This window comes from Dermacentor variabilis, chromosome 7 (assembly GCF_050947875.1).
Source record: "Dermacentor variabilis isolate Ectoservices chromosome 7, ASM5094787v1, whole genome shotgun sequence".
Lineage (NCBI taxonomy): Eukaryota > Metazoa > Arthropoda > Arachnida > Ixodida > Ixodidae > Dermacentor > Dermacentor variabilis.
The window spans coordinates 130,386,276-130,528,743 of NC_134574.1; the positions used below are offsets into that span (position 1 = coordinate 130,386,276).

General features: G+C 46.0%; 2 protein-coding genes across 2 annotated transcripts; both read left to right on the top strand.

Annotated features, from left to right (window-relative positions):
• Nucleotides 1–7,747: 7,747 nt before the first annotated feature.
• Nucleotides 7,748–13,181, top strand: LOC142587931 (tetratricopeptide repeat protein 28-like). The gene is made up of 3 exons (XM_075699308.1): nt 7,748–8,056; nt 9,598–9,807; nt 12,960–13,181. The coding sequence occupies exons 1-3, from the start codon at nt 7,874–7,876 to the stop codon at nt 13,119–13,121; spliced, it is 555 nt and encodes a 184-aa protein (XP_075555423.1). The 5' UTR covers nt 7,748–7,873; the 3' UTR covers nt 13,122–13,181.
• Nucleotides 13,182–46,786: 33,605 nt separating this feature from the next.
• On the top strand, nt 46,787–117,529 carry LOC142588854 (uncharacterized). Its single transcript, XM_075700674.1, has 26 exons — nt 46,787–46,797; nt 47,068–47,275; nt 50,683–50,868; nt 52,352–52,493; nt 53,429–53,609; nt 55,017–56,000; nt 57,193–57,363; nt 58,400–58,696; nt 59,524–59,800; nt 69,326–69,459; nt 71,041–71,186; nt 74,443–74,619; nt 77,633–77,809; nt 82,035–82,205; nt 83,910–84,122; nt 85,261–85,440; nt 88,204–88,248; nt 89,093–89,263; nt 91,659–91,951; nt 94,131–94,221; nt 95,752–95,916; nt 98,210–98,278; nt 98,531–98,827; nt 107,171–107,554; nt 112,102–112,371; nt 113,321–117,529. The coding sequence occupies exons 1-26, from the start codon at nt 46,787–46,789 to the stop codon at nt 113,653–113,655; spliced, it is 5,775 nt and encodes a 1,924-aa protein (XP_075556789.1). The 3' UTR covers nt 113,656–117,529.
• The last annotated feature ends 24,939 nt before the right edge of the window (nt 117,530–142,468 follow it).

The window sequence follows — 142,468 nt, forward strand, 5'->3', positions numbered from 1 at the left end:
CCTTAATTTGCGGCGTAGAAAAGGCTTTAGGTCTGTGGTAGGGATGGGAATATTTCTATCTCTGTCGCTAAAAGTTACTGATGTAGCGCTTTCGTCAGCTGCTTCGTTCCCTTTTATACCTTTGTGACCGGGTACCCAGCATATGACAATCACTTGATTGCACATATATAGGGCGCACAATAGGTTATACAGCTCATTCAAAACAGAATTCTTATATTTTTGTAAACTAATTAGTGCTTTCACGACAGTTAATGAGTCTGTGAAGAGAACAGCCTTAGCGATGTTTGTGAGCCTGATGTGTTTAATAGCCGAGAGTATAGCGTATGCTTCCGCTGTAAAGATGCTCGTGTATGGTTTTAGTGTCCCAGATATTGAAAATGATGGTCCAAGAGCTGCGTAAGCAATACCATCAGCAGATTTCGAAGCATCCGTGTAAAATTCAGCAAAGGAATACTTCTCCTTTAGTTCAAGAAAATGTGATTGTATGTGAGCCTCAGGCCCTCGTTTCGATATTTCTAAGATATGTCACATTGGATAGTTTGCCACTCCCAAGGCGGTGGGAACCGAGTAGGAGCCATTGGGATATTTTCTAGAAAAGGGACGCCTGTTTCTTCTGACAGTGCTTCCACTCGGAGGGACAGAGGAGGCCTGGTGGCTGGGCTGTTACGGAATAGCCTGGCAGTGGACAAGTCGCTAATTGCAAAATGACATGGATGCTGAATATCTGATTTAACTTTCAAGGCGTAAGAGAAAGATAAATATGCTGTTTGTAGATGAAGAGACCATTCGTTGGATTCAACGTACAGGCTCTCTACAGGACTAGTCCTGAAGGCATCTGTAGCAAGACGGATACCAAAGTGGTGAATCGAATCTAACATCTTCAAGGCACTAGGCGTAGCAGAGCTATACACTATAGCACCACAGTCAAGGCGTGACCTTATCAAACTTTTATACATGCCCAAAAGGCATCCTCTGTCCCTTCCCCAGGATGTACGGGACAAGAGCTTCAGAAGATTCATTGTCTTCATGCACTTCGCCTTCAGATATTTCAAGTGGGGGATAAATGTTCATTTAGTGTCTAATATGAGGCCCAAAAATTTATGTTCATGGCTCACCGGGAGCTGTTGTCGATTAAGGTAAATAGCGGGTTCATGAAATATACCTGTCGTGTTCGAGAAGAGAACACACGTGCTTTTTGTGGGTTTCATTTAAACCCAATCTGATCAGCCCACATTGACAATTTGTTTAGCTCAAGCTGTACATGGCGCTCACAGATGGAAAGACTACATGATTTAAAACCTTCTTGTACGTCATCTGCATACACAGAATAAAACATTGTACGTGGTATGATAGTGTAAAGTGAGTTCATTTTTATAACGAATAGAGTGCAGCTAAGCACGCCACCTTGTGGTACACCTGTTTTCTGTGTAAATAGACGAGATAGCACATTACCAACTCTGACGCGGAACGTGCGGTTTGACAGGTAACTCTGGATGACATTGAGCAAATTACCCCGGACTCCCATTTCGGCCAGGTCACGGAGAATTCCGAACCGCCACGTGGTGTCGTAAGCCTTCTCCATGTCAATAAATACTGACAAACAGAACTGCTTATGCACACACGCATCGCGAATATTCGTCTCGATGCGGACAAGGTGTGATCAGTTGTGGACCTACCTTCCCTGAAACCACACTGTAGGGGATCCAATAGTTTGTTACTTTCAAGAAAATGAAGGAGACGCCGGTTAACCATTTTTTCAAAGAGTTTGCATAGGCAACTTGTCAACGCTATAGGCCTATAGCTGTTGACTGAAGTTTGGTCCTTGCCGTATTTTAGTATTGGAAGAATTATTGCTTCCTTCCAGGCGGATGGAATGTAGCCAGCTCAGAACACAGAGTTGAAGAGTGACAGTAGTGTTTTGTGGGTTTCAAGGTGTAGGTGTTTGATGATTATATACAATATTCTGTCACTTCCTGGAGCGGATTTGTTACAGCCATTGAGCGCAGCCTGAAATTGCGCCATGCTAAATGGGCGGTTGTAAGGTTGGTTGCTATTTCCTTTCCGGCCCAGAGGCAGTCGTTCCACTTGTTGCCGGTATCTCAGAAATGTGTCTGAATAATGGGATGAGCTAGAGATCCTTTCAAAATGTACCCCTAGAGAGTCGGCTTGGTCAATGAGTGTGTCTCCTTGTGTATTTACGAATGGTAGAGGATGAGTTTCGCGGGCTTTTATTTTGTTTACCCTATTCCAGGCTTTTCTTTCGTCTGTATAAAAATTAATACTAGAGTTGTATTTTTGCCAGCTTTCCCTTTTGGCATGGCGGCGCGTTCTTCTACCTTCTGATTTTATTTTCTTGAAGCTGATCAAGTTCTTGGTAGTTGGGCAGTCGCGAAGGCGACTCCAAGCCTTATTTTTATTTTTGCGGGCTTCCTTACACTGCTCATTCCACCAAGGAATACGCCGTTTAGAGGGTGATCCATTCGTTTGAGGGATACATATTGATGCACCATCAGTTATAAATGCCGTCAAATATGATACTCTATCATCGATTGAGAGAGTACAAATGTCATCCCAGGTCAAATGTGTCAGCTCTCTGTATCGTTTCCAGTCAGCACAGTCGGCCTTCCAACGTGGCAGATGTGGGGTACACTTATCGCCTTTTGTGAACTTTAAGAGAATTTGGAAATGGTCACTCCCATAAGGATTTTTGATTACGTCCCACTCTAGGTATGGAACTAGTGTACTTGATGTTATACTTAAGTCAATGGATCAGAACGTTTTGTTCGCCACGCTGTAGAATGTGGCTTCTTTCTTGTTTAGTAAGCATGCATTGGAGGATAAAAGGAACTTTTTTAATAAGCGCCCTCTCATATCACAACGAGAATCTCCCCAGAGGGTGTTATGTGCGTTTAAATCACCTACTACAATGTAAGGTTCGGGGAGTTCTGCGATAAAACTCTGGAATTCTGTTGTGGAAAGTTGATGGCATGGAGGGATGTACAGACAGGTAACTGTTACTAACTTATCAAATAGCACGGCTCTGATTGCCACTGCCTCAGGGGATGTTTGCAGATGTACATGTTGGCAGGCGATATCCTTATCAACTATAATAGCAACACCGCCTGACGAGGCGAGAGCGTCACTGCGATCTTTGCGGTAAATGGCATATTGTTTCAGAAAGTTAGTATGTGAACGATTGAGGTGTGTCTCTTGCACATACAGCACCTTTGGAAAAAACTTGCGAAGGAGTTCCTTAATGTCATCAAGATTGTGTATTACACCTCTCACATTCCAATGCATTACCTGCGTGGCCATACTGGAAGTGTTTTATTGTGTGTGTCAAGAGATATTAGGTTCGCTCGAGGGACTTTTCCAGGCCCCTTGATGTGGCCACGGCGGCCGCATTTCGATGGGGGCGAAATGTGAAAACACCCGTGTACTTAGATTTAGGTGCACGTTAAAGAAGCACAGTTGGTCGAATTTTCCGGAGTCCTCCACTACAGCGTGCCTCATAATCAGAAAGTGGTTTTGGCACGTAAAACCCCATAATTCAATTTTTTTAAGGCCCCTTGGTGCGGGGTATTTCTTTTTTGTGGGCTTGCTCCAGGGAGCAACGCCGTTCCTTCGGCGTCTGAGACGCCGCAGAAGTTTTTGTTACATCCATCGCCTCGTCAGAGGCGCTGGATGAAGCCCGCTCAGCGGGCACTCTCGGGAGTTTTTCAGGCCTGTCTGCACGAGCAGTGGCCCTGGGACTGGCAGGCTCGGAGGTCTGCTGGCCCTTCGTGCTAGGGGGCGGAAGAGCAGTGGCTGCTCCCGCCAGGGGGCTGGTGGCGTAACCGCCGTCACACTCCGTGTGACTTGCGCGGCCGCCAGAGGATGTGGCACTGCCCCCCCGCGCGTCACATCACTGTAGGACGGATTCGATTGGTTGTGGACAGAAAAACGCTTGCGCGCTTCTGGAAAAGAAATGTTTAGTTTGACCTTCAGTTCGATTATTTGTTTTTCTTTCTTCCATGACGGGCACGATCGCGAATAGGTGGGGTGGTCTCCGTCACAGTTAGCGCAGTGGGTTGCGGAAGAACAGGTGTCCGATGTGTGGTCTTTAGATGCACATTTTGCACAAGTAGCACGCGCCGGCAGCTCTGAGACCCATGCGCAAAACGCTGACACTTGAAGCATCGGCGCGGATTGGGAATGTATTGGTCGTATGCGTAATTTCCAATATCCTGTCTCTAATGAATCAGGCAGTTTACTTGTTCCAAATGTTATTATTAGATGCTTTGTTGGAATTTCCTTGTCATCGCGCCTTAACTTAATTTGGTGCACCTTTACCGCGTTTTGTTTTTGCCATCCTTCCAACAGTTCGCTTTCACTAAGTTCAAAGAGGTCGTCATCAGAAATGACACCACGTAGATTGGTCATTGACCGGTGGAGGCCCACGGAGACTGGCATGTCACCAAACGCAGCAAGTTTGGTCAGTTTGCTGTATTGGAGCTTGTCACGCACTTCCAGAAGAAGGTCGCCGCTTCCCATCTTAGTTACTTTGTAACCAGAGCCGACTGCTTCAGTCAGACACTTTGCGACCACAAATGGGGATATTGTGCGAACTGTCTTGGTTTCAGGCTGACTATGTATTACATGGTATTTGGGGAAAATTTCTTTCGGTTTCAAGAGAAAGTTGAAAGTTTCATCGGTGCGCTCCCTCTTCAGGGAGCGATCAAGGAGGGGGGGGAAATTTGAAGCCATATATAGAATGCGCGCCGCCCACCTCGGAGCCCAACCTGGCGACGTCACAGGATTAGAAACATTCTATTCTGCGTATGCCTGCGGTACATTCTCACTATAACCTAATATATATACCCAAGACTGGATATATTACACAAGGTTAACCCTTGCCGCCAGGAAATAAGGAAGTAATAAGAAGTGAAGAGAAAACAGGAAAGATGAAAAAGGCGACAGAGAAAGACGAAGATTGGAGAAAAGGACAGGAAAAGGCGACTGCCGATTTCCTCCAGGTGGGTCAGTCTGGAGGTGCCGTCTATGTGAAGCCGAGGCCGAAGAGGTGTGTTGCCTCTGCCGGGGGGCCTGAAAGGGCTAAACACCCAGCTTCGTCTCAACCCCCAGGATCCCCTTTTCCCCAGACACGGCTAAGCCGCGCACGGCTACACGCGGGAGGGTCCAACCCTCGTGTGCTCGGGTACGTGGTGTCGCAACACATCAAACGCCTGCTGGCGCAGACGCCCCTGCGGGGTCCAGTAATGATGAAAGTGATGTCGTTGTGACACGCTCATCAGGAGCAGCAATCCAAAATAAGCGCGCAGCTCATCACTTGTGAGCACCTCCCACTTCTTAGGGTATTTTTGTGCCCCGGCATGGTTTGCGCGCTCTAAAATGATTTCCAACACTTCATCGTCGAAATACAGATCAAAACAGTCGGCTGCCCGCACCATTGGCTTTGTTGAGAGCTGAGAGTACCATGACTTTGCAATCCCAACGCGGATCGGAGGTTCATTTGTACTCCAGTTGTCACCAAGTTCCTCTTCTAGTACGTCATCTACTTCGTGATACGGCCCGACTGTTTCCCGCTTGCCGTTTTCCCTGTTCTTTGAAATTGTTGGTCGCTGTTTCTTTCGTTTACCTGTTGATGGACCAGCTTCGTTGTCATCTTCGTCGGGGCTCGAATCTGGTGGTGCAAGCTCCGGTACGAACTCGTCCTCGCTACTCAGTGCCTCGTCCTCACTTGTTCCTGACTCATCTGGCAGGCTAAAAAAGAGTTCCAGTGCCTCTTCACGTGTGAGCGAGTCCACTGCAAATTCATAAAACCAGAAATAATAAGAATGTATCATATTTGTAGTTCGGGTCAGTTAGGCCTAACAAAAATAAGGATACGCTTTTAGAGTATGCTGGCTTCGACATCACTATCGCGCGGCCCTTTGCTCCGATCTTCAAATATGTCACACCAATGCAAGCAATAAGCATTGCTTTGAATGGGCAGAAAAGGAAAATCTTACCATTCATGCCGAACTCTCTTTGATCGAGTCCTACGGGAGCGAAAATTCTGAGTGCAACTTTCTAAACAGCACAACTTTCATTAGATGGATGGATGTTATGAGCGTCCCCTTTGGAACGGGGCGGTGGGTTGCGCCACCAAGCTCTTGCTACTATGCTGCCTAATAACCCAGCTAGGTTAAACAATGAAAAAAAAAAAACGCTATAAACTACCACGTCCAAATTTTCTGATCCCCTATGGCGAACTGTGCTTTTGTAGGTCTCCGTCTTTTGTCGTTTCCCTACTTTTCTTCCACCAATCCTCCAATCGCCTCTTACTAATGTCTATTGCGGACCTGTTTGCTTTACCACTGCTCCCGCTGAACCGAAGGGCTTCAAAGAGGCCAGTGGTGCCTAAATCGACCGCTGGGTAGACGTCTTCACATTCTAATATAATATGCTCCGTCTTTTCCCTAGCTTTACCGCAGCAAGCACATCCTTCTTCCTTCTTATATCTCGCTTTATAGGTGCGTGTTCTAAGGCATACCGATCTCGCTTCGAAAAGTAAAGAGCTTCCCTTTGAGTTATCATAAATGGTTTGTTTCCTGATTTCGTTTTTTCCTCTTAAGTAGTTACTCATGGCAGGTTTCTTTTCCATTGGTGCCACCCATGAGATTAATTCAGCCTCTCTGACTTTCCGCTTGACCTTCTTTGTTGCTGTGTTGCCCACCCCAGAGGCTGCATACTTGCTGGTAAGCTTCCTAGTTCTTTTCCTACACTGGGAATCAATGTTTTGCCTGTACAGATACCTGAACACTCTTCCAGCACATTTACTTTCTTCCATATTCCTCAGCCGTTCTGCTCGCCCTGCACACTATAGTGTGCAGGGCGATACCTGGGGTTGTTCATCGAGTGGTTTAGCAATTTAGAACACAATGAACGATTAACAGAGGAAAAGACAAAACCGCGCTGGATATCGCCCTGCACACTATAGTGTGCAGGGCGATACCTGGGCGCAGCTCAAGCACAGCAATACCTCCGCACAGCCAAGCCATTCTATAGTATGGCTTGGCTGTGCGGAGATTCCACATGCTGAACAGGAAGCTGAGATGGTTGCTGAAATTTTGGGCGGTGAACCTCTGCTGGGTGCTGATGCGACGAAGGAGATGGTGCTTGGCAGGATAGGACAGGCGGAGTGCATTCACGTCGCCAGCCGCGTATCTTGGAAGGTGAGAATGTCTATTTACAGCAGTGGAATTGTTATCTGCGAACAGCTGGCTTACGCTTGATTGTGGTCATTGTAATCTGTTTAACTCAGAAATGGACTTCCCAGCAATTTAGCCAACGCTCAATGCGAACTCATCCACGTTTTTCTTAGTTTTCATTTCCCTCGTACTGTCCTAAATTTTAGGAGGTAAGTTGCAAACAAGTCGCTCTAAAGTCGGTATAGTAGGAACGGGAGTGAAGCTGCCGTGATGAAAGGACTACGGTGAAATGGATGTATTGTCTGAGTTTTTCTGCTGTTTTTCAGAGTTTCCAAAAAATTGGCACCATCACATGAACAAGTGTTTCAAATCGCCACTGATGTCTGGGATCATGAGCTTTGACAAACCACAATGTGATTACATTTTTTTGTCAGCCTCCTTCACTGCACAGTGTGACCTTTGCAAATAAATAAACTGAGTGACTGATTGATTAGCTTAAATAAAGCCAGTACAAGGCACCCCAAGCGCAAATGTCTTTTCGTTATGCCCTCTAGGTTCCTGGAATTGTACTGGCATCGGGAGCAGCGTTTGTGGAGGACGAAGAAGCAAGTGGGGAAGAAGGAGGCGATGGGGCACGGCCAACGGCAGACGTCCGGCTGACGGCCTCTGACGTGTCCCAGATGCGGCTGGTGGTTCGCCTGGTTGTCCTCAGCCAGTGCCACACTAGGTCGTCGCACGGACGAGTGGATGCCCGATCCCTGGAGACGCTAGCTGGCGCACACTGCGTCCTCGTGTCACTGTGGCCCGTTCCAGACACCGCCCTCAAGATCTTGCTCAGGACCTTCTACTCGTCACTCATGCAGGTAACGCTGTTGCATCACTGCGTTTATGTCGGTCGTGAATTTTGACAGCATTCCTCTTGTGTCCTAATTGAGGATGCGGACTTCAGTACCGGTTGAAGGCTGCGTATATGAGTAAATGGTGGTGTGCTTATTGTGAGAAACTAAAGTGCAGTGCAGTGCTGCACATGAATGCAAATTATATTAGCGTTTAAGCCTGTCCATACATGCGGCTTTTTAAGATTTATGGAATACTGGAACACCAGATACGTGGTACCGTCTTGTGACGCTGAGCTCATCTGGACTGCGCAGAACTATTATTGCAACTAAAGAGTATGTTCTGCTTGACTGCTGACCTAAAGGTGCTGGCAGCAACATGATGAATCATGTGCTGGGCTTCCTTTCTAACCAGTTGAACAGCTACGAAAAAAAGTGTTGTAGCGCAGTGTAGTTGAAGAAAACACCACGAGGTGTCAGTATTGGGATGGCGCTGCTGCTGCCATCCCAATTTCTGGTGTTCCAGTATTTCGTTAACCGGTGATACCATATGGACAGGCTAAAACACTCTTTTACGTTTAATTTAGAACGTGTATTATTCAAGACAGCTGCCTCTGAACTTCTCAAGTTCCTAATAAGTGATGAGAAATGTATAGTGGTCCCTGTGGCAAGGAGGGCAGCTCAAGATAAACCAAACAGTACACATGCTGCCAGACCTCTCTTGCTCTCTTATCCCTTATCATTAATTGTTTTCATCCCCATTTTCTTTTCTTTTCCTCGGTGCAAGGTATTCAACCACACTCAGTCCTAGTTAACCTCCTCCTCATCTTTCGCTTGTCCCTCTTCCTTCCTACTCTCTGCTTAATTTAAGCAGATCAGGGTCGCGATTGGAGATCATGGTGGGGAATGCGCATTCAGTTTCGCCTCATGCAATTGGCCTAGGCCATGCAGACATCGTCTGCCGTGGTGCGCGACTATGTTTTTGGCAATGTCAAAATGACAACAAGCTCCTGTCAGTCATTTTCAAACCGAACATATTGTCTGCTAGGAGCATCCGTTCGATTAATCACACGCTCACTATGAGACCAGCTTTCCATGGCACGTCTGGTGGATTGGATTGGATCCAAAAGGTGGCTGCAGCTATGGAATGGCACGTTTGGGTTCACCTAGCGACCATGCAGAGAAAGTAATGGTAATAAATTGCAGTAGCAGTACATATTACTACTGTATTTGAGAATGCGTTTAAGGTTGAGAAGAAAAAATACATTTTTGTCATGTAAAAATTTTATTCATTAGAAGGTGAGAAACATTTCGTTTTGTAGTATAATGTTCCCAAGTAGACGAAAAATGAGGTACGTCAACTTCTGGGGAGTTGCCGCTTGCCACTTGGCTGCTGTCTCCCTCCTGTTCTCACAAATTTTGTGGACCACCCATTCCGAATAAAGATCTCTCACTCCCCCCCCCCCCCCCCCCCGGAGCTGTCACTCACAGCTTCTCGAGCATTTATATTTGCTGATTCCGTTGAGCCTCTAATGTGTCTTTTTCTGTTCTGTACTTTTACGGAGCAGGGCTCAAGAGCCAGTGCTGCTTCGAGTGAAGCCCTGTGCACGATCCAGACAATCAAGCAAGTTGGTCACCCAGCCAACTGGGCTAGCTTGGCACTGGTTGGTGGGGACGTGCACCCCTCCAACCAGGTGGTGCTCATGGGCCAGGCCCTGGTGGAACTGCTCAAAACACCTGACAAGTGCCGAGACGCCTTGCGTGTTGTCGTACACCTGGTGAGTGAGAAAGTAACAAAGATTTACAAAGCAGATGGTGCTCACAGAAAGGTTCTCACTCTTTGTCACGCTTCATTGCCTTGATGCATTAGACGAGTGCCGTCAGAAGGGCTGGAACATTGAGTGTTTGAGATGCTGGCTAGTCCAGCAGTAACCACGTGTTAGAAGATGGAAGGGGCTGTGATTGTGACGGCAATGCTTCGCATGGCAAGCTGTGTGCATCGGTTAACATGCTTGGGCATAGCCACATTCTTCTTTGTGTAGACGGTGCTGCAACTCGTTAAATGCCGCCTCCTGCTCCTCGCCCCACACAGACGTGACATCTTCTCTGGTTAAGCAGGTGAGCGGTGAGGCGATGCGTGCAAAACCCGCAATGAATCGCCGGTAATATGCGCATAGGCCCAGGAAGCGTCTGACTGCCTTTTTGTCTGTAGGCCTTGAAAATTTTGCGACGGCTGCGATTTTCTCAGGATCAGGTTTGACACCTGTGTGACTTACTACGTGGCCCAAAAACTGTAGTCCTTCATAGCCAAAGTGGCACTTTTCAGGTTTTAAGGTAAGCCCAGCGGACCGTATGGCTTGAAGAACCAACTGTAGCCGTCTGAGATGTTCATCAAATGTGGCAGAATAAAGAATGACATCGTTTAGGTAGACTAAGCAAGTCTTCCACTTAAGGTCTGAGAGAACAGTATCCATTAGTCTTTGGAACGTGGCTGGGGCGGAACACAAACCAAAAGGGAGAACTTTGAATTCATAGAGCCCATCAGGCGTTATAAAAGCAGTCTTTTTCCCGTTCATCGACCTCTATTTGCCAGTATCCACTTTTTAAGTCCATCGAGGAGAAGTACCGTGCATGCCGCAACCTGTCGAGGGAATCGTCGATCTGTGGTAAGGGATACACATCCTTTTTTGTAACCCGATTGAGCTTGCGATAATCGATACAAAATCGCAGGCTACCATCCTTCTTAACGAGTACCACGGGCGATGTCCAAGGGCTTTTTGACGGCTGGATGACATCATCTTCTAGCATTTTCTTGACTTGCTGCTGTATTGCTGCTCGCTATTTCTCAGCCACGCGATACGGATGCTGTCGGATGGGTATTGCTGCTTCTTCCGTAATGATGCGGTGTTTCGTCAGTGGTGCTTGACGCACTCGGGAAGTTGTAGAGAAGTAGTCCTTAAAATCGCCAAATAGTTCTCTGAGACTTTGTTTCTGTTGCGGCGCTAAAACTGGGTCAACGTCGACGACGGGTGCATTTGGCATCGTATCGGTGGTTGATTCCTCCTCTACAGCAAAGCAGTGTTGAACGTGGTCAATTTCATCAAAGTATGCCACAGCGGTGCCTTTACTGATCTGCCGGCGTTCATTGGTGAAATTTGTCAGAGGTACCTCTGTGCGACCACCGATTAAGCTGATGATACCGCGAGCGATGGCAACACCTTGATGGAACAGAAGTGCAGTTAGTTGTTCGGCTACACCGTCCTTGTTGAACTGTTCTCCGCAACTGACGGAGACAAGACTGCATGATAGAGGTGGTATGCCGACGTCGTTGTCGGCGACACGTAATTATGTACGTTGGCGCTCTTCGTCGTGGCTCGTCTCTGTACTAGTTGACAAGGTTATCTCGCCGTCCCGTATGTTAACCACGGCACCGTACTTCCGCAAGAAGTCCATTCCAAGGATGAGTGATCTGAAGCACTCTTTTAAAATCATAAAAGTGGCGACAAAAGCTGTATTTCCTATCTGTAGGCGTGCAGTACATTTTCCTGTAGGTGTCATTATCTGGCCCCCGGCATTTCGAATATGAGGGCCTGTGCATTGCATTTTGACTTTCTTAAGCCGGTCTGCCAACTGCTCACTCATTATCAAAAAGTCTGCTCAGTATCGACTAAAGCTGTCACGTCGTGCCCATCAATCGTTAAGAGTAGGTCGGCACTCGCAAATTCGTCGGCGTTCCGTTTCTCCGGGTCGCTCTGCTCGTTTCTCTGTTTATTTATTATTGTACGGGGTGATTATATTAAAGTGTTGTGGACTTTTTAAAGATCGCTTGTACAGCATAGGATAGTTCTTGTCCATGAGCTGGATTATTCGAAGAGGTGGACATTACTATCACGAGAAGTCAAAACAGATATTCAACTAAATTAACACTATTTTACTAATTAACTTCTTAATAATCACTTTGCAGCACATATTGCAATTTACGAATTATAGTCGGTGAGTTTGTAGTATATAACCACTCGAATTTTCGGGATGAAACCAGTTTTGAGATATTATTTCCCAAAGTATGGGAAGAAATACATGGGCGTTCCAGTTACTCTTGTGCTTCAATGCATAAAGGAGAGTTTAGTTAAAAAGTAAGCCCCGCTGCGGTGGCTTAGCGGCTATGGTGTTGCACCGCTAAGCATGAGGTCACGGTATTATATCTCTGCCATGGCGGTGAACTGCAAAAACATCTCTGTACCATACGTTGGGGACAGGCTAAAGATCCCCTGGTGGTAAAAATTATTCTGGAGTCCCCCACTACGGCGTGCCTCATAATAAATTTCTAGTTCTGGCATGTAAAACATCAGAATTCATCAAAAAGTAAGGGGAACAACAGTGCATTATTACGACGAGTTCGATGAAGCATACTCCCAAACTGGTGTCATTCTGGAAGTTCATTAGATGTGGGTACGCATAGTAATTTCACTGGCTACAATTCATAAATAGCACTAATTTATTCTCTTTGGCTTCCTTCTGTTGTGAGGGGAGTGCAAAAATGTCATATAGATGTGTGTCAAAGAACCCCAGGTGGTCAATCCTCTCACTGTAACATACTTCATAGTTCCATTCCACATAACTTGGGTATGTAAAATTAATGGAATAAGTAAGACATGTTAAGAGATAAAAGCTCTGTTTTCGTTACAAATCCTGAATTCATTACTACAGACGCCTAATCTTTCAATTTAGCTCGACCTAATATTTTTCTTTAGTATCCCTTTAAGCATTAGAACACAACCTGAGTGTCGATAAGCTGAGATGGGAATAGTAATGCAGCGCAAAGTGCAAAATACTGGGCAGAAATAGCGACCTTGCTTAACAATTTCACACAACTGTGCCTAGATATTGTCATCACAGCTCTGTCCACTTCATCCTTGTCCTTGCTTGGCAGGTGCGTGAGGAGTTCCTGGGCCTGCGGGATGCATCAAGCCAGCAGCGGCCGCTGGGTCCAGCCGAGTATGTGGCCATGGTTTACGACTGTATGTTCTGGATGCAGAAGAACGTGTGCCTGGCACGCCACTTGCACCACCTGGACAAAGCGTTGAGGCGCTGAATGTATCCAAAATATAAATGTATCAATATCGATATCAAAACGAATGTATCCCAAAAATATCACTTTATTTCCGTTTTAAGGCCCCTGTGCCAGGAAGAAGTAGTCGATGCATTGCTGTACACACTACTGCTTACGTGCAAACAAGTCCGCCTGTATTTCTGTGAGGTTTAAGTTTTGCTGTATACCGATGCAAGGTCTGAAAAGGCTAGAGTCAGATCCACATGCGGAAGGCCCTGAAGCACGTGGCACGTCATCACCCGAGTCAGTCTCCGTTTGATGGTGGGAGAACTTGCTCAATTATTTTGTCATCATGCAGTTCGGCACGTGGCGAAACCACGCTGTTGACGTCTGCAATGTCTTCAACTCTAACGGTGGCAAGAATCGGCACACCGCAGCCTAGCAGGTCATCAATGATGTCTGCATTTGAGATCGTTCTGGCAGGCGGCAGTTCAGCCTCTTCAGTGTCAGAGTCGGGCTCATTCGGACTTTTGTCTCTTTTGTCTCTTGTATCTTTATATGTCTTTGTATCTTTTGTCTTTGCTCTGAAAGGCACCAGCTGAAATTCCCAGGGCTAATCTTGTACCCATAGATATAGTTCATCGTTCTTATTGGGAGTAAGCGAAGTAACAGACAACGCCAGCTCCAAAGCTGACGTGCTGTGTGATACCTGTGGTTAAACAGATGTTCCCCGTCTTTTGTCTTAGCTGTGAGAGGTACTGGCTAAAACTTCCAGGGCTAAGATTCAAGATAATGGACAACCGGCGGGTCGACTGCGTTGACGTTTGACGCTGCGAATCGGCGGTGAACTGCCGTTCTTTCCTTACCTAGGGATCTAGGGAGCACGGAGTGTTTATAAGCGGCTGCTTGTCGTCTGCTAGGATGTGCTCGTCGTCGTGCTCTGTGCTCGTCAAGGTGCTCGTCATGGGGCTCGTGCTCGTTTGCTGTATGCTTCGTCTTGCGTGCTCCATTTGGGAGCCACGCTAGGCTGTCGATGTATCTCTTGTTTAAAATGTAAATACTGTAAATAGGCCCTGTACGCCTTGTTCCTCCCAAGTTCCTCTCTGCGACTTTCAACCCTAACAAATGGTGGCAGCGGCGAGGTCGTCCGACAACTCTAACAATATACACACTTACGAAAAATTTAATGCGACACTAAATCCAAAACGAAAAGACGCGGCACGAGCTACTCCATATCAGTCCCCCTCTCTCCCAAAGTCCCACCATATACGAAAACTCCGTCCTCCTTATAGATTACACATATGCCTGCAATTATGCATAAAGTCCTCTTCCTCACTCTGTCGGCAGGTAGGCGGCCTTTCTTGGCGACAGATTGGACTCGGAGGTGTCGTCGTCGCGACTATCGCAGTCGCTGCGCCAACTTTCCACGTCTCTTTTCGTCGACGGCTACATCCCAGCCTTCACGATGTCGCCGATTTCACTGTACACGGCTCCACAACGGCGCTGATTTCGTGACGATCTGCCTCTTTGGTAGGCTTGCCTTCGTGCCTTCTTGACTCCGCTTCAACTAAAGATCTGTCTTTTAGGTTCCCCTGTCTCTCTCCCCCACCCGCGCAAGTCGCTGCGGAGAGGGGAGCGTAAGGCCGCGCAGGGGAACGCATGTCCCCACGAGGATTCCTTCCTCGCGGTCATTCACCGCGCGTAAGTTGCTGGGCACCTGTCACCGACGGTCTCCCATTGTGAGGCCGTCACAAAAGGTAGCGGTACAAGGCAGTTAGACAAGGTTTGAGAAAGAAAAAGTCTATGGAGACGTTTACAAAAAATGCCAGAAAAAAAAACAATATTTTGTACTTGATTGAATCCAGCTGGCTCATTGACTATGGCACCGTCGCGTTTCAAAGGGCATGCAAATAAATCATCCTCACCATCATTAGCATCCTATCGCGACACTTGTCTTGCGATGTGGGATGTGTGCCGCGTAGTGTCGATATGTGCACCCTTTCCGTTGCCGTTACATATTATTGCACCAGGTACAACGCCATGCAGCAGATGTACAGGTAGGGGTACCAGGTAGTTCGACAAGGTTTTAGGAAGAAAAAGTTTAACTCTTTCGCTACCGCGAGAAAATTGTCGTTTTATATGTGTCTCGGAAAAAAGTTATTTATCACTACAAGTAATATTTCACCACACATTGAAGCATACCATATTCTGTACAATGTATTAGGTAAAACATAAAAATTATAGAAAGCGCCATGTTGGCGCCAGTTGATAAAAACAATAATAAAAAACTAATCTACATAAACGTTAATATAAAAGGAAATTCAGAATATACATTTCCAAGATAAATAACGCAGGAATAGTGCCTGTAAAAATAATTGCTCAGTAGACCACCGTTCTACGGGTACAAAAAAGAAACAAAGACCAGTTCATCGCTCAAGCCATGTGTTGAAGCAGTTCCGGCTGCTCCTTTGTTAGTTGGAATGTAGCATTAATGTAAAGCACCTTTGATGTTTTAACAAAAGGAATTGTGCCCTCTCCTGAATTTTGTGAAGCATAGGTGCACTCCGCGCTTTTCTCACAGGACGCCTGGTTTCTGTTCAACTTTCCGGTCCTCGTAACACATTTTACGGCGTCCCCTTTTCGGCATCTTCTGAGGATAGACCGATGAGAAGTCCAAGGAACGTACTTCACCCAGTTCGTCTAAAATCATTCACCACTTCGAGGACCGATCGCTCTCAGCGTAGCTGTGGAGCTACTAGATTATGCATCCAAGCATGTCTGTTTCTATTTTTGCAGATTGTCTTTATCACCCTGGCAGAGAAGTAGAACGAAATCTCACACCGTTGTGAACTGCTTGCACTGATCCGCAGTGCTGGGCGGAGATGTGCTGCGGGCGGCCTTCTTGGCGTGAAAGGAAGTTTCTTTGCTGCCGATGGCAACAAATCACAACCAAGCGAAGTATGCACCCTTAAGGTAATCAGTAGAGTTCTCAGGTTGTGCCCAAATATTGGCAGATGAGCACGCACAAGAAAGGAGACCGCTCAGGGCCGTAAAGAAAACGGGCCTGCGAACAGCTGCGCATTTCCCATCTTACACAAAACATCGTCTTCGTGAGAGCTTGAATCTGCCTTTCTATCTTTGGAATCATAACTCGAATCGTCGTCGCTAAATTGAAGTGCGGGAGCAACATAGTTTCGGGCACGACGCTTTTCTCCTCGACGCAGCCGCGCGGGACGACGCCATGGGAGCTACTTTCGATAATCGCGCGGTGACACCGGCAGTGCCTCTGGCCTGGATTTTACGAGAGAAGCGAAACCGAAACTCGTGGAAACTGGTTGAAAATGCCAGGTCCACATGTTCGACGTGAGGCGGACGTTCAGAAATACACTTTGGCGGAATACAACAACTGGGACTTCACACCAAAGCTCACTAGTGAACAGCTGGTGTCATTTTCGGTTAATTATCACCGCTCAGCACTGTCGGACGGCAAAGCCGACGATACAATTTTAATTCTTGACTTGCCGGGAGTTATTACAAAATGTTGATGCTAGTGGGGTGTTATCGTGAACGGCATGCTTTTTTCTTCAGCGCAGCAGAAGCTGACAGCCATGCCTCTTTTCGCTACAACGCACGCACATTAGTCCACAAAAGCATCTGTCAAAAAGCACATCATCACTGGAGCGCGAAAATTTAAGCTGATTCTGAAAGTTAAGTGCCTGTACTAACTACTGGATGGCCTTGAGTAGATAAGAAACGGCTCCAACGTGTCAAAATTGGCGATCTAATGCATCGATCACTGGTGATCGATTTGAATACGCGTGGTAGCGAATGTGTTAAGGAGATATTTACGCGCGCATCACACGGGCACCCAAGAACTCCTTTAGGATAAAGGAGCGCGAGAGGGAGTTGGACCTCAACGAAGTTGTGGTCGTGTCACATGGCCAATAAGGAGTTTTTCTGAAAAAGTAGCCGCCACAGCCGCATTCGGCAGTGTTTGGTTTTTGTACAAGTACGAAAATGGAACTTGTAATTACGCTCGTAGCTATTATTGTTAATACTCCTTCCATAGAAACTATTAGTCAATATATTTGATGTGAAAAACATACACCTCGTTAAAAATAAAAGTGCGTGCTATAAACGTAGCAGTGCCGACAGCGACCCTGGCCACCCTGTCCTTATCCGTTTTCCTTTGCGGCGCGGCCAGTTGGCTCTGCGTTCTGCTACTCGAACTGCTGAAAGTATTGGCCTCGAGCTCCACCACTGGAAAAGCTGGCGCCACCATCGGTGTGACGTGCTATGAGGGATCACGTGGACATAGCGGCCGCGTCGGCTGCTTCGGGAGCGCCGAAGCGAGCTCAAAACGAGAGTTTAAATTCCCTCGTACGCTGCGGCCCTCATTTAGTGGCGAGATTTTCCCGCTTCGGGTGTCTCCTTTACAACGCTTGAAAGCACTACAATAGGTAGTGGCTGCCTTTGAAGGCGCTCAACATGGTAGGCTACTGCTCGGTGCCGCAGTGCCGGACGTACGCAACGGAGCCCGGTGTCAGCCGTATTCACACGTAGCCGCAGGACAAGAAGCGGCGTGAAGCTTGGCTCGCGAAACATAAAACCGGCAAACAGTCATCGCCTACAGCTTGGGTATGCAGCAAGCAGAGACGCGCGGAAGATTACTGCTACGGCGCCGGGTCTGCGATGTTCGGAAAACGCGCACTGAGACGCTCGCCCGAGTCCGCTGCCCGACTAATGTCATGACGGTTTGGTCTATGAACTTGTCGATACTATAGATACTGGCAAGTTCACTGGAGTGGAATGGGAGCGGTAAGAAGCACATTAAAAAAGCGTGGCATTTGGTCATGTTTGTGTTATGAATGCACTGGATTACAAAAAAGGAAGCAGCGGGAAATCGTATGCTAAGAACATCAATAAACATACAGTGCGACGCAACTCGAGAAATAATATTGAAAAATCCAAGAATTTAGCAGAAAAAAACATTGAATCGTCACGACGGCACATCACAGTCCACGTTATCTTGCTAGGAATCAGCGAAGAGGCCCTTGCGGAACTCCTGGCGGACCGGTTCACCCCTCCCGTGCCACAGAGTGCAGCCATCCTGCCGGTCGGACAGCCCCCTTCCCAGCTGCTCACCTGCCTACACAGCCTCCACCCTGCTTGGACTTCGAGACAGGTCGTTTACCTCTGCCAGGAGTCACTTGCTCTGCACGAGCGCCAGGCAGCTCTGAGGCGAGGGAAACGCCGCAGCGCACGAGGAGCAGACGGAGTAACGCCACAGATGCTCCGCAACCTGACCGCTAGCGAGCAGCAGCGCCTGCTCGAGTGCTTCAATGAGGTCTGGCAGTCAGGGCAGGTGACAGAGGCATGGCGTACAGCCATTGTGGCGCCCATCCTCAAGGCCAGAAAGCCAGCTCGGGAACAGTCTTCCTATAGACCGGTCTCCCTCACCTCTGCTGCCTGCAAGGTGATGGAGGCCATGGACCTTGTACGACTGGACTGGGTGTCCCGTGCTCGCGGCTTCCTGGGTGACCAACAGATAGGCTTCCGGCGGCGGCGGCGGTGAACTGCGGACTCCATCACTGACGTGGTGTCCACCCTGGAGGACGCCAAGGCCGGCGGGGACCTCGTGATGCTCCTGCTGATCGACGTACAGGGTGCCTTCGACAGCCTTCCTAATGCCGTGGTCCAGCAGGGCCTGGACCTCCTCGGCATCCGTGGCAACATGCGGGAGTTCTACTCATCGTTCCTGTACAACCACACCCTCAAAGTACGTGTCGGTCGATCGAAAAGCACCCCCCGTGCAGTTGCTGCAGGCGTGCCACAGGGGTACGTGGTGAGCCCCTGCCTCTTTAACACGGCCTTGGCATGGCTGTCTGCTGCCCTGCCGATCGACCCTCACTTCCCCGTGCAGTCCTCAATCTACGCGGACACAATCGCCCTATGGGTGTGAGGACCACCGCAGCACTTCCACAAGGTACTTGCGGCCTTACAAAGAGCCCTGGAGACTGCGGCTGCCTACTTGAGCAGTATTGGCCCTACCATCTCGGCCAGGAAGACCGAGGCCTTGCTGCTGCATCCCAGAGCAGTAGCCCGCCGCTCAGCAACTCGGCTGTGCCTGGATGGCGTCCAGATCCCGTGGAGCATGGCAGTCACCTACTTGAGGCTGCATATTGATCATCGGCTGATCTGGCTGCCGGCTGCGAATGCCCTTTACACCCAGACACTTCGGTTCCGCAAGGCGATCTCGCAGCTCCTTGCCCGTGGACAGGGCTGTACCACCAGGTGGGTCATGCAGCTCTTTGAAGCTGCAGCCACCTCACGGCTGCTGTATGCCCTCCCTCTGGTGGCGCAGCCCCCACCCCGCCTGCGGAAACTGGAGCTGCAGCATAGGTCAGCTGTCTGGCTCTGTCTTGGCGCTCCCCGAACCTTACAAGTGGCCGCCACTCTTGCTGAGGCAGGTGCCTGGCCGCTGTCACTACTCTTCCTGCAACAGGGGCTACTACATATCGATCGCGTGCACCATGCAACAGATGGTCAAGCCCTCCTGACCCGCCTACGCTGTCGGCCAGCATCACACATGGGACGGCTGTGCGGCCTCTATGAGGAAGTCATAGGGGACACGCCTGCAAACGCCGTACAGCCTCGCCCGCTACAGCGACCACCAGTCCCTATCTCGGCGGAGCTGCCAGGTGCCTCGAAGAACCGTTCCCCAACATGTGCCCTTCAGCAGACGGCAGCCTCTCTCCTCCAAGAGAGACTTCGGGACCACCTACACATCTTCGTCGATGGATCCGTGATGCCGGAGACGGGCTCATCCACAGCAGCATGCGTTGCACAGGCCCTACAAAAGAGCAAGCTGTGCCGTCTCCCGGGACATGGAAGATCTACCGCAGCGGAGCTAGCAGGTCTCCACCTTGCCGTGGACCTACTGGCAGAGGAGCTACCAGCGACTCCGGCAGCCATCTTCTGCGACTGCAAGGTGGTGCTGCTCTGCCTGCAGAGCACTGACAGGGCTAGCCTTGGAGTTGCGCTGCTGTCTTCAAGACTGACGGCCCTTCAGGACGCAGGATGTTCACTGTCCCTGCACTGGCTACCGGCGCACGTGGGGATCCCGGGCAATGAAGATGCAGACACTCTCGCAAAGAGTGCCCATCATTCAAGCGTCCCTCTTAGCCCTGCTCTAACGGCCGCAGACTTCTCGAGACACAGGCTGCGCCGGCACATCATCGCCTGCCTACCGGACAAACAGGTATCCCTGGGCTGCCCTCCACGGCCTCTTCCACAGCACGTCCTCTCACGAAGGGATACCACGCTGCTTCTCCGTCTGCAAGTTGGCTGCTACTGGACGGCAGCCCGCCGGCACTGCCTTGGGAAAGTCACCTCGCCAGTCTGTGCCTTCTGCGGTGATCCAGAGGCTCTGCAGCACTCCTGCTGGCCTGCCCTGCTCACCTGCAGCACCGTGGCCGACTTCTGCAGGAATTCAACTGCCTGGGGCTCCCATGTTCCCGACGGGAAGACATCCTCTTCCCCGGACGTTATCAGCTACCAGCCTTTCTAAGTGTTGTCGAGTGCCTCGATTCGTCGGGGCTCTCGGCGAGACTATTGCAAATTTCTACAAAGACGGTCTGACGGCTATCCCATCACCTTGGGCCTCCTCATCCGCCACAATTTCGCTTCTACTGGGCCACCTCCTATGGTCTGTCACCAGCCCACTCCGCCGGTCGAACTCACTGGACTTTCCCGGCAGGGATGCTCCGTTGCTACCATGGCGACCCCCTCTCCCTCTCTCCCTCCTACCTTCTATCTCCTTTACCCCCATACCCGCCCCCCCTGCTGGCGCTGAGCCGTGCTCCCGCAAGGGTTGCAGACGACAGTGCTAGCCTTTCCTCCTTTCCCCCACAAGAACCACTTCTCTCTCACCGGCGGACACCCAGTCTTTCTCGCCGAAAGTCGGCGCAGTAAATATTTTTTTAGAGTTTTGCTTGCTTTGGTGCACCCACGACTCTTGTCGGCCGGCACCAATTGTAGATTCAGCCAGGTGAACTGCTATCTCTAACACTGTTTTCTAATAACACAAAAAATTTGGCACTGAAGCCGCCTATCCAAAACATGGTGCTCCGGAAGAAAATTTTATTAATATCGCATCATTTTACGCACTCTTCTTGTTGGTGGAATATAGATCAAGGGCAATGATCAAAGAAAAAAATAATAAAGTGAAATAAACCAGGTTAACTGACTGCATCCCGCGAAGAGATACAGATGGCCAATGCACTTCTAGGTAAATATACACTAAAAAACTAGGGAGGGTATCACAGGAGTGAAGCGTCCAATTTACTCTTCAAAGCGTTGTTTTACTCTCGCAAAAATGTTGAGTGGAGTGAAATGCATTCACTCTGTCAGCAAGGAGAGAGTGAAATGTGCTTTTCACTCTGCTCTTCTGCGAGAGAGTAGAATGCCCGTTTCACTCTTGCGGTAGTAGAGAACGAAACGTAGCGTAAGCTACTGCTTCAACTGTAGGAGGCTGGCCCCGAACATGGCGATGTATTACGCACGCTGAGTAAAGAACCCACCGTTTTGCTTCTAAGGGAACAGGCAGTCACAGTTGAAAGGAACGCGGAGCGAGTGCTCTACTTTTTTCACTCGGAGTTGCTCCACCGCGCACGCGTTAACATCGCGGAACAGCACAGCACCGGAGAAAGGTGATCCGTCCAGCGAGCCGCCGCAACCATAGTCATGCAAGGGAGACCGTGCGTCAGCCATCTCGCGTCGCCGCGAAAACCCGACAGTCGTTCGTCATTCGTTGGATATAACAACAAATCATCCATGGTAAGTAAATTATAACTTAGGTGCACATTCTGCGTATATGACATGCTATTGCCAGGTAGTCGTCACGGCGCTTAGCCGACGCGATTGACAACCCACTAGGCAAGCACGCTGTGTCTATCAATGTCAATCGAAAAAGCCAGTCGTCGCGATAACTGCATGTGATTTTATCACTTGCGTTACCGTACGAGGTTTGAAAATCGCAAACGCTGCCAGAACCGCGGTATGTTCAATTAGACGTGAGGCGAGAGGACGCTTAAAGTGGTTAATTCACCAGCCCACGATTCCGAGCCTATGTGGAGCGTGCTTAGCGTGCGTTTTGTGTGTTTGAATTTATTCAGTCTGGCAGTCAACTGTGTACGGAACGCTGTTGTAATAAGGAGTCACATCGTTATAAATAAGCCGCGTGCTTGACGGTGCCTCGCCGATTGGTGTAATGTGCGACCATTGAAGTTACGTGCAGCGCCAGTGCTAGTTAGAAACTTCGCCGCATGCATTCAGCTGCATGCTGCAAGAGGTTGGTTGGGCGCGTTATCTTGAACACACTGAGAACGCATGAGGAATTCATGCTTTATGCTGTAAAGTATAAACCCCACATAAGCGGTCTTGCGCGCGACAGCTAAAAGGGACTCGATGGAGATGGCTGTCGCGATCGCTCGTTGCCTACAAGTCGTACTTCATGCGAGCGAGGATATTGAGCGATGTCTCCCCGGTGTTGCCGGTATGAGGGCTGCAAAAACGCATCGAACCTAGGGTGACGCGTGCTTTAGTAACAAAAGGTAATGTATTTTACTGTAAAAAGTAGCATAATGTATTTCTGCAGATCTTGCAGCAGTTAGTTTGGTTGCAGACAACAACAAAACTAACTGAAGAAGAAAAAAGTGCAACGGCAAACATAACAATTTCTTCAAATCAGTCTTCACGGAAGGCAATGGTACACTCCCCCCTCTTCCACCATCCTGTACGTCAGTGCTTGATCGGTTAATAATGACGGACGCCGGAATCCACAATCTTCAACTCAACATTGACCCTAAGAAATCAATCGGGCCTGACGAAATTCCAAACGAATTCCTAAAAAAATATGCTGAGTGGTGAAGTAGATATCTGGGACACATTTTTCGTAAATCACTAGCGACCTCTAATCTACCACATGACTGGAAAAAGGCTAAAATAATACCGATTCACAAGAAAGGAGACAAAAATAATGTTGCCAATTTCAGACCCATATCTCTCACCAGCACTTCATGCAAAATACTAGAACACATCATTCTAAAACACATGACAGTATTTCTAGAACGTGAACATATCCTATCGCCTCACCAGCATGGTTTTCGATCTGGCTTATCAACCATCACTCAACTAACAGAGGTAGTTCATGACCTTGCTCTTAGTATTAATAATCGTTCTCAAATTGACATGATTTTACTTGACTTATCTAAAGCTTTTGATTGCGTGAGTCACACTAAGCTAATTGGAAATGTGGAGCATGCCATCGGGAAAGGAGAAGTTTCTGCTTGGATAACAGCTTTTCTAACACACCGCTCACAATTTGTTATGTTTGCGCACATGCCATCTGATGCCGTTCCTGTCGCATCTGGAGTACCCCAAGGCTCGGTACTCAGGCCGCTGTTATTTCTGATCTTTATTAACGATATAACCAATAATATAGGGTGCGAAGTCAAACTCTTCGCGGATGACTGCGTGATATATAAAGAAATTAACAGCCATAACGACCATCTCGATCTTTCTGATTCCCTTAACACGCTAGCCGAGTGGTGTTCCCAGTGGCAAATGTCTATTAACGTCAATAAATCAGTGGCAATGACAATAACAAGAAAAAAGCAACCCCTCATTTCAGCTATATCGTTAATGGCGCGCCTCTTTCCATGGTTGTGCAACAGAAATATTTAGGGATAACGCTGACATCAAACCTCAACTGGGAAACACACATAACTAATATTACAACTACTGCACTACGAAAGCTATTTTATCTAAAAAGACGCCTAAAGATCGCTCCGACGAACATTAGGCTTCTGGCCTACAAAACATTTGTGAGACCTATTTTAGAATACGCTAACACAATTTGGTTTCCTTACACAGCAACTAACATAGCTAAACTTGAAGCTGTACAAAGAAAAGCCGCAAGGTTCATTCATAGCAATTATCGTTCTACTGACTCACCTTCACGTCTCTTAGCTTCCTCAGGCCTCAACACATTATCAACAAGAGCGAAACAAGGTCGATTAAAATTTCTGTTTCAAATGCTGCACCGTCAGTATAAAATTGATATCACCCGGTACATTTCATATTCGCAATCTAGAATAACACGGCATCAACACGAACATACGCTAACCGAGTATTCATTTTCTAATGACGCATTCAGGTACTCATTCTTTCCTCGAGTAATCAGAGAATGGAATGAACTTAACTCGTCATTAACAGCGACAAATTCTTTATCCCTGTTCGTTTCACAACTGGAGCTCATCACAAGAGATTATTAATGATTTCTCATGTTTGTTCCCTGTTCTCTTTATGTTAAACTAACAGTGCTTAGAAAAAAAAATGTATACACTTGTTTGTTTCCAAATACTTCACGTTTTTGCTTTGACTATGATATGCCCCGGTTGTTGTTCATTTATACTGCTTTGTTTAGTGTTCTGTTGTATAGCTTATCTACCTAATACTTTGTATTTCGTTGAATATTGTTGCTTTTTCATTCTTTGTGTAGCTCACACATGTATTTATGTCGGGAAAAAAAGTGTTCATGCCCGTCTGCTAGGCTCTCGGCTGAGAGCGGCAGTATTGTAAAATAACATAAATAAATACGACCAGGACTCCCTCGAGGATTCCCTTTATAGAATTTTTTTCTAGGGAGCACTATGGTTTACCTGCAGCGACCGTCTTTAGCAGCTCTGGCTGGCTGCTGCTCAGCGTGAGGTGGTGGGTTCAATTAATGCCTTGCAGATAGCAGAAGGCCTATGCGCTCTATATATGTGACGTCATCTAAGGACTAAGACTTTAAGTACTCGTTGAGAGCCATGTTTTGGACAATGCTACGCCGAGGCTCAAGTTGAAACCAGCGCTTCTGATCATGCTAAGCACAACTTTCGCGACCACACTGCATGTAGACCGTGATTTGGAGTTTTTGAAACCGAACCATCCAACTTAAAACCGTGTCATGATTGACTCTAAACCGAAACTCCCACCTAAAACCGTGTTTTTAACCATGCAGAAGCCAATGTTTTCATTGAAAAGTGAATGCTATAGCCGGAGCCTCGACTTAAAACTGGGCTTCGGACACTGCGAAGCCGAAGTGTTATTGAAAAGAGCTATGTTTTTGACCACATTTAAGAACGATCGCCCACTAAAAATATTTCATTCTGGGTAGCCGAAGCTCCCGTTTAGCACCAATCATGCCGAAACCAAACGTTTTACTTAAAGCGAGAATTTTTATCATTCTAAGCCAGAGCTGCCACTGGAAACCGTGCTTCGGACTATTCAAAGCCGAAGCTCCCTAAAGTGGTCAGTCTGTGTTTTTGATTGTACTTAAGCCTAACCTCCTAGTGAGAAAATTGACCATGCTAAACCGAACAACCCTCTAAGAACGTGCTTTTGAGCATGCTAAAATGAAAACTATCACTGAAAACCATAATTTTGATCCTGATAAATCGGAGCTCCCACCGAAAACAATGCTACGGACAGTGCCGCACCGACGCTGCATTAAAAACAACGCTTTTGAACATATTTAGGGCGAAGCTCCCCGTGACAAAATTTGACCACGCTAAGGCGAAGCTCCCTCTGGAGATAGCAATTTTGAAGGGCAGGAAAAACCGTGCGAAGTCAGACAAAATGTGCATACAAGCGCAAAAGAAGATTGATGAAAACTCGCACGAGTGTGTACAGTCAAGACTGTGTAAACATCAACACACAATCGCTATTCTTAGGCACTGCATAAGGTGAAGAATGACTCGAAACTTATTCTCGCAAGACCAATGATTTTGGCCACGGCTACGCGCAGCCACTCACTGTCACTTCTATTTCATGTACTTGATGAGCAAGAGAGATAACTTTATAATGATACGAAAAGCTGAGAGGTCAGCCCGAGACAAGCCAAGACATAATATTAGACCGCAAGACATTGTTTTGTTGAACCTTTGCTCATGCAGAAGCGATGATGTGATGACTTTACGAACAGGAGAGATGTCTGAAGTTTGACATTCGCGCTGTGGCTCGTTCTTTAAAAGCAATTTCCCAGAATTTAATTTTTTGTAGCATGAAAATTTGGCCTTTGCAGGAAATGACCCTATCACAAAAGCAACTCTTTACTGATATCTTTAGATATGGCAAGAGGGCTTATCCTTTCCCCCTTTGCCCCCTCGAAGTAGAAATAAAGGAAGCTTGCGCAACCTTCTGTTTCGCTAACGGTGCCTTCGGCGTCAAAATACGGAACTATGCAAATGCTTGAATTCGAAACTATGGAGACATGGACACATGTTTTCAATTCGGCGGGGCGTGAGACATTCGCGGCCTGGATGGAGATACGCTGAGCTCGTTTCATAAATTGTGTCTGTTCATCCGCTGAAGTGTGAACGCGTGCAATATTTCAGACCCGGAGCTATACAACAACATAGTACTTTCTTCTCAGTTCAGCTTACTAATGTAATCTAACATCCGTCGCAACACTCTTGGCTGGAAGGAAGTTGCTCTAATGCTCTCTTTCAGAAATTGTTGCTCAGCGTTGGAAAGCGGATCTACACGAGTGCATTGCAATTTGAAGTCTAGAATGTCGACATGCGTGCAGAGGAGCAGAGGTTGTAACTGTGGGGTTCGGAAGGAAGTTGCCATAGTTGTTTCGCAAATACGGCCCTTGCTCTTAACTGAGCCCGAACGGTACAGATAATCGCTTGCAACTGCATAAACAGCGTTGCTACTGTTTTCAATTCAGTGTGAAAGTGTCTGCACATGTACAATAGTTTAGCGCTGTGTCGTCATCCTTCAAACGAAGGAAGTTACCCAACGCCCTCTTTCGCCAACGTTTCCTCCTCTTTCAAATACAGAACTAAAAACGCGTACTGCAATGCAAGCTGCGAGTCGTTAGGCAGATGTCGCGTGTTTTCAGTTCAGTGCGGGTTGAAAAAAAGGCTCGCTGGGATTAAAAGAACATACCACAACGCTCTCTTACGCAAACAGTGCCTCTGAATTGAAATGCGGAACTGGCGTGCGTTCAAGCATTGAACCTCAAACTGCGGAGATTGTGGTTTTCATAGATTATGAAAAAGGCATTTGATTCAGTAGAGATACGAGCAGTCATGGAGGCATTGCGTAATCAAGGTTAGTGCAGGAGGTGTACGTGAATATCTTGGGAAATATCTACAGAGATTCCACAGCTACCATGGTTCTCCACAAGAAAATGCAAACCTATCAAGCAGTGTACTGTAGCGACGGAGAAGAGATTGACACCCACATTACCCTCATCGAACATTTCTTCCTTTTTTCTCTTCCCTTTGGAATGGATCTTTGGAAGCTCCCTGTGGTAAAGAAACGGAGAGCTTAAAGCACCTCTTGCGTCGTGGTGCCACCGGTCCGAAGGCATTTGATGGTGTCCTCCAACTTTGCGCAGAGCCACCGCACAGTGTCCTTTGAGAGCCTGAAGTGCCCATGGAACTCTCGCCGAGGCTGCTCGAGAGACTCCGAAAGTGTGACAATAGCAGCAGTCATCGTGGCTCACAAGCGATAGGCCAAACACTGAACCTGATTCCGTAAGCACAATGTGAAACGGCGAGCATGCTCGACAAATGCGCTCATATCACTCTACAATTTAAAAAATGAGCACCATTTATGTTTATCACAGCGCAGGCACAACATTTGGTTTCACTTATTAGAATTGTTTTAAATAATTAACATCGGTAACGTTCTGCAACGGCACATTGCGTTTTAGTCTCGAAAAATGGGACCCCTGCCACAGCCACCCATGTTCGGCGAGCGACGACATTACGAGAAGATGACAGGCGCATCGTCTGGTATTAGCGCTGCTATGGCAACGGCCATTCATTCCTCGAATGACCGAAACGAATGACCTTGTCGACCGTACTATGCTAGCAGACGATTCCACTCGGTTTTGAAATTATTGACAGGAGCGTGACGTATGCGCATATTGTGGTCCCACCCCGGTGCAGTGGCGGCCGTGACGAAAAGCGTGGGTGCCGACGAATCACGAGAGGGCAACCGAAGGAATGGAAAAGCGAGCTGTTTGCACGATCGCAGCCCTGGCTCTTGAAATATCCTGCAGTACTCGGCACATCGAAAGGATGCCATCTTCAGATTTGAAATTACGCTGATATCATCATCGCCCGGTTGCGTCAGCAATCCGACAACAGTTGTTGCTCCTTCTACTGTTCGCCGTAATCACACTGATAACAACGGCCACCGACATGTCCATTCCCAGGCCAAAAAAGAAAAAAAAGAGAACGCGAAATATTGGTTCAGTCTTGTGAAGGAATGGGACGTTTCCTCGCAGTTCGATAGGAAATGGCGACATTGTTTCACTCGTAGGAGAGCAAGGAACATTGTGGTGGATCTTATTTTTAGAAAGGAGTAATTGCTTGCTATACAAGCATTTGACTCCATGTCGAGATTTTTCGTTCACTCCACGACGAGGTATACTTTCAATTGGTGGCTCAGCGGCGGTGCCATTCTGCTGCTGAGCGCGAGGTCGTGGGTGGGATCCCCGGCAGGCAGCGACCGCATCCCGTTGGCGAGGTAGGATGCAAAAAAAAAAAAAGAAAAAAAGACGCTTCTGTACTTTTTTTAGGTGCACATTACAGAGTGCCCCGGGTGTTTCGAAATTAATCTGGAGCCCTCCAATATAGCGTATATTGTAGCCTCTGTATTGCTTTGGGATACCAAAGCCTGCGAGTAAGTCAATTCAGTTAGAGTTTTCATAATTTCAACAATCTTCAACTGACTCTGCAGCACCAGCATTTAGACGAAGGCGCAATGCGAACGAAGGCATATGATTTGCACATTCTGAACTGTGCTACACACTGTTACACACATTCTACCTAGACACACTGTTAAACAAAATTACACCCTTTGGGTCGTATCTTGCCACACAACGGTAGTCGTCGTCTGTCTTGTCCGCATTTGCTTTGTTTAACGCTGCGAGACCGGTACTTCCAAGTCACAAACGACGTGCACATTATCGGCATGACAGCATTCTCGTCTGGAAAGTAGCAAGTGCAGCGTTTTCAAGAACGGAAACACCAGCAAAGCAGATGACGATTATTGTTGTGTGGCAAAAATACACCCCAAAGGGCGTACATTTGTTTAGAAGTGCACCAACAAGCACAATTTTCTACCATGGTTTGAAGCTCCGTCTGGCATACTTCCCGATGAGTGCGTTTACCAGTGCTTAGAGCGAACCTACTTCGTTGAGGGGGAAGACGTGTGTGGTGAGTGCGCTACAACTCTCTAAAAGGAGTCAAAATATGCAGCAAGCAGCTGTACTCCCACCAAAAAGGAATATTTAAGACTTCCTTTGGCTTTTCAGAGTCGCAACGCAACACCGCGAGACTCTTCAAACAAGCGTGAAAAGCATTCACCACATCCAGACGATATATCATTCGTGGAAACCTTGGCGAGCCTTCTGGTCGTGCTCATTCAGGTTTGTCAAAAAACTTATATGGTCTAGTAACAGGAGGACCGCTAGGACACCCTTTGCTTTAAGAGTCCTTAACCTATCCTAACCAGTAAAGTGGTGCAGTGCACTAGCTCACGTTCGTTGACTCCTCGACGCTTTCATCGCGGTCATCTGCATGATCCCGTCATGCTCTGCATAGAACACTCCCGACTTCATGCCTGTAACTGCGGAGGATGTGAGGTAGGGTGTTTGAGGCAATTAATTAAATTCATTTGTAAAAAATCGCGGGGGAAGAAAAAGTGCCGAGCAGTGCAGATGTGGAAACATTGGCTTTCGCTTCAGTACACGCTGAAAAAGACAATACAATGCTCTGGAAACGCGTTATATTTAGGGCCCTTTGTTTTTGGATTTTATATATTTTTTTAAGTTCCGCAGGGTGGTAAGAAATTGGGTGTAAATTTTAAAGAGGAACACCAGTGAGATATCGGGGATTTTGTTCTCTATAAAAAAGACGACAGAAATCGAAGGTATTGTTGTGTGGCAGTTTTGACTCCGTGATTTTTATGGTAACCTTTACAAACCATTACTACAAGCAGTGATCTTTTGTAGACAAACGTTTCTCTTAAACAAGCAAAATCCTCAAAGTAACACTTCATTCCGAAAAAAAAAGCTAGACGCAAATCGCGGGACAAACACATCTCTATGAATACTTGTTGACAGGGATTACTAATACGTTTAAAGAATACGACCTGAACAAAAACAACAAATTGAGATGGGTTTGGTACTATTTCCTTTACTCTGTTCTCTGCACTTTCTTTAAGGAAGCAAGACAAACAAAAATTAAACCATGCGGGCATGCTTCAGGAGAAATGTGATGCTCTTCTTTTTCTTACAAGCACTTGTTGGCGTGCATACGCATTGGGACAATTTTTGACCTAGACATGTCTGGCCTGCATCCTTCGTTTGTTCTTATACTGTTTTACAGTTTCCCAGAATACGATCTTGCAACAAAATCATTGGTATGCGAAATAGACGAATCAGCCACCCTTCTCTAAACGAGCGGTAGTTGCGTAACCTCACAATATCAAAGGTACCGTTCGCAATGCAGACCAACGTCAGCACTGCGTTAATTTGCTTCGTGTCGCATTACTGCCATTCACGTGTGTACGCTACGAACGGGAAATGCGATAGCCGCGTATTGTGTGAACGCGGCTACCGAAAAAGCAACAACCTTTCGTTCTCTCAACGCCGGCAGGCCCTGTATATATATATATATATATATATATATATATATATATATATATATATATATATATATATATATATATATATATATATATATATAATTATAGTTATAGTTGTGGCTGAGGAAATCACGCTGACAAAGGCTTGTCCACCAGCCGAAGCATCAGTGAAATATACTGTGCAAATTCAACGTACATCGTACTCTCTTTTTGTTTATTTTACCACCAGGGCCAGCGTGATATCGTCAGGCACAACTATATATATATATAATATGCCGATTAACGCTTAGATAGAAAGTGAAAACGAGGTGCACACCATGTTCATATAAAAATAATGTTAATAATATGATTTAGCGTTCATTAGTTTTGTTACAGCTGCATTTATTATCCTTGGCGAGAGGACAAACGTCACAGAGAAATCGGATTTAGCCTGATCTTTGTTCATGTTTTGGGGTGCAAAAATCACGAATTACCGGGTTTTCCTCGGTAAAAGGAAGACCCTGGCGTTATATTAGAACAAGCCCACACTTCCACGAAAGGGATCGCAAGGATTCCCTTTGCCTTTAGACTCCCTAACTTTCGCCTAACTGAATTAGGAACTCGGAGCAATACACTCTCAAAAAACAGTAAATTTTCCTAGAAGCTCCTTTGAGTGAGGGTTAACAGTGCGCGCCGCTCTTAATTTCCGAGAGGTCTCGCAATACCCGACGATGTGAATTGTCTCTGCACACCGACAGAGTGATCATACTCCCTTGAGGGGTGGTACGAGAACATTGTGGTACGAGAACGTTGTCAGTGCACTTCAATGTGCGGAAAATGGGTTACTAAGGGGTTAGTGCTTTGCAGCAAGAGAAAGGTTACATTCAATGGAGTATGGTGTTGCCAGGCTTTCTCGAATCTCGCGCTCGGCAGTTACATCAGCTGAATGGAAAGGGAGCTGCGAGCGAGTGGCGGAACGAAGAAAGGAAGGAAATGAAAGAAGAAAAAAAAGCGGGTGGGAGCTGATTACGGATCAAGAGCCGCTATACTGAGAAGGAAAGAATGGGACTCTATGGATGACGTCACGCGGTCACGTGGCACAGGATGTTGTAGACAGAAACATTGTTTCTCAGGCGACCGCGAGCCATGTATAAGAAAGAGGGAAGGAAGAGGGGGTCTTAAGACAGCGGCAGGAGGAGAAGGAGGTGGGAAGTGGGGGGGGGGTGCATTCCCCTGATTCCTCTTAAAGCCGATCTTTTCGTCGGCGATTTCAGTGCGCCTCGGATGCGACGATACAGGCACAAGTTCTTCGCCCGACATCTGTACTGTACATTCGTTCATCTCCTTACCAACGTCTGTCGTATTTATTATTTTTTCTTCGCCCATTCTGTCAACGAGTATGCCTCGAGTTTTTGCACGCACGTCTAGTGTCCGGATCTAAAGAGACGCATACATCAACGCACCTTCTTAATTATTTGCTCTTCGACCGAGGACAGCCGGCTGGAATTGTGTCAGAATCACAGGGTCGTCTTCGCCGCACATCGCGAAAGCAGTGCATGGCAGCTTCCAGGGCACATTCGTAAGTTGACACTGCGCTCTTTTTGTGCCTTGAATCTACCCGTTCTATTGCGTATTTGTGTTTATCGAGCGTCACTTTCCCACAGTGACCCGTCACATGGATTCTCTTTAAACGTCGCCGCCAAGTATTCGCGACCATAATGTAAGGCCGTTATCGTACGTTTATGTGGATCTATTTTATTATGCTGTTCCTATAGCAACTACTTGGGTGTGTGAGACGCCACATTACAGAAGTCGCTGCTGAGCACGAGTGCGTGGGATCGAATGGCGACCGCATTTCAATGGAAGCGAAATGTAGAAAGAAAAAAAAGAACACCCGTATACTTAGATTTAGGTGCACGTGAAGAAACTTCCGGTGGTCAAAATTAATCTGGAGTCCCCTACTATGATGTGCTTCATAATCAGATCGTGGTTTTGGCATGTAAAACCCTATAATATGAATTGGAGAGCTTCGCAATAAAGTTGATCACGTGGTGTTCTTTATCGTGTACCTGAATCTAAGCACATGAACGTTTCTTTTTTTGCGTTCTCAAATTTAGCCATTAATAAAACTGAAATATGAATCAAGGTAACGTTAATTCGCACCCTCCACAGCTTATTCACAATAATTAGAAAAGGTTATGGAGGCCAGCCTGCATAGAAGAACTAAAGCCAGGGCGTCAACCTATGTCGTCCCGTTCGACTATGCCGCAGCGTATACACGTAAATATAGCATAAAAAAAGTCCTTCACTTTGGAAAGTCTTGAATGGTTTTGAGACAGGGCAATGTGTTATTGTTTAGCACTCTAGATTCGCTAGTTAATGCTCGTGTTGACAGGCTTACTTCAGTTCGACTTCTGAGCCGTGGGTTGGAAGATATATATATATATATATATATATATATATATATATATATATATATATATATATATATATATATATATATATACTCATCGTGGAACTAGCGGCCGAATATTGTCTTTTTGACTATTTGGGCTTACCGCCTCAAAGCAACCCACGGGCAAAGAAACTATGGCCGAGTGCGGGGTCCCCAAGTTAATTTTGACTTGCCTGAGCTTCTATGACATACGCACGAGTCTTGGTACATGAGCATTCTTACATTCTGTGCGTCATGGATTCGAAACTGCGACCTTGTTATCAATAACGCAACGCGAAATACCAACGAGCCAGCGCTGCGAGCTCGAAAACAGCGTTTTACGCGCCTGCTGTAAGCTACGGTGTGTGTCATATATTTTCGCACTGGCGAAATGCAAAAAAACGGAGACATTGTGTACGTTTCTTAGCTTTCTCTCATCGATGTGACGGGGCGTCAAATATAGCTAGCAGAAGTCTTCCAAGCGCATACGATTGTTCGAGCTCGAAACTTTCTTCTTAAAGTCTTAAATTAGAAGGCGGTTTTCAATGCTAACAAGAGTTGGGACACGCACCCCATGTCGTGATGGCAGAATTCGACTGCCACATGACACTAGAGCGTTTATGAACGCATAATTTTCGGCAAAACATTACTCGGAGGGAAGTGTCCTGTATACTATAGGATATACGGGAGCAAATATATATATATATATATATATATATATATATATATATATATACTGTATATATCTATGGCTGCTCAGCCAGGGGTGCTAGTGTGGACATCGTCCGATTCACCCACAATGGCGACTTCTGTCACCATCATCGCCATCATCACCAGCCTAGTTACACCCACTACAGGGCAAAGGCCTCTCCCATACTTCTCCAACTACCCGGCCATGTACTAATTGTGGCCATGTTGTCCCTGCAAACTTCTTTATCTCATCCGCCCACCTAACTTTCTGCCGCCCCATGCTACGCTTCCCTTCCCTAGGAATCCAGTCCGTAACCCTTAATGACTATCGGTTATCCCCCCTCCTCATTACATGTCCTGCCCATGCCCATTTCTTTTTCATGATTTGAACTAAGATGTCGTTAACTCGCATTTGTTCCCTCCCCCCAATCTGCTCTCTTCTTATCCCTTAACGTTACACCTATCATTCTTCTTTCCATAACTCGTTGCGTCTTCCTCACTTTAAGTAGAACGCTTTTCGTAAGCCTTCGGGTTTCTGCCCCGTACGTCAGTACTGGTAAGACAGAGCTGTTATACACCTTTCTCTTGAGGGATGATGGCAACCTGCTATTCATGATCTGCGAATGCCTGCCAAACGCGCCCCAGCCCATTCTTATTCTTCTGATTATTTCAGTCTTGTGATCCGGATCCGCGGGCACTACCTGTCCTAAGTAGATGTATTCCTTTACCACTTCCAGTGCCTCGCTACCTATCGTAAACTGCTGTTCTCTTCCGAGACTGTTAAACATTAGTTTTCTGCAGATTAATTTTTAGACCCACCGTTCTGCTTTGCCTCTCCAGGTCAGTGAGCATGCATTGCAATTGGTCCCCTGAGTTACTAAGCGAGGCAATATCATCAGCGAATTACAAGTTACTAAGGTATTCTCCATTAATTCTTATCCCCAATTGTTCCCTATCCAGGTCTTTGAAATCCTTCTCTAAACACGCTGTGAATAGCATTGGAGGGATAGCACCTCCCTACATGGCGCCTTTCTTTATTGGGATTTTGTTGCTTTCTTTATGGAGGACTATGGTGTCTGTGGAGCCGCTATATATGTCTTTTAGTATTTTTTGCATAGGGCTCGTCTACGCCCTGATTCCGTAATGCCTCCATGACTGCTGAGGTTTCAACTGAATCAAACGCTTTCTCGTAATCAATGAAAGCTATATATAAGGGTTGGTCATATTCCGCACATCGTTCTATCACCTGATTTATAGCGTGAATATGGTCTATTGTTGAGTAGCCTTTACGGAATCCTGCCTGGTCCTTTGGTGGACAGAAGTCTAATGGCGTTTTTCACTGGTCGATCTGGAGCGGCCGCCGAAATCCTCGAGCGAGCGCTCGGGTTTCACAAATCCGAATCGGCCAGTGGAGCGCAAGAACGCTCCGCGGCGGATCACACAGGAAGTCTGCGTACACGTCGCACGAACCGGTTCCGAACACCATGCCCTACTTCCGTTCTGTACGTTTCCACGGCAACCAAACTCGCCGTTCCCCGTGTGTAATTTGACCGTGGCAGTCGCATAGTCCGTCATTTCCATGTCGCGCCCGCAAGGATTGTGAATGGACAACGTGCACAGAAGTCTTCGTACAGCACCTGCGTCACTTCGTAATCGCTGTCGTCCGAGCTCTCATCGCTCGCGAGCGCTACAGCAGCACCGAACGCAGCCATTTTGCGAAGCAACACAATGTTGTGCGTACCAAGCGGGTACCGATTTCGCTTGAAGACGGAAGTGACGCGAGCTATTTCCGCCCGAATCCGCGCCTCGTCGGCGGAGCAAGTGAGAGCGATCCGGCGCGGAGCGAGTTGATCCGAAACGACCAGTGGAACGCGCGAACCCGCTCCAGATCGACCAGTGAAATTCGGATTCGTTGCCGCGGAGCAAGAAATACTGCTCCGAATCGACCAGTGAAAAACGCCATAAGGTGTCCCTGATTCTATTTGCGATTGCCTTAGGAAATACTTTGTAGGCAACGGACAGTAAGCTGATGGGTCTATAATTTTTCAAGTCTTTGGCGTCCCCTTTCTTATGGATTAGGATTATGTTAGCGTTGTTCCAAGATTCCGGTACGCTCGAAATCATGAGGCATTGCGTATGCAGGGTGGCCAGTTTTTCTAGAACCTGTAATTCTGTAAATCTGTAACGGTGACATATCGAGCCAATCACTGAGGCTGTAGCAGCCGTCTGGGCTAATCGGAGCTGACAATTAGGCGGAATTAGAGAATGTCCGGAACTGTGGTCCAGGCTGTCACCCCAAGTTGGGAGTGACTGGCAGTGCGTGGATTTGCGCGAATTCCATCTTTCTTACTTCGAACGACTTCGTGTCTTTTGCAAACCGATAATACAATGGAATGATTATGCAGGCGCGCAGATATTATTTGCTCTTTTGTATTCACAAAACTACGAGCACTAGGCCATTTAGAAATGTAGAGCGCAATAAATAACGCCACGAGAACGTTTGAAGCCACAAGTACGAATAAAAGGCAAATCCGTGTACTACCAGTGATTTTCATAGTAGCCGAACGATTGTAGCGCCAGAGTTCTCTCGTGTAGTATTTTGTAGAAATTCATATATGCTAAACAGTGCTGTGGTAGACACTCCATGGGTCTCATGATGTTGCTTTGCGTTGTGACGTCGTCGTTTTCGTCCACGTCATCGTCGACGGCTGACCGACGTAGTCAGTCATCGACATTGTCGTCACCCTGCCAAGTGTCGGTGTTGCCGGTGGTACTCAAAGCGCTCTTGCGAATGGTCCTCTACACAACGTTTGGGTGGCCCTGTGAAAACCATCTGCAGTAAGACGCCAACACGGCAGTTTTGGCGAGTTCGTGATGCAACCTTTTGTAAACCATAGCGTGAACTAGACGCAGGCGGTGATTAAAGTTATGAAACTTGCAAACTAACAATTACGCGTAAAACACTAAACTTGCAAAGCAAGAAATTTAACCAACTTGTAACAACAAACTCATTGCAAAACTGCGCAAGCTTAGGAATGTGAATTCTCTGCACGCCAACAGCTTTAATGGCGAAACAATAAGGAAACTAGACGGCTGCGCAGTGCAGACCATGAGGCTGATCCGCAGGATTGCCAACAGGCGGTCCGGGATGAGAGAAGCGAATCTAGTTAGGCTAGTCCAGGCCTTTGTTATAGGTAGAATAGCTTATGTTGCTCCCTTACTCAGTTTTAGGTCATTCGTGAAGAAGAAGATTGAGGTCATCATACGTAAAAGTATAAAACAGGCGCTGGGGCTTCCCATCCGCACTGCAAATGAAAAGCTTTTAGCTCTAGGGCTCCACAACACCCTTAAGGAGATTATTGAAGCAGTGAGGATCTGGCAGTATGAGAGACTTGCAGGAAGCCCTATGGGCAGGAAAATCCTAGCTAGGCTACGCATAAACTATGAGGGGCAGGAAGACATCAAAGTCGACCTGCCGCGAAGCGTGCGGAACCGACTAATAATCCCACCACTACCTCGAAACATGCACCCAATCCATCACAAGGAACGCAGAGAGAAACGGGCCGAGGCTCTTGAGAAGCGTTTCAAAAACTCGAAGGGCGTGCTCTACGTTGATGCTGCAGACTATGGCAACGGCCGCTTGGCCCTAGCTGTAGTGAGCGCTGAAACTAGATTGATAGCCAGTGGCACAGTTCCGACGGATTGCTCTCAGATTGGAGAAAAATCTGTTATAGCACTTGCAATTGCAAGTACTTCAGCCAAAATTATAGTCAGCGACTCTAAGGTTGCGGTGATGAACTTTGCCAGAGGCAGAATTTCTCCCGAGGCGAACAGAATCCTGCAGACCTGCAGAGATAGCAGGAAAATTGAAATAATCTGGGCACCTGCGCACGCCTCCCTCGCTGGGAACGAGGCGGCCCACGAATTAGCTCGAGGACTTACATTCCGAGCTGTTGGGCTATCCGAAGGCTTCACCGGGCGGGACCGCTTAGTGTGTTACAGAGAGATTACACAACACTACAGACTAGGGCGGGTTAAATATCCTCCGGCTGATATATCCTTAAACAAGAGCCAGGCCTCCACTTGGCGTCACCTGCAAACCAACTCGTGTCCAAGCCTGGTGTCGTGCAGCCTCTACTACCCGGGACAGTACTCCAGTCAGTGTAAGCTATGTAAAGTCAGGGCTAATCTTAATCACATTCTGTGGGAATGCCCACAGGCTCCCTCTGAGGGAAGAATAAAGTCTTTAGAACAATGGGAGACCTTATTACTCAGCTCCGATCCGGAGATTCAACTGAAGACCGTCCGACTGGCCGAAACCGCCGCTAGGGTCCAAGGACTCCTGGCCGTCGTCTAGCTGGGAAGGCTTAAAGACTTCCCTACATCTGTTGCACAAATAAAGTTTTACAATACAATCCAATCTCTTGTGCATAGTGGCTATGAGAAAAGCCACTCATGTGGGTCTTTTTATTGTGCTGAAGGAGTGGCGAGTTTTCTTTCGCTGTCGTCTAACAGTAAAATTGGACAAGCCAACTGCTGCATAAAGGACAGCTTAAGGGAAAATTGATACAGCGGGAAACATAAAAAAAAGAACCTTCGCTCGACACCGTTAAGACATCTGCTTGTCAACCTTGATAGTTGCAGAATTGTACGAAGCAATAACCGTCCTACGAGAGAGGTTATTGAGGCTGAAGCCTCAGAAGAACTGGGCGAAACGAGTGTGAGCTTTGCATTCATTGCGCTCACGGAGAACGAACTGACTCTCCTCGAGGCGTCAACCCCGCATCTTTGCTCATGTAGAAGGTCATGTGGATTTTGTTTTGTTTTCTTGTGGTTTCTCTGTGTGTTGTTATCTCTGGCGGCATTAATGTCTTTTTTTCACATAAGTTGTCTCAGTCACAAATGAACGACTCGGAGGACATCACCGTTCGCATGTCTTTGTCAAAAGTTTACTGGCTATGCTCTGCGACTTTACGGGGCGGGGCTGTGTAGTTCAATTCCTGCGGCACTTCCTGAGGCTCCAGACCTAAATAAAATAAATTTAATTCTGGAGTTTTACGTGCTAAAACCACTTTCTTTATGAGGCACGCCGTAGTGGGGAACTGTAGAAATTTGGACCACCTGTGGTTCATTAACGGGCACCTAAATCTAAGTACACGGGTGTTTTTCCCATTTTGCCCCCCGACCTCTTAATGCTTAATGCGAGGGTTCTCTTCACTGCCCAGGGCGTTGGAACCCTATGCAAAACACAGCAGAAAAAATGACCCTAAACAGCCTGTAGTCAGTCTGTTGGTCGCAGAAAACGTGGCTGCAGTGTACACCCGTGACCAAAAGGATACGGACCACAGGGTAACAAAAAAAAAACAGAATTTCTTCGTAATTAACAGGCATAAACGGAAACTTACGAGTGCACTCGAAAATTCGCAACGTCAAGTTTTGACTAAAGTCTTTAATTTCAAGTTACACTCACAAGCAGAGGAATAAATCACTTTGCGCACTTTGCTGCCGCGCACGTTGTCCTTTCAGAAGAGCGTGCGCTCAGCGCGGCGGCGGAAGACACTAAAACCTACCGCGACAATATCACGTGCTGGGCAGCACATTTTTTTCTTGCCTTCACTTTCGATGCGTAACGCTCCTTCCCAGTTCTTCCTTCCCTCCGTGGTTGTATGTTTCTAAACCACTCCAAAAGACGACGTTTGTTTCAGAGTCTTGCTTCAGCGTCTTTCGCGCGCACCGAAAGTGAACTTGTTTTTCTCGAAAGCAAAATTGCGTTTCTCTCTGACGGGTAATAATCTGTCATTATTAATCTCGCTGAAAGCAGCGGGGGTACGTTTCTTCTTTGTTTCAATATCGATGCTTAGTCGGGCATAAAGCTTGTGTGTCGAAGCCTGTCGCCTGTCGAAGCCTGTCGAAGTTCAAGGCCGTGTGTGCATCCAGGACAGCGCTTGTCCAGCGCAGCTTGCGGGCCAAGCCACGGGCTACTGACAGAATGAGGACATCTGTCACGTCGGACCAGGTGGAATTCAAGCGGCGAGGATTAGGCATGTTGCGGTTTGCCGCCACACTTACATGCTCTCTCGCGAGTTAATCGCCTTCTTGAACGCTCCGCGACCCCCACCCATTGCATGTGCCCGCAGAGGGCAGGCGTGAAACTGAAGTATGCGTCTGCTCGACCGCACTGTGAAAAAAAAGTCGTATCGGGGATTATATCTTTCCCATCTTGTTTAGTTGTTCCTCTGCATTGTTTCTTGCGGGATGCAATCCGTGAATGCATGCTCACAAAGGTGTTCCTTGTACGTCGTTTCTGTTTACTTTCTTTCTGTTGGTTGCCGTGCCTCTGTATATGTGCTTGGAGTGCGCCTCGCTTTGTTGTTTCTCGGTTTGCAGCTTCTTTTCGTCCTTATTTGTCTTATTCATCGCAACATATTTCTTTCTGTTCCCACTCGTGCCTGAAGCCTGGTGTGTAGGCCCGACACCAAATAAACTAACATTGCTCGGCATGTTCTTCTTGACGCTTCTTGTAGTAGGGTTATTTTCTTGTATTCCCTGTTTACACTTTGTATGATTTTCCTGATATGTTGTTTTGTGTTATTGTTCACTTACTGTTCCCCTGCCCCCAAAATTTCGTTTGTTTTTAAACTTCTTTCATTCTTTATTTGCAGGAGTTGGGGAGCTGTGCTCCTAGCGGCGGTCCTCTTGCTGCTAGGCTCGCCGGCAGATGGCAGGAGACACGTAAGTTTCCGAAGGGCAGTCTCTTGATCTATCTATCTATCTATCTATCTATCTATCTATCTATCTATCTATCTATCTATCTATCTATCTATCTATCTATCTATCTATCTATCTATCTATCTATCTATCTATCTATCTATCTGTCTGTCTGTCTGTCTGTCTGTCTGTCTGTCTGTCTGTCTGTCTGTCTGTCTGTCTGTCTATCTATCTATCTATCTATCTATCTATCTATCTATCTATCTATCTATCTATCTATCTATCTATCTATCTATCTATCTATCTATCTATATCTATCTATCTATCTATCTATCTATCTATCTATCTATCTATCTATCTATCTATCTATCTATCTATCTATCTATCTGTCTGTCTGTCTGTCTGTCTGTCTGTCTGTCTGTCTGTCTGTCTGTCTGTCTGTCTGTCTGTCTGTCTGTCTGTCTATCTATCTATCTATCTATCTATCTATCTACAACAGATATACGCGTTCAAGCGCATAATTTTTGAAATAAAACAAATCAACCTTGATTCCTTGCCCTTCCTCCACGGGGTTTGGCGTGTCTGCTCAGTCGGTTCTTCGCCAAGTTAGATGGACTGATCCTGGAGACAAACAGTAAAATAGGCCGCTATTGTGTAGCGGTGTCTTTCCCGATGCTAATGTCTTATCTCGCTTGGTCAGTGGCCAGAGCATCGCGCCGCCTCCATTACCAATTGGATCGGCCGGCCGTGAGCGGTGCATGATAAGACTGGCATAGAATCGAGCGCCAGACATCGCTACAAGATGGCGGCCCTGGGCTGATAACGGATATGATGATATCAAAACGGGGCTGATCTCGGAGAGAGTGCGCCTCTTTGATTGGTCGTCCAGGACTGTCGAGGACCGTCCAGGCTCATATTCGAAAATATTAGCTTTTGTATGCATTTCCTTTTTTATTCATATTTGAAAATGTTCGACTCGATTTGCAATTTCTTTCGAAGACATTTTATTGGCTGTGCGTTTTACTAACCCCTCCCTTTTATTTTTTTCTTGAATAACATGAACACTACTCCTTAGTATTCAAATTGGATTAAGTCGTTCTTTTTTATGCTTACTAGAGAGTGACCGCATCGGGTGATATGGTTTCAGCTCGTCCTGACATGAAACAGTTCTGCATCACTCAGGGAATTTTGCAAAGGCACTCAGGGAAAATCTGGAACACTCAAGGAATTTGGAAATGTCAACTTGGTAGACACCCTGTAATTCTATGATGAAACTGTTTGCTGTAAAGTCGACCAGTGCCCATACCTTCTACATAAATGTCATCTTACAGCCCAGTTTGTCCAATGCTGAATTAAATTGGAAGACATGATCGTCAAAGCTGGATAACTGCAGGCTTTTTAGTGTGCAGCAGTGACAGTCACCATAAAGGCACTGTGGGATAAAGGCACTCAATGGGATTTTTGATGCTTTCGCATCAATAAGCTACAGTGTCATTGGGAATAATGCGCAGTAATCGTAATTGATACTTTCCATAAACATCGAAAAGGCAGGTGACGGCTTTGATCTGGCAGAAGTACATCTTACTTGGAAAAAGAATCAGCCTTACTTGCCCTCTGCACGTGTTGGTGCAATAAAAGTTTTTGACGTTGTTTCTACAAGTTTTATTGCGCGTCGCTTAATCAGCCTCCGTATATCATCTCCGCAGGCCGAACATCGCATCATACACTATGCTTTCCTAGTGGGCTGCTCTTGCACGTGCACTGTGCCTCATTCTTTTGCTGGGACGCTACAGCATGAATAATCTGCCCCACCAATTTGCCGCTACTCCGACACAAGGGGTATAAAGGCATTAAATCTACCCAGATACGTGTCATACTTGTCAGACACCTCTTTTCACATATCTCTCATCAACATTGTTCTTTCGACAAGCGTTACATATCGTCTTCTTCCTTGACGTGCAGAAAGCTAACAGCTACAGGCCGCGAGACTGTGCTTATGTCGTCCGCTACCGCTGCTTCCTCACTAACTCGAAGAAGCTTTGCGTCATCAATATTACTACACTGCGCTCGATCGGTCTGTGACATTCCTGAAAAATTATATATGCTGGTAGTACTTGTGCTTATGTTTCACCAAAACAGGCACCAATTTCACAAACAATGTTGGCCAGCAGATTGTTAAAATGGTGATTACTGGGCAGCGTTCTTGCTTGTTCTTGCTCTTGCATTGTGCTTGCTTTCGTGAGTTTAATATAATGGGAAGGAATGCAACAAACCAAGGACGATGCACCAGCTGCACATTAATGAGAATTTTACCAACATGTTGGCAGTCATGTCTGCGGCAGTGTTCATTGCAGAAAAGCCATCCTGACACTTTTCTAAACAATTCATTCAAAGCATAGGAATGAGAATTGCACACTGTGCTGGTGTGCACTCTGAAGATGAGGACATAGTAAGGCACAAAGGTAAACACAAAGGAGTGCTCTAGCAACTGACATTCATTTAAACTTCCGGTTTTCATATATGTATGTATTTATAGTCGCGTGCAATATGGCTTGCAACACCCTTGTTCGTGGTCGAAGGGGCTACAGGACTGCGCGGTAGGTCTGACATGCTAAAGAGTGGTTTCATAAGTGCTGCTCATTGAAGCTGTGTGTAGGTGTGGAAGTTAACCTGTAACTGCGCAGCCTTGAAGTCCCTTTCATCATGGGCACTTGTATTGCAGGTCATATATTGCACGTCACTGTACATGTACATCATTGTATGATGCTACATGGTGCAAACTATCCATCTTACTGACAAGTTATAAAAGGAAATTTCTTTTTGCAAAAATCAGAACTGATGGTGTACTCATACACTTGGCGCCTTTGCTTATTAAGGCTTTCACCTCTATAACTTCACGCGCACATTTATCCTTGTGGCAGCTGATTATGCGCCATTTTAAAAACATCAGTGAGCACCTCCAGTCGTTGCAATGTGTTGTATCTTTAACCCTGTGTCTTACTCTGATTCTTGTCTTCAAATCACAGCCCAGTACACTATGCATTTCCAACTTTGTCAAGAAGCAGCACTCTTAAAAAGTGCAGGAATCACTTGGACAAGGTTTTCTTAAAGCACGAAGTTTTCATCTTGGAGACTTGGGTGTCTTTCCTTTGTAGTTTTGTAGTACGCTTGTGTAGAAACAACTGTAGTTTTTGTTCCAGTGATGATTGGCGAGAATGGCTTTTTCGTGCAGCTTCTGTACCAGGAGAAAAACCGGGGCATCACGTATGAATACTCGGTGCCTCGCAGTGTCAATCAGCGGCAGCCGGACATGTACAACTGGTATTCGGGAGACTTCGGAGAATGCACACAGACCTGCGGGGGAGGTGTGTGAATATTTTTTCATAAAGTGCACAGCTGCTCCTACTCGCAATGTTCATGTTACATGGTAACAACTTACATGCTAACAACTTACATCTTACATGCTAACATAATCTCTCAATGGCAGTTCACCTATCTTGATAAGTTTAAGGGTGGGCAAATATCTGAAACTTGTGAATAACAATCCAGTATCCCTCTATTCAATTAGGTTTTTTAATCAAATAATAACTGTTCATAAGTACGAATAATATTGTAATAGTATTCAACTATATTAAATTGTCGCGTGTGCATAATAAACATGATATTGGAACAAAAGTGCGGCAAATTTCGGCCCAGTATGGCTACAGCTGACATAAAACACGAGGAACTGCTTAGTGGTGCATGCTACGTTGCTCAGGAAGCCATAGTCTTAGAGCTAAAGCGCAATTATTCCTTCTCAACTAGCAGTCCTGAGTGCGTCAATGCTGTCTTCTTCCAAAACATGCAATAACTATCTCTCCTTGTAACATCATTATGGGCTGGCATCTTTTAATTGCCTTTTGCGGTCTGCTTTCTCAGGTGCTCAGACCCGCCTCGTCTACTGTACGAGCGCAACCACATTTGAAAAGGTGTCTGACGACCTCTGCAACCCGACAGTCAAGCCCCAAGCCACCAGGGTCTGCAACCCAGAATCATGCCCTGCAACGTGAGTTTAATGCAGTCATTGTTACTGCAGTTAAGAGCTGGAAACTAAGTTTGCTGCATGACTCCATCTATTGATTATTGCTTTCCATTACGCCATTGCTGTCATGCCACTGCCATCGTCTTCCTGTCAGTGTCGGGCCTCTTCCTCATTTCCTGCTTCACCTGTGCCATCACCCCTTAAGTCACGAATTTGGGACTAAGTATTCCTAAGGCCTCCAGATTTACATGCCTAGTTAAATATATGTCTATCTATTTGCAATTTTGTAAAAACACTGCACCATCTTTGCGGAAAAAAAGAGAAGTTTATACCTGTAGCATGAATAAAAGGTCACATCAGGCCAATCGTCATAATTAAAGAAAGAACAGTTAATTGTGACTACTAACCTCTCATAGATGATGCATTACATGAAAAGACCATTTGACATGAAAGGCATGAAAAGACAAAGACTATTTGTTGCAAGTAGGTACACTGGTTGTTATTGATATTGCGGTCTTCTGGTGCAAGAAATAACACTAATTAACGGCTGTCATACAAAGCAACACTTCAGACTTGTCATCAAACCTTATAATGCACTTCATAAAGTGCCATATTTTGCATACACATTATATTAAGCTTAGAAGCAAGCTTGTATGACTTCGTGATGTAGCTACATGTAGAGATAAAAAAAAACAAAACAAAAAGACGTGGACACAGGTGAAGAAAAGATGAGCGCTGACTTCAAGCTGAAGTGTATTGCACACAGGAAAGGAAAATGAAAACAATAACGAACAGCATGCATCTGCTCTTTTTTATTACATTCAATAATATTGTAATAACATTCATAGCAACATCAGCATGTAATAACATTCGGTTTTAGATGCGCAGACAATAGGGTTCAGTGGGTACACCAGATTGTTTTTTCAGATTAGCTAAACTGTTGGGCAGAGTCAGCAACATTAATTGGTTAAGACATGTGTCATAATTTCTCATAATCAGGAAGGTTTCCACTATCTCTCGTTAGCTTATCAGCATGCTTATAGACAAATAAGGCATCTGATAAATCTGAGTCACACCCGCATTCACAGCAGTGCAACGCAAGGGCAGAACAGGCTGTCCCCTTGAGCGAGCTGTGGGGCCCTCCAAGCCGAATGTTTATGCACCGACCCATTTGCCCGATAAGGTGCCTCCCGCAGACAAAAAGGAATGTCACATATACCACACAACATTTGCAGGGAACAAAATGAATTCCATGTTTAGTGGAACACTGACACCTATGACATACTACTATGTGACTTCCCGTGTGTTTACTGAAGGCGTTACATTGAGCAAATGGGCCGGTGCATAAACATTCGGCTCGGAGAGCCATTCAGCTCGCTCAAGGGGACAGCCTCTTCTGTTCTGCCCTTGCGTTGCACTGCTGTGAATGTGGGTGTGATTCAGTTTTATCAGATGCCTTATTTGTCTGTGAGCACACTGACAAACCAACGAGAGAGATCGTAGTGGACGCTTTTCTTATTCAGTGAAGTGGTGACACGTGCGCTAGCCAACTCTCTGTTGCTGTAACTTCTAGCACAAGCATGATTATCATCATAATTTAATATGCTACAAAAAGTTCACATGCCACTGCATGCATCTTGGGCCAGTGGCTGCAGTTTTATTACATAATGGGTATTAAATGTGTAGACCTTGTGATTCGTTAACCGCCTTAGAGCACTAAGACATGTTGAAAATGGTGCAACACAATTATCGTTACGGTGCAAAAGGGCATGCATATTGAATGGAGAAGACGACAAACACACGCACAAGTGCATGTGTGTGCATGTACGTCACATGCTTACATCTTCGTATTGCATCTGTTAGCTTTTGTGCGAAAGCAATAATGCTTGGCAGACAGCAACAACTCACCTTACAAGTTCTTCTGCACTTAGGAGGGTGTTCATTTTTTATGAACTGAATCGACACTTGAAATAAAGTACACCCTGAGTAGAGAAGGATAACGTAATCCAAGAGGTGAGACGCTGTCCTCCGAGTGGCGTTGGTTAACAGTCCCAGGGCTAGGCCTATAGTAATATATTTATACAGATGCAATACCCAATAAAGTTAACAGGCGTATAGCCCTGGTTGCATCTCAATTGGTAGAGTACTGCGCATGCCATGCAAAGGATGTGGGTTTGGCTCGCACCGGCGGCAAGTTGCCTTTTCGTTCAGTTTCTTTTTCATTTTTGTTTGTTTTAAGAATGTGAATCTTATCGCAAATTTAAACCTTATTCATGTTTAATTTCTTTTGTACATTTCAAATAAACAAGGAAAGTTAATTTCCCCTAGGTTTTTTCCACCTTCATTTTCTGTTGTCTTCACAGAGCTATCTCAACTACTCAGAGAATTTCATACCTTTGCTGAAAACAACTCTTCATTGTTTTTCCTCAACAATGCAGGTGGTATGTTGGGGAGTGGGAAGACTGTTCCAAGTCTTGCGGCAATGGCACGCAGGAGCGATTGGTGTTCTGCCAGCGGCGCACCGGGGCTAGCGGCGTGGTGACCGCTGACTCGGACTGCGAATCCTCCGGGCCCAAGCCAGAACGGCTGCAGGATTGTAGCTCCGATGCCGAGTGTGCCTCCTGGAAAGCGGGCAACTGGACGGAGGCAAGTCTGACCAACCGCTACCACTAATGGCACTTTCGACTGGTCATTTGAGAGCATTGTAAGAGTGCTCTAGCTGTCATGTAAATTAGCACTGAAGCTTTAATTCCCAAAAAAGGCTTTAGTACTGGTACGGTATGCTTATTTTCACAATATAACTTTGCTACTTTGTGAAGTTACCTTTAAAGCTTCACTGGATTGCTCAGAAATGACGAGTTGAATCTGCCATAACTACACCGAGCTAGCCGATTATATTAATCATCATCATCCTGAAGGACTTTGTATCTTAAGTTTTAGTCGCTTAAGGGATCTTGACAGCCTCAGTTCATCATGAGCAATCGTCGCTTCTTGGTTTGTGACGAGCCCACTTTGTCGTGGGTGTTTTGCCACCTTCTGAATGGCTTGTTGTATGCAGAGGAAACTGTGTCGTTCTTATTCACTATGTAGATTCTGTTACACTCTATCATCATTGTTGTCATTGAATTAGATTCTGCATATTAAATTGCATTCATATTTTCGCGTGTGTTATAATCACGCTATTGAAGCAAATCACTTAAAGAAAATAAACCATTACAGTACAGTTTTTGTCAGTTGAAGTGCAGCAGTGATGACAGATGATTTCTGCTGTAGTTGCTTTTAGGCATGCTGCCTTCTTGACGTAAAGTATGGCCCACTTTTAAAGGAAATGTGTGGTTAGTATTCTGTTATTTATTGTTGCTGAGATATGGCATGAATGACCACAGAGTTATTTTTGTAAATGAGCGTCTGATGGATCATATCTACCACTTCATTTCTATAAAGGCGAAGACATGATATAGTTGTGCCAGCTTTATTCTAGTCGACTTCCCTTAATTTGACCCGCACGAGATTGAAGATATTTATCTAGTTATGCGGCAGGTTAACTTACACCGCATGCGCAAGGAGCGCCAAAACACACTGATGATTCATTAGGCAGTATTTGCCTGATTCTCACCCGCCCCCAAATCAAACGTGCACCCGCTTTCTATGTGCCCAAAGTAATACTAATATAAAAACGACATTAACGCTACTAAATAAAGGAGAAATCCAACATGTACCTGATATTTTAGCAAGAAAATTGGGCGATGATCTAATATGTGTTGCACAATGGCAACCAGTTTTCTAAAGTCAGGGTTCACCACATAGTTTTTTAAATTCGACTTATCTGCAGTACGGCCGTGTTATGCGGTAAAGCATATAAATACTGTGAGTGCAGATTTAGTTTTGTATCCAACTTCAACCGCATACGCATTTGCTCGGCCCAATTTTCCTGCAAAAAGAAAAAAACAAAGAAAGATGACCCTTAGAACTGCCTAAATGCCATACTGGACATTGTAAGCTACTCTTATTGCTTGAAGACCTTCCAAGGGCAGGCTGAAAATAGGCATTTTCGACGAGAGATGACGTGTGTTCACTGTACCCTTTGCTCCACCGAGGCATGCTGCCACTAAAGGAGCCGCTATTTGGCTCACCATGGGCGCCAGGCACGTGCATGCTGATTGGTCGAGTTAGTAGGAGTGAAATAACAAAAGTTTAGGCCCGTGGAAATGCATGAGCAGGCTAATTTGAACCCAACCTTCGGTTGGGTTCAAATTAGCCGAAAAATGTAATTAACCGGAGTCGAATTAACGGAAGTCTACTATACTGGTAAGGATGTTCCCTTTAGTGATGGAGTGTACTGTACGACTTCTTCTGCCGGAACAGACAATTCATTAGAATGTAGGCATCTGCACGTGCACATTTCGATACGTTTATCACTAGTGTTGAGACACACATACCGAAGCCAAGTAGTCCAAGTTATGTCGCTATGGGTCACCAGCTTCTAGCTCTGTCTATAACAGTTGCAACGCGTTAATTCAATGTACTCAATCAGTGCGTAGTACTTCACCGTTCTTTTAGTACGTCTCCCACTGATACAGTTAAGTGCAGAAAGTATGCACACAATTTTCATATTGCCATAGTACTAGTACAGTTAAACCTCGATATAACGAGCTTCAATGTAAAGGAATTCTCGATGTAACGAAGTATATAGGTTTTTATTTCTCCTTTATAGAACACCATGTATTTAGAACCTCAATATAACGAAGTGTGTTTGTATATGATTTCAACATAACGAAATTTCACTGCCACCGCAGAGGAATGCTGAGACAATAAATGGAAACTTCTACGAACGCAGATGGTGAAATGATTGAATTACAAGCGGCTGTTTTCAAACGCACCTCTCAAATCGCCCACCGCATGGCAAGATTGAATGTCGAAGTGGAGCCGCATCATGTTCCGTACAAGTCCGATAAGTCTAAGTGCGATAAGATCCTATCATGCCCTGGGCTCGGTGTACCTTAGGTGCGAGTGAAAGTGTGGGAGAGTGAGGGAAGAAAGATGGTGACTGCATGGGTGAGCAAAGGGAAGGAAGGGGAGGGGAGCGAGTTGGCAGTAACGCGATCAAATGCGCGCTAGGAAGCGGAGTGAGGGGTTAGTTGGCGCACGTCTCGGCCATGGCTGTGCATGGCTGTAAGCACGGCTGAGCGCATACGCAGCTGCTTGCGCGTGGGCACAGTGGAGGCTTGCCGAGATGGTCTGGCGCCACGTAAGCTGTCTTCCCATGCGTTTAGTATTGGAGGTTGCGTAATCTCAAGTTTTGGTGTCCCGTTGGAGCGAGAGGCATACGAAGCGTTTGCTCCCTGCTGCCGGTGCTTTCCCTGATAGCGCCGCCCCAGTGCAGGCGACGCTATTAGCTGCAGGGGCAGAAGGCACGCGGAATTGTGGCCGGCTTCGCTTAATTCATATCGCCGATGTGGAGATATCGTTGACGTACGTGGTATGAAACCGTATCATTCGTCGCCGACTTCCAAATTTTTAAAATGAATTGCTTTCTTATTCAAAAAGCCTTTTTCGATTGCCCAATAATTTGTCAACTTCTGTGGCGGCCTTCCGTGTAGTTAAAATCGATCAGCGTCAATACTTGCTTGCAAAAAAGGTCGAATTTCATTACAACGAAATTTAAATATGATGAAAGAAATCGCGAATTTTACAGACTTCGTTATATTGCGTCTTAACTGTACTGCAACCGGTTCATAGATGTTAAAAGTGCACAAATGATACGTTTGACTGAACATACGTTACGATTGGTCAGAAAAAGCCTGAGCAATCAAAACTTATTTTTCTTCCTGTGTATGGTGTCAGCGCTCCTTTGCTATTCTATGCACATAGCATGGGCAGATTCTTCATCTTTTTCTTTGCGTTTATAACAATGCCATGATTCTAACGTTAGACACTCAAAAGTGGAATGCCAGAAAGTTGGTGATAAAAAATGAACAAGCAAATTTTTTATTGAAATGTATGATTTTTCAATCCTCACATCCTGTTTGACTTTGAGTGATGATTACCTGCAGTGTGACCGTCTATGTGGAGAAGGCACTCAGATCCGAGAAGTTGTGTGCATCAACCCTCTCGGTGGTGAGACTGCGGAGGTCCAGGATGACTCTGGTTGTGACGAATCGACAAAACCGCCCTCCAACCAAACCTGTGAGCTGCGACCCTGTGATGGTACAGAATGGGTTACTTCAGCGTGGTCTGGCGTGAGTATTTGCACTTTCTATTCACTCAATTGTCACACGTTCATTGATTAGATTTTGGTTTGAATTAATTTGATTTGATGTATTCACCCATGTTAGGAATCTATTGGGTTTACTTTCCTTCAGTAAATCTCAGACCTTAGCCATCTGCCGTTTTTTTTTCTTTACTGCCGTTTTTTCTTTACTTTACTTTTTTCTTTCTTTTCTTTACTTGCTACTATTCCAAGTATTCGCTTCGAAATTATTCGAGAAGAATTACTATTCGCTTCGAACCAAAAAAGCACTATTCGCACAAGCCTACCAAAGTGCGATCGTATGATATGTATTCGGGCCACTAGATATGGCCCATGTATACAAGAAAATGCGCAAGGTGCGAGCGACGAGAACTCTAATCGCCTGCTGCAGCTACTTCCCCGCAATACTCGCCTGCCCTTCTCACGTGAGAATGTTGGTGCACACTCGGTTTCTTATTCTGGTACAAGCAAATCTCCGTGGTCGTTGCGTGCCGCATTCACAGCTATTGCCACCAACCCTATTGCGAAAGCATCTCCACCATTCTGTTTCACAGCAGGTGGGGCGAACTGCCGTTGGAAGCGTACTGCACGCTTTTAATAGGCGATAATCCAAGCATGCTGCCGTTTCTTGCTACAGAGAGCACAAAGTGAGAGTCATGTTTCGCTCTGGCGGCATGGTATTACGGTGTCGCGAACCAGCTCGATTTCGTTTTGGTTTCCCACTGCTGCCTTAAAACACTACGCAATAGAAAAACAACAATGTGCGTCTCCGACCACTTGGGTCCCACCAGCCCTATGTGCATCGGCGTCCCGTGCCGCAACAACTCGTGCCGAGCGGGCACGTCGAAACTTCCCGCCAAAATGCCCCGGGCACGTCGAAACTTCCCGCCAAATCAAAATGCCCCGCTTGAAGAAGCTGCTGACCCAGGCAAAATTCGAGGAGCACAAATGTGAACTTGCGGAAGTTGCAAGAACGACAATGTGCATCTATAATGCAGCTCAGGCCTGACCAGCTCAACATGCGTTGTTGTCTCGTGCTGCAATGATTCATGCAACACTTCGCATTACTTGGATTTAAACTGCAGTTGAAACTGTCAAATTCTTTAGTGACTTTGAATTGTATGCTTTCCCGGTTAGTACGTCTTCTCTGATATTATTTTTTTCCAATAGCGTCTGAATGAAGTTCTACTCTAATACATCTGGATCATGACAGTAGGGATGTCATTATGTGACGTTACATATTTAAGCTGTTTTATCTGATTCAGGCACTTATGCTAGGGAAGTCAAATGAGAAAACCACATTGAGATACAATATGCTGATTCAATTTGATGCAAAAATTATTTGCTTTTCAAATGCCCTATATTTACTCCGTAGCCGCAAGCCATTCTGAAAGAGCACCGAACAATGTCTTGGGTCTGATTGTGGCGTGTCAGTGAAGTCTGTCTTGTGGCAAATTATTTGTGTCTTGCAGTGTTCAACGCCCTGCGGTGGTGGTCAGCGCACAAGAACTATCATTTGCCATGTCAATGGGAAACCAGCTGCACCTAAGAATTGCGATGTCAGCAAGAAGCCCTTTGACACTGAGGCATGCAACATGAATGCTTGCGACGAAGGTATGACTCGTCTTCGGCATGATGTATGGTTCCGCAAAGATGAATACTTAACATGGGGATTTCTTGGTTTGCAACTAACACGTTTTAATTAGAAGCACCATTTGTGAATCCGAACATATCCGCATAAAAAACAAGAGATGGAAGAATAAGACAAGTACTAATCTGTAATTCGGCAACCTAGCTGTTGCATTAGATGTGTAACGTAATAGTACATGAACTTAGGAGCAGGCGTACTGGCCGGTAAGCCTTTGCATTTCATCAAAACAGAAAATTGGGTGTGTTTGTATATGTTGACCATATCTAACTGTGGAAGTGAATATGTTCGGGCTGTTTGGCTCATGATTTCAGTACAAAAAAACAGCTTAACGAAAATAACATAAGGAAGGGACAGACAACGGTGCTGTCAGTGCTTTCCTTATGTCCTGCATACTGCACTAGTTTTTCCTGCTTAAGTCGCATTTAACTACACCACAGAAATATATAGCGCAAGTAGAGGTAAAAGACACGCATGATTACCACACCTACAACTGAAATTTATACGGAGACTGTGAGCTTAAATAAATCCAGGAGCATATGCGCAAGCGCAGTAAAACAAAAAATTACCACTTGCATGAAAAAAAAGAAGAATATGAACAAGAGCATGAACCATTTTATTTGCAATCGATGTATAAAAAGAGCCAGTATGGCATCTGTTGGTCTTGTAAATGTGTGATTATAAAGTGCAGAGGAGGTTGTCACCAGGGTGGTGTGCTGACAAATAAATAATTATGCAAAATATTTTGAATGATAAATTAAAGTTGACGGAAATGTTTTTTATACTCTCACAGCCCTGCCCCGATGTAGTAGCAGTTTTATGATGAAGATCATGCTTCGTAGGATCATTTTAACTAAGCTCAAGACCTTGTGATACTAATGCTGAATGTAACTCATTCCAGATGAAGTGATCCTCCTGGGAGGCTGCAAGGATTCTAAGCATGGCTGCTGCCCTGACGGCATGACGCCTGCTGATCCCAGCTTCACGGGATGTCCCGAGGTTACTCCTGTCGAAGGTGGCTGCAAGGCTACAGAGTTTGGTTGCTGCTTGGACGGCGTGACCGCGGCATTAGGGCCATTTAGGTGAGCTTACCTCTTTTATTTGAGGCTTTTATTACTTTTGTCACTTCTGCTGACACTTGTCGCAGTAGAACCCTCTTGGTCCATTCTTCAAGAGACTGTGGAAAAGTGACATAGCAGTCAGGAAAACGTAACAGTGAGGAAGGCACAAATCGCCACAGAAGTGTCAGAAACGGCTCTGAATGGCTGCAAGTACAACTATTAGATGTCTCGACTCTCATACTGCGACAGGGGCATGGCTCGTGCATGTGTGTAAAATAAGGGACACGTATGACGTTACGCTACACTGGCCCATTTCCAGTCATGATAAGCTTCACTGCAATATTTGGCGTATGGTTCACCGCATAACACGGCTTTATTGCAGTGAAACTGAATAAAGAGAACTGGTTGTTATGCAACTCAATTACAGGTCCCCAAATATATGTAACCCTGTGCTTGGAGAAATTGGCCTTGTGCGCATGGTTTCCGATAGGCTTTAACCGATGCACACTTTTTCGGGTGCTTCGGCAATGGCTGCATGCACATTTTCTCTCGATCCTTGTGCAGTGCCTGGCTTGTGCAGCTTCTGTCGCTTATTGCAAACTTCGATCACTTGTTGCAACATACGCTTGTTGCAATGTGTGAGAGCGAATTTTCCTCTGCACAACTAAATTTTCATGACTGCCAGGTTCAAACACAGCGTAAAATGTGGGAGAATTACAGAATGGCGACGCATCAAACGGGATCATAATACAGGGGAATGAATGAGATTTAGATTGGAACATCGAACATGCCATGTGGAAGCCAATAAAACGCAACAGTGACGAACGTATCTATGGGTTTCCACCATATAACATCTGTTGCGCGCGAACTTGTTATAAGCCATGAAATAATGGAACTTAACGCAAATGATCCATGCAGTCTGAAATTTAAAGGGGCAGGGTGCTATCACTTATGTTACTATATTGCAGTGATGATACTCTCTGCATGCATTGTAGATTGAAATGCTGAAGAAAAAAAAGGAAAGTCAACCAGAAGGCCTGTTACAAGTGAATGTTTGCAAGCTACTGTAGTTGAGCAAAGCAAGACAATTTTATAAACAAGTTGTGTCCATGCGTGAAAAGGCAGCGCATAAAAAGAGAAAAGAAAGTGATGTAAAGGGAAGAGGAGAAGAATGATGACTAGGTGATGGTCACTTTGTTGTTTGTGCTTGCCTTCAGGTCTGAGTAAATATCTCCCACGTTTGTAACAATATCCTCTAGTCCCAACACTTGGCGCCTGTGTCCCAGGGAGTCATACATGCTTCCAGGTGAAGCGCAAATCGTAGTTCATTTCATTTGTATGCATTTATATATTCATGTTAGCAATGTATTCAATCCTATGATGTACTCCTTAATTACCAACTTATGGTCTGCTTATTTCCACTTCCAGGAGGGGCTGTCAACAGCTGTCACTCTGCAACGGTACTGAGTTTGGCTGCTGCCACGATGGCAAGACACCAGCTGAGGGCCCCAACAACGAGGGCTGTCTCATGGTCACAACTGACGCAGCCCTTTTTGTCAACTGCAGCACAGCTGAGTGGGGCTGCTGTCCAGATGGCATCACGGCCGCCGAAGATGTGAACAAAACCAACTGCATCAAAGTCATGACAACCAAGTTCATCCCGTGCGCCGACTCTCAGTTTGGCTGCTGTCCCGACAACATGACCGCAGCGGATGGCCCCGGTGGACTCAACTGCATCAAGGGCTCGCACACGGAAGAGCCCTGTCATGGAACGACGCACGGATGCTGTCCGGATGGCTGGTCTGTGGCCCAGGGACCGAACAATGAGGGCTGCCCACCCTACTTTCAGGTTACGCCGGTTGCCAATTGCTCTCTGTCAACTCACGGCTGCTGTGCAGATGGCATGACTGCGGCCGCAGGTCCGGACGGGCTTGGTTGTGAGGACGAAGTCGAAGGGAGTGGGACTGAACCAACAGACTGTGAGAACACATTGTTTGGCTGCTGCCCGGATGGCAAGACACCGGCAAGTGGTGCAGGATTCGAAGGGTGCAGCGACTGCAGCACCACCACCTTTGGTTGCTGCCCCGATGGCGTGAGCACTGCGACGGGTGAGGCCTTTGAAGGCTGTGCGGAAGGCTGTGAGGCCACCAAGTATGGCTGCTGCCAAGACAAAATCTCGCCAGCTGAGGGACCTGACTTTGAAGGGTGTGAGAACTGCACGGAGTCTCTGTACGGGTGCTGCGAGGACAATGTGACCTTTGCTCTGGGGTCTGACGGCGAAGGTTGCTGCGTGGTGACTGAGTTTGGCTGCTGCCATGACAATGTCACTGCGGCGAGAGCTGATGGGTGCATCTGCAACATTACAGCACATGGATGTTGTCCTGACAACGTTACTGTTGCATTGGGTCCCAAGTATGTATGCCACTACTTGCGAGCTCGACAACCTCATTGCTTTGGCCTGGGCGACAAAATTGTGAATTCTTGGACTTGCTCCTTTAGCATTATAATAAATCATAGTGCAGTGAAACAGACTACAATAGCGTCTGTGCCGTCTGATGCTCTGATTTCTGGTATAATTCTCCTGGGCTGTCTCTTGTTCTGACATTGTGAGTGTCTCTCTGCGTTATGGTGTACCATAAGGTCCGAGTTTGTTCCCGAGACTAAAGCAGAAGTTCATTTGAGCTTGTTGCTTAGGCAGCAGTTACTAAAACAACCAATCGTTCAATACGTGTGCACTAGTTATCTTTTGTTTAGCTATGAGCTCTGTTGGTCGAGGGAGGATGTTAGAAGCACTCAGCAGTCGATTTAAGCATCGAATAGAGCTGCAGCTATCTCTTAGTTTTTTAATTGAAAGTTCGCTATCAAGACTGACTACTCTGCTTGTTGTTAATCTTTTCTGCTAATTGGGGCAGATGTACGGCACTCAGAGACTAAAATGTGATACTTGGGTCATATAGTGGCCGGTGCTTTTTAAGCCACCGGTGAGTGCTGGTTGATGGCTGAGGGGCTGAATGGAGTCACAATGTATCACAAAGGCTATCAAACTTTCAATTGATACAAAGATTCGTAATCTCAGTGTCCCCAGTGCCTGTCGATGATACAAAAAGTGGCGACAGCTTTGCGCTTCGCGTATTACGTTTCGATCGCTGAGCACTTCACCAGTGCTATGTATGTAACCACCTTGCATCGTTTTTTAGCTTATAGATCTGAAAAGCACTTTGACGCAATTAAGAAATCCAAATAAGTGTTCTTTTCTAATTGCATTTTCATGAAGACGAAGGCACGTTTATATTGCCTTTTAGTATATAGACCTTGCCGTTGCGCAATGGAGAATCCTGCGGATGCATTAGTGCGTCCTCATTTTAAGTTTACTTAAAGAAAATGTATGTGTCATTGATAGCACATGCTTCTGTAGCCTAATATCATTTCCCTCAACTGTCCAGCAAAGAAACATAGGAATGTGTTGCTATGAGTACGGGTAAATTTGCGTGAGCTTAGCATAAGAAAATAGGAGTCATTTTAAACCATTGTACACCGTCTTGCTTTTTATGGAATGTCTGAGGGCTTCGTACTAACGGAATTTGATGTCACGGCGTCCATCCAGCTTCGAGGGATGCATCTGTGAGCACCATATTTTTGGTTGCTGTCCTGACAAGAAGTCGCCGGCTGAAGGTCCTAACTTTGAGGGCTGTGTCATCTGCACCAACATGGCCTTTGGATGCTGTCCCGATGACGTCACTGCAGCACTGGGACGCAACTTTGAAGGCTGTGAAGGGTACGACAGTCCAATTCACTGTTCTCGTGCCCTGCTGTAGCATGTAGTTGTCATATGGACACTGAGTGTAGGAATGTGGTGAAGACAGAGCAATTAAATAAATATAAACGGGAACACTTTATTAAGCAAACTTGTGCCCACAAAGAAAAGAACTAAATCACCTTGTGTCCGAAATTGTAACAAGCATGTTCAACAAATCTGAACAGCTTTCAGCCAGCAGTTGGTTAGACATGATGCAGAAGTTTTTCAATGACCCTTGTACTGCACGGTGAATATTCATGAAGAACCTGTTCATTGCTATGTTCATTGGCATGTGGCAGGGAGGAGGGAAATGAAGGCACATGCACCTCTAAATACTTTTGAAGCTGAATTAGTAGTCTATTGAAGCTGAATTAGTAGACAACACAGTAGTGCAAACAGTCACAAGGGCATTTATTGCACCTTTCATAGACTAATGCTTGCTAGCCGAGTTGCTATCCACAAAACATGCCGCTCGGCGCACGACAAATCGCGGAGGTCCGACTCACCGCGCCCGGATCACGAGCGAATATGTTCGCCCCATGCTGGACACCAATGCCTGGTCGTTCACGCGTACGGTCACGCGAACGGTGGCGCGTTCGAACGATCGTGTTCGTCCAGTCCGGGCCAGGCCTCACGAGATGGTCTCGCAGAAGCATGGATCGGCGCACGCGCAGAACATCCGCGCCGCTTGGCGATTCCGAGCCAAAGAGGAAGAGCCTTCTCCTTTTCGCGCCCAAGTAACCCCGCTGTTAGGTGGCGTTAGCAGAGCCACAGTCGGGCCATCTCTCGCAGTGCGCTTCAACCACACCGACTGCCCCGGGCACCAAGCCACGCGGCGAAGCCGGATTACAGGAGACGGGAGCTATGCGGGAAAACAACATATCAGGGGATGCGTGAGAGTCGCGCATCCCCACAACGCTGATTGACGCATGCTAATTTCTATCACTGAGCCACAGGTAGCACCCCATCAAGAAACGGATGCTGAAAAACTTCTTTCACCATTCTTTGCGCGCAGGTACGAGACCAACTGCACAAACACTACATTCGGCTGCTGTCCCGACGGACTGGCTCCAGCTTCGGGCATTGGCTTCGAGGGGTGCGACAACTGCAGCGAGTCGCTCTACGGATGCTGCGCAGACAACACGTCCTTTGTCCTCGGCCCAGACGGCGAGGGCTGTTGCTTCCACACCGAGTTTGGCTGCTGTCTTGACAACAAGACAGAAGCCCAGGGACCGGACCGGACAGGCTGCAGCTGCCATACGACACCGCACGGCTGCTGCCCTGATGGCATCGCCACTGCTAGCGGTCCCAGGTGCGATCAAAACATGTGCCCCAGTCTCAAGAAAATGCTAACTTAACTGTATCGCCTGGTGGACACTTTTGAGTAATAAAAGAAAGCAGCTTTTATGAAGGCACACAAAGCATTATGTCTTAAGGCAAGGGTCAGTCGCAGTAAACAAATATAATGGCACGGAAAGCAGGAAGCACATGTTGTGTTTACTGGTCATACGGCATTTTGGAGCTGTGATATGGGGCCATATTCTTGGTCGATCACTTTTGGGGACGCTTTCACTTTTGGGGGTGCTTTCACTTTTGTGTGATATGACATCCAATCTGAAATGAACGTTATATGTTTTTTCTTTCTCATTTTCTTTTATCTCCTTATTTTTTATCTTCTTTCCATGCTTCTTTATTAACTCCTGTTCCTTGACTCATGAAATATATGCACATAATCGTTTTCACTGTAAACGGTATTTAGACAATGGACTGATCTTATTCGTTTCTTTGTTTGCTTGTCATGCTTTGGATGAATTCAGGCTTATGAGGGAGACACAAATTAAAGAAGTTAGCGGCACAACAGCGATGACACTACTTTAACAAAATGACACCAAATACAACTATGAATGCCATGGCCTGTTGATGATGACTGTGGCATGACAGCGATGATCAAATGACGACGACACATCGTTGACTAACATCCTGTGATTCCGTAACACAGCATTCTCAAGATCATTGTAGCAGTCTCTAAATGTTTCAAGAAGTAGGGGACTTGTTCCCTACTTCAAGTTCCCAGTCATTGAGTAAAATGAATGAAAGAGTCACGGATGTCTGGAATTTTTTTGTCCTTTCTGCTCTCAGGTACTACGGATGCACATGTCACAACTATCCATTTGGCTGTTGCCAAGACAAGCACACACCGGCCGGCGGTCCCAACTTCGAAGGGTGCGTCTGCTTTCGTATGCTCTACGGTTGTTGTCCCGATGATGTCACTCCCGCTGAGGGTCCCGACGTGGCGAGCTGTCCGTGCCAGACAACAGAGTTTGGTTGCTGCCTTGACCAACGCACTCCTGCCCGCGGACCCAACCTGGCCGGGTGTGGCTGCGAGACCATGCCTTACGGCTGCTGCCCTGACCAAGTGAGTGAATGAGGCACTTATCATTTCGTGTCCTCTAGTGACAGGCTTTGTGGACGCACATCTGATTTGGTGGCATGTTAGCAAAGGAAGAAGCTGTGGTCCCGGGCCTTCGCTTTGTGCTCAGTGGCATTGCATGACCAGTACGTCCGGGCCATGGTTTTCTGATGAACGAATTGGGCATGTTTTCTTCAGCCGAACGCACAAGACGCAACGTAATGTGCATCGCCTTTTAAATTACGCAGACTACATCATGTGCATCTAGAGTTCACTTCTGGCAATGTAGCGAAGGTGTCCGGTCAAAGGATATGTTTCTTCAGCGGAATGATTTGTGACATAGACAGAGATAGAAACAACAGAACCGCTAAGCTACCAACAACTGGTTTATTTCCAAAAAAAGGCAAGATGCTTGAGAACAACCAATAAAAACGATGCAGACCAATACCTTTGAACCCAAACGAACTAGCCCAACACGTCACCCTTACTGTTTCAGGTCAAGCTAGTAGATACACACTTTTTGTACACAAAGCAAGGGCAGGAATAGAGGTTGACAGACAATGCAGCCACTGTATCTTGTCTATCGGCACTGTGATGATGGGGGTGCTCTACCCTTCGCCTTCATTAAGGGGGGACGTAGCTTTGAAAATCAACTTGCTTATTTATTCATGGATTTTTATGAAAATTGGCACAAATGTTTAGAATGTCACCCTGATGCTTCCATAAAAGTTTCAGAGTGATATCATGAGAAAATTTTATTGAATTCTAATAAGCAGAATTTTTCTCCCCCAAACTTTCTGGAGAGCCCGGGGAACTTAAAAAAACGTGACAGAAGGCTTGTTAAGTATTGCCTGCATAGCTAAATGCATGTGAAGGTCATGCCATTCTTTTTTTCTCGCAACAATATTTTTGGAGTGTCATTTTTTATATTACCTTCGCATCATGCACACTTTCGGGGTAGACAAATAGCCATATTGTAAACTTACAAAGGGGCAAGATAAGAAAGCGAGAATGTCACGACCTGCACTGTAGCCCAATAAATATGACAAAAAAAAAACGGAGTCAAAGTGTGTTAAACGGTAACAAAGGAATCAGCTCCAGAAACTGAGCAGAAATGCAAAAATACATATTGAGAACACGGCCCTTAAAGTTTCACCTTCTCTTCAGTTCTTTAAAAGCACCAAATTTGTAGTCTTTCGGGCGTTTTGTGATGTAGGGCTTCTGGTACATGTGGCCTCTGGTCTGGTGTGAAACTGAAAATGTGATTCTCAAGAAATTGATTTCTTGGCCATTTCTCGGGATGTGAAAGCTGTGTCCCCCCTTAAGCGTATTAGAGTACCAGGAGTATCACATATGACACAGCACCTTCCTTGGCAGTGTACAGGACGTTGTTGCATGCCTCCTTGCGTAAAAAAAAATAAAAGCCTGCAGGCTCACCAGAATAACTTTCGGTTAGACTGGAATTTGAACGCACATGCAAAAGCATGCTTCTGGAAAATTTGAACACTGTAGTTGCAGCCAACAAGCCTGTGGTTGCTGCTGTTATAAGACAGATATATAGGGAAACTGCTGTAGTATTCAGAGAGGAGGTGTTGCACGACATTTTGCGAATGAAAATAATCTGTTGGGCTACGTATAAATATTATGTGAAGATACAAAGTGAAAGCTACATCTCAGTAAAGGAGAGATTGAAGTGATCATATGCGACATCGCAGTGCACTATTGTGGACAAATAAAACAAGAATGTGAAAATATTGACTCAAGATGATTTCAAACTACGCGCACCAGCTGCCTCCTGCGGTGCGAACTTGTGGCCCTTTCCAAGGAGTCAGCACTTTTGTCAGTTTCCTGGCAAGCTCACTACTTATTACCGAGTAATCTGCACCTGTATCCACTAACGTGTTCACTTCGTAACCGTCAACAAACACACGTGAATTGGAAGCAACATCGCTCTCACGGCACTGGTGTCTGAGACCCTCGGCGTCGCTCGGAGTCATCGATGGAGGTTCTTCTCTTTTCGCGTCGGCAGCGACCTTACCTCCCCATGTCGCTGACTCTAGCTTTCCCGACGCGGGCTCTGTGAACGGCGTCTTGGGGAGCTTGATGAAGGGTGGGGGCTTCGTGACCGATGCGTAAATGGCCCTCTTGATCGAGGTAATCTTCGATTTCAAATGGACGCTCACATTTCTAGGGCAAGGTGCGTTCACCGGAAAACCACGAAGACTTGCCTGGTGATAGTGCCCCATTCTGTACAGGTGGCCAGCCTCACAGTGGTAGCAGAGGGGTATTCGGTCAGAATTGCGCCATACATCAGCCTTCCTGAATCTTCTCTCGGCTGGCGGCAGCGTAGTTCGAGGCATCGAGCTATTCATAGAGGAAGTGGCGGCGACGTCAGCACGTCCGGGAGTTTGCCGCCGCACATCGGCATATGAGACGCTCGGTTGGCGCAGTCGTGGCGCTTGGGGCTGCGCACTGAGCCGTGCTTCCCGGACGTGGTCTGACCTCTTCACGAACCAGGTCTGCCAGCGAAGAGGGCGTTGGAGCGTTCTGGTCAAGCCGTAGCCTCTGAAGCTGTTCTCGCACTACAGATCGCACGAGCTCTCGTATGACCTCCACGCGTTTTCTGAAGATGGCTGGAACTGCGTCTACAGAGGGGATGTTCATATCCCGGTTTTACATCCTTGATCGCTGTTGCAACATGCTTTCCATTGTTGTTACCTCCGAACGAAACTCAGCGACAGTGCATGGTGGGCTCCGAACCAACCCTGAAAACGGTTCCTGTTTTACGCCCCGCATTAGATGGCGTAGTTTCTTGTCGTTGCTCATGTTCGGATCAGCTCATCAGAATAGGCGGGACATGTCTTCTACACACATGACCACGTTTTCGTTGTTCCGCTGGTTTCTTGCTTGCAGGGCAGCTTCGGCCCTCTTCCTGTGGTCGGTACTCAGGTAAGTTGCCAGCAACACCTGTCGGAAAGCATCCCACAACACAAATGTCTCTTCGTGGTTTTCAAACCACGTTCGTGCGCTGTCCTCTAAGTGAAGTACACGTTTCGTATATATATAGCTTGCGCTGTCTGTTCTATTCAATGAATTCAGCGACGCACTTAATGTGTTCCAGCCAGTCCTCTACGTCTTCAAATGTGTCACCGTGGAAAGGTGCTGGCGTCATTGGTGAGTTCACTACGGTGTGAGTTGGCGTGGTTTGAGTTGTCATCTCGGTAGCGTTTCCGCTAGCAGATGCTGACGCTCCGATAGAATCCGGCAAAGGAAAAAACTCGGGGGGCTCACCACGTAGGAGACGACTGCTTCATTTGTGAACAGGAGTCACTTCGATGGGTCCAAGTCGCCGTGAGTCCGGGCTCCTTTCTCCGACTCGAGAAAGGCTTGAAATCATACCCAGCACCTCCACCAGATTTGTAACACACAGTTGAGTGACGGTGCTTTAATCACTTTATCTTGGGCGAACTTGTGGACGACAAACAGCTAAACAAGAGCCTCACTCGAGCACTCGAGCACGGAGGAAGCGGGCACCGGAGCCGCAGAAGAGGACCTCATGCAGCAGGACACCACGGGCGAGGCGAGCCGGCAGCAAGACAGGGAAAAAAACTGGCAAATCTACCATTCCAGGCGCCACAAAAAGAATCTCAAGCGCGCTACAGAGAGCGACGTCATGTTGAAGACGACAGCATCCCAAGCCACGGAGAACAATAACAAGATGACGCCGGCAGCCACAGCTGGCAGCGGCGTCACGCAAGACGGCGTGACGGGAGCGCTGCAACAACAACAAAAGGTGGGAGCGCCGCGGCAGCCGAGGCAGAGGCTGCCACCGCTACCGACGGACGACCCGAAGATCATCATCCGGCCCAGACGGGGGCTGAAAATCAAGGACATGAAACCATATCAAGCAACGCAAGCCATCATAGAGGCCTGCGGGATGAAATTCAAGGAAGAAGACTTTCTGGTCAGGCTCCGACCAGGGTCCAACATCGTCATCGCAAGTGCTTCCAAGGAAGAAGTAGCGGACGTCATCAGGAAGATCAAACACCTCCCATACAGCGGCATCAATTACGAAGTAAACGCTTACGTGGCCATGCCTGGGGACGTAAAGCGGGCGGTCATCCACGGGCTACCGATAGGATTACCATCTGAAATACTGGAATCCAAGCTGCGACTACGTACTCAAGGGGTGGAGATCCTGGCGGCAAGGATGCTGGGCAAGTCGGAGACGGCGCTAATCACCTTCGACGGCCCCATCATTCCCAAGTGGGTCATCTTCAGCGCAGTAGAATACAAGACATACCCCTACAGACCAACCAGACAGTTTTGCTACGTATGCGGCACGCAAGGACACCGCTCGGACGTCTGGCCAACGCCGGGAGCGAGAACCTGCAGGCAGTGCGGAGCAAACAACCCAGTTGAAGGACATCAGTGCCAACCAAAGTGCCTGGTGTGTGGAGGCGAACACGCCGCCGGTACCCGGGACTGCCGGATGCGCCTCAAGAACATCGACGAGCTGCGAGGACGAGCCTCGCAGAAAGGCCGAGGGCGGAGCCGGAGCCGTAGGCGCCGTCCCAGGTGGCTGAGCTCAGAAGGAGAGCAGAGCCGCTCGCAGAGCCGGGGCCGCAGCCAAACGCGGAGCCGGGACCGGAGCCACTCCAGGGACAGCTCCTTCCCACCGCTGGGGCCACCACCCGCAGCCAAAGGGCAGTGGGAACAGCAGCCAAAACCAGAACAACAACAAAAGAAGGGCGGAGTTAAGGTAAGCTGGGGGGCAGGCCCTCCCAAATCACTGTTTCCGCACTCGGACAATAACAATAACGACAACGAACTTAAACAACTAAGGGAAGAAAACAAGGCTCTAAGGCGAGGACTAGAGCAGAGTAGGAAGAAAACAGAACAACTAGAGGAGAGAATCAAAGAACTAATCAGGGAACTGCGAGAGCAAAGGGTGGGTAGCCTGCCGTGACAGCAGACTCCACCTCCAACTATGGAGCAACAGCCACAGCAGCCGGAAAAGGGAACCATAGAATTGCAAATGCAATCCTTTATGCAAAAAATGCAGGAGCAAATGAATTTGATGCAACAAAAGATCTGAATGCAAGATCAAAGCTTTCGCAACTACATAAAAAATCAAAATACGCAAAAGATAACAAATGAGGCCAGAGATAGACTCTATCACGAAAAAAGATTCGGCACCGAAAACCAAAGTATAACAACAACCAACGATAAATCAACATGGCTAGAAACAACACATTAGATATATGGCAGTGGAACTGCAGAGGCTACCGCAAAAAGCAAGGCCCGCTGCAGCAATTCATAAATTCACAGTTAAGTCCTCCTGACATAATCGCGCTGCAGGAGACAAACACCGTGCCGACACTCAAGGGATACACGTGCCAAGAAAAAGATCGCATGGCCAACTTAATTAGTAAACAACTAGTCGCCATAGCACACGATGAAATTCCGGACACGCGGATAGAACAAATCGTGACAGAGATAATTCCAAAGAAAAAGGGAAAACAAAAAAGCACTTTTATCATAAACTTATACAGTCCACAGCGACAAAATGACGGGGATTTTCAGAAACTTTTCATAGGAGCCAGCAAGCTAGCGAAATCCAACACCCTGCTTATAATGGGTGACTTTAATGCCAGGGGGCAGAGCTGGGGATATCAAAAAGACACTAAGAAGGGTACGCAAGTTAGCGACGCAGCAGAAATCACAAGCTGCACCCTTTTAACGGACGCAAACCATCCAACGCGCCTAGGCAACAGCGTTAGTCCCGACACATGCCCAGACCTGACATACGTCAGGGGAGCTAGGCAAGCCACGTGGGAGAACCTGCTGGAGAACCTGGGTAGCGACCATTATATTATAAGAACGCAAGTGTCAGCAGAGAACATCAAGCGCAAGATAGGAACAGCCAAAATAACGGACTGGAACGCTTTTCGCAAAGAATGCAAGTACATGGAGGGGGCGATAACCTCCATAGAGGAATGGTGCAAACAACTTAAGGAAATACAGCAACAATACACCCAGGAGGTCGAATGGTCAGAGCAAACACCGGAGGTGGACTCGCGACTCCTCAGGCTATGGGAGGCAAGGCGTGGACTAACAAAAAGGTGGAAGAAACAACGACTAAATAAGAAGCTAAAGAAGAAGATAGCAGAGGTTACCAAGGAGGCAGAGGAATACGCAGCCCAACTCACACGACAAAGTTGGCAAAAGTTTAGCGACTCTCTGAATAGAACCCTCAGCACCGCAAAGACCTGGCGTATCCTCAAGGCTCTAATGGACCCAACCAAGACGAAGTCAAAAAGTAACAACGCCATCCAAAGACTAGTACACCAATTTGAAGGGACAGAAGAAGAGCTACTGGAAAAAGTCCGTGTAAAGTGCTACGGGCAAGATAAACCCGAAGTGTACACGGAGAGATACCGAGGCGAAGAAAACTCCGACCTAGACAGACCCATCACCAGGGAGGAAGTTTTCGCAGCAGTTAAGGCATCGACCCGGAACACAGCAGCAGGTGCAGACAGGATTAGGAACGCATTAATCCGCAACCTAAGTGATGAGGCGGTCACACAGCTGACGAACTTCCTCAACGCACATTGGGAAGCGGGGACACTGCCAGAGGAATGGAAACATGCGGAAGTAGTTATGATCCCCAAGCCAGGGAAAAAGCTACTAGTAGAAAACCTACGGCCGATATCACTCACTTCGTGCCTTGGCAAGTTGTACGAGCGAATCGTGACAAGGAGGCTACAACAATACATGGAAGATGAAGATCTGTATCGCCACAGTATGTTCGGATTTCGCACCAAATTATCAACCCAAGACGTCCTACTACAAATTAAAGAAGGGGTTCTAAGCAACATCCCCTACAACGGAGAAAACATAATAATGGCACTCGATGTCAAAGGAGCATTCGACAACGTCAGCCACGCGGCCATCCTCAAGGGACTGGACGATCTCAATAGCGGACGAAGAATCCACGGCTACGTGACAGCGTTTCTATCAAACAGAACAGCCACGGTGGGGTTAGGAGACCTGCGGACAGACAAATTCCACACGCCTAACAAAGGAACCCCGCAGGGATCCGTGATCTCACCGATCCTTTTCAACATTGCAATGATTGGGATAGCCCGGAAGCTGGAAGAGATCGACGGCATACATCACGCCATTTATGCCGACGATATCACCATCTGGACTAACCAAGGCTCGCTCAGCCAAAAAGAAGAATCACTACAAGCCGCAGCAACATGCGTGGAAGAATGTGTTAGGGAAAGAGGCCTCGCCTGCTCGACGGAGAAGTCAGAGCTCCTGCGAGTCAGAAGAGGAAAGAAAACGCTCGGAAGAACAAATCAGCGTCACCCTAGAAGGACAAAAAATACCAGAAAAAGAAGCCGTCAGGATTCTGGGAATGTGGGTGCAGAGCAATCAACGCTGCACACACACCATAAACCTACTCAAGCAAGCGACGGCACAGTGGCACGTATGATCACCCGCGTCTCGCAAAAAAGAAGTGGCATGAAGGAGGACGATACAGTCAAGTTGGTTAAGAGCCTCATAATCAGCCGGATTACGTACGCCCTCCCATATTACAACACAAACAAAGGCGAACGGGACCAGGCCGACGCCATCATAAGGAAGGCGTTCAAAACAGCGCTTCACCTGCCGACCAACACCTCGACAGAGAAGCTGCTGGCCCTCGGACTCCACAACACGTTCGAGGAGCTCAAAGAAGCACAATTAGGGTCGCAGCTACTCAGACTCCAGCAGACTACCACGCGCAGAGAGCTCCTAAAGAAACTGGGGCATAAAGAAATTGAAATAGAAGAACAAAGAATGGCAAACCTACCCGATGAGTATCGCAGTACCATCAAGGTAGGGTCCCTGCCAAGAAACATGGACCCGAATTTACACACAGCCAGGCGGAACGCTAGGGCAAAGTATGTAGAAAAATACCTAGCAACCAAGGCGAACACGGTATACACGGACGCCGCGGTATATCCTCGAGAACGGAGGGAAAAAGAACAAAGAGTCGTCGCGGCAGTAATAGGCTCGGACTATAGGGAAATCGCTTGCGCGTCGGCACGGGATTGTACGGTAACTGAGGGAGAGGAAATGGCTGTTGCTCTAGCAGCTGTGGAGGGCTACCGCACAAATAGATCCCTTATAATTCTAACAGACTCCAAGGAAGCCTGCCGAAACTACATTAACGGCAGAATCGGTCTAAAAGCGCTCCAAATCTTCCTCCGCGCTGGCCAACAGAATAAACGCATTAAACACACCATCTTTTGGGTACCGGGGCACACTGAGATTGAGGGCAACCAAAGGGTAGATAGGATCGCTCGCGAGCATACAAACCGAGCGGACCTAAACAGAGATCCTGAGGACTTCATGACAGTGATCCCAACGTACTCTGACATACTAAATTACCATAGAGGGACGAGGATCAGATATCCCCCGCCTCACAATACACCCACTCAAGAACAGGCAGTTTACTGGCGAAAGCTGCAGACAGGAACTTTCCCAAATTTACATAAACTATACAAAATGTTCCCAGGTCAATACAGGGACACATGCCCGTGGTGTGGCGCAATACCCACACTTTATCACATCACATGGGAGTGCAATACGAATAAGGCATTCCACAAAATAGAAAATCCGAGTGCGGAGCAGTGGGAGAGCGTGCTCTCCAGCGGCGACCCTAGCCTCCAACGGAGGCTGGTGGATCATGCCCGACGAGGAGCAGCCACGCTCAGTGGTGCCCTGGAATAGGGGCGCCAACCATGCAGGCCTGAGATCTTCATCAACCAATAGAAGATCAAGACATCCGGCCCGACCGCTGAATTACTCTTTCTAGGGCAATAAAGTTTACATCCTCCTCCTCCGACTGCACGTGCCTTGTGAGCCCGTGTGGCCCCCTTCACTGCGGCTATCTTTCGAAGGTAGCAGTAAACAACTCGATGGATGCAGGAGGCGGCTGGCACGCGTAGTTTGAAATCATCTTGTGTCAATATACAATGCCTGTTATGAACAATAACTTGAGAGTGATAGTTGCCCAAGATAGTCTGGACCTGAAGCTAAGCATAGCAAAAATGATGCTTATGTCACACTAAGCTGCAAAAGATGAGAAAAACAACAACAATGCATTCTAGTTAGCTCTAACTAATGTTGTCACTTGTCCACTGTAGTGCATGCAGTAAAATGCTCACAGCAGCGTGCTGTAATCCAGGCTGAGCTTATACTTTGATTTTGCAGCACCCTTCTTCTTATATTGATTAAGTATTGCATTGGGACCTAACACACATTTTAGTGCTTTGCTCTCTCTTTTTTTTTGCTGCGATTCAGAGTGTTCTGTTAATGCAGTGTGAATTAAGGCCGGCATAACTCTTTCCTTTGGTTTACACACACTTAAGTAAATATCAGAGCTTTGTTCATGGTCTTGCTATCTTTTGAGTGTATTTTCTTATCGTGCCCAAATATTCAAGGTGTGTTCATGGTCTTGCCCTCTGCTATTAGCGAACACCGGCCCGCGGACCTGGCTTTGGTGGCTGTCCATGCACAGCAATGCCATATGGCTGCTGCCCCGACCAACACACTGCTGCCACAGGACCAGATGGAAGAGGCTGCGAGTGCGAGAAGCTGCTCTATGGGTGCGTCTTGTCTCTCTTGTCTGGAAGGCAGAAGCGCTAGCTCAGTTCACGTCTCTCGTGGTCAAACAATGGTTGCAGAAAGAAAAAGGCACATGCAGGTGCTGACCTGCAACTGTACCCCTATTTTACACGAAGCAGTATAGTGATGAAATGGGACGGATGCTGACAAAGGTGAAAAATTAGCATTGAAAAAAAAAACAAAAAAAACAGCTGCATCAGTGACATGAAAGTATTGTTCACAACAGCGATTATTAGTAAGGCTCCGGCATGGGATCCAAAATGTCAAGATTTTAATAATTTTTTTCCCACCTTGTTTTTATCTTGGACACACGGGAGTGCTCATGTGTGTCATCTGCTGTGTATCGTGTTCTAAAGCTGTTTTTGTTCTTCATCCAATAGACCGATTTCATCGAGTTCAGAGGGCATTCGCAATCGCACTGTAAATGCCAGGATGACAGTAGCTCCTCGCCACATTCGCTGTCTTTGGTTTCAAGGCAACATTGAGGGCAATGCTGAGGACAATGACATTGCGACTTTTTCCAGTGAATTTGTAAGGGGAATTTGGGGTGTGTGACTCCTCGACCCCTCTAATATTATAGAATTCCTTTATTCTCACCCCCCTGCCTTTTGGTGTTGAGTGCTTACCGGGCTTCATAGTTGCCTTTCAGCCTACTAAAGCACGTTTTTCAGATGTAGTGGTGTAGTGAAACTCGTAAAATTACTCTACTAAAGGTGCTCAATGCTCAAGCCATGTGCCCTGTGTAAGTATTCTTTGATTTTCAGCACCCTGCTCCCAAAAAATTTGCCCGGATGTATTGGTGTTCCATGTGGTTTGCAGAGTTTCTTTTTATATGTCACCAACCATGAAAGTTTTCAAAACGCCAAGTCTGAGAAAAAGAAAACAAAAGAAACATGATCACTGCCCAGGAAGCTGCCTCTGAATCAAGAGGTGCAGTTGATGCTCCTCTGCAAAATTACTTCACTGCTCATCAAAATTCTCAGCGGAATGGGTAAGTAGCAAGGAAATTGACAAACTTTTTTGTGAATTATTCGCTCTAAATGCTGTTGGAGTATCTCTGTATCACAAGTATTCTTTCTCACTCCATATCACAGGAGAGCCAGCTTATTTAACTAGCACATCGTGTACGTTGCTCAGGCCATCCAAACACCTTGACCCTGCCGGGAGCCTGCACAAGTTACATTCTTGCAGCCATTTCTTTTTTTTCTTAACCACTCAAGACTGAAACGCGCTTCCTAAACTGCAGCGACAAGTGATTCGGCAGGTTTGCTATGCGAGGCTATTATGACTCATCCTTTTTAAATTGTCGTCATCAATTTTGTATTTCACATGCTCCACCAATTGTGTAGTGTCCGGTGGTGGGGCCCTTGATACATGAATGAATGAATGAATGAATGAATGAAAGAATGAATGAATGAATGAATGAATGAATGAATGAATGAATGAATGAATGAATGAATGAATTGTGCCGTTTGTGCATTGCCTAGCTGCTGCCCCGATCGTCTCACACCGGCCACAGGCCCCAGCCTGACTGCCTGTAGATGCCACCATTACCCTTACAGGTGTTGCCCTGATGGACAAACGCCTGCTCGAGGTCCTGAATACGATGGCTGCACCTGTACCATGACTGCCTACGGCTGCTGCCCCGACGGGGTGACTGCCGCCAGGGGGCTCAATTTTGAAGGCTGCCAAGATGCACCAACCTCAGGTAGAGGCCGTGGCAGGAGCTGTGTCGGTATAACGGTCTACGCTACCTATTCATATAGTAAATGATCATCATCAGCCTATTTTTATGTCCACTGCAGGAAGAAGGACTCTCCCAGTTATCTCCAATCACCCTTGCCTTGAGCTGGCTGATTCCAACTTCCACTTCAAATTTTCTAATTTGATCACCCCACCTAATTTTCTGCTATCCTCTGCTGCGCTTCTATTTCCCTTGGCACCCCTACTGTAACTCTAATGGTCCACTGGTTACCTGTCCTACTCATTACATGGCCTGCCCATCTCCGATTTTTCTGCTAATGTCAATTAGAATATCAGCTATACCCATTAGCTCTCAGATCCGCATCATTCTATTCCCGTCTCTTGACGTTACACCTAACATTTTTCATTCTGTTGCTCTTTGTGCAGTCCTTAACTTGTTCTCGAGCTTCTGTGTTAACCTCCAAGTTTCAGCCACATATGTTAGCACTGGTAGAATGCAATGATTGTATACTTACTTTTTCAACTACAGTGGTAATATAGATAGTTCATAGTTGAGGGAGATCAGGAGTTAAGGGATAAGCCCCGTCTTCATAGTACCAGTCATGCTGATTAGATGACACACCATACCCAAATGCTGACCTGTATTTAAGAAACATATAGACCTTGTGCGCTAGCAACTGTCTATCATACCAACTGTCTTACACCAACTAACCGCCGTTGAAGCACTGTACTGCACATGGTCAGGGCTTGTAAGTCACATCTCACTATAATGAAGTTTCACCCAACATAAAAGTGCCTTCGGTGTACAAAATATTTGTTCTAAGCATATATTTGTTAAACTTTGATATCTGCAAAAACACTTTAGATTTATTTCTTTGTAGAGTAAAACCTCGGGGATACGAATCTCAAGGGGTCATGTAAAATATTCGTATCACCCGAAATTTGTATCACCAAAAAATTGAAGTCGGCACATTAAAGAGGCAGAAATCCATTTTTAGAAATTTATTCACAATGCAAGAAGTCCCGGATGTAATTCTGGCTTTTCTTCTTTTCGAGGACAGGATTCTGGTCGTGCTCGTGTTTAAGGAATCACTTGCATATCTCCAGTTCTCAATTATAAAATTTTTGGATGCCTTAGCTTGATCGCCTACCACTACTTGTGCTTTTGCGTTGATATTTTAGAGAGTGGAGGCACTTCTGAATTATCAGTTTTTCTGCATTGCTTCACTGTGAAGAACAAACTATGTAAGTATGCCTGCCTGAGTTTTCTGACGTAGCCTTGTGCATTAGGTCATAGTGCTTTTTGTTATGCTTCACATGCAAGCGAAGGGACGCTTTGTACATCCACTGAAAGCCTTTCCTTCTTTTTTCTTCTTTTTCCTGTGAAATACAGTAAGGCACTACTGCAACTAGCAGTACTACAAGGTGTCTACCAACCGGCAAAACCGGGAATTCTCAGGGATTTTGAGTAGTCTGGAAAAACTCAGGGAAAACTCAGGGAATTTCTGCATCTATGAGGGAAAATTAGCTGTAATTTTATTGAGATTTTCGAAAGTTGCGGTAATGCTTGCTCGAGTAACAGACAGGGGTAATGAATCCTGTTTGACGCCCTGTCACCGACTCGCGCCGTTGCCGGTGTGCAGTGAACGACCGACTTTATGGATTCCCAATAATTTGGACGGCTTCGCGGCTCCACCACGTACCCCATAGAGTCAGTGTATCAGAACGTCTGAAATTTCGGACGCAAGAACTCTTCGCCGTCCGATTTTCCAGACGTTTTGCCGTGACTGCAGGTCAGAAACGGCATTAACGAAAGCCACCACTGCTGCCATTTTTATTACCTTGCCACCTCGAACCGGCGCTCTCGCACGCAGATCCACTGGCAGCCGTAGCCACCACTGCGGCAACGCTAGGCCTAGCTGCTTTGACATTAGCTATGAAGCTTCTTGCCATTGTGTGCCGTGTTTTTATTGAAAGAATTCGCCGCTGTCAGCAATGGCATGGACTCCGCCTTTGTGGTCCCAGCGATTGGCTTAGAAGCTTTAAAAGCACGCAGCGTTGCATAATGCCGGTTCCCGAAAGTCAGCTTCGCCTCTCTACAGAAATGTTACTTGGCGAAGCATACGCAAAAGTATTGCTGTGAAGCGTCACAAGCGTGGGAAGGGGCTATGCCACAGGACACAGTATGTTTATACACGCATGCACCCGGCATTTCCTGTCACAGTACGAGCACCGATATGGCTAATACGTGTACCGACAGGCCTTCAGAGCGTTTGCGAATGTGCCTGCGGCGGTTTGAGCCCTTAAGGGCAGTGAATCACATGTATTTTTTTCGAGCTGGCTGGTTTTTGGGACGTTTTTGCGGCACCTAGGGAGTTCGAAAAATCGTACGTGGACTGTGCAACTGACCAAGAAGATGCTTTGAATGGTCCATGGGGCAAACGAGTGGTGGGAGGAGGACAAGAACAGAAAGGACCGACGCACTGATGAATGAATGGGAAAGGAAGCGTGCTGCCGCCGATTTGAAGGAGCTTGAGCTCAAAAAGAAAGTTTTGGCCTGATGCCGAGATGCAGGTGTCTTTAAAGTGTGAAACACAACACCGAGGCGACGTGCACGGGATGAGTGTATGTCAGGATAGTTCAGGCTGACTTATGAGCTGTTCAGAGAGAATGCCAATTGTGGCAAAGTTCGGGCCTCATACCAGTGAGCTTGCTATCAGTTGGTAGGAAGAGCTGATATTCGAAAATATTTCCTTCTGTATGAATCTCCTTTTTATTCGTATTAGGAATGTCCGACTCGATATGCTTAGTAGAGAGTGACAGGATCTGGCGATATCGTTTCAGCCCATATTGACATAAAACAGTTCTGCATCACTCAGGGAATTTCGCAAAAGCGCCCAGGAAAACCTGGAAAACTCAGGGAATTTGGAAATGTCAGCTTGGTAGACACTCTGTACTTGCACTGTTATACTGCTGCTGCTACTAATAGTGATTAGTGTTCCTCTAAATCTTTTCATAGATTCACCTAATTCTCAATCTGCAATTGAAGACAGATGTGTGGGGTTCACCCAGGGAGGTCCTGTACTGTATTTGTCATTCCTGATGGCCAGGGGCCAACTGCGAAGAAATGTTATTTTATTTGTGTACTGTGAAAACTGTTGCAGCTCTGAATGCGTGTTTGCCTATAGTACCAATCACAAGGCTCTGAGATATTTATCTACACTCGACTCGGATGCAGAAAAGGTGCACGATTCTTTCAGGTGTGTGTGGACTACCCGAACAGCGTGGCCCCTGTCACAACTATACGGTCTACTGGTTCTTCAGCGTCACCGATGGTCGATGCAACCGCTTCTGGTACGGTGGTTGTGAGGGCAATGGAAACCGGTTCAACTCGGAGGAAGAGTGCAAGAACACCTGCGTCAAACCTGAAGGACCTGGTGAGGAAAGGGGTCAAGGCATGCTGGAGGTCAAGTGGAATACAATTATTGTAGTTACTGGTGTAAGGCCTGCCATCATTTAAGGCTTGCATCCTCACTCTGGTACGAAAGAATGTTGACAAAAACATGTTGCTAAGCATGACACGCATACCACTGTCCTCGTAATTTCCACGAGGCGCTGCTAGGTGGCCCTAGTTACTTTCCTGTTGACAATGACATCATCTTCATTATCATGATCATCAACACCATCATGTTCCGTCGGATCACGCAGCATAGGTCTAGTATGCTTTGACACTATCATCCGTGCTGCGGCTTGTTTAGCTGCATGGTGCTTTCGGGTGCGTGAGAGGGCATCACTACAATAAGCGTGCTTGTGGGTATTGTACACAGGGCGTGCATTTTCGTTCGAGACCATCATCAGGAGCGTCAAGGTGATATGAATCTCAAACAGTAGGGACATCACAAAGTACAACCAGCTTTGAGAAGGCGCCAATGAGCTGAGCTCATCAAACGACGAGGGCAACGGAAACCACAAGCATGATTGATTAAACCTCTTCATAATTGTAAGGACAGCAGTTACATTATTCTCGATAACCATCAGAGCGTAGTTTGCGGCTTCAGTAAATAATGATAACCCGGCCTCCTATAATGCTCACACCTATATGAAATGTGACAAAAGAAAAGGCACTGACCGAATACGATGAGTAAATACGGTATCTTTATGGATGCTCTTAGGCAGCCGTAAGCTTTAGGTATTGGTATGCAAAATTTCATAAACAGGCTTCTTCACATGTTTGTGTTGTCTCACAGAAGATGACCGATCTCACACTCGTGGCACTGTTCAAGCTGTGGGTCATAGGCAAAGAGAAGGAAAAGAGTAAGTAAGATCGGCAGAGTGTCCTAGTATAATCATATTGCAGAATAGGACCACCCCCTTCAAGTAATATTTGTTATCTGGGGTTGAAAGGGTAAAACAGGTAGGATTACGGGGGCATGGGAACTAAAACTGCATCACCAGGCCCGTTCCGATGAGAAACTTGAGAAGCGAGTCCAGCTTAGCTTGCTATGCTGAGAGGTCCACGGCTTGGGTGCACCCATGCGTGGGACATCATCAGGCTGTCATCTTGTGTTAGTCACACGATTTGTATGGGGAAGGGGCCTTGCAGAATTTCGCACGTGTAGTTTATATTGTAGTTTCGTCACATCATAGCTTATGGCAGCAACACCACTTTGGTTTGGTGATGCTATGATGAAATATTCATTCGGAGTTTCATTTTGAATCGTGGCATGTACTGTGCCATTATGCTTCATGCTTTTCATTAGGAGACCAGGATGATACCAGTGCAGGCAACCATGTTTCTTTTCGTGTGGCGCTTGCAACTGCATTCTTGACCTATCACTGACTGGTATAGGTAGTACAGTGTGATATGGACTTTGAGTCATTGTGGGTGGATCTCTGAATCTTATCGCAGATGCCTGCCTGCTTCCAAAGGTGATTGGTACGTGCGACGGCCAGTACCAGCATTGGTACTTTGGCGCGACCACTCGCTCCTGCGAGTCGTTCATGTACGGAGGTTGCCTCGTAAGCAACAACCGCTTTGCCAGCTTGGCAAGTGTTTTTGATGCATACATATTCAACTTCCACTCCTACTTCCTCTCTAATTGTGTAACAGGATCTGCGTCGACCACTGCTGGTTGATGGGTGAATCAGCGAGGGCCTCGGGAAAAGTTGTGTGCACTTTTGCCCAAGCTGCAAGGTGTTTTACTGCAATAGCTAGGAAAACTCTAATTATTAAACAATTGAATTGTATGTACTGCAACAACCTCAGGTAGAGGCCATGGCAGGAGCTGAGTCCGTATAGCGGTCTACACTGCCTATTTATATAGTAGATAATCATCATCAGCCTATTTTTATATCCACTGCAGGACGAAGGACTCTCCCAGTTATCTCAAATCACCCTCTTCTCACGCTGGCTGATTCCAACTTCCACCTGCAAATTTGCTCATTTCGTCACCCCACCTAATTTTCTGCCATCCTCTGCTGCACTTCCCTTTCCCTTGGCACCCCTACTGTAACTCTAATGGTCCACTGGTTACCTGTCCTACGCATTACATGGCCTGCCCAGCTCCAATTTTTCTACTAATTTCAATTAGAATATCAGCTATGCCCATTTGCTCTCAGATCCACATCATTCTGTTCCTGTCCCTTAACGTTACAACTAACATTTTTCGTTTTATTGCTCTTTGTACAGTCCTTAACTTGTTCTCAAGCTTCTTTGTTAACCTCCAAGTTTCAGCCACGTATGTTAGCACTGGTAGAATGTAATGATTGTATACTTTTCTTTTCAACGACAGTGGTAATATAGAGAGTTCATAGTTAATGGGGATCACACAGACTAGAAAAGAAAAAAGATGGGACAGGGAGAACAATGGAATGAAATATTGAGTCTATAGTGACATCACAACATGTTGTTAATGGCAAAAACCTGTACCACTCCCGGACACCGCAGAAGGGGCAACCATCTTTCAATAAACACGATTTTTAATGAATGCAAGAAACTGGGGTACTTACTTATTCATAATGCTGCAATTGTATTAACAGACTTGTAAACATACATACATAATGACAAAAGAAAAAGGACAATCCAAGTGAATACTCATGAAAATCAGATGATTTAACATGACTAGACATGTTGCAGGGAAACATTTTAAAAGAGGGGAAGTGGAGGAGCTATCCACAGTCTTGCAGGGAAGCGAGTTTCACCTTATGATCACCGGCTAAAGTAAAGGCTGCATTGCTTAAGACCTATGAAGTTTACTTTTGATTGGCGCCAGTTTTGGACAAGTGTCATTAAAAAAAATACCGGCACCTTTTTATCACATGCTGGAGCAGTTGAGGCTTCATGCTGGTATGGTTACTCGGTCAACAGCTACCTGTAGAGGAAAGCACGGGTCCTTGTGTTAACACCCCATTAGAGAGTTACAGACTTGTAAACTTTTCCTTTTTTTTCAGACCCGTGTCAGCAGTCGGCAGCACCTGGACCATGCAGGGGCTCGTACAAGCGGTTCTACTACGACCGGCGGGACAACCAGTGCAAGCTGTTCACGTATGGTGGTTGCCAGGGCAACGAAAACAACTTTGCCACAGAAGAGGAGTGCTCAGAACGATGCGTCAGGCTTAGCGCACAGGGTGAGTCCATGTGCAGTCAGGATTCAGAATGAACAAAATGTTACGGACACCCTGATTTACCAAGCTGGTACAGTGATCTCCCACCCACTTCCCCATACCCTCGCATGTTTCTCAAAATTTTAAACTTCACACAATTTGCTGCATCCTTCCACCTTCAAGACAGTGCCTGACTTGTGATTTTGATTTTCCTAGATAAGGTGAGTTCTGCTGAATTTAATTTTATCCATTCGCTTTTTCAAGACAATGCAGTTAATATCAGCGCACAGCAGCTTCAACGCCTTGATGTGCCACTGGGAAACCTGTTATTCAAACCGTAAATGAAACTGACACAGAGAATTACATTAGAAAATGCACGCGACTTGCACATTTGAATCTCAAAAACATTGTGACATGCCTGAAAAATTCCATTATTAGATTCTCGCATTTTGCTGCTAAGCAGAGTGCTCTAGTTGTGATCCCCAGCCGAAATGCTCGTGCAAGGTACGTACCCAGGGGAGGGCCTGCCCCCCCCCCCCCTACCCCAGTATTAAGTGGCATACTTCCCCTCCCCCCATCCACACCACCACTTCTCACGCATATTCCTAAACTAAAACGCCACCAAATCAAACTTGCTACTTGACAGCTATTTGGTGGGTAACATTTTGCGGCCTCGTTACTCCTCTTGGATGGTGGTAGTTATCGGCATCTCCTGGGGTGTGAAGGCCAGTTTTGTAATTGATGGGCGCCCGTGCGATTCGCTCGAGATGCGTTCGCTTGTCACCATCTATTGCAACGGTCACGCGAATCGCTGTTTCTTCGTTAGTTCAACGTTCTTTGTTTTGACTCGTCCAGAGACCAGGAAAGAGATTCAGTTCGTAGTAAGCTGGTCTGTATACTCTTGGAACGAGTTGCGGCAGGAGAAAACGCCAGCAGTGTTTAAACTTTCCTTTTGCCTCATTACTTCTTTGAGTGACCGTTCGCCTTGACGCTGGCAGATCCTCAGAACCGTATAGCCATGATATGGGTTAGAATGGTGGACAATATGATCATGCCAAACAGCGTCCGTCATCAAACCTTGAAATAATTGTTAAACCCATAAGCAATATGAATATCACCCGTTACCTCGTTTGGTTTTTCCCTAGTTGTACAGCACTTCTCGCGCAAATTTACAACTCGAAACAATAGTCGCAAGGAATTGAGAAATTACGCAATCTACTAGGAGAGAGAGCCAAGGCAACGGCAAGACAGGAAGGAAAAGCAAAAATTTTCAAAATTAACCATTGTTTGTGAAAATGTTTATGAATCAACTATTTAAGAAGGAAGTAGAGAAAACTCCGCTGGAAGTGAAGAATGATTCCGTGTGTTTTGAATGACGCTTCTACAGTTATCAATCAAGCCTCCTCACATAGACACTTCTCTGCTTTGCTAGTCTGTTTTTTTTTCTAACCTCCTGCGGTGGGTACCATACGTCTAGAACTGTGACGTCCGGCGCTCTACGTGCTTGTACGGGACAGACGGAACCGCGTCGTTAGGTACGTTTCACGAGCGAATATGTTCGCCCCATGCTGGACACCAACGTCTGGTCGTTTGCGCGTACGGTCACGCGAACGGTTGCCCGTTAGAACGAGGCCTCGCGAGACGGTCTCGCAGAAGCATGGATCGGCGCACGCATGGAACGTCCGCGCCGCTATGCGAATCCGAGCCAAAGAGGAAGAGCCTTCTCCTTGCCGCGCCCAAGTAACCCCGCTCTTAGGTGGCGTTAGCAGAGCCACACTCGCGCCATCTCTCGCCATGCGCTTCAACCACACCGACTGCCGCGGGCACCAAGCCACGCGGCGAAACCGGATTACAGGAGACGGAAACTATGTGGGAAAACAACATATCAGGGGACGCATTAGAGTCGCGCATCGCCACACCATAGAGGACACAGATCTATTACTGCAGTTATTAACTAATATTCTGCTTACGTGCCAGTATAAATCGTCAGCAGTGATGCAGTTGACAACATGCAGCCCCCTTTGTTTTATACTGCACTTCATTGAGAGCATGTACACAAAATTGTGTAAGTGTTATAATTGAATAAGCAGTGGTAGAACAAAGAATGTTGCTGAAGCCAATATTACGACAGGGGGGCTTGTTTTCATCAGGGCAGCAACTGCTTTGCTTAGCAGCGTTTATGTACGCATAGCTCACCCTTCCCCACCTGATATTTCTTGTTCTACCATTGCTAATCATTTTAAGCCTCCATCTTCCTGTGAATCTCTCTTGTTCGATAAAGTGTCACAAGGTGTCACTGCCAGCATTGTTACTGCCATCCATGTGCACCGTAACCCATTATTTATGTAATTAGTAATAACTGTACGGACAAACTAACACTCTCTATTGTCAAGCTGTCTCCGTTGTCAGAGTCATGCTCGGCCTACGTTATCACTGTGATTGACCAGTCATGGATGGAGAACGATACAATGGGAACATAACTGAACAACAGGAACCCTTACACTACTCCAGTCCCTGAGGTTACTTTCATATATTATGTCTAGCTAGAGTGATGTATTGTGGTCCTGAAAACCTCACCATAATTTTTCTTTGCGAAGAGAGTGCTTAGTTGCCGAAATAATCGCAGTTGAAGCCTGTATGGTTCTTAAGGACAACAAGTCAGCAAAGAGAATCTGTGGAGATATGTCATCCATATTTTGGCGTAGCACAGTAGTCCTCCACTGTGCCCGTGATCTTGGGAGGGCATATCCTGCCACCTGGTGAGTGACAGAGGGCTACACATATAGGGAACAACAATCCCACGAATGTACAAATTAGTGTGAAGAGGCAGCATGAGTGAGTTCTTCTGTGATCTGTTTCAAATTGGCTCAAGTGAATTTTTGTGTCTTGTTCAAATGCAGTGTAATTACCTTTTTATTATTAGTGGTGGACTATTGTTTCCCAATTGTGAAGATGAAATAAGACATTGTCAGGAGCTGCTTATGTATGCACGCGGCACTGGCACAAATCCTGTCTTGTATTTGTTTCATTTTCTTGTGCTGTTTTTGATAAATGTGATGTCGCGGATATATCTTAGTACACTTATTTATCACTTTATCTTGACCTGATCTTTTCCTTTGGGCCTCCTCTCAAAGGAGCCCTGACGTAAAACTTGACCTGAGGGGTCACGAAGACAACTGAAATCCATGACTTAGTAACTGACTTCTTTCTTTTTTAGTTTTGAGCAGTGTACCCTGCGGCATGCATGTGTGCTTAAATGAAAGCACAGAGGCCCCCCTCACATAACAATAGAAGTTATGGTTTGATATGTCTTATTTTCCATAAGCCAACACATTTAACAGTCAGTGTGACCACTTCATAGCTCGTAAGCTTGAAAAATAATTTTTACACATGATGTGGTTCAGCACCAAGGACCGAATGACCGAATACAACGAGATAGCCAAGGCTTTCCACCTGGCTCGTAGAACTCTCCTGCCCTCTTGTGGAGGGCTTAGTTGAGAGCAAGCCATTTTATTCAGACAGCGGAAAACGGGCTCACTCCCCAGCTTGTTGCTGATGCACAGAATGTATCCCAAGATGCACCCTACAGACAAGTGCAGAGTCTGCTGAAGGGAGATGGCCAGCTTCGCATACATGCTGTGGAATTGCATGAAGTACCAGGAAGAAGCCAAGTCCCCAAGTCTGGGAGGATCCCACCACGACTCAAAGCAGCCGCAGGGAGCGACAATCAAAATGAACAACTCTGGGCCGTCCAGCAGGTCATCGAGGCGCTGGCCCGGCAGGGACTCAGCGAGCCGGCAACGGCGAGCGGGGACCCAGGTCGTGCGACCGGTGTCCAGAAGACGACATAGGCCCCATCCGGAGCGTGCGCGCAAGCATGCATTTTACTACAGGCTCAAATAAACGTTTTACCAATCCAATCCAATTACACATGAGTTATTGCCTAGAGTACACAGAGTTTGGCCTTGAAGACTTTGCAGTCTTAAATGTATTTCATAATCTCATAAACACTTTTTCAAGTGTCAGCCCAATTACAGACTTAGTTTGCCATAAAGTTTGTATAGAAATTTCAAATGTTATTAATAGCATGTGCGACTTCAAAAGGTTTGCATTATTGGGATTCGACTGTATGCAGTTGTCTCACCTCAAAAACTGGCCTGCCTATTTGTTTTTTTTGTATTTGCCTATATGTATAGCTCATAGCGGTAGCTTACATTACTGTACAGCACATTTTGAAACTCCTGCGCAGAGCTCTGCTTCATGCCGAGTGAGGCAGGCCCCTGCACCAACATGGAGGTTCGCTGGTTCTATGACAAGCAGGATGGCGTGTGTCGCGAGTTCTACTATGGTGGCTGCCTTGGCAATCGGAACCGCTTCCGGTCCCGTAGGGACTGTGAGGACCGCTGCTTCAGTTCTCAAGGTAGGTCGTCAGTGACGAGCTCCTTGACACAAGTGGAAAAGAAGTGTCTAGAAAATCTGAATGATCGTGGAAATGCTGTTGCATTCCTTGGCAAGTCATTCATTTGGAATTCCTGTATCCTGCTTTTTCACATGTGCAACCTGCTTAATAGCTTGACAAAACACCAGGTCCAAACTGTGGACCTGAGTTGTATGCAGTAATGCAAGGTATATACTGGCTTCCTTGGCAGATCTTATTATGACCTCCTCCTACTGATTCACCGATAAGTAATCAAGTCTACTGACTTTTCGTCCCATAGTAGAGAAGTGCTTATGTACCAAGGTTATATAATAGTGCAATAAATGTCCGAAACGCTTCCAATGTGCTTTATTTAAAAGAATAAACTGTGAAGTTTCATTTCATCTGCACTCACATATTTATCCAAAGGGGCATTCGTTTTTTACATGTAGAGTGTACGTAAAATTACGCCATTCGCCATCAGCGATGGTTCTCCCGTAGTCACTAAAAATACTCTTGGGAACCTTCGTTTATCAATTGTTTTTTGACAGGCACCTGTGCCGATGACACCAGACACACATCTAAGCAAATGAAAAGCCTGTAAACAGTAAAAATTCCAAGTAGTAAAAATGAAGGTACTGCCGAGTAATGTGGACTTGTAGGAAATTATGTAGTTGTTAGGAACGTTTACAGGGGACATAGCAGTTGCTTGGCAGGCACGAACTAAATGGCACAATGGCCTAGGTTTAGTAAGCCAGCCTCTGACTCAAGACTCGTGTTCCATTGACAATGCATCCATCTCATTTTCCTTTTGTTATTGTTCAAGTCTGAGTATTTCTGAGCATTTAATGCACACAGGCTTTATGGATATACGCACTGGTGTTTTGAAATTTGTATTCTTCCAATCCTGAGCACTTTCTTGTGGGTGTTTCTTTAGGGGCAACACAGTGAGCCCGAACAGTACCGCCCACACCCCCATACATACAACAGTTATGTACTGCCCAGCCATGTATGCAAGCACTTGCGCTTATATGGGCTGGTTATGTTTTATTGGTCGTGTTGGGAAATAAATAATAATCTTTTTTTGCTGCAGAGCATCCACGTTTGAAAGAGTATGTTTCATCATCATCATCAGCCTGGTTACGCCCTCTGCAGAGCATAGGCCTCTCCCATACTTCTTCAACTACCCCGTTCATGTACTAATTGTGGCCATGTTGTCCCTGCAAACTTTTTAATCTCATCTGCCCACCTAACTTTCTGCTGCCTCCTGCTACACTTCCCTTCCCTTGAAATCCAGCCCGTAACCCTTAATGACCATCGGTTATCTTCCCTCCTCATTACATGTCCTGCCCATGCCCCATTTCTTTTTCTTGATTTCAACTAAGATGTCATTAACTCGCATTTGTTCCCTCACCCAATCTGCTCTTTTCTTATCCCTTAACGTTACACCTATCATTCTTCTTTCCATAGCTTGTTGCGTCGTCCTCAATTTAAGTAGAACCCTTTTCGTAAGCCTCCAGGTTTCTGCCCCGTACGTGAGTACTGGTAAGACACAGCTGGTTATACACTTTTCTCTTGAGGGATAATGGCAACCTGCTGTTCATGATCTGAGAATGCCTGCCAAACGCAGAAAGAGTATGTTTAGCTGCGTACCAATTGATTTCTGGTGCTCTTCTCACTTGCTTGCCGTCCTACTACTACACGCAGACCTGTGCATGTTGCCGAGAGTGCAAGGCCCGTGCAGTGGCACATTCACCCAGTGGTTCTACGATCCCGAGACAGACCGGTGCCATGAGTTCACGTACGGTGGTTGCCAGGGCAATGCCAACCGCTTCAACGACCGTGAAGCCTGTGAGAATCAGTGCCGCGAGAGGGTGCCAGTGCCTACAGAGCAACCCACGGAGCGCCCCACGCCCCTTGGTGAGTAGCACGAGTTATGGTTGTGAGGTGTCTGAAGAGGCCAGCTCTTTTATCAGTGGCATTCCAAGGGTACAAAGTGAAAACGAAAAAGAAGGGAGATCCTATTAGACCTTTAAGCATGAATGAAAGAAGTGTGGCAATATGTAAAAAAAAAGATCCGTAGTTTTTTTTATTTGTGCGAATTATTCACATGAGCTCGCAAAGCCCATCTCATTGAGCTTCGTTTGTTTTATAAGGAGCAACAACAATTACAAATTCATTTAACCTTCTTATTTAATCACAATAAAGCGAAGACTTACCTGAAGCCAACAGACAATGACAACAAGTAAAGCATAGAGAGAATTGCTTGTTTAATGGAAATGGAGAAATTATAACTAAAGGAAAAACTAATGTGCATGAAAAAAACAACTGGCTGCTGGTGGGATATGATCCCATGTTCTTGAATTACCTGTGTGAGGCTCTTACCGGTTGAGCTAGTGTGACGCCATTTTCCTGTCCACTTTCTTGGGTATTTATGTTCGCATACTAGAGTTAACCCTGGGAGAGTTAGTGCCACCACTCACGGCCATGACTGGTTGTGCTGGCTTACTCATTTGCCATTTTCCTAGCCCGAAAATGATTCCCTCAGATGCGACACCCATGCTGTTATCCCCTCATGTGCCTGCTCCCTCCTTCAAAATCTCATAAGGGTGGAGGAAGTTTCCCTGAGGAGGATATTGGCTGGGGTAGCCGTCACCCCTGCTGTCACCTTTCAAGAGAAAGGGCTTCTTCATGGACGACGCCACCTGCCCGAACTATACGAGCCTGGCACAAGACACCAATGTGTACCACCTGCTGTGGACTTGCCCAGGCACACAACATATTCGAGAGCCCTTGCTCAGATGATATGGCCTCCACATTGACCCACACGCTGACTTCAATGTGTGGAGCCAAGGTGGCTGTAATTACAGAGCCTTGCTGGACTTTCTACACAATGCAGGGTTACATTCACATTTATAAGTATTTTTAAAGCTATGCTTTAAGGCAGCCTGCCTCTAACTAAAAGGAAAAAAAAAGTATTGTGTTGAGATGTCAAATCAATCAATCAGTCAATCAAAATCAATTTATGTTCACAATGCATCTCTCCTCTGTTTTGTAGATGTGTGCACACTCCCAAAACAGCCTGGACCATGCTACGGCTTGCTGACGATGTGGTACTTTGACACTGCGACTGGTGAGTGCCGCAGCTTTACCTACGGAGGCTGCGAGGGCAACAACAATCGCTTTGAGTCGCGGGAGCTCTGTGAACAACGCTGTGGCTGCCATGGTGCAGGGCCGGGTGAGACATCCTTTGCTGCCTTTTCATGGACTCCTTCAGAAGCGCTGCCCTGTATTCAGAATTGCATCTTAATTTGAAGGCCATACTTGTCCTCATCTAAATCACAGCTGTCATAAACACACTGAAAGAAATGCAATGAGTGTCTAGGGCACGTTCACGCCAGGTGTCCTTTAGATCAAGTCAAGCATTGGCTTCAAGAAGCATTTCTGAATATGGAGGTTAGAGCAGGGCTGCTGAAGTGTCACAAGCACACAAGCGTGACAAGTGCTTAAGCGTCACAAGCATTCAAGCGTCACCACGATGCGTCACGGCAACATCGAGAATATTATGGGCAGCTGTTATGGCATTGTTTGTGTGCCCTGTTTTAGAAATGGAGTGAAAAAAAAGGCAAATTTTGTTGACGAATATCGCTACAATAGTTGATATTATTCAAACATCGTCAAGCGTTCCTACCTCCTGCCGTTGCAACATACAAACAACAACAAATACTGGCATTGCAACATGGACATAAAAGCAGCAATTGAAAAGTTTAGCAATGAACTTCAGTTAATTAGCAAATGGAGTGTGCAGTGAAGGAACAAATAGTGAGGAAAGCACCCTCACATTGGTTAAACCCTTCATTGAAGAAAACATTGTTTCCATTGAAGTAAATTACCTGGTATATATATGATAGTGTCTTTATTTTTAATCAATGTTAGCAGAAGCTTGAAATATCTTGTTTGCAGCCTCTAGCACGGTTCTACTTCTTGAGCTGGATTACCTAAAAAACCGACATTATTTGCAAAAGAAATCTAAATGCATAATTGTTAAATTAATTTTTTTCAAATTAACTTAAACTAATCATACTTTACGGCACATATCGCAATTTGCGAATTGCAGCAGATGAGTTCATAAGCGATATCTATTTGGAACAAATTCTTAAGATGACGTCAACTTTGAGGTATGCATTTTCAAACTTGTGATGCAATGCATATGGCGTGCTTCAATGCATAAAAGGCATTTCAATAAAAAAGTAAATGGAACAACAGGGGCATTGATGCCACAAGTTTGATAGTGCTTATCTAAACTGGTTCAAAATTTGTTCCGAGTGGATGTGCCTTGTGAAACCACTGGCTTCAATTTGTAAGCGCAATATGTGTGCTAATGTAATCAGTTAAAAAGCTTATTAGTCAGATTTTGTTAATTAGTTGCATATTTTCTTTCTTCTTGCAAGTAATGTCTGCCTCTTTGAGTAATCCAGCTCAGTGAGTAGATATGATTGATATTGCCACATCCCATTTCGCCAGGCCACGAAGGCTTTGAATGCAACTCTGAAGTAGCACAAGGGTAGAGAAACAAAGACGAAAAGGACGTCGCCGTGACTCTTCTGATAAAGTGCGTTTATTCGTGTTGCATGCCGGCTTTCTTGTCCCTCCTACCTTGTAACAATATGCCATAGGCAGTTTTTACAAATTCTGTTAACTTTAGAAGAAGTCCTTGACAGTTGCCAGTCTGACGAGTGATACATCACAGACAGCGAAACCTCTAGTTCTATAAGTCCTTCGGAAGTACTAGAGGTCTGTTTGCTGGATCGTGGCCTCGCTCGAACACAGCCGCAGTGACGGCTCCCATGGAGGCTCCATTACAGCACCACGACATCAGCTTTCACTGCTTCAGCTGTACAAACTTCTAGCTCTACTACAGTGTGGAGCCAGTATAAGGCGACAAAAGAAACAAAAATTATGGATTTCTGTTTAAAAAAAACTGCATATACTAGTACCGTATTTACTCGCATAATGGTCGCACTGGCGTAATGATCGCACCCCCGAATTTTGTCGTCAAAATTCGCTCTATTTTATTTCCCGTGTAATGATCGCACCCCGAACTTGCCGTAGCTATATGTCGTGTGCCAAGCCTAGCTAATAATGATAGCGCTATCCGTCGAATGCTACGCGAACGACTCTTCAAGACAAACCAAGCGGTCTGTACGCACCAGCCATTCTCAAGCAGATGCCCCATTTCATTCCTTTCATCACTTTCCGCACTTCCATGACAAAAAAAAGAAAGGCTACAACCAAACTCGCCTTTATTATGTGTCGGCTTTATAATAGCTATGAACAACAACAACAAAAAAGGCGTCTTTCGATTCTTCTCGTATGCACTCGTGGGCACGCAACAAATCGCGAGTGGCAACGATAGCAGCCACATTTACACTGATACGTTAGAAGTGTACCGTATGCATACACCGATGCTTGTAACACGGCTAAGATATTCGCCCACCCTTAGCGGAAATGTGCCGTATTAGGATCATTACATTTTATAGCAAACTTGTGGCTTCTACACATATAGCATAGCGCTTACACTTCATATCAACCACGCTGTTGCACGCTGGTTTTTGCCCCACAAAACCATTATGGAACTCCCCTTAACAGCTTTGCTATAAAACACCTGGTGTGTGCACGTGTGTGTGTGGTTGTTTAGCATGCAAAGCAAGTTTAATGACATATACGCCTCTTGCTCTGACTGGTCCGTCAAGCCCGTAACTGTCCTTTGTGTCTGTAGCATAGTGCCATTGCCTGAATATAAGGTTTGACAGTCAAAGCACACTTGTCTACACTAGGTGAGAGTTACCATTGAAAGCGGCACTTGACTGCAGTACAAATTTGTTGTAGTCACAGCTACACTTGGGTCCTTGTGATGTTTGTGTGCGAAATTTTTGTGGAAGAGCTCACAACCTTTTGTCGAACCCTTTGCTCATGTTTGTCTTGGTCTTTGTTGCCGTAGAACCACCCACCCGGCATCGCACTAAGCCTAGGCACGTTGGAAAAGGTAACACACTGCCGTACTAATATGCACTTGCATGCCTTCTCACTTGCACTGCTTGTTCCTTTACTTAGTAATAACAGATGTATTAAAAGTAATAAATGTAGTACATACTAATACCTGCGATAGTGATTAGTAATATTTAGTGTACTTAATATTTTACCGAAGTGCATTGTAATGGTAATAACGCTAATTGGGTGAACATTGTTTCTACGCTGTCTTGTAGTGACAGCCCATTGGTCACTGCAGTACTTTGCATTCCTTCATGAGCATTCCTTTTGTAATCTGGAGAGATTTCATTCGGTAGTGGGAGGTATGCCTTAGATGAGACTAGCTGTTAAGTTATACTATAGGGATAGCGTGGGATACATCACTTTACTTCTTAAAGCCTGGAAAGAAAAAGGAAGAGAGAAACTTTTGGCTAACCCTACAATTCCTACCTCCGCAATATAAACATAGTTAGCATATAGAGAAGATTATCATGCACTAGTTAAGATATGTGATGGGTAATTCTGCTCTGTTAATGCTACCAGGCAAAAGAGGGTTTGGTTAAGCTGCCATGGAGGATAACCACATTAATTCTAGTCATATCAGCGTTCATGTAATTTTCAGTTCACTTTCGAGTAGACATTCTCCCTTATGTGTCTGCCACTTTTCTGGCTTTCTTTTTCTCTTACTGGCTGTGCTAGATGCTGTGGTCGGATGTATTCTTTCTAAAGAGACTGGTACTCAGTATCATGGCAATAATGTTTAAAAAGTTGAAGAATAATAAAGCACGTGGTAGTGTAGCGCAGACAGTGCTAAACAAGGCGGCAGCAAAAGCTGCAGATGCTGTGACTGAACTGTGCAGGCATATGCAAGAAAACGGTCGACCCCGGCGACTGCCGTGACGCGCATGAACGGTGGTTCTACGACGCACAGACCGGCGTCTGCCTGAAATTCGTGTACACTGGCTGTGGAGGCAATAAGAACCGGTTCAAGTCGGCCGAAATCTGCATGAAGTTCTGCTTTGGGGTTACAAGTAGGTGGAGGCGGGCCCATCAAATGTTTCTTGCATGTAGATGTGAATGCGCTGCTCTGTTGCATGCTCGTACATGCGCTAATGCGAGCCGACTGCTGTTGCAATAACTGCGATAAGCAGGAAGTCGCACATTCTGCATGGAGCTAATTGAAGAGGTGTGCGAAGTTTCGGAATGTTAGGGATGGTAATCTTGGAGTCTTAAGAGATGCTCCATTCGTGAATGCACGAGATTTGTGGCACAGTGCACCTCGTGGTTGCATCGGTACCACTGATGAAGTCACATCAGCTGTACCTGCCTTGTGCAGTAGTTTGACGGAGAGAGTTTGTGGCATCTGGGACAGATGCCAATGTTATGTTTTCTTGACAGGAAAAGCTGCCGTAAAGAAAGAAACTGCCTCCAGATAGTATTCAATCTTGGGTTCATCTCATGTGAGCCATGGTGCTGTCTTGGAGTTGTCATCGCTGTTCTGCCACTGTCGTCGTTATCAGCAACACATTGGCCTCGTATCATAGTCATAGTTGCCGTGCTGTTGATCTCATTGCTGTCATTGTTGTCTTCATTTTGTTGTCATTGTCGTCACCTTTGACTGTCATTGTGATGCCATCATTTCATCAGTTGTTGTGCGTTGGTGTCACCTTCGTTGTCATGTCCTTTGCTGCCATGTCATTGTCATAGCATTTGTCATTACCAAGGCAGCTTTGGCTGTTTTCAGTGGCACTCAAGGCTATCTTATGAGCAGCCGTGTACAAATTTTGTGATTAGCAGACATGGTGAGGGAGGCTTGTGCATGAGCATGCTTCCCATTGGTGCTGCTTTTTACACATTATGAAATGCAGTGATAGGATGGACAATAAAAACATGCTTTGATCACTATCCTATGAGCCAGTTTTGAACCCTCACCCCTATAAGCCAGTTTTGTTGAGTTACTTGAAAACAATTCATTACCAAAGTATATCATTACACTTGAGACTAGAAAACTGGTGCTAGTTGAAAATTCAAATTTTCTTTAGACGAGTTTATGGTATGGAAGTAGTCAGGCATATAAATGGAAACAGAGAGTCTTTCCTTTAATAATAATAATAATACTTGGGGTTTTACGTGCCAAAACCACTTTCTGATTATGAGGCACGCCGTAGTGGAGGACTCCGGAAATTTTGACCACCTGGGGTTCTTTAACGTGCGCCTAAATCTAAGCACACGGGTGTTTTCGCATTTCGCCCCCATCGAAATGCGGCCGCCGTGGCCGGGATTCGATCCCGCGACCTCGTGCTCAGCAGCCCAACACCATAGCCACTGAGCAACCACGGCGGGTTGTCTTTCCTTTATTTTACCTGCGTGTGGACATATATTAGAGTGCAAGAAAGCCTGTCAGTATGCTACGGAACACTGGAAAGCTCTTATGGGAAAACTGGAATAATCAGCTAAATGTTTTCTTACCATGTAAGCACTAACGGGAAGATGAACCTTGGTAACCTTTATGAAACCTTTGTAACCTTTTGAAACCTTTATGTCCTGTCCTGTAAAAACAGGATAGGACATATATAGGCTGCTGAATATTGTCACGTGGTAGCGACGGTGAAGAAAGCAGCCAAACTGGGTAAGACTAAACTAGCGTTTTATTGGGTGAACTTGTGCCCTCAAAAAGAGGCTACGCTCAAAGAATGGCGACAGCGGCGAACGCAGTCGGCGATCTGCGATAATCTCATCAGCGGGTCAAGCGCGTCGGCTTTTATACAGCAGTCTTCGAATGTTCCAGACTAATCGTTGGGACCCGCATGTCTTCCACAAAGTTCTACATCATTTGCGTCACGCGATGAAATCATATAACACAAGGTTCGGCGACAACAGACAGCTGATAGAAGCGTCGATAACATTCCAGAAACTTCGGATACATGCAGGCGCGTCCCGCGCTTTGCGATAACATTTGTTAGGCGGCGAAACGTGGTCGCTCGATAAAGATAGGCAAGTGCACGTGTCAATATCAATTTAAAACAGCTATATTATTCAAATGTTCTATAACTGTAAGTTGCATGGAGATGCAGCTATAAAAAATGATTCTAGATGTTCTTTGTAAGCTTGAATGCCTTGAATAGGGGAATACATTTTATGTAACTGTAAGAGTAACAGATTTAACTGTGGGTAGAATTCAAAGCTGTCAACAAAACTGGGCCCACATGTCGTTTTATAACAGTTGTAAGAACTCTGTGCGCTTCTGTTGGCCGTCAACTCTCACTAATCATGGCTGGCACACGCTCACTAGAGTTTGCAAACCGGCACACGAAGCTCGCAACTCTCGAACACATTCTGGCTCACACATTGTTTCTTAAACAATGCTGAGCTCCTTGCCCAGCAGAACCGCACCTTCAGGCACTGCTTTGATCTCTGTGCTTGCAGAGGATACCCCCGAACACGAAGTCAGTGAACCCGACTTGGACGACGGTAAACAGATGCCACCGTCTTCTTGGAAGCATGAGGGATCGGACGAGGAGTTGGACCCACGTGTTAAGCCACCGATGGCGGTCACGCCGTTTCCGGCACCGTTCCCGTTGACACCAGCAGCTCCACCACAGACACCAGCACCGGAGTGCCTCCCGTCGAACTGCGAGGACCTGCAGTGTCCCCTTGGGAAGAACCAGACGGTGGACCACCGTGGTTGCGTCCAATGCCGCTGCAGCAACCCTTGCGAAGTAAGCATGACCCATTGTCGGTGTCATTGTCAACAAATATGGCCTGCAGCTTCTTGGGAGAATGGGCCGAGAATGGGGCTGCAGAGGCGAGCAGAGAGAGAGCGAAAAAGAAAAAGGGGGACCCAGGGTGGCAGTGCTAGGAAAATAGTAAAAGAAAAATGAGTAAGCCATTTGGTTGCAACTTTATTATGACTGACAGTTGTTAAGGGGCTACTAAAGGGAGATCTGAAGTGTAGCTAATTTAGCTAATCATACTTCTGGGCAATATCAGAAAGATAAGCCTTGGCACAAGCAGGAGTTTGGAAAGCCGGTAGAGGTGCAGAAACGAAAGACAAACGCCCGCCAAGAAATGTAAGATCAAGAAGCCCACAAATGAACAGTGAAAGTGAAATTCCTGGCAAAAGTCACCAAGGTGCGAGTGATTCGGTATCATGCATTTGTAAATTAACTTACAATCGAATGCTTTTATAATGACGCACTTGGGACCTCGTAAATCCTTCGTTACACAGGTCACTTAATTGTGAAGGTCGCACACCATACCGTACTCAATCGAGCAGGCTCAGCACATTTAATAAAGGAAGACCTTTACTTAGCATAAATTCAAGAGACAATTTGTAAAAAAATACAGTCAGTAATCTTTTTCTGCACATTTCGTGCAAAGAAATTTGTAGCCGCAGACAATTTTATGGCATCGAGCTTCGCAACATGCTGTGTGGTGAAACCTGGGAGTGCTGGAAGGTACAGCTGCAGGCCATTGAAAGCTGCTTATTACCAGTGTTGGTTTCCGTGGATACAGTTTCTACAGCTTGCTGTTGCAGAGGGTGAGCGCAAGGACTTGCTGTTATTTTTCTTTAGTTATTAATCCCCCCCCTTATACAGCCCGCAGAATTATCGTCTAGGAGGTCTGTTTTAGTTACTACGAGGGAATCGGTTACTGGACGCTGGATTTGGACACTGCCTGTAATGTTTTCCTTCTTTTCTTCATGGGGAAAGGGTGAAGGAGGGTTAGCACTAAAGCTACTGCAGAGACCACACCTTTGTGCGCTGTGTTTGTTTTGGTGTCAACCGGCGCTTACCACACACACTGCAGCTTGGTGGTGGCAGTGGAGGGTAGTGGTGGCACCACTATGCGCATCAGACTTCCAAATTCTTTCCTTGTACTGGCAAGTTCCTTGTACTGGTCCTTGCTGAAGTGCATTCACAATGCAGATGAAAGACGGGAATTCGTCAGGACAAACAGAATCCTTTGCATGCGTTCGCACCTTTTTCTCCTGGGAGATTGCCCAAGAATGGGCACATACTGTTATCATTTATGCATTGGTAAAGTTATCTGTTCGGGCACACACCCAGGAGAACATGCCCAGTCACCCAAGTAGTCTACAAGGGCAGAAAGCATCGAGCAGCAAGCATGCTACTCGGTGACATGTTGTCTGCTTGGCAAGACATTGCATGCCTATAGTGGTCGAAGTTTACTCTCCTGCAGGCTTTTATTGTGTGACATCGGCCAAAGTCCATCCAAAGTGGGTGAAGTAGCTAAAGAAAGCTGTCACTATCAAACAGCAGAAAAGGCAAACAGGTATGAGCAAAAGTTAAAACTTACGTTCAGTTTTTTGAGTACGTACATAAGGCGCATAGAGATGTACATAAGGCACATTGGTTCGGAAGAGCAAACTCTTTTTTCACAGGCTAAGCCACTGGAATTTTGGCTCTGTCACTGAGTTTTCCAACGCTGAATGCTTTTGAGATTTCTGCTGCGGTGGTACTCTAAGGTGGCCATGGCTTCGAAGCATGGTTTGCACCTGCATCCATTTACAGTGTGTACTAGACTAGAACTTCTTCTATTGATTAGATCATTCCTGTATGCTTGCCAAAATCACTATCTTGTTTGAATGTCTCAGTAAAGAGCAGTGGGTGATTCTTTATGAAAGTCTGCATTATGAATGCATTGACTGTAGTACTATGCTGAAGGTCCTGTCTTAATTTAAACCCACAGCTATGCTATGCATTGTCAGATTGTGTTGTAAGGAACTTTTCAGATGAACAGGTTTCCAAGTTCCCTTTAGGTCTGCTTTAAAAATAGTCTACATTGAAGCATCATGTGACAATTATCAAAGAGCCAGGCTTTGTGTATGAGTCAGGAATGACGACCGTAACGTTAGGTGTTTGCATTTTTTTTCAGACCTTTTCGTGCCACGAAGAAGAGCTTTGCAGGAATGAGGCATACCGAAGTGCCGACGGCAGCGCCAACTATCGTCCGGTGTGTCGCCTTGGTGAGCGTTTGCCAAGCCTTTCATTGTGGTTTCGCTTTGCATGTCTGGCGCTTTGTATGTGTACTTTGAACTGCCCCATGGCAGTCCTCTGAACCAATGTGTTGCATAGCTTGGCTTTCAATTGTTTCACCTTGAGGAAACAGGAGTCATGGAACATGGCAAAATTAAAAGCAAATCACCTGACATGGGCACTCTAGGTGCCAGTGTCACTTGCCGCAGAAATCATGTGCCATAATACTGTCGTAAAGCATTCCGTAGAGGTAATGTGAAATGCTCCAGTAGCAGTGGTTCTCTGCTTCAAAAACAGGGCTTCCTGTGAAGTTTGTCGTTGCAAATTTTGACTCATAAATGTTGTTTTATATTTTAGGAACTATATAACAGTGAGCTGTGTTTTCTTCCACAAGCGTGTAAAGGAGTTAACTCGGCATCAGTACAACCATAATTCAGTAAACCTCAGTTTCATTGCAAAATACAGGACGACACAATGTAGAGTTTGCCAAGTGCACACGCTATTCCTGTGAAGGTACCACTGTGTGTTGACTATGCCCGTCACGACAAGGTGTGTGCATTGCCATATAATAATAAAATTTGCACGTTATGTGTTACTATTTTCATAAATTACAGCTGAATGAGACCAGCAAGACAAGTTGGAAATTCAGTCATTGAAGCGCTATGACATTGGTTGGTAAAAGTGTTCTGCTGATCCACTTTTGTGTACGGTACATTGCTGTTACGTTGAACAGTGAACAAGTTAATGCCTGGTGTCCTGTGTTTCTTCACCATTTCTTGCTGTGAATGTGACATGGCATTTTTGGGCTGTCATTTCTTTTTTGCTGTTTGCATTCAGTGCAGCTCAAGTTCTATTAACTCTAAAGAATCATCACTGGCAAGTGTAAGAGTCCCCTGGTTACTTGTTTCTATAAAACAATTCTGGCTTCAATGCTCAGGAGGTGGATGCCTCATGACGTCATGATACACTGGCTCGCTCTTCTTGCAATTGCTGCAGCTGCTACACACGAGCGTAACCACAAGATATCCATGCAGCAATCTTGCTTATATGTTTTATGAGTGATGTTATCACCACCTCTTCTTACTGCTACATGAAATAAGCAAATTGGGCTGTCCCATGACATCGTGATAATGCAGATGGTGCAATTTTGAGACACACTTTAGCATAAAACTAAAATATGCAACATTTTTAAACCCTGATACTTGCTAAGTGTCATCATTTTACGTGTGAGAAGCGTGCGGTAGGATTTCTACAACTTCAAGAACAAACAGTATGATATTTTATACTAATGAATCACATAAAAAGAATGGTAAAACTGCACTTTCTGCACACCAAACAAAAATTCCAAAGACCATCACAATAGCAATTCAGAAAGAATGCGGAACGGAACAGAATTCTGCAAAGTTGTAAAAGAACGCTGGCACAATTGTTGCAGTATATTGCGTTTTTCTGCTTTAGCTCGAGACGACACTTTTGACATGTGTAAGTTCACTGCAACAAGAGTTTTTCTTATTGAACAGTGAACAAGCCTGGCCACTGCCCCGTAGCCGAAGTCGAGGCACAACCTGCAGCCGTGGTCCGAGCCGACTGCCGAGATGTTTGCCGAGTGGACGCCGACTGTCCCGACATCCGCAAGTGCTGCTACAATGGCTGCGCTCACGTGTGTGTCCAGGCTGTCGTTACTGGTGGGGCTTAACAATCTTTGTTTCCTTGCTTTAAGAATTTTGAATTTCTTTCATCACACTGGTTGTGTGCTACACACAAATGTTTGAAATTTTGAGTACGAATTGAATAGTCACTGCTAGTCAAATCATACTTGATTTGAAAATTCGCTATTCGAAGTTGTCTAATATTTTTTCTTCTAATATGCAAAGAAGAAAAGCACTTATCGAAATCTCGAAGATACTAGAACAACATTTGTGAGGACTGTTCTGAATGATTCCGGGGCAGAATAGCTGAAGTTGTTGCACACGGGCACCAGTTTCTGAGCGACCGCACAGCACAGATAACTTGTGGTGAATAATTTATAGTCACTCAATAAGAATATGGCTCGCATTTAGGCAGCCTGTATGCGAATTTGTCCCAGCTTGTTAGTACAGTCGAACCTCAATATAAAAACATGGATATAACGAATTTTTGGATATAACAAAATGAATATAAAACAACTTTATCGCCATTACCAGTGTTAGCAGATTGGTGCCTATAACGAATATCAGATATAACGAAGGTGCTTTTGTGTCCGATATGAGTGTTATAACGAGGTTCAACTGTATTTGGTCAGTCTCACCATGTTTGCATCCCTTTAAAACAATACACAATGATGTAGTATGTAACTACTCTCCGTCGGTGAACACAACACTCCAAGTGGATCTAGCAACATGCTGTTCCCTTGTTTCACTACTGTCATTGTCACGGTACTCCACATAGTAATTGCAGCCAGTTGCTTATCATTTAAAACTTCCTCAGTTGTCCGGATGTGTAATAGTTAAGGATATTACATGCATGTGTGTGTGCATGTAAGGCTGATTCCTTCTTTTGCCAAACAGACTCCACGCAAACTTCATATTTCATGTGGCTTTGGAAATGAAAAAAAAAAGTATTTGTATTTGATTTGATTCAGAAATTTCACTATTTGAACACTTCCGTTGTACACTGAATGTTGTGTAATAAGGGAGCCTAGTATAACTAGACTGCCTGGCTAAGCCACTGCCTGGTTTACGTTCTGATTTTGTGCAGAGGAGGCGTAGTGCTGAGCATCTTCTTGACGACCTCTTGAAGCGACTGGTATTGGGGAGGGGTTTGCGAGCATCCCTTCACGAGCTAGAAGAGGCAGTGCAGGGAACAAAATACTTTTAATAAACTTACAGGTAACTCTGCAGCATAAGAGCCCACAGTTAAATGGGAACCGTGCACAAGAGAACAGATAAAAAAAAACTGACATAACGACGACACATGCTGACGAGCTGCCCCTGGCCCCGGTGGGGTACGAGGGGGCACGCACACTTCCAGCAGGGGTCTGCAGCAGTCTTCCCGCTGAACAGTTTCACTGCTTTCATATGAAGCCTTGATTGCCACGCTTTCTTTTAGTGTGTGTACGTACTGTCACATGAGGGGTCCTTTGCCAACAATGCAACTACTGCATTGCACATGCTCATAGGCACAGCATCATTGTGCAGTGGCATTTATAATGTGATCGTTTCCATCAGCAGCTGACATTCAGTTGGCTATCTCGACAGTCTATAATAAACCCAGAGCACACATCATCCGCGGTGATCCAGAATTGATGAAGTAATTGCCACAGCGAAGGCGCCGTCTGTCACTGGTTTGCTGTTACAATGACAGGCGAGAGTCTAGGATCACCTAAGGTGACATGTATCTCCAGCTTTTCATTTTAATTCCAGGTAGGGGCTAAAAAAACATGTTCTTTCAAAAGAGTAACCTTGTTCATAGGGGGGAAGAGATTATTTAAAGTCTAAACTTAGCTCTTTAACCCCTGAGTCCAAGATTATATTGGCACAGTTTGGACTAATATTGTCAAGGATGGAGTCCTGCCGATCACATGAGTTGTACTGATCGTGATGAACAGGCATTCCTGAAACTTGTCAACTTGTATCAGGTAGTGCATTTGAGCTTGGTTTGACCACAGAAGCCTTTTGTTTCGTGGTTTACATTTCTTTTATCAAAATGTGTCCGGGCAACTATGCAGACTACTACCATTAATTTAAGATCAGCTATTCCGGACCACCTTTTGATTCAGCTGTCTTCAAAAGTTTCGAAAGGCAGATATGCTGGGCACATTTTTTTCATTTCATATGTTAAATAATTTCAGTCGGTCTTGCATGTTTTATAGAGTGGAATAATATAGAGCGGAAGCGAAGTGCATTTAGTAGTAATTATGTTTGTCCCAATAAAAAAGCCTCTCTTTCAATGTATAGGAAGTTAAAAGTCATCATAATAAGCAAACACTTTCTTTTGCAGAGAGTACCACCTCACACATGTCCACAACGACGCAGACTCCAATTCTAAATCCTGAGCCAACAAATGAAGGTAAAACACTTACTGATTTTTAGTACCTCTGCTACTCCCACCAAAAAAGAAGCAGCTTTGCCTTTGTAAATAAAAAAAAAAGAAAAGAGAGAAAGACTGCAAAAATGGGTCTAGGATTAGTGAGCATAACATTTCTAACAATAGGGTTCATTGTGGCATGACCTTAGATTCTGATCTATGGTACTACGACGAAAACAGATCCATGAGTCGGTTAATCCAATCCAGAATAATCAAAACTTTGGTTTCTTGCAGACCTGTCACCGCCCGTGCACCGTCCGGTAGAAATGGCAGCACACGCAAAGCCCGAGGTGACAGCCAACGCCGGCTCTGACGTGACACTGTCGTGCCTCGACCGGCCGTTCCTGATAGTGTCTGTCACGTGGACCTTCCGTGATGAGTCGGTTGAGAGCAATGAGGGGCGCTTCAAGATCTTGGTTGATGGCTCGTTGCACATCTTCCAGCTGACCGGTGACGACGCAGGCCCCTACCGGTGCACTGCCGATGACGGGCGCCAGAAGGTGTCACATGTCACCAACCTTGTTGTGTTCGGTGAGTTAAGGAGAAGGTATCCATAATGCATTCTCCCTTTCTTTTCCTCGCCAGCAAACTTCAGCACACTTAACCTTGAGGCAGCAGGGCTTGTCATTAAGCTACGTCGACGCACTCCTGACATTGCAAATCTGTTTGACGGCAAATTGGTGCAGACTCTTGCATGCAGACTCATGCAATGTGGGCCCCATCAGTTTACACACAGTCTACAAAAAATAAAGACATGGTAAGCTAAGTGCATGGCTTTAGGGAACTTTGAGTGCTTTGTGATCATTCCAATGAACTTATCTATGAATGATAGCTTAAGGGAAAACATGTGAGGCTTTGTGTGCTGCTCTCATAGTTCTGATAGTACTCGAAAGCATGTATGCTTCATGACAGTGAAGAGTGTACTGAAGCCAGTGTGCTGCTCACATTGTCACGTTTAATTTGATACTGGCAGTGTGGCCTTCTTTGTATCCGAGCTGTTTGAGGCCTCACTGCTTGTGCCATCATTAGTTCTTGTGGTGTAAGTCTCACGGCACTGTCACGACACTTACTTTTCAGAGGGTAAACAACGAGATTTGTCTCTCTAGTTGGAAACTCTGAGAACGCAATGGTTGTCTTGAGTCTTGCAAGGTGAAGTCCGCATAGTTAGGCGTAGCTGAAAGAAAATTTCGAAAAAAAAAGAAATGCTGAGCGGCAAAGCCAGTTCTGCATGAGGATTAATTTGATTCATCTACTGCATTGCCTCTGTAGTGGTACTACATAGCGTTCGGATGCTGAGCACGTTTAAGTCATTGTTTTGATTTCAAGCTCTGGTATGCTGCACTCCAACAAAGGAGTGGCATGGGCGAATGCAGAAACACTTGGGATTTTTGTCCCAAATCCACACTCTGTATTGTATGGTAAAAAGGACCCCAGATGGTACATCACTTAATCTAGAGACCCCCCCCCCCTTTCTTACTGTGGCATGTCTCCCATAGCCAGAGTGTGAATTTAGGACAAAACTTCATTGGTCAGTCAGGCGTCTGTATTTGGGCATGGTCATTTGGGATGCCAGCTGCTACAAATACTACATCAAAGGAAAGTATAGTACTTTATATGACTTGGTGCACATTATGTTACATTGCCTTCGTTTAAAGTTCACCCGACTGCATGCCCCGGTATTAACACTGAGTGCATGCAAATCTGTGCATTTTGGTTGCGCATGGTTCTGTGTATGTGACTATCAGTGTTAAAGCATTACCATCTTTTTTTAGAGCACAGGATGTTGCTATTTGTAGCTTCAAATTTAGTCGACATTTCTAGTTTAATAACACTGTTTAAAGGGGCAAGAATGTTTGGTGTACGATAACTGTCAGCAAGAGGAGGTCTCAAAGTAAGGCTATTTAGAGGACCTCCTATCGGTACTGCTTTAGTTTATTACATAAGAAGACAGGTGAATAACTTAGCAGCAGGCGTACAAGGGATTAGAAAGGCATAATAACTGAAAATAAGGAGTATATAAACAAAACTAGTACAATTACACAGTTTCAAACATTGTAATGTACAAGATATACACAAATTGAGAGAGGAGGAACGAAACAAAAAAAGAAAGAGCTCAGTATATATATATATATACACAAACACACACACACACATATATATATATATATATATATATATATATATATATATATATATATATATATATATATATATATATATATATATATATGCAAATACAGTACAAGAGAGCAGCAGGCAGCGTGTCTCAACCAGAGCAGCTCAAGCAAACTCGAGCACGCACCTCCCGCAAGACTGGCACTGGGTCTGCAGCGCCAGGCATTCATATTCATTCCTCTTCACTACAATCGCCCCCAATAGGAAAAGGAGCCATCCTGGCGACTCATGGTGAACACAGAATCATGGGGTCGTAATACGGCTTCAGGCGTTGTACGTGGGTGGTTTCACGACCACGACAGCGTTGGTTCGTAGGTGGCGTGACAGGCCCGACAATATAGTTCACAGGTGATGTCTGCGTGACAAAACAGTAGGGTCCTTGATATTTGGACACAAACTTGGATGAGAGTCCAACAGGAATTGCGGGAACCCAAAGCCACACAAGGGAGTCCAGAAGAAAGTGACAATGCGGCTGATCATCGTCACGTCGAGACTTTTGTTGCCATTGGTCGACGGCTGTAAAGGAATGGGCGAGCTGACGGCATTCCTCTGCGCGGCGGGCAGCTTCAGAGATGGGTGTACATTCGGATGAGTCGGGTCTGTACGGAAGAATGGTGTTGAGAGTAGCTGAAGGTTCGCGGCCATACAAGAGGAAGAATGGGGAGAAGTTTGTGGTTGCCTGTGGTGCAGTGTTGTAGGCGAACGTGATGACTGGCAAAATGAGGTCCCAATCAGTGTGATCAGAGGCGACGTATTTGGAGAGCATGTCGCCAAGGGTGCGGTTAAATCTTTCCATCAGACCATTAGTTTGAGGATGGTAGATGGTGGTGGTGCGATGAATGATGCAACATTCAGCAAGGAGCGCGTTTACGACTTCGGAGAGGAAGACACATCCTCTATCACTCAAAAGTTTGCGAGGTGCACCGTGATGTAGAATAAAGTTTTTCAGGAGGAAGGATGCAATATCACGATCGGTGGCAGCAGACAGAGCGACTGTTTCTGCGTATCGCGTCAAATGGTCGATGGCGACGTCTATGGAGCGGTTTCTGGAAGCCGAGCTCGGGAGGGGTCCATAGAGGTCAATGCCCATGCGATCGAAGCGCCTGGCATGACATGAGATTGGCTGGAGCGGACCAGAGATGCTGTGAGCAGGAACCTTGCAGCGTTGGCACTGAGGGCACGATCGAATGTACTTGCACACAAAGGTGTACATGCCACGCCAATAATACCTGGAGCGAAGCTGGGTGTACGTCTTAAAGACACCCGCATGTGCACACTGTAGGTCAGTATGGAAGGCAGAACATACTTCACCACGAAGATGTCGAGGTATGATCAGCAACCACTTGTGGACGTCAGAGACGTAATTCCGGCGATAGAGAAGTCCATCCCGAATTTCGAAGTGAGATGCTTGGCGGCGCAAAGCTCAAGAAGGTGAAGGAACAGTCGACGGGTTTGAAAGGAAGCGGATGAGTACTAATCCAGGCATCCTTGCGTTGCTTCGAAGCCATGTCGCAGCCTGTAGGGAATGAAAGTACTTGGTCAACGGCAGCGAGGCAGGCATCGCTTTCAGTTGACACGGGCGAACGAGAAAGCACGTCGGCATCGGTGTGGCGGCCGCCAGAGCTGTAGACAACACACACGTTGAAATCTTGCAACCGCAAAGCCCAGCGAGCTAATCGACCTGAGAGGTCCTTCAACGTGGACAGCCAACAAAGTGCTTGGTGGTCTGTAATCACGTCAAACGGGCGGCCATAGATGTAGGGCCGAAATTTACCAAGTGCCCAGATTATGGCCAAACATTCCTTCTCCGTAACGGAATCATTCTTCTCGGCTTTGGTGAGGGCGCGGCTTATGTATGAAACGACGTACTCGTATCCAGATTTGCGCTGCGCGAGCACAGCGCCGAGTCCAACACCGCTGGCGTCGGTGTGCACTTCGTTCAGAGCTGTCGGGTTGAAGTGACGCAATATAGGCGGTGAGGTCAGTAGATGGCGCAACTCTTGGAAGGCATTGTCACAAGCGGAGGACGAGGCGTAGTCGTTCATGTCGCTCCGTAGAAGCTGATTCAAGGGAGCAGTGATGGATGCTAAATTCCGAATGAAGCGGCAAAAGTAAGAACACAGGCCAATGAAGCTGCGAAGGTCACTCCGGCGACCTCATGAGTGACGATGGAACCAGTTGGCATGTCAATGACGGCAGCAGGGTCGACATACTGGGCACGGCCAACGCACTCCCCATGAAGCAAAGTGAGAGGACAGGACAATCTGTTGGCGACTAGCAGTCTGCTGACACTGGCATGAACATCCAAAAGAGCGAAAGGCAGCGGGGAACATCTGCGACGAGCGAAAAATGCAGATGGCGTAAAAAGTACGCTGGCATTAGCAACAATGTTGCATGACACTGTGGCAAGGGTTAGATGAGTGTGGTGGAATTGTAACGTCTTCGGCAACAAATACTTTATCTTCAGGTTCACGAGCATCAAGGAGTGGGGCATGACACAGCGTTTGAAATTCCACTTCAGCACTAGAACAGTCGATGATGGCCTTATTAGCGGAAAGGAAGTCCCAGCTCAAAATAATATAGTGGGAACAAGAACACAGCACCAAAAATTCGGCGTTGTAGAGGAGGCTGTTGGTCACAACGCGAGCAGTACACACAGCTGCAGGCATGATGCGGTCTGTGCTGGCAGTTTGAAGTGACACGTTGGACAGTGGCGTCATTACTTTTCTGAGCAAACGGCAAAGTTTGGCACGAACAACTGAAACTGCGGCACCAGTGTCAACGAGGGCGAGTGCAGCGACGCCGTCCACAAATACGCCAATAACATTAGTTGGAGAAGGGAGAGGCCTTGGTCTGTTCCTGGGTAACGCAGTTCTTGCCTCTGGAACTGCGACGATTAGTTTTCCCGTTCCGGCGAAGAAGGACGACGATGCATCGGCGAAATCAAGCGGCGTCGAGGCGATAACGAACGGCGGTGGTCCGAGTAAGAAGACATGTGGCCAGGGTTCTGAGACGCGGAGGACAACAGGTATGGGGAAACGTATGTTGCGGCGTCAAAGCTATGGCGGTAGGACGTTGCGCGGAGACGATAAAATTGTGCAACATGACGAAGTAGACCACAGGCAAAACATATTGTCCGGTTGTCAGGAGTGTGCCATTGGCCACTGCTGTGTGGGTACCGCAGCTGAACGAAGTGGGGAGCTAGATGCAGTGGCACGACTGAGGGGGATGGCACAAAGGTCGGAGGTGGTGGCCGCGCAAGAGCCTCGGCATAGCTGAGAGGTGCAGTCACTTCCGGAAAAGCAACGGGAGTTGGCACCGGCGGAGTCTCGCGGGCAGAAGGGAAAGCTGCGCTCACTTGCTCGTGGCTGACCTGGCGAAGGTTGGCCGGCAAAGGCGAAGGTGGTGGTGTGGCTGAGGACAGCAGCGAAAGCTGATAAGCGACCTCAGCACGAATGAACTCTTTTATTTGGCAAAGCAGGGAGTCCATCTCGGGAGTCACGGTCATGCTCGCGAGGGTTTCGTCGGACGCAGGGGGGCGCCGCGTGAGAAGGCGCTGTCTGCAGAGCTCGTCGAAACTCTGGCAAAGCTCAATGACCTGAGAGACAGTGCCTGGGTTTTTGGAGAGGAGCGTATGAAAGGAATAATCGGAAATGCCCTTCATGATGTGACGTACCTTGTCTGCCTCCGATATCGTCGGGTTGACACGCCGGCACAGGTCGACGATGTCCTCTATGTAGCTGGTGAACGTTTCACCAGTTTGCTGGGATTGACTTCGTAGGCGTTGTTCAGCGCGAAGTTTACGCACTGTTGCGTACTCCAGGGTAACGTGTCGTACTGCTGCCGAGTTGTAGCGACGCCTGCCTATCGAAGCTCGACCGACGTTACTATTGGGTAGCGTGGCGTTGTCGGCAGGCTGCAAGCATCCGGTAGACCATAGCGACCAGGCAAGGACGAGACGATTTCTAGTGCGAAACTTGCACGGTTTATTCAAAGGTTGGTGAAAGATGAAGAGAAGAAACTGAAGTGATCTAAAGTACATTTCGGAGCCCCTTAATTAGGCTCTCTACAATCGTGGGAGGGATCTTGCTTCCGTCGACGTTACGTGACCGGCACAGAGTCAGATTGGCGGAAAGAGGGCCCCGCCTCCGAGCCTCCTGGAATTGTAGACGCTTGTCCGTCTCTTTGTGCGTTGCTGGTTCGTGGAAGTTCTCCTGTAGAGTTTGACCGTTCGAGGAAAGGGTCCCTCTAAAGTCGCACACACACACACACAAAAGAGGCCTGTAAACACCACGGGGCTTCCGCCAGACCGGCAGACACTTGAATATGGTCATGGCGAAGTAGGAAGTCACGCTTCATTTCGACGAGGCATGGTGGGTGAAGGTCGAGTGAAATTCCTTTCTGCACATGGTGCCAGATGCCGAACGTAGCAGGAGAAGTCATGCCTCATTTCGACGAGGCATGGTGAGAGAAGGTTGGGTGAAATTCCTTTCTGCACGTGGTTCCAGACGCCAACCGTAACAGCACGCCAGGGCGGCCGAAAATTTCTGTGATGTTGGTTTTGAAGCTAGCCCACGTGCGGAAATCGGCTTTGTGGTTTCTGAACCACAGCTTGGCGATGCCCGATGAATAGAAGATAGCGTTGCTGAGCTTGAGGGGATCGTCCCATTTGTTGGTGTTGCTGGCGCGTTCATACGATTCCAGCCAATCTTAACGTCTTTCTCATCAGTGCCGCTGAAGATGTAAGGATCCCGCTGACGCTGGGCACCGGCACATACGATGGCTGGAGTAACCGGTGGTGATGTCGGGCTGGGGTCGTCAGGCATGATGGATGGCAGAGTTCGGGTGCATAATTCCAGGTTGGGCGAAAACTGCAGCACCTCCACCAGAATCTAAGAATACGGTACAAGAGAGCAGCAGGCACCAGAGCGGCTCAGGCAATCTCGAGCTCGCGCCTCCCGGACGACTGGCGATGTGCCTGCAGCGCCGGGCATTCCTCTTCACTACAATATATATATATATATATATATATATATATATATATATATATATATATATATATACGAACATTAAAAAAGGACTCCTTAATGATATAAAATGCTTGGCTCATTGTACTTGTTTATTCTTGACTGGGGGTAAAAAGAAGAGCTACAAGTGTCCTAATGTGTGAAAATAAGGGCTAACACGGGCTTGATTTTCTTTTTAGTCACAGCCTTACAAATTTGTCAATGTAGAGAAAGCTTGACTTCTTGTGGTTGCAACTAACTTTCCTAAAGTAATAGCGAAAGTTCAGACATGGAAGCGGCGCTTATCTTATCACTGAGAGAGAGAGAGAGCAAATGATAAATGAAAGATAGGGAGGTTAACCAGGACTGAGCCCAGTTGGCTACCCTACACGGGGGAAAAGGAAAAGGGGATGGAAAGATTAAATAACACTATGCTTATGAGTTAGACACGCAACACATGATTATAGCGTCAGTGCGATAATTTGAGGACCATGTAAAGGCGCCCTGAGTCCTTTAGTTGCTTCAAACCAATCTTCCAGCCGCACAACGGTCCTGCACATACTATGAACCACAATTTTTTTTGCCAACCTTTTATGCTGGCTGATCTGTAAACCTCCTTGACCTGCCAGAGGAATGTAATACAATACCCTGGACTTGAATGTACTTTAGTAGGCTACAGAGTTGTAGCCAGCTTGTCTTCTGTTGTTGTAAGCAGGTCTTGTTCTTCCTCATAGCAACAATGTGATGCTTAATAGGAGGCTTTCATCAGTTTTAATTTATGTGGAAAGCAGCTCTGCCAGTACAATATTTTCAGCATTGCTGCAGGATTTGAGTTCAAGTGGCTGAAAAGAAATTAGTGGACGTCGAGGTGTTCTTGTCTGGAGCTACCTGTAACTCTGATGCCAGTGGACAGCATTTTGAGGTGGCCTGATTGCTACGTGCATTCTAACACTAACATTGCAAATGAAAGGGTTTAGAAAAGCGTAGATGCACAACCCGGAGCTAATCTGCAAATGAAGGTTGTTCTGCGCTATGCACTAAATGCACAAAATTTGCAAGCTGTATGCAGTACACAAAAGAGTCGTGGCTTGCATCTTTGGCCAGTCAGTTAGGCTAAAGAGATTGAATATTTAGACAGGCAACTTTACCGAAAGCAACAGACGCCAACCACACTTGTTGTTTTGTTGGTTCTTATCACTTTCTTTACCCCACAACCCCCTTGCCTCATACCTTTCTATTTCGGCCTCTGTTTTATGTTGGAGTAGAACTTCAGTTATAGGTCAGTAATCAAACCTCTACATAATGAAATATTAGATAAAACGAAATGTTGGATATAACAATGTTTGAAATGTTTCTCGTCAGTATTGGCAGGAAGGTAATATTGGATATAAGAAAGGTATTTTCGCATTGAACGCAACTTCGTTATAATAACAAGGTTCAACTGCATAGTGCATTGACTTTTCTTTGTACTGTCTCGTGCATGTTGGAATGCTGCAAAGCATCTTGAAAGAATGAGTTGCCTGCTTTGATATGGTGTGCTTTGTTGTAACTAAAACAGCACACCACTGCTAAACACTATACTAACCATGCATGCACCTTCTCCTCTCTCCTTTTCCTTCTTGCAACCCATTTCCTGTGCCCCTCGACGCATGGTTCCCGCCGCCACAAATTCGCCGTCACTAACCCCCACCAGTGCCGGCCACGATCAAGCCCTCGAGCGCGACGGTGACCGTGACCGTGTCAAGCACGGCACGGCTGTTATGCTTGGCCGTTGGCCACCCGACTCCCATCGTACAGTGGTACCGACACGGCAAGCAGCTGCCACAGCGGAGCGCGCGCTACGCCATCCTAGCAGACTTCACGCTCGCCATCCAAAACGTCACGCTCGAAGACGAGGATATTTACATGTGCCGCGCGTACAACTACCATGGCCAGCCAGCTGTCTGGAAGGTGTCCCTCTCCGTGCTGCCATTGAGTCGGGAGCCGGCAGTGCTGGGACGCCGCCGGCGCCGCGGTCATGGCTCACGGGGTTCATCATTCCGGCGTACAGGCAGGAAAATATATCTGACCGGCAACGGTGCGTAGCAACGCACAGTGGCACGAGAAGATGGGAGCGGTCACTCTGTACTCGGTGTGGCTGGTGCCCTGTCTTATTGCGTCGGTCATGCTTTAAGTTAGTTGTATGTGTGGACTTCAGGAAACTCTGTAGCTAGTGCCTCACTTCGAACTTTCTCTTTGTCCTTTGTCACGGCAAGAATGGTTTATGTGCATTCGAGCACAGATTAAGCACATTATATCTTGCAGAGTAGCATAGTCTACCTTTGCAGAGTTTACAGTGTGCTCTTGAATCACTACAGATTGAAAGTATTACAGGCAACTATAGCTCCTTCAATAGCTTGTTAAAGTAACGTAAAGTGTGAGGCTCTTAGAGAAGTACATTTCAGGAAGCCATCTGGAATCTTGGAGCTCAAGGAATATTACAATTTGAGTAAGAAATGCTAAGGCTTAAGAAGTAATTTATTGCAATCATAAATTTAAGTGACACAGTTCAAGCCTCTGGCACGAGGTGCATCACAGGAGAATTCTAGTTGGCCTGACATCAGCTTTATGTATCACAATGTCTGTACATATGTATGCACATGCTTTTCATAACATAAAAACATAGCCATACAGGATCTGTTTTCCTTTTCATCTTTTTGCCCAGTTTTTGTGGCCAGTCAAAGGCTTGATGCATTAGGTGCCTGTACAACTTTAGAAGCTATAAACTGCCACATTCACAATAAACATCCACCTTGATTAAATTAATTTTCTTCACTTCAAAGACGGCACAGACGGCAGCCACCTTTCTGGTCGGTAGCCAAAAGGATCATAAAAGCAGGACCGCATTGAAATCAGTTATTTGACTCATTCTGCATTCTGAAAAGGCAGCGTCAGTATTTTGCTGCAAGATGATTTGCGTTACAACGCTGGCAAGAAGATACATCATGCATTTTAGGTCTTTCCACAATAGCATTCATGCATGAATGGATTGTCAAGACGAGGTAGGCTGGGCACAGATCACCCCAAACTACTGAGGTTTAGCTCGTCGCTGCAACTGCATCAGCTGCAGTTTGTTGCAGTTTACAGCGCACCTTCCCAGCAGAACCAAAACGCACAAAACAGAATAAAAGACTTGTGAAAGCCAAGTGTATATGTCACTTCCAATAGGCCAGTGATTTACGTTTTGAAGAGCATCTGTCACTTGGTGCTTGTACGTCTGGGAAGGTACGTGTTTGGCTTAACTTGGCTTAACTGCTTGAAAAGAGACTGGAATATAAACAGCAATATGAACAGTAGTAAAATGACTGTGCAGTAGTCTTGCTTAAGCTTGCTTCTGAGGCATGTCAGACGCTTATAGAGGATGCGTGCCTGACGCTTTTTGCAAGTTCACACACATCATAGTGAAAGGTGGGTGCTTTACACAGATCTGTGCTACATATTAAAGTGCTAAAAGCTAAAATGCACTGCTTTTGCGACAATATTATACACAACGAAGTGGTGGGTATAGATTAGTGTGGAGACGTTAGAGCTTGTCAATTAGTGTACATTAAGTTCTGAATATGGAACAGATTGCAACGCCAAAAGCAAGCACACTTTTATGCCACGAAAGACAATGGCTCTGTAGAATGTGATTTTATGACAGTACTAGACAGACAATGTTGCAGTTTTGCAAACCTTTCTATCTGTTGATGTCAGTTAAGTTTCTTCTTGCAGGACATCCAGGCAGACTATTCTTCAAAGTGTCTTTGTTGCCGCCCGACGACACTTTGCATTCGGGGAGGTGAACTTTCGAATACATGGGTTTATCAAAAAAAGTAGGATACATCGACTCGCGGTGGCCAATGATCAGCTTGCTAGCTTCATCCTTCTTATGTCTACACACTCTTTTAAATACCATTGCGAATTGTAATGGTACTCTTATTTTACCTCTCCTCACTAAAATTCTACCAATCAGTTCTTGTACATGATGTCTTTTCCAAGTAAGTGGGGCCACCAACAATCCACATTGTGACCGCCTTCTTCTCTAGCCCAGTTTCTGGAACACACAGTCCAACACTTAAATAAATGACACATGGCCGTCTTGCTCAAAGTTCACACACCTCGTTGAGCTGGCCCGGTGTAATGGCATGCCCCACGAACACATGAATAGCCCTGCAAACACATAAATTGCCCCGCAAACATCTTTATCGCTCCGCAAAGATATAAATCGCCCTGTAAACACGTAAATCACCCCGTGAGCTACTAAACCTGGATATTCTGCAGAATCTCAGGTGCGATGTTGCCGACAGGCCTCCCATTGCATAAATATGCTCGACAGCATAAACTGTGTGTCTCCCACACTACAACGGGAATGCCGCCACCTGCGGCAGTGCCTGTGTTTCTGCTAGTCCACAAGAACAGCCCTATGTGCTGCTGAGTGACATGCGCGCGGTGAAGCGGCTGCTTGGTCTCCCTGAGTGCAGAGAGTCGCCGGACAATGACAAAAAGACTTGGAAGAATCGTCGGCCTGAAAGTCCTGGGAGAAAAAAATCAACTATGTGTTTCATAATATATAATGGGATGCAAAGTTAGCTAACGCTGATTTGTAGTCCAATAGCTATGTAGCTGTTCATGACTGCAGATTAAAAAGAAGGAGGGGGGGGGGAATTGGAATTCTGCCTCATTTGGTTTCTGCATGCAGTCAACCCCTGATAGCTTGACCCTAATGGGACAGCAATATTGGTTTGCATTATCTGAAGGTACAAATTAAAGGAAGTCTCAAATAAGCTCTTATAAAAGTATGGCTACCTCGCGGGATGTTGTTGCCGCGTCCAAATTAAAAAGCAGTTGGAAAAAGAAACATTAAACCTGTTTACATGGACTTTACCGTGCGCTCAGACCATGAATGAGAGGATGGCACACATGCATATATACTTAGTTGCTTGCGTGTGACAACTACACATAGCACTACAGGCCGTCTAAGCTCGTAATAACATTATTGCATTTAGCATGAAAGTAGCCTCATTATATTCTATATATATTATAATCATATATTAATTACATGTTGATATTGGTGAGAGACGTTTCTTCTTGACTCCATTATATCCAATAATATGTCATATCTGGGTTCGTTATGTCGAGGCTCAACTGTCTAAATGCATCAAACCTGCACAAGCTTCACAGTGCCCATAGATGTTCAGTGTGTGCAGAAATGTATGGTACACATAGAGACAATCGAGAACATGAGACACATCCTTGGTCTGTCATCTGTGTTCACTTTATAGCACATCCAAACATGTCAAACCAACTAGACTAGCCATGTGACACATCCTCCAGATTAGTTCGCATTGACACAGTGAAGGTCGACTACATTTAGATGACGCTGTGCTTGTGAGGGGTGCCTTTTGTTACTGTGGAAAAGGAAAGCAGCTGCTCTTAAAACACTTGCTACTGGCACTCCTTTTATATGACTGCACTTGGCTTTCATGCATGCTCGTATGACTTAAATATTGAACCTTCTTTATTGCGTGTATAGAGGCTCATCTGCTAAGTAAAATGTGAGAAAGTCTGGTGCTTAAAGGGACACTAAAGGAAAATGTTAAGTCGAGCTGCATCGATAGATTGTTCGTCTAGAGGTCTGTTGTCGTTTTCCGTGTGCCAGCATATCATTTTTGCCGCATAGAAAATTGCCGCCGAAGGTCCCACTGCTGCTCCTAAATTTGAACTGCCTGTGCCGAAATAGATGAGTTGACATAATCTCCATGTGACCTCCCTCTATGCTCCTCTCTATGAATGAGCCAGTGCCTATGTCACAGGCGAGGTGCCACAGCCCACAACAGAAGACACCACTCCGATCTTCCATTTCCGTCATTTTCTTACTTACGAAAGCTTTGTTCTCAATACGAACAATACATTCATTATCACAGAAGCCTAATCTTTCAATCTAGACCAACTTAACATTTTCCTTTAATGTCCCTTTATGTGTTGAGAAATAGACAGAAAGACAGGGAAGTTAGTTATGTGTTGAGAAAGACAAGAATAACCTAGGTGGCACAAGTACTGAACTCTGACTGGGAGTGCTCCCAAAGAACGATGTTTATAAATGATTAAAATAAGTAAAAGAGACTAGTTAACTATAGATAATATTGCGCAACTTTGTGAGTTTTTCGTGACTGTTCCTGTTTCCACTGACTCATGGTGAAAAGGTCACAGACTTGCTATTAAGGCAGCAAGGGCAAGACTATAGGCATTTTTTGTGTGTCGCCTCAGCAGCCCGTTCTACAGTCTGTTATTTGAGCGAGGGGATTTCTCTGTTGGCGAGGCTCGATTCCAGTTGAGCCATGACTGGCTGAAACATTAATTTCTTCTTGCAAGCAGCTTACATTGCGGGACGCAAGCAAGCTGCATGGCCTTGGAAAGAATTAACACAGGGTGTATGTGCATGCATGCATGCGTGTGGGGCAAGCATTTCCTGTTCATAATAACAGTCTCCATTGGGACGTACTTAGTGATCTCTTCAGTAAATGCGTAAGTGTTCCTGCTTTAAGCGCAGTATGACAGCGGTTGAGCGCAAGCACTCGATAAACTCTCTGCATCTCATTGCAGAGGTCGTGACTGTCGACGTGGTGATAGCTACCAGCGAGAACCGTTTGGGGGCACCTCTGCAGCTTGACTGCTACGTGACCGGCGCTCCCGAGCCACGCGTCTCCTGGCTGCACGACGGCAAGCAGATCGAAACAGACAGCCATCACGTTCTCATGGAGAACCACACGCTGTTGATTCCATCGGCGGCGATGTCAGACGGGGGTGAATACTCCTGTCAGGCGGACAATGGCCACAGCAATGAATCTGTCTCGGTTCACATCATCATGGACGGTAAGTGTCGTCCATTGACCTTTGTGGGGTGTTGGCATTTTGGGCCACATCCGAGTGGATGCTGACTTCCCCCCTTTCTGTAACATTCCTCCACCCTATGGGATTTCATAGGATTTGTCTCTGAGCAGTACTGTTCTAAAGAACAAGATTGGGCAGTTGGTGCACGTTCATAATTGTGTGCAGTACAGAACAATGTATAATACTGGCAAGGCAACTATTTCCTTTAAGTGTATTATTTTTTTTCTTTGCCTATGTTCGTTTGCTCGCATTAATTGCTTTGACTGTTTGCTTTTGTTCGCCTTGTCTTCTGCTAATTTATTGTTCTCTGCTCTTTCCCACTCTTGATATAGCACTATAATGGGGCTGTAGTATGTATAAATGAATGAATGAATTGACGACTGAGGGTTCGAAGAGGAACAACACAAATCAACACTTGTTTTGCTTCAACCTTTGTTCCTATTGCATTTCTCCGTGCAGAGCGATAGAGCAGCTTTGAGACAAGTGAGCAAAACAGATGAAAAAGCACTTGCTTTGGCAATATATTATGCCATGGCTCTTAGTAAATCCTATTTATCACAAGTGCACTTTTTGAGATTTTGCAGTTAGGTAATTAAAAGCGATGCATTTTTTATATGTTGTCTAGAGAGTGCGAACAGTCCACTTGAGTAAATGAAGTGTAAAGCATGCCTCAAAAGCCTTTCCACATGGAGTATCTCTGCACAATTTTTTTTTAAGTAAGAAAGGAAGCATTCATAAAACTTTAATCATAGCTTTCAGTGTCTAAAAATACTTTGTTACATTTACGGGCCTTTGCCGCAACTTGCAAGCATGATAACATCATGAGCTGAAAAACTCGTCAAAGGGTAACATTCTGACAGTTGCTTTTGGTGCAAAATTATCAGCAGAAGTAAGTGCCCAGTGCCCTCAATGAATGCCAAATTTTTTGCAGATATCTATGTTCCGGAGTCGTGCACTGACAACCCCCGCTTTGCCAACTGCAACCTCATTGTGCGTGCTCGTTACTGCACAAACAAGCACTACTCAACGTTCTGTTGCCGTTCATGCATGCTTGCTGGCCAAATTCATGCTGATGGCAATGGGTATACCAACGGCAATGGTAATGGCAATGGATACGGCAATGGTTATGGAAATGGCTTTAGCAATGGTAATGGCTTCGGCAATGGCTACATCAACGGATACAGCAACGGAAATGGTCATACCAATGGGTACAGGAATTTCACTGGAACCGGGAACGGAAATGGCAAGGCTAATGAACTTGCCTAAGCAAATGTTGTCGATTCTGCAACTCAGGGTTGTTATATTGCTCTCCCAGCCTTTTCGTATTTGATTTTCAGTGGTCTAAACTCTCTTCTGAGTTTGCAATGACTCTTTTTTTCTTTACACATATTCTGGTGATTGTGGCACTTAGTGCATGCGCCTTATGACAGAAGCGGGTGTTTATACAATTGCATCATCTTGTTGTTAACAAGATTTTTCCTTCTGGACTTAATTGAGAGCATAGTGTCAACACATTTGCCAGGAATGAATGCAAACATCTTTGGTTGAGACTTGTCAAAGTGCCATCCGAAAGAAATGCAAAATTCCCAGCCTTAGGAACAGCACCAGGTTGATAATCAACACTGATTGCGCAAGATGCAACATCCTCAGCCTCAGGAACAAGATCACATCGATCTAATGAACGCTTATTTCTTAAAATCACTTGCAATCTTTGCACTGATGTCTTAACAATTTATATTTCATTGTCTCGTGTAATTAATTATTCCCTAAGTGTGACATAGTTCTACAGGCTGTTGTGTTCATTTGTACTACTTTGAGAAATGCATTGGCCTGATGTCAGCTTTGTATGATGGCATTTGCATAGTGCGATCATTTTCCCAATTACATGGCCTCTGACCTTGTTTTCACCATTTTCTTACATGTGTTGCTTTAACACTGCATTACCCTGCAGAAGTCATATGGCTTTGTGTGCAATATGTCAAGCCTCAGAAACAAAAAAAAAAGGCATTGCCACGCAATAATTAGTTAAATCAAAGAGTGGCATATCATTACTTGCGGCATGTGCACTTTCAAGAAAAGAGTTGCTGCTGAAGCATCAATGAAGAACTGAGGGCATGCAAGAAATGAATGCTACTTATTTTTTTCTCCTTTGTTTATCATATACATACATGAATTGTGCTTAATATGCAAATTCCTTTAGTGACAAGAGCTGTTACTTAATTCGAGCTTGTGGCCTACTTGTCATTATAAACGTGCCTATACAGCCATTTGTGCCATTTCTAAAGAGTACTTGTTACTTGTGACAGAGTTCCTACACAAAGCCTTGTGCTTTGATGTTGCCAAACAGCTTTCATTATGTAATGGGCAGGAATGGGGCTTTATGAAGGCTGTTTACAAAGGTCTGCTGATGAGACTTGCGTTTTAAGCATAGCAATCATTTCTTGACTCGTGCAGCAAGAACTTCAGCAGATACCGATGGCCACCTTATTTGTGGTCAGTGCTGTATTACGCCTACAAGTTACGCTCCCCACATGGTGTGTTCCACTTGCTGTGCTCGTTTCGCAAAACACTGGTTTTTAAGCCCGGTGGCCACGGACAACATGCATGTGCCGGCAATGTTACTCACATACTGCCAAACCTTGATTGCGTGTCTCATTTTTTGTCCATGGTTTTGTCGGGGTGAGTTCCGCTGGGCGATCTGGAAGAGTTGCGTGAATCCGTAAAGTGAGAGTGCGGGCATGCATCTCGACATGCCAGACACTCAACATGCCAGAAATGCTCCACACCAGATGAAAGCGTAGGTCATCGGTTACATTGCAACAACTTATGGTGATGGAACCCCTGTGACCGTGCTTTGTTATAATTTGACTATACCGCTGTCACCTGCTTTATTGAAAGGCTCGTTCAATAATCTTCGACATAGCTTGAGCCTCGAAAGCAGCAAGTGCAGCTGCAGTATGAAAAACTAGTATATCTTGCAGAACTGCTTACATATAGTAGTAAAATGGAGCAAACTGAGCCTCCCAGCTGGTGGAAGTAACGTGGCATTCCTTTGATGTTTCGGCCAAGTCTGTGCATCAATGATAAAGGAAAGGAGCGATCGGTTGTGGAAGAGTAATTCGATTAGAGAATAACAGCGGTGAACGCGAACTCATTCTAAGTACACTCATGAATAAAGCAAATCTTGTGCCATAGAATGCAAAGAATCTGCCCCTTCCGGATGGACCTGTGGAATGCGCCATCACTTTTGCAATACTATATACCCAACACTGCCATTGTGTCGTATTACAAGATGCTCTAGTCTGTCACCACCACCTCTCCAATGCATTCCACGAGAGATGAGCATGGAACAGCATTTGTGTGTGTGTGTTTTTTTGTATGTGTCTGTGTTGTTGTCCTTCCAGTAGTGTCCCTTGCGCAGTGACAGTGTTTTGCATTTTGTTCATTCTCTGGGAGCAATTTTTCAAGTAGCCTGCAAAACAGGACTTTGTGCTTTTTATACTGGTTTACTTCATTTTAAAAACTTTAATCTCACTTTCAGTTTTTTACTTCACCCTTTGCTCATCCTAATGCTGCCCAAACTTGTGTGTAGGTGCGATCGTAAGATGCGTGCAATTTTGCCCCATGATCATGAGCTCAAAGTTCGAATTTGCCAATCCTATTTCTCATCATTTAGAGGGACTGTACTCCGGTCAGAGATAACTGCTCGTGTTATATGGTCTTGTAGTACTTATGTAAGTGTTGTAGTCATGTGCACATGAAAAACTTTGCAATAAATCACTAAAATGTGCATAGAGAAGACCATGAGCTTGCTTGCATGCAAAGATTGCTTAACACATTCTTCCTAAGAACAGCCAGGTCACTGTCATACAGTTTTATTGTCTGTTGCCAAATTGTGAGCAATCTAGTGCAGAAGGTAATCTCCACTTGTAAGGCTTGTATGCTGTTATTCGATGCTGCGCCTAATTTCACGACAACGCCTTTAATCTACCACAAGACCACGAAACTCAATTGGGGTGTTGCAGTAGTGTTTTAGCAAAGCACATTTGCGCAACAATGTCCAGAAAATGGAGCATGTACTTTTGTACCCAGCACACAGTGTCTGCGCACGGCTTCTGTTCCAACTATCTGCAGCATTTACTATTTTAGGTTAACTTTCCTTTTTAACTATTTCTCTTAAAACAAGAGAGAGATTCACAGCCTATTTGTCTATATTGAAAGATACTTTTGAAAACTGCACTTTCTCGCTGGAGAAATATCTTTATTAGCAGAGGAAATGATGGCCAGTGTTTCTTTTTATCGAATATTGCACCCAAACCATGGTGGCAATGAGATTCTTTTGATGCCAATTGCTTCATGATATTTTTGCATGTTTAGTTGGGTTATTTTTTACCGCAATATGACCTGAAAGTTCTGAGGCTACCTTTTGTTTTTTTCCTGGGTGTCTTCATGTACACTGCTTTATTTTTGCCTTGGCTTTGACCAGACAATGCCAGAACATATGATATCGCAGGAAGCTTGTGAGGGAACATCAAAGTAGCATTACTGTGTGCCTCACTTTCACATCATTTCTGGTTGCCAAACCTGCCCTCATTGTAAGACTGGCCTAGTATGTATTTGCAGTTCCAGAAGTAGAATGTATGAGTCAAGTTTGGCTTTCTTTTTTCAGAAGCCAGTGCACTGTTTGTGGGAGCCTGATGTAAGCAAATCTCATTGCAGGTGTCTGCACAGGCACAAACATTACAATGCAGTGATGTAACGCAACAGTGAAAGGAATTCAGATCGTAAGATCTAAATGATTTCAAGCAAGGCTATGTGCCATTTCATCTCTGGCGCACAGCATGCTTCAGGCCATATGGAAAGACACAATATCATTGTTTTATATATTCTGCCTTACTGTACAGTATTATTTCTTTCTCGGCAGTCTTTTCGCCAAACAAGCTGCAGTGTTGCACTCTGTTGCTTCATTGAACGTCTTGCACTGTTTTGACAGTATTGTTTCCATAAATCATATTTAAATGTACTTGGGCATTGGTGCTCTTATGCACAAATGTCTTTCTCTTTTTGTGTGGGACAAGTGCTTTCGCATGGTGTGTGTAATCGTCTCGTCTTGTACATATAAAAATGAATTGGCAGTATATTCTGGCCTGCTGTGTTCTTTGTGTGGAAGGTTTCCGGCGTAGTTTAGCCAGGAGCTTTATTTCCTCATGCACTTGTGCACTTTGCTGCATGTCACCTCAGCTCATCGCTTCACAAGTCCTTAAATATGTTTCATTTCAAGGGGTCAGCTGATTGTGAGATTGAATCCCGGCAACGGTGGCCACACTTCGATGGGGGTGAAATGCGAATGCACCCGTGTGCTTACATTTAGCTACAAGTTGAAGAACCCCATGGTGGTGCGAATTTGCGGAGTACCCCACTATGGCATGCCTCATGATCAGATTGTGGTTTTGGCATGTAAAACCCCATAATTTAACTGCGAGATCGAAGCAATTATACAGAGTGCACCGACTATCATCCACCAAGATTTAAAGATATGCAAATGCCATGTAGCTGGACAGAACCAAGGTAATGTTGTTTACCGTCGCTTGCAGATACTGGGATTGTTTCTTGCATTCTGCCTAAATACATCATTAGTCTTAATAAACTAATCAACTCAACTATTATAAGATGAAAAGTGTCAATGAAAAAATTGTAGAGCAGCATGAAAAACTCCAAATACAATTTTCTATTGCTATACGCGCTACAGAAAAAGGTTTTTCCAAGCATGGAAGGATCCCGTGAATACACGCAAAGCGCCTCGAGCGGGCACTCGAGCGGTCATTTCGCGTGTGTTCGCGGGCTTCTTTCACACTCCTACATTTGGCCTCCGAGATTTTGCAGCTGCCTCCAAGACTCTGCCGCCGCTGGCCTGTGGGGCGTCTCCATTTATTTTAGCCAGCATTTGGCACGCTGTATGGGAACAGACAAGAATAGCCAGAGCCAGTACAAGCGAGTACTGTAGTTCAATAAAGGTAAGTGCAACGGAAAATATTTGCACACACCAAAAAGAGTCTTTTCCTCGGTGCAATGAACACACCTTCGATTTTCACCCCAAATCACGGAAAAAACATGTGGCCATTACATACGAGTATATACTCGTATGTAATGGCAAATGGCTAGCAAAGTGTGGTGATTGTACAGATTAAAAAGAAAAATATGGAAGTATAACGTTTTCAACTCTGCCACTCATCTATAGAAGACAATTCCGCAGACTGTGCTATAATACCATGCGCTTAAAGTGGACAAAACTGATTTATTGCAGACTTCTCTGAAATATGCCTCTATATTATGGATAAAGGCCCAGCCACATGTACGCGATTTTTGGATGACGGCGACAAGTAACCGTCACGGAGGACCCCGAGATCCGCGCGGCGACAGCTTGATTGCGCAACAGCATGGCAGCAACCAGTCCGCCCGCTTCGATCTAAATTCGTTTTTGCATTGTGCTTTCTGCCATGACAGAAAGAAAGGTAAATGAGCCACCGCTTTGTCTCGTGTCTTGCTTAGGAAAGATTTGTGTCGGTGTTGTCATTATCATTGAGATGAGATGTTTGTTTTGACGCTGTTAGGCTGATGCCACCGAGGGTAGCGAAAGTGTTTTAAATTTTCCTCATCAGATGGTGCCACGGCATTTCACGCTGTGAGACATGGAACTGATTTTTACAGCGCAGCTGCGCCCCTTCCTGCGGCGAGCGTCGGCGTTGTTCCCCGTATCAGCGAATGAGCATAGTGAAAGATGAAACCGAACGGGGAGCGGAGCGGGAGATGAAAGACGGCGATAGCGAAGAGAGCGCGAGGTGGAAAGCGGAGGAGGAGGGTGTGGCGAAAGCGTGAGAAAGAAAGCGTAGTACCGCGCAAGACGGGCTTTGCGGCGACGATGGCTGGAAGATGGCGCCAGAGTAGCGCGCGTCGTCTGTATGGAAACAAAGCATTGCATGAGCGGAGGTCCGTCTGCGGCGGCTGTCGGGAACGGCGCCCAGGAGTCAACCGCGCGCTGCCTCTCGTGATCTCCAGATTAGTGAGGCTGTCGCACCACACTTCGCTCCTTTTGCAACGCGCTGCAAGAGGCAGATTGTCCAGTCAATATTATATCGCCAAACTCGAAATAAATATATATCGCGAAATGAAAACACGTATAGCTGCGCTCAAATTTCGCATTAGGGAGTATCGTAATAGTTGGTCAATTTTTCACTGGTAATGACAGCATGATAAAGGTAGCACTAATACAGTTTTGTTAAGCATTAATTTGGTCTCGCGGTACGTTTGCCATTTCTTTATGGACGCACCATTGCATATATACAGAGAGCAATGTAAATTTGTCGGCACATTTATTTCCGCGATGTCGCGCGCATGTGCCATGCTTGCTCCACGACGCGACAGAGCCCTGCAGGGTCTGCCATGTCGCTTGAATACCGTGTGGATGTGGTCTCAGCTTAAGACTGTCGCAAAAGCTTTGTAAACATTATAACAATTGAATTCGTATATCACGTATGTCCGCTTCAAATGCTCTACTATATGTTCACACTGGGCCATTTGGCATCTACAGCGTCTGGAAATTTCCGGCCGCCGAAATGCTGCATCGTTCACATAACTTTCCAACCGCGCCGCCGGAGCTGTGACCGGAGGGCGATATTTTACTGCTATCGCCATCTGCCAAGTATATGCGCTAAATTACAGGCGCGCGCATGGTATCCCAGATGCAAAAGGATAAAAAGTTGGGTGAGTTGGTACGAGAACATGATCTCGAATTGTAGCGCGAAGTGACATAGACAGAGACTAGAAGCAGGCTAGCGCTCGTCCTGTCTGCTTCTTGTCTCTGTCCATGTCACTTCGCGTTGCAATTCAAGATCACATCCCAGATGCCCTCGCATGCCTCGTGCTTTCTTTGCTTGCGTCGAGTTTGCACGCTTCTTTTTTATATAGTGCGCAACTCTTAAGAGGAAGCTTTAGCTCGGGCCCAACTCCGACGCGGCCTATTCAAATACATGTAAAAACGCAAAAACGTTTTTCTGAGATAACCGCTGGACCGATTTTAATGAAATTTGTTGCTTTTGAGAGAGAAAGTTAAATTCTAGCGACTGTTGGAAGCGGAATTTCGATTTAGGGCTTGAATTTTCTTAAATCAATTTTCAAATATTTCACCGTTTGAAAAAAATAGAAGCACGAAGTTTACAAATTCATAGCTCTGCATCAAGAACTGATATCGCGGTTCTGTAAACGGCATCCATTAGATCATTCAAAGCGGACAAATTCAATATGTCGTTTTACATCTTACGTGAATTTGTTACGTTGGTTACAACGGTTTTGCAAAAGTTGTATTTCCCTGTGATTAAATTATTTTATATTCATGTGTAACATATCAATGTTGTCCGCTTTAGATGTACTACTAGATGCAATTCACAGAATTGTATTATCATTTCTAGTGTTTGAGTTACAGAGTTGTAAACTTGATAGTTTCGTTTTTTGAAAATTTTTTATTTTTGCCAATTTTTGATAAAACATTGACGACCTAACTTAAAAATTCGAAACGAACAGTCACTAGATTTTAAGTTTGTCTTTTAAATGCAACAAAGCTCGTCAAATTTGGTGCAGTGGTTGCCGAGAAAAACGAATTCTGCTTTTACATGTATTTAGATAAGAGCACCCGAGCTAAAGCTTCCTCTTAAAGGCCAACTGCGCCGAAATTTCACTTGGGCTAAATTGATAAATGCCGAGCGTATATTCAAAGTAATCTGCCATGCACGTACGCAGGACTTTCTTTGGGGGCGGCCCAACCCAAGGTAACTTTTCTATGCAAATGAGGGGAGGGTGCTTTTACTAGTACAAATGTGAATAATGCCCACCATTTTCCATAAAGACGCGTAAAGCCGCAAAAGATAATCCAAAAAGCGTGTATCCCACAGGTACGCCTGTGAGATACACCTCTTCCTTACTTGGGAAAAAAAGAACCACACCAAATGGACTCGCGCATGATAGATGCGCAAGAAGAACCTTGCCAAGAACAAATTAACAAGCGATAGTGCAAAATAAAGATTTCTAGTAACGTTTCTTGAATTAGGTCTGGAAGAATTATAGAGAAATGTATATTTGCGGAACGATCACAGTTTCTTTAGATCCCTCGTTTACTGCTCTACCAAGTAGCAAAACCGACTCGTGTTGTTATTTGGAAAGTTGCGTAACGGTGCGTGGTCACCTAGACGTACTGCGCCCAACGCGGAAGGTTAGAACCCCCCCACCACGCCATTAGCACAGCAGGGAAGTGGATACGTCAGGCGGCTCAATTGATAACTGTAGCAGCGTCATTCAAAACACACGAAATTATTCTCCACTTCCTGCGGCGTTTTCTCTACTTCCTTCTTAAATAAAAAGATGGTGATCCATAAATATTTTCACAAACAATTTTCGCTTTTCCTCCCTGTTTGGATGTTGCCTTGGCTTTCTCTTTTAGTAGATCGCTTAATTTCTTATCTCCTTGCGACTTTTGTTTCCAGTTGCCAATTTTGCACGAGGAATGCTGTACAATAAGGGAAAACCAGACGAGGTAACCGGAAGACAATCATATCACGGATATATGGTTCCGACAATCTGGCAGCATCGCGGCGAGCTGTCACTCGAGGAAATTAAGTAAAAGCGAAAGTTAAACGCAATCCCGAAGATATTGCAATACCGGGCCCAACCGCGGCGGAGGTGAAGCAGGCGTTAAGCGCTCCCCATACGTGGTTACATCCCGAAGATTCTGAAGGGTGCGTTATAGGTTCCAGAGTCCACAGGGTATGCGCCATTGATCTTGGACCCTTTTTGCACTATCACCAGGATCGGCCCACATGATTTGTTCTGTTAACTGACGCCGAAAGAAACTACGGAAGTTAGTCATACACTGTTTTCGCTTTAAAAGGCAGCAAAATGTTGACCGCCGAGTAGATTGATTTGTCAGGAATGTGTATGAGGAGCGGTGCCTTGGGGGCGGATGGGAGGGGGTATGCCACTTAACTTCGGAAGGGGGGGGGCGCGGGGGGCGCCCCCCCCCCCCTTGTTATGTGCCTGTAATCCGGGCAAAGCCGCATGGCTGTCTGGCAAGTGCTTAAAATTTGTTGTTCGCAGCTATTAAATATCGCCTATGCAGCCGATGCGTGCACCTGGCGGCAAAGCGGTAGCGATGTGGATATGGCGAATATTGAAAAACCGCACGCAACTGTTGAGCTCTCAGCTGCGCCATGTTGCGCCTAGGCAGCCAGGCGCATTGCGAGTTGCTTAATTTGCATAATTGCGAGTTCATTTGCATAAGTTACGAGTTGACGGGCGTTCTCTCTCGGCGTGCGTTCTCCCTGTTGTGCTCGTGATTCGAGCGGTCGCGAGAATGCCGATGCGTTGCGTGGCCGTTGGTTAGAATGACAGAAAGCTGAGCTGGTTGGTAAGGATTCATTATGCAAAAAAGAAGTGAGGCGTGCAGACAGGACACAAGAGATTGTAACTGCACGCCAGAGTTAGATGAATGCGCGATATTGTACAGGCATAACAATGAAGATGCGCGTCTTATGGTAGAGGCATGGCATATCTATAATGGTGGAAGTGCATGCGTGAGTAGCCTTGGATTTTCTTACATAAGGAAGAGATTAATTGCCTTAACAGTTATCTCTCACGTAGACCGGCACGTGTACCCGACTGACACGTGGTGTTACCATTCCTGAGCATGCGCAGATGAGTTTCTGTCTTCTTTATTTTTTCGCCTCAGTGCTCTCTTCAGTTGACAGTCGGCGTTCGTGTTGTCCACTTCCCTACTCTTGTGTCCTGTCTGCACGCCTCACTTCTTTTTTGCGTAATGTGGCCGTTGGTTGCTCGAATACGTACTCGAACACGAACAATGGCTGTGCAGTATACACAAGGCTGAGTAGAGGAAGGCCGAACACATTTTTCCTATTCCAGCTTTTGGAGTGAAAGCGTGCACCGCGGCGCTGCAGTCAAGCGCGACGCAGACAAGCCAACGCGCACAAAGCACGTACGCTGCAGTTGACGAAGCTGCGCAAGTTACATTTCAACAGTGCAGAGCCATCAAGATTTGCTTGGCAAACGCCTTCTCGGGGCGACTATAAGTACTATACGCCGCGATGGGGCACGAAAACCAAACGTAACGTTCAAAGGTAAATTCTATTCAGGGACGATATTCTCGAGCGATCATTCCCAGTAGTGTATCTTCTTCGAGATATTTCGTGTCTCTCAACATCGGACGCGTCGAAGTAGACGAGCAAATGACTTTCTGTCACAGCGCCAGAAACGAGCACGAACCGCACGCTGCATTTGTCGCAAAGAAGGCGACGCGGCGGCCATGGTGTATAGATGTGGCCACAAGCCATGCAGGAATTTGATGCCGCCAGAGCGACATGGACGAGCCTTTATCACGGTCGTATTCCAGCCTGTATGGCCGCGAGTATACGCACATGCAGCACCGCGCCCCCCCCCCCCCCCCCCGGCCGTGCCAAGTCTCAGCTGCAATCATCATAAGCCTCAGCTGCAATTAACACTAAGAAGACGCTGTGCGGCATTGTAATACCGCCTTCTGGACCGGCCCATGTCGACGGAACAGGTTCGAACGTTTCCTTGCTGTAGTAAAAGCCAACGAACAATGAGGCCAAGGAAAGCTTTATATATTTACAAAGAGAAGGAGAGAAGACAGTGCTCATGCCGTGGCCGTCGTCCTTGTCTTGCCGCTGCCACGCACACGCTGGTGTCGACCGCACAATTGCTCGCCCCATGCAAACACGTCCGTCCATGTGGTAACGCTAACGTGAGGCTTAATTACGACTGAGTGATCACTCAATGGAATGATTTCCAGAAACTTACTCACTGATAAGGTGCTCTAAGCAGAACAAATGCTTTTCCTTGCAATCAACTCTCGCTTGCTCCTTAGAAATTTTTAATTTTATCCATATTATCAGCTTAACACAGCAGGCACACCCAAAGTATAGGTGGATCGGCCCAAGAACAACAAAAAGCGGGTTGCTGTGCGTCTGTGCCGACATTTCCACATGATTAAAGAGATGCTTTTCGTGGGAACTTTCTAAGTTGACGCCTATAATCAGTCGGCTTATATGCTTTAATCCCACTTATTAATATGCAAATATTGCCCTTCCTAAAGCGCACTTCTGAAATTTAAGCCCTCCCTTATACCTCTCTTACTCCAGTCTCCCCCCATGCCACGACTGGGTAACCCCACCACTTTCCCGTCCAGCTATTAAAAAAGTGAAGCGCAGAAGACGCTCATGTGCTTGTAGATAACTTTCGTATCTTTCCAGTTTCTTCGAAGATCTTGGGAAGTAAACTGTTCTCTTGGAAGTTGTGTCGTTGTGGGCAATGATGAAAAATAGATGCCCTAATAAAAAAGAAGGGAGCTGGCTTTTGGAATGCCAACAGACTTGACCGATGGATGGCTTTGCCTTCACTAAGTGCCATGGCTTTCAATATGACTTTTTTGAAATAAGATCTTGAAGATGTACCTCAAAGGGCTCTCTCGATTCCAGGGCCCTGTCTGGGGAGAAATTGGTTTTTGTGTTTCCCCTTTCTGTTTCCGATTCAGTTTCAAACAGAAGTCAATTATGGCTTAACTGATCTTAGCCACGGTCATCTGTACGAAGCCACTTTTTAATCTCCGCATGGGCTCTGGTCGTGCAAGAGATATAACGGTATATAATGTAAAAAAAAAACCTGAGGCCAGAGATTGTCAGAGGCTCAGACCGAGGGCGCAGACATCATCAGATTTAATGGCTAAATGAGATTCACCTAAGGAAACATACGTCCTTCAAGTATACAGAGTTGGGTATTCAACAAACATTCAGCATGGAATATGGAATTCCGGAAACCTTTATTTATGTTTTGATTTATTTGTCGTCACTGTCCTTCCCAAATTTCTGTCTACATGTCCATATGAATACAAGGACAATGTCTCATCTAAGGGGCACAGATCTTCCTCCAGCCGTTCTACAGTCCTTTAGTCGATGTACCCAACATGACCCTGAGGTTGAACAAATCGATACACATTCTGACAAAGACTTACTAAAATAAAATGTAGCAAGAAAAAAAGCCTGTAGCTCAGCGCGAACAGCACCTAGAATGCTCTGACGACGACAGCGGCCACCTTTACACTTTCGTGAAATACTTCACATTCACAAGTACACATTGTGCTTGCGTCTACTAGAGCAGTGCGCTAGTGGACAACATTCTTCAAGCTGAACTACCTGTCAAAAGAACGTAGTTCAAAAGACGCGTCCCAACCAAAGGCCTTTGCTCAACAGATGGGTCGCTGTTCGCCCAACCTTGCTTATTCATTTCGGGGATACATTCTATGTATGTTCTACGTACTGCCCCCTTACTTAATGCCTCAGTTTGAGGCCTGTAATGTATATATAAATAAAAAAATAAATGAAAATGTATTTTTCATTTCTCGCCCTCCTACACCTACGGTCTTTCTGTCCCCTTTCCTAGCCAGAGTAGCATCTAGCCGCCTAGACATACGCCGGCATAATTCTCTGCATCTCAGTAAAGAACTTTAGCTCTCTCTCCCCCTCTAGTTGTCATTCCTATGCGTGGACTTGACTTCTGACTTCTTTTGACTTTATTATGTTTTGGCACGTTGTTTCCATGTCTCAATTATCTTCATATATCGAAAAGGAGCTAGCCTTGCTCGTCGCATGGCTGAAATCTGCTTTCATAAAAAAATCTCGTATCATTGTATCAACGTATAGGCCAGCCTTGGGACTTCCGGCAAATACGTCAAACGAGAAATTCTTGGCGGTGGGCGTGCACAACACACCAGACGAACTGAGGTCCAGAGAGTAACGTAGTATGAAAGGCTTACACAGAGTGGGACGGGGAGACACATCTTAGATGACATCGGAATAACCTACGAAGCACAGCACGAAGTGCGCATAGACATCCTAAGGAGAATAAGGGAACTTCTATCAATACCCCCAATCCCCAGAAACATGCACCCGGAGTTTCACCAAGATCGAAGAATCGCAAGAGCGAGAGCTCTCCACAAAAGATTCCGTAGCGCCAGGGACGTGGTCTGCGTGGACGCAGCGGAGTACGCAAATAGACAGAGTATGTCGATAGTTGCTGAGTCAAGAATGCGACTCCAGAGTTAGTGGCACTATAAGAACAGAGAAGGAGGACGAGGCTGCCTTTGCAGTGATATTAGCCTCCACGGAGGCTAACATCGTAGTAAGCGACTCCAAGACAGCCGTCAAGAACTATGCAAAAGGAGGAATCTTGCTGGAAGCGCCGAGAATATTAAACAACTTTCGAGAAAATCGAGGCATTCACATTATGTGGGCACCCGCACACTCCTCCCTTCCCGAAAACGAAACAGCGCACAGCCTGGCTCGAGAACTGACGGGCCGAGTAGGAGACACGCAACGAATACTGGGAACGGAGAGAGACCGGATGACCAGCATTAACGAGATCATAAAACACTATAAATTGGGAAGGGCCCCTTTCCCCCGGCACACTCCTCGCTAAGTAGACAGCAAGTGACGGCATGGCGCCTCTTACAAACAGATACATATCCGGCCTACCACCGCTATTACCCGGATCTTTACACGGATAGATGTAGATTCTGTGAAGAAAGGGGGACCTACAACATGTGGTTTGGGCTTGTCCTCGGACACCCACCCAGAATAAGATAAACGAGACGAGAGAGCAGCGGCCGACCGCGTTGCTCAGCTGTGCACCGGAAGACCAACTTAAGGCAATCCAGCAGACCAAAGATGCCGCCAGGGCCCAAGGCGGTCACGTAGGTAGAGAGGCCTTGGTCTTAAGTCTGCTGTACTAAAAGTTTATTCCTCCTCCTCATCGTTGGTCTCCGAATCTAATTAATCTCAAATACGGAATCCAGCGACATTGGTCGAAAAGTGGTAATGTCAGGTGAAACGTACTATGGTCTCATACTAAGTATCTTATGCAAGGAATGTTTTTGAGAGAGCGAAAAAGTAATAATACAAATTACCAAACGGAAATGAATCAGCAGAGCTTGCAGGAGAGCTGGGATGTACGCAGTTTGACAGCGGGTGACCTCTAAAGCTCACGGAATATTTCATCAGCGATTGTTGTCGGAGGCCATCGTATAATGCCGTTGCCGTGTCACGTTGACGTAACCGGGAGTTCTTGAGTTGAGTTTCCTGACCACTGCTACCGATGGCGTTCTGACCATAAAAGAAAGCGAAATGAATCCTACTTGTCCAGTTGGCGAATTTCATGTCTTAAAATCGCATTGCATTTACCAGAAAACAAGCGAGGGCATCACAGTAGGATAAAAAAAGAAAAGAAAAACATGGTCTCCGAAATCTTGACGCACAGTACGAAACGCAGCCATTTTGGAATCACTTAAAACAACTGCAAAACTGCGTCGCAACGTTATGAAACTCACGAGAGCTTGATAGAAACAGTAGGCTTTGAATATCGCTTTTTGGCTTGCTGAATATACAAGAACTGCAGCAGAACGCTGACTTGTATGTCTACTCACTTTCCGTTACGTCATATTCTTATTTCAAGCAAGCAAGCATACCAAAGGAGTTGCTGAGAATCGCAGCCGTTCTCCACTGACGCGTCAAAAAAGGCCGCATGCCTTCATTGTAACATGAAATGCTAAAACGAAAGTGTCGCGGAATATGGACACGCAGTACACCATTCTGGACAGCAGATTATGGCAAGTCTCGCTGCAGATTTAATTTTATTTCCTTGCCAAATCGAGAGGAGGTTGGGGACTGACGAGAAAAAGCCTGACGAGAGGACTTAATAACCGTATCAACAGTTCGTACAGCACCCAGGTATACGCAAAATAATATGGGTAATAAAAACTGCAGAAAATCGGTTTAATAGATTGCAGAGAACCTAATCACCCGTGAAAACACACATGTACATATACAATATTGTATACACAACTTGGGACAACATAAATGGAGGAGGAATTCAGAAACAAGATCACAAACTGTCGCGAAGAAGCTTATCAAGACTATGCGAAGCGCCCAAGTTAAAATCGCAAGCGTGCGGTCGTCACTGCGCCAGTCACCTACAAAATCTACAGAATAAATAACACTGCTGCTTCAACTACCAAGAAATAACAGAGGCTGCTCGCTGTACTGCTTGTGGGAAATGTACACGCGCGCACGCACACAGACATGCAGAAAAAAAAAATGAAGCAATACGATGGCACAAAACCAAAGGGAGCGACCGCGCCGTCATGCGAGTCTTGCTTGTTCGAAGATACGACAACACAAAACAGAGGAATTAGTCATTTTCTAGTGCGTACTTCCGATTATGCGTTCTCCAGTGCAAACTCAGGAGTTCTCCTTGGTATCGTATTTTCTAGAAGGAACACAGCGGCTACTGAGGCATTAAGTGCAGGTAACTGAAAGGACCAGTCGAAACAAAAATGAGTAAGCGTCATCGTTGTAGGGTGACTACATCTCTTTCGTTTATTCTCATAAAAAGAGAAAGAAACACCGATGCAGTGGAAATATTCGCCAATCAAACAGCCCTCACAGTCACAATCAAACATTTACTACTGCGTCTTCGCGCCAAAATCACATTTTCCCGCCAAAACGAAAACGCGCGGAGTCTGCCTGTACCCGCCAAAACCATGCGCAAGCAGCGCATCCGTCTATCATGCCTTCGTCCGACTACCACACCGGCAGATCACGTGGTTCAATTTAGCCTATACAATGCCTGCACGCGGCACTGAAGAGCTAGCCAGCCAGCCTCATGACGTGGCGCGCGCCAAGTGGTATGGCCCAGTGCTCGCATTAGTGGCAAAGACGCCGGTCTTGTTGGTTGTCCCCCGCCATCCTTGAGTGACAATGGTCTCTTGGCGGGAAGCGTAATGAATTTCTCGCGCAGCTGTTGCGTCACGTTCTGCGGTCGGGGACCGGTTGGACATTTTGACGAGGCAAGCCGCTTCCTGTCTTTCGGGCGGCTTCCATATCGATGTGCCACAAAGCTCTGTGTTCCTTGTGGTGTTCGTCCACGGAACCTTGAGGGTATGATGTGCGGACGGTTGCGACGGCTGCCCGGGGAAATAAGGAACACTGTTCGCCTCTAAAAACCTTGAGAACGCACAGCAAGGCTTCTAAATGTGAGTACATATGAAACTAATATGTAGTACATTGCTCTGTTCATTGCCTCTTCGAAATATAAAGCGCATAACTGTGAGCGCTTGTTGCGGTTTTTTCATTTCTTCGAATTCTCGCCCATTTCGTGTTTTAAGTAACGTCTATTGTAGCGGTTTCCGTAATTATGCACGACCTCGGCGAACATAAGGAGTAAGAGCTTGTTGATTTGATAAACTGACGCTGGACGACAGACCCATTACGCTCGCAGGCTCGAGCGTGAAACTGCAAGGCATGAGACACTACAGTGCCTTGCCGACATTTCTTGCCGGTTTCTTGGGGAGGGAGGCTGCCATATTGTCGTCCGCTACCAAAGGATGTTTCGGAGCAGCTATTTCGAGTAGCTGTTCCTGTTCTGTAGCCTTCCCGCCTTTAGATATTTTTTCTTCCTGTTACGCGGCGGCTTAGATTTCTGTGAAAAGGCCTGTTATTTATTTATTTTGTTCTTTGATACGTGCCAGAAATGCAGGCAATACCGGGAGGCTGAGCTCGTTCGCGTTTAACAGCCGCGCACTGCATTTTTACTCTGCTCACCGATAATTTCCATACTGGGCCTGTTACTCGCTAGATTTTGCCGAAATTTGCTGACGTCTCGTACATTGCGCGCGACGATTTCAGCAATAGCTGCGATATATTCTGGGTCTGCATCTCTCGTCATGTTAGTGAAATGCGCTGGCGTATTTTGTATTGTTGCAACATGACCATTTGTGTTCAAATGGGCTGGTTGGTTCATATTCAGTATATATATATATATATATATATATATATATATATATATATATATATTCAACTTTTATTGAGCCCTTAGTAAAGGTTGGTGCGCGCTGGCACCAGACGGGGTGGAACCTTCTCAGTATAAAAATGAACCGTGCAACACATGACGAGGGAGTAAAGTGTACAGGCGCCCAAATCTTTAGCTGGCGTGCGCGAGCGGCGACTTTTCCATGCGTCGGCGCCGTATGACGGGGCGAGGTTGGAAACAGCCTAGCAGACGATGGGCCCAGCTGGGCGCGCTTTGGCGCCGTGCGCTTAGCCTCAGACTGTTTCTAGCCTCGCCTCGTCATACGGCGCTGACGCACAGAAAAGTCGCCACTCGCGCACGCCAGCTAAAGATTTGGGCGCCTGTACAGGACAGAGCACTCTGACCTGTGCTTTCTGCTCGCTCGTCCTGTGTTGCGCTGTTCCTGTTTTTTGTTCATTGAAAAAATAATTTTTTTCGCACTACGTACTCAAATAAAATCTACAGCCTTTGGGTCCATATCTTGCCACACGACGATAACCGTCGTCTGTCTTGTCCGCATTTCCTTTCGTTGATGCTGCGAGCCCTGTACTTCCAAGCCACGAACGACATGCGCGTTATCAGCATGACGGGGCATTCTCGACAGGAAAGTAGTGAGCTCAGCGTTTTCAAGAACGCAAATGCAAGCAAGGCAGACGGCTGTTATTTCTTGTGTGTAAAATATACACCAAGGGTTTACGCTTATTAGAGTGTAGAAGTTGAAGCCATATGTGCTTATTTCATTTTCGAACTGTATTGCGAGGGCATGCTTCTTCATTACAGGCTCGGGAGAAAGGATGCGATAGTGAGCGGCTATTTTTGATAAGTTTACTGATCTAAAAAAATCCGTGCAGCCTCTGCGCGCCACCAGTGATGCTATCTTATTTTTTTTCCAATAAACGTTGATTAGCTTATTAGTTAGCATATTTGGCGACTGGGGGGCTTCTTCACTCGGTGCTTTAATTTGAGTGCATGGTCGCACTAACAGCTCGGATTTTGGTTTGTGATCCTGCGAGTCATCTGCCGCGTAGGCTGTTTGCCGTTCTTCCGCTCAGGTTCCTGGTTTGGTCCCCTGCCATTGCATTCCGAATAAGGCGGAACGCGGAAAGGCTTGGGAACCATGCTCTTGGTGAATGTTAAATAAGCTCGACGGCTCGAAATTCATCTGGAACTTCCCACACCCTAACGATAACTGTCAGTGACGTTTCTTTTTTTTTTTCAGTAGAAGTTTTTTATCAGCATGCTTGTTTGACATGTGCACGTGAGATGTGGATGTTTGATCAGGAGAGGTGTGCTTTGATGTCGATAATTAATTTCCTCGACGACCGTGCTTTCATTATTGATCAGTTCGGTTCAATGAATAACCCGTAAGTACAGAGATAAGCTCTGGAACACTAAACAACTCTTCTAAATAATGGTGATATCGTGCTGCGTTGATTAGAACTCTGCGTGCTTTTTAAAAATATTTATCACGTGAGTATTTTCATGTTAAGAACCTGCTTGACTTGGTGTGGCTATGCTCTTGCCGACTTGATGCGACTGTTTTGGCTAATGGACTTACCAACTACTTTTTTTTTATTCCTGAACTTGCGCTGTGTGTTCCCTATTCCTTTGTGTCTGATCACATGATCTACAGAAAGTTTCATTTTGATGCCGAGTTTTCTCAGTCTCGCATTTTCTATGCGTGTTAAATTAGGTTGCGTGGTCTTACGTGTCGAAATCGCGATATTAAAATGAGGCACGCGTCCGTGCGGGACCTCCGGATTGACCTCGACCACTTGGGGTTCTTTGACATGTAACGAATGCACGATACATGGGCGTTCTTGAATTTCGCCCCCGATCGAAACGCGGCCGCCGCGCCCTCTGAGGCTTGGCAGCGTAACGACAAAGCCGCTACGCGATAGACAGCACGAAGGCCGCTTCGCTTGCTGCTGCTGCCGCGTTTCCTCAGGCTAGTGTTTCGACGTCGAGTGTCCGCAGTCATCGAGTGTGATATGCTCATGTTTGATGGGCGCGCTGACACCATGCTTATTTATTTACTTAGCAAGCGAATGTTTAGAAGTTGGTACGGCCGATAAAAGTACTATCCTTACTTCGTATGGCTGTTTGCTAATCTTATGTCGCAACCGTTGCTTCGTCTTTCGGGCGGAACTGCCACTGTTGTTTCCAACGTGACTTGTCGACGCAAAAATATAATCAAGAGGACTTCCTCAGGGATCTGTAGTTTTTCCTATTGTGCTTAACGTTCCATTAGGCTCAATTCCATTGTGAGATACCGCACAAGTGTCTTTGCTGACGACATAGCATTATTTGCGTCTGCGAGTGATAGTCACTCATTACAAGGAACGCTGCAGTCACACTTAGGAAAGCTTGACGCTTGGTTTGCAGACATTCGAATGTCGCCTAATGTTAACAGAAGTTCCTTTATTGTGTTTCCATTGAATGCACCGGTTAACATCTCTCTCCACTACCGTGAGGAAATAATTCCGCAAGTTGACTTTATCAAATATCTGGGTGTAATATACGACGCAAAACTGAGCGGGCGAAATCATGTCAAATCTACGGCGGCGCGCGCTGTTGGTATGATGAGCAAACTTGGCCGACATCACACTGGGCAACGTAGGGACACTATAATAATGATTTATCGCATGTACTATTGGCCAAAAAGTAAACGGACCACGGCTCACGTGGCCGGAGCGGCTGCGTGGCCACACCAGGGCGCTGCTATCTCGCTCCGCGCGCTGACGACGAGGGTGCTCCGAGTGACGCCAGACTTCACCCTCACTCTCACGCGGGGCGGAAACTCCTAGGGCGCATCAGCGTAAGCGATCCTACACCTATACCACGCATTAGTTGTGTGCTTCCTGAGATAGTCTTCCCGTGCTGGGTAGCACCAGTAAAACGAGCCTTCACACACTCCACAGTACACCTGCCTAGAATCCATAGTAGCCGCACTCACCATATAGCGCGTGACCGCCCTATATCAAAGTACATTGCAGTCGACACCCGAAGAGGGCACGTTCGACTTATCGCCAGGATACCATCTACCCATCTTGCTCGCCTGCCAAGTACTACGCCGCGTACGAGTTTTTGCCGTCTCCTGACTACTCGGGAGCATCGCTACTAATTACGCGTCAGCAGCACGGCCTTCGTTGTCACTGTGGTCTCTGAATTCACCTTGAATATGTCTTACCATTCCAGACATCAAGAAGGCACAAATGCCGTCAGCAGCATTGAAAGGCAGCATTATTGCTGCAACACGAGTTCTACAGTGACTGCTTACGTATTTACACTGATGGGTCGGTCATGCATTCGAGTTCAGCAGCTGCAGTACTCGTCCTAGCAAAACTCGCCCTACAGTGAAAGAACTCAGCACATCGCACTCGGCACCAACGATGGCTGTCGAACTTGCAGCTTTGCGCGCAGCAATATAAATTGATGAATGGGGAAACGCTCCAGAAAGGATACGTCTGATTCGAAGATAACCCTCCAGAGTTTGCTACCTGAATGACGCCGTGGACCCCCACGAACGCCTTGTCACGGACACACGAGAAATTTACCATCGGGCAGTCGAGAAAGGACATGACATCGTATTTTAGAGGTTGCCAAGTCAGTGTGGCATTTTGGAAACGAGCAAGCAGACGCAGCAGCTCGATCTTCACGTACCAGTGCCGATCGCGTCTCTATCCCCGTGCCGAGAACAAACGCAGCGGGAATGCTCCATGTGCCTACTCGCAAGGTTACGTTGGCACAGTGTAATTCGGCAGACTATAAAAACCAGCACCTTTCTTCCCTGGATCCTGATTTGAAGCTCCGCCTTCCACATGGCTTATCACGACGGAAGGTATCTCTTATTTGTCCCCTATGCCTTGGAGTAGCTTTTACCAATGCGTACGCCTACTTCATCGGACTGGCATCAAGTCCTGATTGTGAAGTTTGTGGGTGCAAAGACACAATAGCGCACCCTCTGTGTAATTGTCTTTTCAATGCCCCAAGAAAAGTCCTCAGCCCCACGCTCGACAAGTCTGACAACTGGCCCTTTACGGAAGCCTGAATTCCTGGTCCCAGCCGACGTCGGCACGAAATGTTTAAAAGCGCTAGTGTGCTTTAAAAAAAAACGGGACTCATTAAAAGTCTCTAGAATGTGCGAACTGATGCGTTCCTTTTTGTTATTTTCCATCCTTTCTTTCCTGCCCTTACCCCATCCCCCTGTGCAGAGTAGCCAACAGGATACTTAATCTAGTTAATCTCCCTGCCTCTCAGTCCTTGGTTTTCTTCCTTCCTTGCAGAACATTTTCACATATTTTTCTCCTGTTTCCCTGAGTACTGTGGGCAAATCTTTGAAGTTGTAGGTAACGGCGCGTTGAACGGTGGAAGTGCTGTAAGGCCCATTCCATATTTCAAGTTGGCCCACCCCTAAATTTAGGTCTACCATTCTCAAATTTCGTTGGCCCACTCCACAATCCCATGTATTTTCTATGGAGCCCTTTCTGTTCCTATGGGAAGGGCGTCAAGTTTCTTGCGTTAGACACGGCTTTGCTATCAAATGCCGGAACTTCTTACGATGCGACAGTTTCACAACCGTGAGGTTTTAGAGGTGTGAAATTCATCATCAGCCTGGTTAGCCACTGATAATGAGGCCACTGCAGAGCCAAAGGCCTCTCCCATACTTCTCCAACTACCGCGGTCGTGTGCTAATTGTGGCCACGTTGTCCCGGCAAACTAAATCTCATCCGCCCACCCAACTTTCTGCCGCCCCTGCTACGCTTCCCTTCTCTTGGAATCCAGTCCGCAACCCTTAATGAGCATAGGTTATCTTCCCTCCCCATTACACGTCCTGCCCATGTTCATTTCTTTTTCTTGATTCGTCTGCAATTACCTTGCAATAATTCAACTGTTAAATATGAACGACTAACACAGCGCTCGCAATACATTTGCCGAGGAGGGGGAATCGGAGAAACGGCAGATGGCGTGTCGATGTGTGTATGAGAGGCGAAACCTGCCGAGTGGCAACCCCGTAGCCGTGATAGCGGGTCAAGGAACGCCGGCACGCCGAACTCTCGAACGAGTGGGTTCAAATATTTGCGCGGGTATTCGGAAGTCGCGCCAACCCCATCCATAGAGACACCGAAGGACGGACGTTCGTCCGCGGATTGCAACACGTCGTGCTTTCGTTGCAGCACGTAGTACGTTTTTCAGTTAACCATTTATTAACACCTTCGAGCTTCTTGTCGATGCTGGGTTTTCTCGCAAACCCCTCTGCGCTCTCGCTGCGACAACCGCCGCACCTGTGCAGTCAGCCGCACAGTGGCAAGGGTATGGCGGTTGTGCTTTAATGAGCTTCACTGCAATACGCATATGCATTGGGGTGGGGTCATTGAACATGCGAAAATTAAAACATTAGACAGCGGAGGCCAGAAACGGAGCATCTGATGCTTTGAAAAGCGGGCGGCGCAGCGTGTCCGTGTGCGTCTATGGGCAGCGAGGAGATCTATGCTAAAACCAGAGCGGCACATGCGTATGCGTGGGGTCACCGAGGCCAACTCACCGACCCGCCTAAGTTCCAGGTTTGGGGTGCCCATTGACCCTCTGGCTGCGCCTCCGGGACATCAGAGTTTACTAAATGACGCGTTGTTTGCTCATATTACTCGCGCAAATTATCGCTTTCCTTCGCCGCAATGCATTGTGAATGCTTCATTGCACTACGGAGTTGTGCTGAGGTGAAGACTTCATGGAAAAAAGGCCCTAGTTTACACATTTTACTCTTTTTTTTGTTTGTGTTCCTGCACTCCTTACAATCTGCTCCTGCTATTGTTGCAGATCCGCGGAGTTTGACAGCAATTCAGTGGGTCTTTTATGTGGCCAGTGGACGTTTGCAAATTCTGTACCACTGGACAGCGATCGTGGCTTTTGTTGATCTCTGCACCTGTACACATGAGCTGCTCAATCGATTCCACTTCAGGTAAACACTTTTTTACTCTTTCCCTACCGCGTCCATTGGGCATCGTTAGCCCGGTATCGATGATTTGAAACGCCGCTTTCCGGACCTTCCGCGCCGCTCACGGACGAACTGCGCTATCGGGCGCGATGACCTACATTTTTTATTTCTAAGCAGTTAACCTTTCCCACCAGGTGGTGATTTTTGAACGCGCTCCGATGTTTCGTGATCGTCAAAGTAGAAAGCAGAAATGCCGCCCGCTATCGTTGATTGAAACAGCGCTTTCGAGACCTTCCGTTCCGCTCATGGACGCATTTCGCTGTTGGACGTAGATGAGGTGAACTATATTTTTGTTATAAGGGTAAGCCTTAGATCTCTCTTCAAGGTCGCGTTCTGAGGTACAAAAAATATCGCGTTACCCAAGGAAGGCCAGAAGCAAAAGCATGCCCAACGGTGTAGAGAGATGATTAATGATTAGCAAAGTTAATGATTGATTAGTGATTGAATTAGAGTGGAAAAAGGTAACCTAAGTTCGGCTAAGGTGGTTTCAGGTGTATTAACGATCGTTATGGTGGAATAAGGTGGATGAAGGCAAGTTAACGTGGATTAGGCTGGAATGTGCATTAAAGTGGATTAAGGTGAATTACAGTAGGAGTTAGAAGGCTTTCACGTTCGCGTCTCTTAGGCGATAGCTAAGGAGACCTGGAAAATTTTCTAACCAGTTCGTTTTTTTCCCGCCAGGCGGTGATTTTTGAACGCGCCCCGAAGTTTCACGATCGTCAAAGTAGAAAGCAAAAATGCCACCCGCTGTCGATGTTTGAAACGCCGCTCTCGAGGCTTTCCGTGCCGCTATCGGACGCACTGCGCTACCGGACGTGAATGAGAACTGCATTTTCGTTTTCTGAAGAGTTCGCTGTTTTCCCGCCAGGCGATGATTTCTGAACGCGCTCCGAAGTTTCGCGATGGTTAAAGCAGAAAGCAAAAATGCCCGCTTCATAAATCAAGAACTCTCCCGCCAAGAGCGGCGCCGTCGAAAACCCAGTACGCTAGGCAATTAAACAGACTTGGCCAGTCTTGTGCAAACGTTTTCAAAACGTATTCACAGCTTGTTTTTTAAGCGTTCCTGCTTGCGACGTTTTTAATGCATCGAGTTTGGTCAAAAAGTGTTTTAGGCCTGAATCCATTAATACGACGTTTTGAAGAATTGTGCCTCCTGGGGTTGTGTTCCTGTCACTGCCGGATCACCTCGGGCCCAGATACTGGAGACCTTTCCCGACTATCCCACGGCTGGTCATTTTGGCTCGCATAAGTTCTACGCGCGCATCTGCAGCCGCTTCTTTTGGCTTGTACTTGCCGCCGCCATAGCGACATGCGCAGGTTCGTGCTCACCCTGCCAGCGCCATGAACGACTGACCTCGCATCCGGCTTGGCTGGTCCAGCCTGTGCCATATATACTGAAGCTCCTTTGGCAGTCGTTGTTCTCTAGCTGTGCGGACCACTACCTACACTAGCTGGCGGTAACCGATGGACAATGACAGCCGCAGACCGCTCGAAACCGTACGCTGAAATAGCCGCGCTAGCTTCAGGCCTTTGTTCTTGGAAACCATCTTCATTACGCCACGGTGCCCCACTTGTCCTTTTGAGTGACCGTGGCACGAAATTTCTGTCGAAACTTCTCGGCGATGTTGTCCGTGCGTCCAACAACATCCGTAAGACTGCTTCCAGCTACGACCCTCAAACTAATGGTCTCGCGCTTTTATCGTATGCTGTCCGACATGTTGACGTCAATGTACACCAACCCTGACCTCACCAACCCTGAACTGAGATGTTCTTCCATTTGTGGCCTTCGCGTACAACACCTCCGTTTAACGCACTACGGGGCATTCACCATTTTTCATCGTGTATACAGCCATCAACCGACCGCTGTCGTCAATGTCTCTTTCTCTGGTGTATCAGTGCCTTGCTACCTACGTCGGCGTCAATGTGTGAGCAGCTCGTTTCGCGCATTGCGGGGCGTCGCGCACCGTGCTCGACTCAACGCCAGTTCGACACCGCACAAAACTCTCTATGATGCATCCCACCATGTAGTTTCTTTCCACTCCTAAAGGCGAAGTGGTGCTCTAGCCCCTGGATCATGCGAAATGTTTTTATCACGTTTTATGACCAAAAAAGGCTCTGAAGCTTCGAAAAAGACGGACCCATAAGAGCCCACGAGCCCCCTTCGAACTTCGTCATTGTCTTCCATCCGATCTGCAGGATTTCAATAAAGTTTTACCATACGTCACCATATGTGACATCAACAGTTCTCAGTTCCAATGGCTGAATTAGTTAGAAAGGTTATTAGCGAATCCTTTTTAATTAGATACATAGAACTTTCAATTAGTTCTGAAAGTAATGCTTGCGGTTTACGTAGTTTACATGAAGAGGCCAAAAACTTGCAATTAGAATTCGTTCTTGCATTCATGATATAAAACTTGATTTAACTTAAGTCAAGACAGCGTGGTATTTGCCTGCTCAACAGTTGGCTGTTCTAAATGTTTTGCACACATGTTCTTAAAGATTCACTTGACAAGTCGATTAGCTGCATTGTAGAAACGACGCTAACTCTAGACACCTTACACTAATAATATATATATATATCTATATATATGTATATATATGTATATGTATGCATATGTATGTATATGTATATATATGTATATGTATATATATGTATATGTATATATATGTATATGTATATATATGTATATGTATATATATGTATATGTATATATATGTATATGTATATATATATGTATATGATACACCCTTTGACGGTTTTCTGCATTTCGATTTCAGCCACAGCTAATTACCCCTGTGCCTTTATTGGCTCCCCTGGCTTTCTATGATGGTGCTGAACCAAAATGGAGTATCTGTTTCTCTGCTCCTGGGTCATTCATAGCGAGGGTCTCGAATCTGCAATCATTGATGCCATTGGTAGGATACGAGGGATCACTAGCCACTTGCTTGCTTTCCTACGTTCACGTGTTCACGGAAAAACACATGTTCCTCATACGCCCGCCATGGCTGGTGGCGCTGGCTAACACTACCTGTGCGGTGCGGACGCTTGTTTCGGTGCTCTTCGGATTACGCGTGGTGACAGGGACCGGACGGACGATTGCGAGAGCGCCGTGACTATGACAAATAGATAAGTTCTTTCATTTATTATTTTCAGAATTTAGATTTAGGCTAGTTTTTAGATCTGGGCTAGTCGGGTGAAGTGCTCGCGAAAGAGGTCAGTCACCTAACGGCCGGGTCTTTTCCGGGCGGCAGCTATACATTTGCAGGGCTCATTTGTGAGTTAACTAGTTTAGACCGGTAGTTAGTATTTCTTTTCCAGGTGATGGGATTTTTGCGGTAGGCAGAATTTTATTTGAGCATGTGGTTGCAAGTGGCTTATTTTTCTAGCTTTTGTGGTAGCGATAATAGTGCTGCTAAGATGGACAAGCAACTGAAGGTTAAGTGCAACGAGTGTGAGGCGTCGGTGAATGCGAAGGAAACATGGTTCGAATCTGTAGAGGAGGCCGAACGCGCGAATTTTATGTGGAAATGCTGCGTATTAAAGTGCACGCCTGGACAGGGCTGACGAAGTGAACACCAGCATAGCGTTACGTATGGATGCTCTAGAAAAGGAGCTACAGGTAGAAAGGACAGAGAAGCGCAAACTCCAAGGGCAGCTGAGTGAACTGTTGGACGAAAAAATGGCTGACACCGCCATACGAAGTCACATGGGTGGACTCTCTAGCGCCAGCCAAGTGCATGGGGCCTGCACTGGCATAGACACAGATAGGAACGAAGGTCAGGTTAGGTTCACAAAGGAATACTACGCACACGTGGCAACTAGGAAGCCGGGATGCGATGGAGGGGAGGGGAATAAGCTAACCCCAAAGAATGGGGTCACAGTAAATGATACGAGGCAGCATAATCTGGAAGTTAGGAGGGAGGAAGCGAATAGCTTAGTGCTTATCGGTGGTGACTCAAATATGAGTAGGTGCAAGAGAACTATAATGCAGCGTGTAAAGGGTGCTAAGCAGGTAGCAGTCGGGCCGTTCCTAGGCAGGACAATGGTCGCCGTACTGAGAGAAACAAAAAGCGAACTTTCTAAAAACGTTGCAGAGCGCAGTTTGGTAGTGGTAGCGGCGGGGCTAAATGATGTCCTGAATGGTGAAGCCGCAAAACTAGTGGAAAGATTAGCGGAGGTAGTCGACGATTTAAGGGCGATGGAACAGCAAGACCAGCTTCTTCTTCCTGCCCTTACATTTTCTTTTGCTGTAAAAAGGAAAATTCGAAATAAAGTTGAAAGAAAGCAAGTCCAGATCGCGGTATGCACAGTGCCGGAGGTGCAAGGACGGAACGGAGAAATTACCAAGGACGTTGTGGCTGTTAATTGGGAAATAAAAAAGCTAAGCCAGAAGAAAGGCTTTGAAGTGGCAGACATAAACAGAGAAGTGCATAGAGCTGGCTATGGTGTAGGCTTTATACGAGATGGCATCCACTTCAATGGAAGGCTAGGAGCTGAGATCGGCTGGCGCCTGGCAGGCCAGACAGTAGTTTTTTTAGGGGGTCCACGGCGGCTCAGGGCGTGGGGGTAGGTAGAAACAATGTAGAAAGTGCAACAATAGAGGCTGACGCCAATAAAATGGCCACTAGCAGGTCCAGGAAGAAAACTACAAAAATTTAACACCAGGATCAGGTACATAGACATTGAAGGCGGTATAAAGAGAGCGAAGTGGTTAGAAATAGAACAGCAGTTAAGGGACGAAGAAGTAGGTGTATACGCGCTATGCGAAACACATCTCGGGGATCTAGAAGACCCACCGTTTATTCAGGGCTATGTCTTGGAAGGGAGCAACAGAACGGAGAGGAAGGGAAGAGTAGGCATGCTGATACATCAAGGAACAACTTGACAAAGAAAGTCAACTTGCAAAGAACATCTCAGGGTATCAGTTACAATTGCCGGTAAAAAGACATGGCTAGGAGTAGTTTATTTAGGGACAGGGCACAAATGCGGGCAAGAACAAGGATCTAGTGAAGTGTCTCAATGACGATATAAAGCTGTTTCGAGAAGGTGTTGATATTATTCTGCTGGGTGACATGAATGGCCACATCGAGGATCTGGATGGATAGATTGTAACGGGAAGTTGATGCTAGACTTCTGTGAACGACACAACCTAGTTATAGTAAATAGAGAAACTAAGTGTGAGGGACAGATCACGGGGGAATCCCGTAACAGGCAAACGACCATTGACTACTGCTTAATGTCGCAGGGGATGTATAACAAGCTCGCAATAATGGAAATAGACGAAGAGGGGAAGTACAGCCTCGGAAGTGATCATAAACGTATAAGTCTACGAAAGAGAAATGCAAGGAAGTGAGAGTACGCAAAATTAAATGACGAACAAATATCTCAAATAGCGGTCGGCATAGCGGAAGCAATAGAGAAACATCCCATGGAAAAGTGGGATTATAATCAGTTAGAACTACTCATTAGTACAAAAATGAAAGAAAAAGGAGTAAACCGCTGAAGAAAGAGGAAGCCATGAAGTTGGTGGAATAAGGAAATTAGGGAGGCCATCGAACAACGACGGTTGGCGTCACGGGAACACAGAAGCAAAGAGGGCGCAGTTGTCTGAAGAGGAAATAGGCCGAAAATGGGAATCTTACCGACAAAAGAAACAAGTGCAGGTCCTCATCCAGGCTAAAATAAAGCAGTCCTCTGATCGCTGGCTGGCTGAAGTTCACCATGCAACTAAAGGGGGGTCAAGAAAATTCTGGCACCATATAAGCTGGCTGGGTAAAGCGAATCACAGAAAGCAGGAACAGATTCACGGTGGCGAAGGAAATTGTTTAGAGGGAGATGACACTGTGAACTACATTGGTTCAGTTGTAGCAGTCATTTCGGAAAGACGATTGGGTAATCAGCCTAAATTAGGGAGCAACACACGATAACGCAATAGAAAACAGCTTAGAACTGGCCAATCTTAAATGGAAAAAGGTGGAAACATCCGAAAATGGACGTCCGTAGGGATTGATGAAATTCCAATCAAGTTAATTAATGAACTTGGCCCAAGAAGCAAGGAAACGCCGATTAAAGCATTGGAGGCAGTCATAAGAAATAAGCAAATT

Excerpts from the sequence above, each read along its gene's own strand:
- LOC142587931 (XM_075699308.1), top strand. The coding sequence starts at position 7,874 with ATGCGGCTGGTGGTTCGCCTGGTTGTCCTCAGCCAGTGCCACACTAGG. Across the intron at positions 8,057-9,597 it reads TCTACTCGTCACTCATGCAG|GGCTCAAGAGCCAGTGCTGC; the intron begins GTAACGCTGTTG and ends TTTACGGAGCAG. Across the intron at positions 9,808-12,959 it reads TGCGTGTTGTCGTACACCTG|GTGCGTGAGGAGTTCCTGGG; the intron begins GTGAGTGAGAAA and ends CTTGCTTGGCAG.
- LOC142588854 (XM_075700674.1), top strand. Across the intron at positions 88,249-89,092 it reads GCCTAGGCACGTTGGAAAAG|GCATATGCAAGAAAACGGTC; the intron begins GTAACACACTGC and ends TGAACTGTGCAG. Across the intron at positions 94,222-95,751 it reads TCGTCCGGTGTGTCGCCTTG|TGAACAAGCCTGGCCACTGC; the intron begins GTGAGCGTTTGC and ends CTTATTGAACAG.